Here is a 144,179-nt window from a genome sequence, read left to right as displayed (position 1 = left end):
CCGGAGGCTCCCGGGGAGAACCCGTCCTGGCCTCTTCCAGCTTCCAGTGGTTGCTGGCTTCCTTAGCTTGTGGCCGCATCACTCTGGTCTCTGTCTCCGCAGTCACGTCACCTTCTCCTCCGTGTGTCTATGGGATCTGCCTTTGCCTGTCTCTCATAAGGACACTCATGATGGCACTGAGGGCCCACTTGGATAATCCAGGGCCATCTCCCATCTCAGGATCCTTAACTTAAAATTACATCTGCAAAGACTCTTTTCCAAATAAGGAAACATTCACACTTCCGGGGATTAAGACATGGACATATCTTTTGGGGCCGCCATCCAGCCCACCACAGTCCCCTGGTGTCTGGGGGCCCTGGCTCACCAGCTGTCTCTGTCCCCGTCAGGAGGCGAACTGCAAAAACCACAGAGTGAACCGGGTGGTGTTCCTGGGAAACATGAAGCGGCTGCTCACCACCGGGGTCTCCAGGTGGAACACAAGACAGATCGCCCTCTGGGACCAGGTCAGCCGCAGGGAGGCTGAGTGGTAACAGAAAAGGATGTTTCATGTTAACTCTGGGGGCTCTGCTGGGGTTTGGGAAGGTGAGGAGCCGTCCTGCCTGGACATCGGCTGACGCTGGCCCCGCTCCGGTCCACAGGAGGACCTGTCCATGCCCCTGATAGAGGAGGAAATTGATGGGCTCTCCGGCCTCCTGTTCCCCTTCTATGACGCTGACACCCACATGCTCTACCTGGCTGGAAAGGTACTAGAAGGTTGGGGGGGGGTACTGGGGCAGCCTGTGAGAGACCCTGCCCTGCCCCTGTTCCCGCCCTGCTCCCCTAAGAAGAGCCAGCCTGACCTCTCTGGCCTTCCCCTGACCCAGCCTGGGTCTCACTCTCTTCCATCGAAACCTACCCTCAAGTTGGACACTCATTCTCACTGAAATTCAATCACAAAGAATTCCTTCAGAGGTGGGCTGGAGAGGGTTTTATGTTGGAATAAGATCAGAGCCTGAAGTGCAGAGGACAATGACTAGTGATGGAATGTGAGGAACCTGCCAGGAGATCTTTGACAAATATGGCCTTGTTTGTTAGAAAGGCTGTCCATAGTCACATGCGCGTGCGCATACACACTCACACACACCACACACACACACCCAGCAAGTCCCCTGTGGCAGACCCACCGGGGGTCTAGAGGCCAGGTCTCCCTGGTCTTTTGACCACCTCTGGGGCACAGCAGAGGCTCTCTTCAGCAGACCTCAGGGACCAGAGCCTGCTCAGCCCTCGCCTCCCCCTGCCTTCCTCACCTCCCTCTCCTTGCCCCCAGGGAGATGGAAACATCCGGTACTACGAGATCAGCACTGAGAAGCCCTACCTGAGTTACCTCATGGAGTTCCGCTCCCCAGCCCCGCAGAAAGGCCTCGGTAAGGGGGTCCAGAGGCTGCCGTGGCTGTTAGGCTATGGAAGAAGAGCCTGGACATTTGGCTCATGGGATACCTCTTCCCCGCCAAATGAAAACTCAGACGCAGAAGGCCACAGCTCATGGGCAAGTCAGAGTTGAACCTACAGGTGTTGCCCCTATGAAGGCCAGCCTGCCCTCCTCCAGCCAGCCTGTCACCACCCACTTGACCGGCTCCATCATTCCGTGACGCTGGCATCCTCCGCCACCTCTGGTTATCAGCAGCCCACACCGTATCTTCATCCCCATTGCAGAGGGGGAGGCTGAAGCCCAGCCTGGTTCTGACACTGGGGGGAGGTGGTTCAGCAGCCAAAGGTCAGAGCAGGGGCTAGACGCAGGCCCCTTCTGGAAGCCTCTGAGAAGCCAGGATTCCTGGTCCCCAGGAACAGCTCTATCCTTGCCTGAGAGGAAGGAGGAAGTTCCAGGTTGTCCCCATCACTGCATCCCCAGGACCCCCAGGTTCTCAGGCAAATCCTAGAGAGGACCCAGGATTGACGGAGTGTAGTGAGTCAGGGTGAGGGGCGAGACATTCTGGACACCCCACACTCTCCCGCCACGAAAATCTTACAGTGAAATTGTCATTCTTATTAACTAACCCTGGCAGTGCACACTATTCAGCTGTTCCCCATTTGGGGTCCAAATCACCCAATAGAAGAAATCTCTTCAGAGGCTCTGTTCCCACCCTCCTTAGGACTTGAGTCTGGCTTGTTCCCTCAGAGGATCTGGTATTATGGACAGGGCCTGAGGGCCAGCTTCAAAGACATCAGGGCTAGAAGCCCGGCCCAGTGACCAACAGGAAAATGGAGGCCCAGACGTATGCCCAAGGTCCTAACAACCCCTGCGGTCCTAATGGCCGTTCCATTGACTTCACCCTTCCCCAGCTCTCTGTCATCCTCAGCTTCCTCACTGTCATCTCTTTATCAGATAGTATAAAAAGCAGCCTGGACTTTGGAGCCCGAACTAGGTTTATTTTCGGATTCAACTGCATACTTACCCCTCTGAGTCTCGGTTTTCCTCATCTGTAAAATAGGGATAATCAAACCTACCTTGAGGGGCTCTTGTGAAGCTTAGAAGCCGTGTGTACAATGCACCTGGCAGAGCACCTGCTCCTTCATGTAGTTGTTCAACAAACATTTAATGCGTGCCAGCCAGGTGCCAGACGCTGCACTAGGTCCAAGGATGCAGTGATAAATAAAACAGAACACGGCCTTACTCACTTTCCACTGAGGGGCAGACAGACCATAAACAAAGAAGGAAGGAAAATATTGATGGTAGTAAGTTCTAAGCAGAGAATCAAATGGGGTGATAGGACACAGAGTGACTGGCGGTGATTTTAGACCAGGTGGTCAGAGAAGGCCTCACTGTGGAGGTGGCATTTTAAGATAAGCTCTGAAAGGCAGGAAGGGGCAAAAGGGAAGACAGCAGGAAGACCAGTTAGTTCAAAGAATGAGCCTGGCATGTTCTAGGAATGGAAGGGCGGTCAACATGGCTAAGCACAGAGTAGACTCTGACATAGCGCAAGATGGAGAGAGCGTCAAGAGACTGAGCTGGAGAGGTGGGCAGGGGCCAGATCCGGGGGGGTGCATTAGACAGGGTGTATTAGGGTTCTCCAGAGAAACAACCAAATGTATGTAGAAGGGGATTTATGAGGAATTGGCTCCCATGATTATGGCGGCTGAGAAGTCCCACAGTCTGCCATCTGCAAGCTGGAGAATGACGCCAGGAAAGCCAGTGGTGTAATTCAGTCTGAGTCTGAAGGCCTGAGAACCAGGGGAGACGATGGCGTAAATCCCAGTCTGAGGGCAGGAGAAGATGAGAGGAGACGTCCCAGCTCAAGCAGGGAGGCAGAATAAAAGAGGCCCCTCCCCCCTCCTCCGCCTTTTGTTCCACTCAGGCCCTCAACTGATTGGGTGATGCCCACCCCCCTCGAGGAGGGCAGTCTGCTTTACCGAGTCCACCAGCATGTGAAATTAACCATCACACGGGGGAAGGGTTTGGATTTTTGGGGAACTCACTGGAAGGTCTTCTTTTTCTTGGGGGTGACGGGCGTTGGAGATGGGGCAATGCTATGTGACCTAAAAGGTTAATTTAAGATTGCTCTTGCTTCTGTAGGGAGATTGGATTGGGAGAATGGATTTTGAAAGGGCAGGAGGGAGGCAGAGAGGCCAGTTAGAGGCTTTTGTGAACTTCTAGGCAAGAGAGGATGGTAGCTTGGGGGATGGCCTGAAGACAGGGAGGAGAAGATAAGCCCAGAAGATGTGTGGACAGTAGTGTCAGCAGGACTTAGGGAGGAGAGGGAGGAGCCGAGGATAACAATTTCTACTCATCCTCCTCACCTGTGGCGACTACTGAGCATTTACCATGAGCCAGGCACTTCCTGTAGATTCAAAGTGCCTAAGGAGCTCACCACAGGCAGGTCACGTAAGTGGCAGAGCCAGAACTCAAACCCAAGTCCAGTGGCTTCAAATTCCACTTGGGTACCATTAGGCCACTTCTCTCCAGTGCCTGGAATTCCCTTATCTGGAAGAACAGCCCTCCATTCCAGTCGAGAAGAGGTAGAACCTTAACTCATACTCACATCGTGAGGAAAGAACTAGTGTTACCTGTGCTCATCACAGTGCCGGGTAGTTACTGAGCATCTTTGTGCTCAGTCCCCTGACCCCCTCACGAGGGCACCACGGCCCTCCACTAAGCAGCCAAGGGACCCGAAGCTCCGAGGAGTAGTGATTTGCCCAAGGGCTCCCAGCCAGGAAGAGGGGCAGAGTCAGGATTCAGACCCAGGTCTGTACGACCCCAAAGCTTGTGCTCTCAACACCACACTGCACAACTCCCCCAGTGAGTGTCCAGTCCGTGCAGCTCCTAGGCACACCGTGGCTAGTGCACACACGCGGACAATATACACACACGCTGTTGGTCCTGGAAGACGTATGAGAGAACAGCTGTCTTTGGCTGCGTTTAAATTCCTGGGGTGCGCGGGGGAAGGTTTCTCCCTCCTTCTTTCTCTCTGAGGACCAGTGACACAGAGGCTTAGGGAAGCCAGTTCATTTCAGAAGGCTCTGTGGCTTATGCTGTGACAACACTCTGTGACCCTGGGCAAGCCTCTTCCCTTCTGACCCTCATGAGTCTCATCTGTAGACAGAATGGACTAGATTCAAATATTTCTGCAGCACCGTCCAGTTCTGAAAGGCCCCGATCCTAAAGTGTGCACCTTCCTGAGGCAGGTCTAGCCCACGGGGCTTATTTGAGAAGCTACCACCCAGAGACAGGCCCGATTCAAGAAGCCCCCAGCCCACCTGCTCCCCTCTCCCTGGATCGTTGCCTACACACCTAGTGCCCACACCCTGGGCCTTTCCCCTGGCCAAGGACCTCAGGGAGGAGGGGCATGGAGGGGGAATCCCAGGCCCCCCTGGAGCCGTGTGTGCCTGTCCACAGGGGTCATGCCCAAGCACGGGCTGGATGTGTCGGCCTGCGAGGTGTTCCGCTTCTACAAGCTGGTGACTCTCAAGGGCCTGATCGAGCCCATCTCCATGATCGTGCCCCGGAGGGTGAGTGAGGCTGGGCCCGCCTCCAAGGGCCCCCTGCATTGAATCCTAGCTCACTCGCCACTGACTGTAAGCCTGGGGAAGCCCAGAAGAAGACATAAGTTATGGGTCCTGTGGACTAGGGTCTTCAGGCCCAATTTGGGGTGGGGGTGGGGGTGATTCTGAGGTGGGGACAGTTTGGCTTGCTCACGTATGCAGGGTGGGAATTCCAGGGGGGAGACACTGAGTGCAAAGCCTTGGAGGCAGCAAAGCAGGTAGCACGGTTGGAGGTCGGCAAGGAGAAGCGTCTGGCTGGAGAACAGGGCTTCTCTCAGCAGCCCCCCATCTGTCCACTCTTCTGTTCCCCTCATTGCAGTCGGATTCCTACCAGGAAGACATTTACCCCATGACGCCAGGCACGGAGCCAGCTCTGACCCCTGATGAATGGCTGGGAGGCATTGACCGAGGTACTGCAAGGGGTGGGCTTCACGGAAGAGGCGCAGGGACTGCAGCCTTCGCCTGCGGTCTAGCTTGCCCCATTTTCCTTGCACATCCTCCTGTTTGAACTTCCCCTCACAATGGCCAACTGTCAAGCATGGTGTCAGTGAGAGACACCGTCACCTGACAGTCCATCGAATGATCAGTGAGAATATGTTCCTTGCCTTTCCTAGATCCTGTGTTGATGTCACTGAAAGAAGGCTATAAGAAGTCCTCAAAAATGGTATTTAAGGCTCCCATCAAAGAAAAGAAGAGTGTTGTGGTCAATGGAATAGATTTATTAGAAAATGTCCCACCTCGGACAGAGAACGAGGTAAGGAAATAAGTTATTACCTCCACAGGCCCTGGAGGAGTGAGACCTTACATTTCAATTATGGGCTTCAGGCCTTTAAGCCAGCTCCATTCTGAGGCATTTTTCTTTTGGTGACAAATACCATAAGTAACCTGCTATTGGCTTCCATTGCCTCTGACCCCAATAAATAGAGGCTGGCATATGGAACGGATATTGATGCCCCTCCCCCTACCTCAAATTCACTAAACCACAGAGTTATGTGTCTCCTCGTGAATCCATTTCAGAATGTCACTGTCTTTGGTGTTACGGGCGTTATAAAGTCCTGACTCACAGGGAACAGCCGGCCTCGTGCATTACAGCACTGCCTTCCCCCTGGTGTTGCATGGCCATGGGGTCTGACAATTTCCTGTTTTTGTGGAAGAGGCTGAGTGTTTATGAAAGTATTCTTTGTGCCGTTAGAATGGGAGCAGCTCAGTCAGGGGCAACCATAGCTAGGCCTTGTCCGTGTCCCCCAAAGGCTTCTCCTTCCAACCACACCCTCACTCCCTGGTGCCAATACAGTTCAGCTCAGCCGTGATCTGCAGAATGCCTTCCCTGTGCCAGGCACTTGGCTTGATGCAGCTGAAGTAGAGATGGCTGCATGGACCCACCTGCATTTGAATCCCGGCTCTGCCATTTCCTGGCTGTGCCTGAGCAAGTTTTCTGACTTTTCTAAGTCCATTTCCTCATGGTAAAATGGAGATATGAAATGCTGTGAGCATTAAAAAGATAATCCCTAAGTGTCTACCAGTCTTCCTGGCTCATATCAAGTGCTTAAAGTGGCTAACCATATTAGCTAACTATTGCCATGTAACAAATTAGCCCCAAAACTGAGTGACTTAAACCCACAAACATTTATCTCATCGTTTCTTTGGGTGCCTGTGGCTCAAAGTCTTCATGAGGGTGTAGTTAAACTGTCAACTGAGGCCGCAGCCACATCTGAAGGCTCAGCCGTGGAAGGATCTCCTTCCAAGTTCACTCACATGGTTGTTGGCAGGACTCGTTTCCTCACAGGCTGTTGGGCTGAGGGTCTCAGTTCCTCATGGGTTGTTGGCAAGAAACCTCCCTCAGGTCCTTGCCAAATGGACCTCTCCAGAGGGCAGCTCAAAACATGGCAGCTGGCATCCCTCAGGGTGAGTGAGCAAGAGAGGGTGTCCACGATGGAAGCCACAGTCTTTTTGTGACCTAACCTTGGAAATGATATCCCATCACTTCTGCCATATTCTATTCATTGAAATAAGTGACTAGGTCCAGTCCACCATTGAGGGGAGGGGAGAACGTGGTGGGGGGGAATCTTAGAGGCTTCTTGTCACACCAACTTACAATTACCATTATGATTCATAAAAATAAAATGATTCCTGACCTCTGGGACTTCACAGTTCTGAGTCATATAGACAAGTCTATAAGAGGGATGTTCAGATTTCTAGGGCTGGATGAAATTATGTGATAAATAGGATTTGTTTCAAAATAATCCCCCAGGGGGGTGTGCAGGAGAAGTGGGTAGGAGTAGATACAAAGCAAAAATGGTCACATGTTATCTGTTGAAGCTAGCTGATGAGTACCTGAAGGTTCATGAGGCTATTCTTTATACTTTTGCATATATTTGGCATTTTCCATTTAAAAAAAATATATTTTTAAGTATCCTGAGAAGATAGAGATACCTGAGTTGCCACAGTAGCCCAGGTGGGCGTGAGTCAGAACAAGAGCCTGAATCCAGTTCTAGTATCGAGTGTGGAGAAGGCAGAGTGGAAGAGTAGTCACACTGAGTAACATCTAGCTATAGGCTTGTCTATATGAATCAGAACTGAGGACGTGGAGGACAATTTTAAAGGGTCTCTGAGCCAACAACACAGATGCCACAGTCTCTCTACATTAAAGCTTGTGCACCTCTTCGTTAGGAAGAAATTCGCTTAGAGCCTGCTAACTCTGGTTTACCCGCAATTTTAATCATCAGAGCAGATCAGAAGCAACTAATTAGAAAATGGGGCTGTAGGTGCTGGACACATTGGTCTGTGTGAAGAGACAATTGGTAGCTTGACCCAGGGGAGGAGTTTAATGGTTGCATAACTGTAACTTTACTAAATATCACTGAATTGTACACTTAAAACGAGTGAACTTTATTGTATGTGAATTATGCCTCAATAAAGCTGTTTTTGTGGAAAAAGCTAACCAATAAATTATGCAAAGAAATTTCAAGAACTTGGAAGGCACAAGACTGCATGGAATCATTTGGTGTGGGCAAAAAGCTTATCAGCCCCCTGAAGACACGTAACCAGGGCTGGTTTGTTGGTTAATTTTTTTTAAAGTCAATTAAAGGAAAGAATCACAAAAATGATATATACACTCTTTAAACCATTTATTTTCATTAAAACAAAAACATAGATTCCTCCAACATATTTTGATGCAGCATCAAGGTCTTTTCTTTGAGGCCTCCCCCGGCTGGGGTCAGCTATGTCCCTCTCACATATATCGCACTTTAACTCCAATTTCCAGTTTCAGTTTCTTTTAGGTGGAACAGGAACTTAATGTCAATCTGAAAACAAAGCCCTAGTTTTCTCGGAGTTTTCCGCATTTTTTTTTAAGACTGGTTATTGAGGTCTAATTTACCTATGGTAAAATTCACTCTTCATAATGCATAGTTCCACGAGTTTTAACAAATGCATACAGCTGTGTAACCACTACCCCACAGTCGAGATGTAGAATATTCCCCAATCTTCTATGGTGACGTCATCCACACCTAGCTCAGCAGCAAGGTTTTTAGCATCACCTCTATCAAGACTTTCTAATGCATTCAACTTAGTTTTTATAGAAACAGCAACTTCTCTTTCTTGTGTTTATATCAGATTTAATTAAATTATGCAATTATAAGAACAAATTCGACTCACACCAGGAAATTTGAGGACAAACACAACTGCTTGTTGGTAATGTTCAACTTAAACATGTTGGAGTCCTCAAGTAGCCGCCTGCCTTCCAGGGCTCAGTGTTTTGTGAGCATCTGTCGATCTGTTTTAAGCAAGAAATGGAGAGACTGGTTGATCCAGGGACTCATCTCCAGGAAGGGCTGTCAGGATACCTGTGCTTTGCCTGCACCCATGGCCACAAATGCATCACTGCCCAGTGCAAACCGTGGTATCCCCTTGGTAGTCCCATGTCAGCAGGAAAAAAGCTAGATTCCATTTCTGTACCCTAAGCTTTCTTAAGAAGAGAAGGATGTAAAACATTTTAGAAAGGTTTCCATCCAGAATGGTAAATAAATTTGTTAGATTTGGACCCCTAAAAAGGTACGCTTAGGATGTTTGGAAAACTGGCCCGTGTGGACTCCCCCTTCCTCGGTGACCCTGAGCCGCTGCCTGAGGCAGCTCTGCACAGGCCACAGCTTTCTTTTTTTCCCACCTCACAGGGGAAAGTAGGGGCTATGAGCTGAGCCCGGAGAAAGGAGAGCTGCAGTGACATGAGTCACCTGGGACGCTAAAGTGGGGGGGCACTGGAAGGCCTAGGGGGAGAAGGGCAGAGGCTGCCGTGCGGAGGGCGGGGCGGGGATCTGGACTCAGGAAGTCACTTCTCACCTGCTCTCTCCCTGGCCCTCCACGGCCCCCTCTCTTCGTCCACCCCAGCTTCTCCGAATGTTCTTCCGGCAGCAGGATGAGATTCGGCGGTTGAAAGAGGAGCTGGCGCAGAAGGACATCCGCATTCGGCAGCTACAGCTGGAACTGAAAAACTTGCGCAACAGCCCCAAGAACTGTTAGCTCCCCGGCTGGGCTGCTTTCTAAGCCGATCTCTCCGTTGTTTCTACTCATCCCTTAACTTTCCCTTATCTGGTGATCCCAGAGACAGAGCCAGGACTGGAGCTGGGGGAGAGCCTGAGGACCTCACCTGCCACCTCAAGAACTGGAAGCTGACCTTTGACCTCTTGAACTCATGCTAATACAAGTCCCCAGCCTCCCCTGGAGACCCACCGCTGCCAGCCCCTTTACCTGCCACCCCAGGAGTCTCGGCTTCTCCTTGGCCAGGCAAAGACCACGGACTCCCTGAGGGGTGCTGTCAATGGACCAGGGAGCAGAGGGGGAAGCCAGGATCCCAGTAGACTTAGAACTTGACCTTTTCCCCTGCAAAGGGGGCTGGCAGGACATCTCAGCATTCCCTGCTGCAGCTCGCAACGTCCCTGATGGACCACACCGTAAGGGCCGGATTGCAGGTGTCAGCCATTCCCCCTTGCCTCCTCCCACCTCCCTCTATTCCCCTGAAGCCCTGCAAGCCTGATTCTCCTGACAAGGGTTGCAAGCAACCCAGCTCCTTTCTGTCTCTTGCCCTCTCTTTCTTGTCTTCAGGGAATTAAGAGGATTGCTCGCCAAGGCCATAATGACCCCTTGCCTTCCCATGATTCTCTTCGAAGCTCTTGCAACACCCTTTTCCCATTTAATTCGTGAGGCAGGGAGGGTAGGGAAAAGTGTCCCCATTTTACAAATGACAGAACCGAGGGTTGCAATGGGGAAGTGACTTACAAAGTCACCCAGCGGGTCAACAGTGGACACAGGACCAGGACCTACGGTATCCAGACCCCGAGGCCAGGGCCCTTCCCACTGCATCAAGATGCCAATTCCATGGGGGCTTCGCCAGTGCCCGAGTCTCTGTGGAGATTGAGAACTGGAAGCTACTTCTACCGTCTGCCCCACACCAGTAGTGCCAATGTGTCACACTGCCCAGTTGAGGCCCCTCACACTCAGTGCCCCTACATTCCCCTGGCCCCCGCCCTTGGCTCTCACCCCTCCGGGGACTCCCTCTGAGATGAGGCCTCTTCCTCCTGGAAGATGAGGCTGAGGAGGGTAGAGCTCGGCCCTGGGGAAGGCAGAGCAGGGTCTGATTGCTTCAAGAGAGGCTCTGCATGTCTCTCGCCACTGCGATCTCAGCCACTCTCAGCCTTACACTAGCAGGATGACCACAGCCCCTCACGTCAGTATGCACTTTAAAGTTTACGCAGTTCTTTGACACGTAAGATATCACGGAGCCTCACATCCACTCCGGGAGGTAGGGCTCATTCTCTCCGTTTTACAGATGAAGAAACCAAGAAGTGGCCCGAGGTCACGGGACTCTCAACCGCCACATTTCATTCGGTCTTCTACACATTTTCTTTTTCTCCTCCTTTTCTCCCTTCATTTCCCACCACCCATAGAGTCCATAAACACTGTTCTTCTCAGAAAAGTCACGGTTTGGAGGTGAGAGCTGGCCTGGGGATCAAGAAATGGGTGTCCACTCTTCTCTCTCATTAGCTAGGATCAACTGATGCATTATACTCCTCACCTGCTCGTCCCATGGCCACCCTGCAGGACATCCATCGAGAGGCCAGAGCTCCCTCGGCCCCTCCAGGTGACCTGGGCAGGGAAAGCCCCCCATTCCTTGGGCTTTCCCTCCAATAACCTTCCCCCCCGCCCCCGGCCTGCTAAAGCAGGGTCTCCTCACCGCCCACTCCCTGCAGCTAGACAGTGTCCGCTCTCATCTGTTCTTCCGCACACTTCTCAAGCTTTTCTTTCTTCCCCATTGACCTTTGCGGTCTTCTGTGATTATTTATGCTGCCTCCCAAGGATAGAACTGAAATAAAATGTTTTCAACTTATCAAAGCTGGGCACGGCCATCTCATTTAACCCCACTGGGTTCCTGCTCTTGGCCACCACGGTATCTTGATGGTCAACTCCCCAGTCATGGTTCCTTCTGGAACAACAAGCCACGTCTGTATCTACAGATATAATCTCACGCTTTCGTTCATCTACAGCAAGGCTTCTGAACCTCAGCACGATTGACATTTGGGGCCAGATAATTTTTTGCTGTGAGGGCTGTCCCGTGCACTGTAAGATGTTTAGCAGCATCCCTGGCCTCTGCAATAAGATGCCATAGCAACCCTACCCAGTTGTGTCAAATAAACGTGTCTCTAGATATCATCCAATGTCCCCTAGGGTGTCAAAATCGCCCCCAGTTGAGAACCTGTGTCCTACAGTGATTCAGCAGGCATCTGCTCTATACCCAGCCCTGTGTCGGGACCTGGGGGACACCAGCATTTCACAGTGGAATTATGCTTTGCAGTTTACAAAGCACTATTCCGCGTCCTTGACTCTTTTGATCTTCACAGCAGCTCTGGGTGGTGTGTTCTAACGTTATCCCTATTTTTAAGAAGAGCAGTCAGGTCTAGAGTGGTGACATGCTGTAGGTCACTCTGCTGATGTAGTGAGGGAGACACACGGGGACATGGATCTTCTGAGCCCAGAGCCAGAGAATGTACATGCTCACAGCCCCCAGCCAGGCTCAGAGCTGGGCGCAGTCTGTTCTGGGGGGGGGGTGGCCATCATGAGACAAGGGATGTTGGGCAGGGACGGCCAGGCCACCAGGACACCCTCACTCTCTCACCAAGCCAGGACAGTCATGGAGCAGAGTTGTCAGGCTGCAAAGTAGACAGGCAAGTAGCAGTGTGGACACCTCAGGAGACTTGGAAGGGCCAGAGGAAAGCAATGAAAGTCCTGGAAAAGATGGCTGGAGAGGAAAAGATAAAGAGCAGCAGAGGAGCAGTGGGCAGGACACCGGAGACTGGGCCTCCGACTGGTTATGCAACATTGAGTAATTCACGTCTCCTCTCTGGACCTTACTTTCTCTATCTATCACATGAGGGTACAGAACAATTTCTAGGGTCCCTTCCTGGTCTAATATCTTAAGTTTCCATTATCCCAGCAGTTGGGAGAAAGGGACAAATCCCCAAGACCATCCATTGTCTAGCATGAGTGGTGCCAACAGGAAATATGTCAGGAGAAGGGAAGCAGTAGGATGGCTTCCTGCAAGGGCTTGGGTGCAGAAAAGTACTTTTGATGAAGGTGAATTTGAACAAAGACACCCCTGGAGTTTTTGCCCTAGGTCAGTTCACAAAGTCCCGTGCTTGAAAGAAATGCTCAAGTCATTGAGAATCTTGTTTTCATAAGCTCCTTCTCCAGGGATGCTGAGGAAGATGGTGCTGGTTGCCTGGCCGAGGCCTCCCCTGCCTGGGCCCAGAGCAGGTGAACAGATAAGGTGATGTCTCCTGTGTGCCTCTCTCCCACCAAATCCCTAATTCTGAGCCCAAGTGGACAGCTCTTTAATCATTTCTTATTGTGGCCAATTGTCCAAGGTCAAGGTTGAACTGGACTTCCCCCCACAAGTAGCCCATTTTTCCAGCTGCATTTGTTGAAAGGCCATGAATTCCTCATCCTGCCTGGTTGTCCTCGTGTCCTCTATTAGGATGTACTCTCCTGCCGGTTGCGGCCTATCCCACCACACTGCTTTGATCATTGTCAGGATGTAGGAGAGCAAGCCTCTCCTGGCACTTTGAACCCATTCCCACTGCCATGCCCCCACCAGGTGCTTGCTCCCCTCTTTTCTCCAGGTAAGGGCACCTTAAGCTAAACTCCAGACCCTTCTCTGCTGTGGAGAGGTCCCTCCTGGGCATGCCTAGAACTCCTTATCCCACCCCCAACACCTACTTGGATTTTCAACTCAGTCTAAAACACTGAGTAGCTGGATCTACTCAGTACTGGGCACTGAAAACCCAGAGATGGGGGGAAAAAACAGGCCTGTCCTTGAGGGGCTCCGGCCAGTGGCCACTCTATGGGCATAATGTCACCCAGCGGGACGCAGAGCCCCTGGAGACTGGAATGAGCTCCACTCCCTGCTGGGTGCGGTGGTTTTGGGGTTTGCTGACTCCTGGCTTCTCTTCCAGACAGCCTCCTGAGATCCCAAGATGGGCTTGGGCATTTTTAGACTCTCTCCTGGTGCTGGGCAAACATCCCAGACTACCAGTGGACCGTGCAGAACGTGGCTGCTTCTTTACTGTGGGAAATGACTTCATATTGAAAACACCCCCACCCTAGGGCCCCCGCCCCTCAGCCTCCCTGCTTGGAAGGGCTGCCTGGAGCAGGAGCAGACACTTACTTCGACCACAGGAAGCAATACCAGACCCTCTCCTCCCCCGAGTCGGCCAGCCGGGACTGCCAGCCTGTGGAGCAGGGAGGGGAAGAGGGCCCTGTCTGGGATGTTGGCAGGAGCTCCTTGTTCTCTGTGCATGTGTGTTTCTATTTGGGAACAACCTGCAGCCTGTCTTCCCTTGGAATTTTAATTCGGTAACAAACACAAATGGGTCAGCCTTACTTAGAGAAGGTAAGTGTCTACAGGGTAGGGTCTTAGGAGTTCCAGGAAGCTCCTGTCCCAGAGCCCCTCCCTTATACCTGGACTGTCACACTGCCTGGAATCCCCCCATTAGCACACAGTCCCTTTGGGTTAAGCATTGGCCTTGTCAGAGCCCTCTTCATGTACAAATCCCCTGGCACTGGGATGCTAATGTGAACGGGGTTAACAGACTGAGGGAAGGAACCTGGAGACAATGAAAAAGGACGGGTCTCCAGTGGGAGGAGGGAGGTGGGGACACTGAGGACAGAGATCTTGGCTTTCAAGGTCACAGTGATCAAGGCAAGATTCAAAGACCAGGAAGAGTTTGGTAGGAGCTTAAATCCAGCCAGCAGATGGCAGATTACCGTCTTCCTATCAAGCCCATTTTTCCTGAGCTGGATCCCTTCTGCCACTTCCCACTCCACCCCAGAATTAACGACCCAACCAGAGGCACCAGGGCGTTGTGGCAAGGCAGGCACACAGAACAGCCAGGATCTGAAACAGCCCAAGTATCGGAGAGAAGGGATGCTCAAAAGGAGGCAGCCAGACCCTCCCACTGCCCCAGGTCAGCTGTCTCCAAGGACCGGCCAGAGGAGGGCGCTCCCCTCACCTTCTTCCTGTGAGGCTGCCTGCCCTGAAGAGCTGGAAAGAGACTGGGATCTGGATTCCTGTCCCAGCCCAGCCCCTGTCCTGCTCTTTGACCTTGAGCAGATTCCCGGCAGGGACAATGACAGGGAGGGGCCCTTTCTGCCTGGAGAGTCTACAATCGATGAAGCTTGGGACTGAGGAGGTAGCAGAAAGTAGAGCCGTGAATATGAAGGGGAGGGAAGAAAACAAGGGGAGGCACGGGAGGGGTCCTGGCTAGACCTCTGCAGCCCGGTGGTCACAGCCCATCCGGGCCCCGGGGCCCCCCAGCTCCAGCCACTCCGTCTCCAGGAAGTTACTGATGAGAGAAACAGGAGCGGCGTCCCAGGCACGGATACAGCCCGGGGGCAGAGGAAGAGGGGTCGCGGCCAGACCGTGGAAGCCTGGAATCCTTGCCCCAGGGGGCTGGACTCCACAACGAGGAGCCATGGAAGGGCTCGAAGCAGGAATGGACACCTCCCTCTGGCTGCTGCGAGGGGAAAGGATGCGAGGGCAGCACTGAAGCAGGGAGCCAGGCTGGGGCTGGCGAGCTAGTGATCCCGGGGGAAGCTGGGGGTGGGGCGTGGGGTGGCTGGCTCAGTGGTCAAGGCAGACTTGAGAATGGATATCTTTGGTCAGGAGGGGAGACTGGGTTGGGGGTGGGAGGAGGTGGGGAAGAGGCAAAGGGAGGGGACGCGTTAGGACACCTCCCAGGAAGGGAGCCAGAGCTGGGATGGGAGACGAGCCAACTCCTGCCATCAGATAGGACACTGCGCAGAGGTAGGCACGGCATTTTATACCTCTCATAACCCAGCACCACCCCAAAAGGAACCTAGGACAGTGCTGGCTGCACCCTGCTTCGCAGGTGTCCTTTCCACCAGCTGACAGAGGCAGGGCTTTTCTTAGAAACCTGTCGGGTTCTTTCATGACTAAAAGACCTGGCTGTCTCTGGGGCTGCCTGGCACTGTCATGTGAAAGCCCCCATGCGCCCTAGGGTCTCTCACCCTAACTTGTCCCCCACCAACCTCTCAGGATGCCCGAAATTCACACATATGTCCATCCTTCGGCTAAGGCATTTGTAACGATAATGAAAATAGGTTATTTTTCTCTCTTTCTTTGCCTACTGGGAGATTAGAAACAGTTTTCATTCAAAAACTATGTTATCAAATATCTATCAAGCACCTTGTCTGCATCGAGTGATATCCTAGGTGCTGGGACTAAAGAAATGAACAAGACATGGTTCTTGCTCTCAAAGAGGTTCCAGTCTAATTTATAACTGAAATTCATATGCAGTGCAGAGAAAATGACTGGAGGAACTGAGGTGGTTAACAGTGATTGTCTCACGGCCATGGGATAAAGGATTAATTCTATTCGTTTTGAATATCTGCATTTTTCTACAAGAATCATTTTTTTCCAATAAGAGAGGGAGGTATTTTTTAGCTTTAAAGATATTTTAAATGCAAGTAACACCTTAGGATTTGCCACCAACTGTGTCCCTGGGGATGAAACTTCAGGCTTGTTCCATTCAGTTCGCCAGGTATGGGTTGTGGGGCTTTTGCTCCCACATTAGCACTGCCCCCCTGGACCAGAAGAGATTGCCCACATGAGTAGTCGGATGGTGGGAACAGACTCAGGTCTGGCCAGGTGTTACTTCTGCTGGACACTTGACAGGCAGGGTCCTGACAGGAAGCCCCCAGCAACCTGCCACTGAGATGCACAGCTCACATCCCTGCACAGGCAAAGATGCCCACCGGGCCTTGGCTCAGCCTTGCCTGCATCCTCTTGTTGCTGACTTGGCCTTCCCGGATCCCTCTGGTTCTGGTCCACCCACTGACCTCATCCCCTTCCACCCCAGGTGGCCGTACCCCTAATCTTCCTGGTACACTGGCTCTTCACCCAGCCCCTTCACAATCTATCGTTTGAGGCATGAACCCTATAACCCACTTCCTTTGGCGTGGAGCCCTTTCTTCTCTTCAAATCAAAACTCTTGGCCTTCAAGACTATTTTATTGTCTCAACCACGAAATTTTGAAAATCTGTTTGGAAACTCAAAGTCTGAGTATTGAGTATTTATTTGTTGGCTTGTTTATGCGTTCCCACTATCAGAATCCTGATCCTCCCTGGAGCAAAGAATACCTCTGTCCAGGGTGGGGAGAAGGCACATCAGGGACTACAGGATCTACAACTGCTATCTTTCCAAAATCCACCCTCTCCACTGACCCGCCTACCACATGCATGTGCACACACACAGACACACACACACATATATAAGTGGATCATTAAAATGGCCAGAGAGAGTAATACTACATAGAATAGTAGACATTGAGTTAATGATATGGAACTGGAGAATAGTGTTCTTTTACTAATTTTCAATTAACATCTAGACAATGACATTACATTAAGTGCCAGGGACATAAAATCAATTCAGATACACAAGTCGCTGGCCTTGGGGTTATTGAGGGATGCAGACATTGAATCAGTAACTACAATTCATTGTAATAAGTCCTATATCAGAACCATGTATAGGAGCAATCAAAACATGGAAGACAGAAGAAGACCTCATTGTGATAGATAATCTGAGTTCTATTTGTTATTTATTGAAATATGATTGACATATAACATTGTGTAAGTTTAAGGTGTACAATATTGTTGATTTGATACATTTATACATTGCAACGTGATTACCGCTGTAGCGTTAGCTAACATCTCTATCATGGCACATAATTACCATTTCTTTTTTGTGGTGAGAACTTTTAAGATCTAGTCTCTTAGCAACTTTCAAGTATATAATACAGTATTGTTAACTATAGTCAACATGCTGTACATTAGATCCCCAGAACTTATTCATCTTCTGACTGCAAGTTTTACCCTTTGATCAACTTCTCTCTATTCCACTCCCCCTCCCCCCCGCCCCCAGCCCAGCCCTGGAACCACCATTCTTCTCTTGGCTTTTTTAGATTCCCCATAGAAGTGATATCGTACAGTATTTGTCTTTCTCTCTCTGGCTTATCTCACTAAGCATAATGCCCTCAAGGTCCACCCTTGTTGTCACAAATGGCAGGATTTCCTTCTTTCTAATAATCTGAGTTCTTGAAGTGAAAGCAGTTTTCCACCAGAGAAGAGAGAGAGGCATTCCAGTCAGGGAACAGCATGTGCAAAGTCAAGGAGAAAGGAAACAGCTGGCATTTGGGGTGGTCAGAAAGGGCCTTGAGTTGCTGAAGCCAAAGAGAAGGCTGGCAAGTGGACAGTCTGCAAAGGACCTTATACTCAGGCTATTTATTTGGAATGCACTTTTATGCAATGGAAAGCCTCAGAAGGTTTTTAAGCATGGGAATGATCAGATGAAATTTGCATTTAAGAAAAATCAATAGGAAGGATGGAAAAGAGAGAGACCAATGGCTGGAGGCTAGTGAGGAGCTTCTGGGAGTACCCAGGTGAAATGTGAAGGGAACCCCCCCCCCCCACCAACTTGAGAATCAGGAGCAGTAGGGAGGGGTGGGAGGTGGGCTGCAATATATAATAAAATATCACACTCTACACTGCAGAGAGATTAATGGAATAACGATTCTTAGTAGGTCATGAAGTCAATTTAGTGGGTCTCAACCAGCATTTTTTAGTAGAATAGAATAGAATTAAGTAGAACAGAAAAGAAATATTAGTGTGCATCTCACAAAATAAGGGTAAATATCTGTGCATGAAACTTTGTTCAGTAGTATGCATGTTTGTATTGCTCTGTGTGTGTGAGAGAGAAAGAGAGAAGGCAAGAGAAAGAGGGAGAGGGTGGTGTGGTGTGTGTACTGAGATGCAAGGTAAAATATGTGTTATTCACTGTGGGTCAAAATCTAGTTTGAAAGCCACTGGTCTAGAATACACTAATGGTGCAAAGCAGAGAGTAACTGCCAATGGGATTCCCAGGAGAGAGAGATTCAGTCCACGTGTAGCTGTCCGGGATGGCTTCCCAGAGGATGTTCAGAAGTGGGAAGTGGGGAGCTGGCCGGGTGGCGCAGCGGTTAAGTGCGCATAGTCCATTTTGGTGGCCCGGAGTTTTCCAGTTCAGATCCCGGGTGCGGGCATGGCACCGCTTGGCAAGCCATGCTGTGGTTGGCGTCCCACGTAGAAAGTAGAGGAAGATGAGCACAGATGTTAGCTCAGGGCTAATCTTCCTCAAAAAAAAGAAGTGGGAAGTGGGCCTTGAAGAGTTGGGTAAGGATTAGGAGAGAGGAGAGGGAAATGCGTCCACGGAGAGAGAAGGCCTTGAGAGATGAGTCCCAAGCAACCCTGCCAGATTCCGCCCTAGCCTGACCTGTTCCTAAAAGCCTCAAGATGGTTATCTTGGGGGGATAATATTTCAGTCTCAACACAGAAATGCATCTGCTGACAGCTTATCTTTTCTTCTAGCACTTATGTAAAACCTGTCTGCCAAATAACTCATATCTCTTTTGACCTTCTAAACAGGGGCATCAAGCTCATTCTTGAAACAGCTCACCGGATGAACAAACAAGGGACATTTTCTATTTTCATGAAAACTCTCAAGGGAAAGAAAATTGAATGAGCTGAGATCCGGGTTCAAGTCCTAGCTCAGAAGCTCACTCATCCAGTCACCGGCCATTTCCAAACCCCATTTTTGCCCATCACAAAATGGGCTAAACAGAACTACCCAGGCTTTATCCCAAACTGGTGAACATCAGATCAAATGACACCATGAGTGCAAACCTAAATTACTGGGACTGCAGACCAGTTACTCTTCCCATTGGCCAGAAGGCCCAACTAATATCAGATCTCCCCAAGAAGAAACATGATTTGGCAACCTTGTCATTGTAGCAGATGAGACAAGTTATTATTTTATCAGCTGGCACCAGAGTTCCTTTTAGGAAAGGAAGTGTGTTTGTTTAGGAAAATACTTTGATAGACCCCTTGGGGGTAGAAGGTGAGGCCCTGAGGACGTGGGTGGGGAGGAAAAAACAAAGATAGCTAAATAGATCTGCCCAAAAAGTGAACAAGAATTTGGGTACTAGGAAGAACAGAGGAAAAAGGAAAACTAAGCAATATGATCATGAAGCCGGTACCTGAAGGTTACTGTAAATATTCAACAAGAACATGATTACCCTTCCACCTTGTTCCCAGCACAGACACACGTGAAAAGGAGTTACCTTGTTAATTAGCTGTTTTCTTGTTTAACCTGAGGGGTGACTTAAGGGTCACAAGGATTTATGAGCTTGTTTTGCAGAAGAGAAAGAATGCCTTTAAGGAAGTTGTGATCACCAGATACCCAGCCCCCAGCTGGCACTGATGCCTAGAAGTTTGATTGCCCAAGGGCTTATCTGGAGTAAAAGAAACACAGATTTCCCCCTTTGTTTCTCCAAAACTCCTCCTCCCAAGCCTCTTAGCTCTATAAAGACCCCCTGCTTTCTTCTTTTGCTAAGGTGGATTTGAGAGAACCTATCCTCCCACCTTCTTGTTCTGGCCAATTAGAATAAATCTTTCTCCATCTCCAAGCACAGGTGTCTCAGTGATTGGGTTATTGCACGTCAGGCATATGAACTTGAAATTTAGAGGTTCAGTATCAGTCAGAGACTAAAGCCATGGCTGGTGGGAAATTGGGGAAGCTTTTTAAGAACAGAGAGAACTCTTGACTGAAATTCTGCAATCCAACCCTCCCTGCAATGTAATCCATTCCCCAAAACTCCAGTACATGTCTAGTACACAAGCTACCTCATGGGAGCAGGGTTAGTGGGCATCAAAGAGAAGAGGCTGTATTCAACTTTGGGGGAAATTCTGAGATAGAGATAAAGGTGTGGCCACAAAACAGCAAAGAGGGAAATTTAGAGCCAGAGATGACACTGAGAAACAAATCCAGGGGATTTGCTGACATCTTGGACAAAGCTTGGATTTACTCTAGCTTGTGAGATGAAATTTAAACCAGCCACTTGTACAGTTGAAGTGTTAGGATTACCCCAGTAGATATCTGAAACCATCGGCCATCCAATTCTTGTCTATTATCACAATAAACATTTTTCCAGGCTTCTTTAGCTGAAGTCAATATTATTTGGCTATTATTGGTTAAACTTCAGTCATAATTTAAGAATCAACCAGACAAGATAGAGTACATCAGCTTTTTTCTTCTCTTTTCTGACTGCATCCTGACCAATATATGCTGGGGGCAGTGCTAATCTAATGCAGACAGGTAATTCCTTTATGATAATCATCTGTTGCATCTGCATGCTATTTAAATTTTCTTCACCATTTTGTCTCATTGAATACGGGGTGTTCAAAACAACCCTGTGAAGCAGGAAAGGCATAGATTATCAACTCCACGTTAACAAGGAGGAGACCAAGGCCCAAAGAATCAAAATATTAAATTTGGATTTGGTACGAGAGAGAATCTCAGATCTTAAGGAATGTTGGAGAGACAAGATAGAAATGCATGAAATGTCAAATAACACCGTTAAAGAAATAGGAATAAAAATAAGTGTCTTAAGGAGGAGCATGATTAATTGTTCAAGAGTAATAGAGATCACAATGTGTCCAAAATCAAAGTCGGGCCAGCTCAGCCTTCTCATGATACCACCCACTTCTTTCCACCTTCATGACCACTCAAGGCATCATTATCTACACCGGGATTATCATAATAACTTCCTTGCTAGTCTCTCTGACTCCAGGCTTGGGCCTCTAATCAGTTCTCAAACAGAGTGATCTTTATAACATGCAAATCTCATCCCTGTCACTCCCTTACTTCAACCCTTAGTGGCTTCCCACTGCCCTAATCTAAAGTTGAAATTCTTTAACTTCATCAACAAGTCTTTCTTGATCTGGTCCTCTTGTCTCTCAGGCCTCATCTCTTGCCATTTCCTGCCTGAAACTCTCTGCTCCCTACAGACTGCTGTATAATAAAATAAACATTTGGTCTCTGTCCCTTTTCCTGGCACAGAGTTCCTAAAACCCTTGGGATTTGCTGAGTGATGAGTGTCTTTTGTTGTTCCTAGGAATTCCCTTTCCATCACATCTGAATTTATACTAACGAGATGACTTAGGATGGGGTCCCTGGATAGCTTCAGGATGAGACTGGCCACCAGAATGACCAAATGATTAGAGCGTAGGAACTTCCAGCCCCACCCACTGACCTTCTGGGAGTTGAGAAGAGGAGGCTGGAGGTTGAGGTCTATAAAAACTCTTGAACAACAAGATTCCAAGATTTTCAGAGTTGGTGAACACATCTGCATGCTGGGAAGGTGGTGCACCCCAACTTCATGGAGACAGAAGTTCCTCTGCTGGGACCCTTCCCAACCTCTCCCTATGTACCTCTTCACCCGGCTGTTCATTTGTATCCTTTATAATAAACAGGCAAATGTAAGTAAAGTGTCTGCCTGAGTTCTGTGAGCTGTTCTAGCAAATCATCAAATCCAAGGAGTGGGTTATGGGAGCCCCCAATTTATAGTTGGTCAGTCAGAAGTACAGGAGGCCTGAGACTTGCAATTGGCATCTGAAGTGGGGGTACTCCTGTGGGACTGAGCCCGTATGCAGTCGGGTCTGTGTTAACTCTGGGTAGTTAGTTTCCGAGTTGAATTGTTGAACACTCCACTGGTGTTGGAGAATTGGCTGGTGTCAGAAAACATCTCAGATGGATACTTTTTGTTTTCCTGATTTCCTGAGCTGTTTTTGGAGGCACTCTCTTGCCTCCTGACTTTTGTATACCATATCCCTTCTGCTTGCATCACTCCCGCCCACTCTCCTGGTCTAGCTAATTTCCTCTTATCCTTCCGGTCTCAACTTCACTGCCACCTCCCAAGGGAGGTCCTTACTATCACTGGAAGGAGTTAGAATCTACACCCTGCTGCTCCCATAGCATCCTTGACTTCCTCATCTCAACACTCATCACACTTCACACTTGTTAGTTATAGAATTGTCTTCTCCAAGAGTGAAGATAGCTCTGCAAGCTCATTGACAGATGAACCACGTCTGTCTTTCTCCCCATCATATCCAGCATCTGGCATAGTGCTGACTGTGTCATAGATACTCAATAAGTGTATTAGGTTCAGAATGAATGAATGCTGTTCCTTTTTTTTTTCTTTCAGCAGGAAAAAAAGATCAGTTTAGACTGAGGTGATCAGGAAAGAGGTAGGCTAGGACTTGAATGACAAGTGGAGAAGCTTCCACAGTCACCCAGTATATCAGTGACAAACCATGGCTCTGTACCTCCAACCCAGGAAGCAGCTACAGTACAGAGGAAAGAGCACTGAACTATGAGACAAGAGCAGGCTCTAGTCCTGCTTCTGTGCCTCACTGCGTGACTCTGAGCGTGCCATTTAACTTCTCTGAGCCTGAGTTTCCTCACCTATATAAAATGGGGCTTCTACAACCTACCTAGAGGGCTTTCTGTGAGGTCTGGTGAGGTCCTGAATGTGGAAGTTCCAGCACAAAGGGGACCTGACCAAATGCCTGTGGCACTGTTTTCAGCCACACAGGCTCCCCTTCCAAGGTTTCCCAAAGCTCTGGCTGAAAGCTAGCATAGAGGAGACTGCACCTCTCTACACCCAGCTCCCGGGCCCCAAGCAAACCCACTCTGCCCAGTCTGATCACCAACAGGAGCTGGGCCATCCGGTCCATCCACCCAGATAACAGCAGACGGTACCCAGAGCCTTCCTCACACCAAGTTCTGATGAGTACCACCAGCCAGAGCCACTGACTCAAAGGCATTTACCTCCCACAAGAAGGCAATGTCTCTTCCCCCATCAATTTTTGAGTAAAGAATATTTTAACTCTTCTCTTTAATCCTCTGTGTTAGACAGTGGGACTCCCAAGTTCCCCCTGTAACAGAATTTATTAGATGCCCACAGTGTCAGGACTGAGCAGTAGCCCCACTCCTCAAGGACATTCCAAACTAGTTGGGGGCAGAGTGGTAGGTCAAATCATGGGCCCCCAAAGACGTCCATGCACTTAGCCCTGAAACCTGTCAATGTGTTCTATTACGTGACTAAAGGGACTTTGCAGATATAATTAAGGTTTGGGGTTTTGGGAGGTTTTTTTGGTGAGGAAGATTGTCCCTGAGCTAACATCTGTGCAAATATTCCTCTATTTTGTATGTGGGTCGCCACCACAGCATGGCCATTGATGAGTGGTGTAGGTCCACGCCTGGGAACTGAACCCGGGCTGCCAAAGCAGAGCACAAGAAACTTAAGGGTTTTGGATCTTAAGATGATAGGGAGATATCCTGTGTTACCTGGGTGGGGCCAATCTAATCACATGAGCCCTTAAAAGTAGAGCACTTTCCCTAGCCAGAATCAGAGAGAGGAGGCAGAAGAGAAAGTCAGAGCATGAGGGCAACTGACTATTTCTTGAGGAGTGGAGGGGGGTGCACATGGAAAGCAGCGGAAGGAATGAGGGCAGCGACTAGGAGCAAAGACCAGCCCCTGACTGACAGTCAGGGAACAGGGACTTCAGTCCTACAACCACAAGCAACTGAATTCAACCAGCAACCTGAAGGAGCCTGGAAGCAGATTCGCCCCCAGAGCCTCAAGACCAGAGCTCGGTCCTGCTGACACCTTGATTTCAGCCGTATAGAAACCACAAAGCAGAGCAGTCAGCCAAGCTTGCCTGGACTTCCAACCCACAGAACAATAAATGCGTGTTGTTTTAAGCCACTACATTTGTGGTGATTTGTTACTACAGCAACAGAAAACTAATACAGGGAGATGGGGCTGATGTCTTGGAGTTCCTTGACTAAGAGCTTAGCCTTAAGCTGCCGCAGCTATAAATTCCCATGTATCCGAGCGTGTCTGGAAGGTTGAGGGGGGCGGGGTGCAGGCCACAGACAAGAAGGCTGGAAAAGGAGAATCATTTTCCATGAAGGTCAGAGAGCCTCTCTCAGAAGAAAGACCCAGCCCTGGAGCAGGGAACAGGAGGAGAGCCCCACCACACATGGAGGGTATTTAGAGCAGATGGAGCACAGGATGGGGGGGTCTTCCCTGTGGAACATCCGGCCAGTGACCTTTGACCCACAGAAGGACAAATGGGAGAAGGGACACCTACTGAGTAAGGGCCAGGAGGATTCATTGGGAAGGACATGTGAGGCCCCCCCCCCCCCCCGGGTATTCCCTAAACTGGTTGGGAGGGATTGGAGAAGCTCTGGGACTCTGCAATCCCTTGGGTAGAGGCTGAGTCAGAAAATGTTGTTTTATTCATGTTATTTATGAAACAGTTATACTCTGTCCCCCAAGCTGGTGTGGCCTAGAGAAACTGTGCCCAAAGGTCTATCAACCTCCAAGGGCAAAATAAGAGGCTTTAAAGGGTCAGACAGATGGAGCATGCGGAATGGGAAGGGACATGGAAAGAGGATGGAGAGTCGGACACAAGTGGGTGCAAGCCCTTCCTCCAACTGCTTGCACGAGTTACTGTACCTTTCTCAGCTTTAGTTTCCAAACATAAAAAATAGAGACGATAATATGACCTACATCACAAAAGGTTATGAAGAAACAATAGGCAGGTTATTGATCATCACACCACGTGAGGAAAAACATATTCCATGCTATACTTCTCCAATTCAAAGACCTCCATTTCCCCCCTTTTAACATCTCTGGTATTGGGACGTGTCTCATAACCATATTAGCCACACAGCATCTTTAGGTAGTTTTATTGCCTATGCTTCCAAAATCAGTGTCAGGGGTTAGGAAGAAAATTCCAAAGATTAGAGTGAAGGTCCATTTAAGAAACACTGCCTCCTCAGCCTCCTCGTGGCGCGGAGGACGACCTTGTGTAGAAAAACACAGACGTTGCTGGTGCCGAGCCCTGGTGCTTCACGAGAGCCAGACTCTAAATGTGGACAAGTTTAGGAATGCCCAAACCAATTTATTTTGCTTATATTTTCTTTTTTATGTGTGTATTAGAGAGATGTATGATAAAGGAAAATCTATGTCTAAATAAGTCTAAAACAGCACTTTGAATAAATACAACATAAAAAAATTCTAAGTGATAAAAAAGTACTGCTGAAATATGGGGATTATTTGTGATGCCCCACTGACTTCTAGGGAAATGAGGGCCTAGAGAACATTTACAGCAAATAGCAACACTGAGAAATGAGGGAAACAGTCTCAGGCCTACCACACACGCCTGTTTGGTGTGGCTGGCATCTACCAGCTAAACCCCAAATCCTTCACAGGGAGTCTGAGAAGCACACCTTCGGCCCATCAGAGATATGACACTTCAATTTCACCACTGAGTGTGTGCACACACACGAGATTCAGAAGAGAAGAGTTGGTTGAGAAATGCAAAAAAAAAAAAAAAAAAAAAAAAAACTAGAAAGAATAATATCCTGAAAAAAGATAGTCACTTGCATTTGTCCCTCCAGAGCAAAACATTATAAAAGACTTGGGCAGGTTGGACTGCAGAACGTTCTAAGACTGGGGTTATTTATTTTAAACCAGCTCTATTGAGGCACAACTGACATACAAAGAATTACACATATTTAATGTGTACGATTTTATGAGTTTGGACATATGCACACACTTCTGATACCTTCACCATAAACAAGGTAACAGACGCATCCACCACCTCCTAAAATTTCCTCCTGTTCTTTTTTGTTTGTTTGTTTGTGAAAAGAACGCTTAACACCCTCTTAACAAATTTTGAGGTGCACGGTTAGTCCCTGATTACGGAATCAGGGACTAAAGTCAGGGGCTGATTTCCAAGTAACCTGTAGATGACAAGGACAAGATTGAATGGGGAAGTTGGTTCCCTGGGCCCAGTGAGATGCTCAACTCCAGGAAGTGCTGTAATCCGGGAAGTTACCTACTTCACCTAGGGACTCGCTCCAGGAAGCGGCGCGTTCATTCCAGTTGAAGGCACGGGAGGCTGACTTTCTTGCTGAGACTCTGCACAGGGAGCTTCCTGAGCAAAGAGCTCAGGGTAAGATGCAGAGCTCTGCAGGAGAAGTGAGAGCTGAGGAGAAAGGAGGAGGAAGACAGAACTGGACGCGTCACCCCTGGGGAGGCGGCGAGCCCTGAGGAAGGCTCTATCAACAAGTCTGTTCTTGAGATGACACACGACCAGGAAGCAGGTTTCGTCCAGGCTCCACATTTACCCTCATTCATCATGAGGGAAGAACAGTTGACAAGAATAGACATTTGAATACTTCTGTGAAGCAGAAGGCAATCCAGACAACATTTTAGTTAAATAAGGAAAATAAAGAACAGGAGAGGGAAAGGAAAAGCAGCACAAACACCAAAGTGCCAGTAGCAAAAGTCCACCAGTGAGGATGAGCACCGACGGGAAAGATCTCAAGGAAGATGGCAAAGTCCGTCCCTTTCTGCTGTAAAGCCCTGCCTACGCCTTCCCCACCAGGGCCAGAGACTGCAGATTCCTCTGGCTTCTGGACACAAAGGGAATTTACAAGTTCAGGAACCCTCTCAGTTCAAGAAACCCCTTCCAGTCACCTCCAACACACCAGGGCAGGATAATAAATGGGAAAGTGAGTCACAGGACAGTAGAACAGGGTCCCCAAGATACAGCAAACATCGTATTTTAAGATGCACAAGAAAGGAGGCAGAACCAAGAATCTTTCTCCTAAAAAAGATTCCAAATGCCCTATACTCCAGAAAACTCTCAGTAGAATAGTGCAAAAACAAAACAAAACAAAACAAAAAACTGCTAAGGGGAAGGAGGAAGGCAGGCTGACGACCTCATGAAGTCTGAGAAGGGTGATACAAAGGGGAATAGGCTTGGGAAATTAGGATGCTCTGTCGGGGACTTTATCCAGAGCCTGAAGCTAGAGGGCAACAACTTTGTCCTCAGAGGGCCGGGTGTTCTAAAGTAGATGCTTCCTGCACTCGAGTTCAGTAGAGGACGAAACTGCAGAGCCTCTCTTCTCGGCTTTCCTGGGAGAGAACCAATTCCTGAAAAATTCCCGTTAAATGATTTCAAATGACTTTCTCCAAACATCAAGCCATCACTCGTCATTGATGCTCCTCCTTCCTTGAGAGCAAGTCTCTTCCCAAGAAGCCGTGAGCTGGTCATGCATCCCACTCCGTGAGTGGGCGGGGCAGGGTTCCTTCATAGGCTGGGCTGTCGGGGCGAGACTGCCTCCCTCTCCGGGCAGCTGCGCCTTGCTCACCTGAATCATCAATGACTTTCCCCTCGCCGCTGTGCCCAGGCCTCCTCCACCACCTCAGCCGAGATGGGACCTTCAAAAAAGAGATTCCCTTCAGGATCGCTCACAGACGCCTTGCACGTCCTGGTGTAAAATATCTTACATTTTACTTTAAGGGGTAGGTGTTTAGAGAGAGATTACAGCAGCTTGGGAAGATTCTAGGGAATAAAAAGAACTTAGAAATGGAGGAAACAGTACTAAAAATACTAAAGAAAACTGGACCATCTTTTAAAGACTTAAAGAATATCGGTATTTGATAAGCGACTTTGGTAGATGAGCACGCTGCATCGTTTCCAGGGAGCGCGGCGCAGCTCAGTGCTGTTTCTCTCGGAGTCTAAGTTGGTTCTCTTTCGTTAACTCACAGGGTCCATAGTGCTATTTTACATCCTATCACTTTTGCTGTTTCTGATGACATTGGTGCAGGGATGAAGTAAAATTTTAGGAGTCTGGAATTAAATGCCCTCTTAATAACAACAAAAACCTCAGGACAAGAACACGCTCGTCATTAAAGAGAATCAAACCTTCCCTACCACTCTCTCACATCCAGGGGGATGTGGAGTGAATCTCCTTAATTGTTTAATTATTCTTCCAGAACTTTTAATATGTGTCTATCTATCTATCTGATTGATACATCACATACTCACATGTATCGAGATGTACTCATGCTGTGCAGACCGCCCTGCAGCCTCCTTTTTTATTTTTTATTTTACTTATTTTTATTATTTATTTTTAATCTATTTTACTGAGGTCATATTGGCTTTTAACATTGTATAAATGTCAGGTGTACATTATTATATTTCAGTTTCTGTATAGACTGCATTGTGTTCACCACCAATAGTCTAGTTTTAATCTGTCACCACACGCATGGGTCCCTTTACCCTTTTTGCCCCACCCCCGACTCTCTTCCCCTCTGGTAACCACTAATCTGTTCTCCTTATCTATGTGTTTGTTTATCTTCCACATGTGAATGAAATCATGTGGTAGTTGTCTTTCTCTGTCTGGTTTATCTCGCTTAGCATAATACCCTCAAGGTCCATTCATGTTGTCGCAAATGGCACGATTTTGTCTGTTTTTATGGCTGAATAGTATTCCATTGTATAAATATACCACATCTTCCTTATCCATTCATCCATTGATGGGCACTTGGGTTGCTTCCATGTCTTGGCTATTGTGAATAATGCTGCAATGAACACAGGGGTGCATAAATTTTTTTGAATTGTTGATTTCAAGTTCTTGGGATAAATATCCAGTAGTGGAATAGCTGGATCATATGGTATTTCTATTTTTAGTTTTATGAGAAGTCTCCATACTGTTTTCCATAGTGGCTGCACCAGTTTGCATCCACACCAGCAGTATATGAGGGTTCCCTTTTCTCCACAACCTCTCCAACACTTGTTATTTCTTGTCTTATTAATTAGAGCCATTCTGACAGGTGTGAGGTGATATCTCATTGCAGCTTTGATTTGCATTTCCCTAATAATTAGTGACATTGAACATCTTTTCATGTACCTGTTGGCCATCTGTATATCTTTGGGAAAATGTCTGTTCAGATCCTCTGCCCATTTTTTGATTGGGCTCTTCATTTTTTTTTTTTTTCTGCTTTATCTCCCCAAACCCCTCCTGTACACAGTTGTATATCTTAGTTGCACGTCCTTCTAGTTGTGGGATGTGGGACGCCGCCTCAACGTGGCCTGACGAGCGGTGCCATGTCCGTGCCCAGGATCCGAACCCTGGGCCGCCGCAGCAGAGCGTGCGAACTTAACCACTCGGCCACGGAGCCGGCCCCTTCATTTTTTTCTTGAGTTGTATGAGTTCTTTATATATTTCGGAAATTAACCCCTTGTCAGATATATGATTTGCAAATATTTTCTCCCAGTTGGTGGGTTGTCTTTTCATTTTGTTCATGGTTTCCTTTGCCTTGCAGAAACTTTTTGGTCTGATGTAGTCCCATTTGTTTATTTTTTCTTTTGTTTCCCTTGCCTGGGTAGACATGGTATTCAAAAAGATATTGCTAAGACTGATGTCAAAGAGTCTACTGCCTATATTTTCTTCAAGGAATTTTATGGTTTCATGTCCTACTTATTACGTTCAAGTCTTTAATCCAATTTGAGTTAATTTTTGTATGGTGTAGGACAATGGTCTACTTTCATTCTTTTGCACGTGGCTGTCCAGTTTTCCCAGCACTGTTTATTGAAGAGATTTTCCTTTCTCTATTGTATGTTCTTGGCTCCTTTGCCAAAGATTAGCTGTCCGTAGATGTGTGGTTTTATTTTAGGGCTCTCAATTCTGTTCCATTGATCCGTGTGTCTGTTATTCTGCCAGTACCATACTGTTTTGATTGCTGTAGCTTTGTAGTATAATTTGAATTCAGGGAGTGTGATTCCTCCAATTTTGTTCTTTTTTCTTAGGATTCCTTTGGCTAGTCAGGGTCTTTTTTTTGTTGTTGTTCTATGTAAATTTTAGGATCCTTTGTTCTATTTCCATGAAGAATGTCATTGGGATTCTGATTGGGATTGCATGGAATCTGTAGATTGCTTTAGGTAGTATGGAGATTTTAACTATGTTTATTCTTCCAATCCATGAGCATGGAGTATCTTTCCATTTCTTTATGTGTTCTTTGATTTCTTTCAATAATGTATTACGTTTTTCAGTGTATAGGTCTTTCACCTCCTTGGTTAAATTTATTCCTAGGTATTTTATTTATTTATTTTTTTAGGAAGCTGTGAGCTAACATCCACTGCCAATCCTCCTCTTTTTGCTGAGGAAGATTGGCCCTGAGCTAACATCCATGCCCATCTTCCTTTACTTTATATGTGGGACACCTATCACAGCATGGCTTGATAAGCGATGCATAGGTCCATGCCTGGGATCTGAACCAGTGAACCCCAGGCCACCAAAGCAGATCATGCGAACTTAACCACTATGCCACCAGGCTGGCCCTGGTATTTTATTCTTTTTGTTGTGATTGTAAATGGGATTGTATTCTTGACTTCTCTTTGCTAGTTTGCAATTAGTGTATAGAAATGCAACTGATTTCTGTATGCTCATTCTGTATCTTGCAACTTTGTTTGTTGATTACTTCTAATAGTTTTTTGGTGAGTTCTTTAGGGTTTTCTACGTATAGAATCATATCATCTGCAAATAGTGAGAGTTTCACTGCTTCTTTTCCAATTTAGATCTCTTTGATTTCTTTTTCTCGCCTAATTGCTCTGCCTAAAACTTCCAGTACCATGTTGAATAAGAGTGGTGAGAGTGGGCACCCTTGTCTCGTTTCTGTTCTCAGAGGAATGGCTTTCAGTTTTTCCTCATTGAGTATGATGTTGGCTGTGGGTTTGTCATATATGGCCTTTATTATGTTGAGGTACTTTCCTTCTATACCCATTTTGTTTACAGTTTTTATCATAAATGGTTGTTGGATCTTGTCAAATGCTTTCTCTGCATCTATTGAGATGATCATGTGATTTTTATTCTTCATTTTGTTAATGTGGTGTATCACACTGATTGATTTGCGGATGTTGAACCATCCCTACATCCTTGGAATAAATCCCACTTGAGTATGGTGTATGATCCATTAAATGTATTGTTGTATTGGATTTGCTAATGTTTTGTTGAGGATTTTTGCATCTATATTCATTAGAGATAGCGGCCTATAATTTTTCTTCTTTGTGTTGTCCTTGTCTGGTTTTGGTATCAGGGTAATGTTGGCCTTGTAGAATGAGTTAGGAAGTGTCCTGTCCTCTTCAATTTTTCAGAATAGTTTGAGAAGGGTAGGAATTAAACTTTCTTTGAATGTTGAGTAGAAGTCACCAGAGAAGCTGTCTGGTCCTGCACTTTTGTTTTTTTGGGAGGTTTTTGATTGCTGTTTCAGTCTCTTTGCTTGTGATTGGTCTATTTAGATTCTCTATTTCTTCTTCATTCAGTTTTGGGAGGTTGTATAATTCTGAGAATGTATCCATTTCTTCTAAGTTATCCAGTTTGTTAGCATATAGCTTTTCACAGTATTCTCTTATAATCCTTTGTATTTCTGTGGTGTCCATTGTAATTTCTCCTCTTTCATTTCTCATTTTATTTATTCGAGTCTTCTCTCTTTTTTTCTTAGTGAGTTTGGCAAAGGGTTAGTTAATTTTGTTTATCTTCTCAAAGATCCAGCTCTTAGTTTCATTGATCCTTTCTATTGTTTTTTTCAGTCTCTATTTTGTTTATTTCTGCTCTGGTTTTTATTATTTTCTTCCTTTTACTGACTTTGAGCTTTGTGTGTTATTCTTTTTCTAGTTCTTTTAGGTAAGGAGTAAGCTTTTTTATTGGAGATTTTTCTTGTTTCTTGAGGTAGGCCTGTATGACTATAAATTTCCTTCTTAGTACTGCTTTTGCTATACCCCATAAGTTTTGTTATGTTGTGTTTTCATTTTCATTTGTCTCCAGGTATTTTTTTATTTCTCCTTTGATTTCTTCATTGATCCAATAGTTGTTCAGTAGCATGTTGCTTAATCTCCACGTATTTGTGAGTTTCCCAGGGTTTTTTTTTTTGTATTTGATTTCTAGTTTCATAGCATTGTGGTTGGAAAAGATGCTTGATATGATTTCAATCTTCTTAAATTTATTGAGGCCTGCTTTGTTTCCCAACATATGGTCTATCTTTGGGAATGTTCTCTGTGCACTGGAGAAGAATGTGTATTCTGCTGTTGTTGGATGGAATGTTCTCCCTATGTATCTATTAAGTCCATCGGGTCTAGTGTTTCATATAAGGCTACTGTTTCCTTGTTGACTTTCTGTCTGGATGATCTATCCATTGACACAAGTAGGGTGTTAAGGCCCCCTACTATTATTGCTGCTGTCAATTTCTCCCTTTAGGTCTGTTAATAGTTGCTTTATATACTTTGGTGCTTCTGTATTAGTTGCATTTATATTAATAAGTGTTATGTCTTCTTGGTGGAATGTCCTTTTTGTCATTGTATAATGGCCATTTTTGTCTCTCATTGTCTTTTTTATCTTGAAGTCTGCTTTGTCTGATATAAGTATGGTTATACTCGCTTTCTTCTTCTTACCATCTTCCATCCCTTCACTCTGAGCCTATGCTTGTCTTTAGAGCTGAGATCCATTTCCTAGAGGCAGCATATTGTTGGTTCTTGTTTTTTAATCCATCCAGCCACTCTGTGTCTTTTGATTGGTGAATTCAATCCATTTACATTTAGAGTGATTATTGATATATGAGGGCTTAATATTGCCATTTTATCTTTTGTTTTCCAGTTGTTCTATATTTCCATTGTTTCTTTTCCCTTGTATTTCTGTCTGCCATTTCAGTTTCTTGGTTTGCCATGATGATTTTCTCTTTATATATTTGTGACTCTGCTCTGATTTTTTTGTGTTTGGTTACCGTGAGGTTTGTATAAAAGATCTCAAAGATGAGATAGTCCATTTTTCTGAAAGCCTCTTATCTCCATTAGCCTATGCAGGTTCTATCCCTTCCCTCTTCCCTTTCTATGTTTTTGTTGTCACAAATTCTTTTTTTTTGTGCTGTGAGTTTGTGGCCAAATTGAAGTGGTTATAGTTATTTTTAATGCTTTCTTTCCCTTTATCTTTCATTTTATAATTAAATGTTTATTAACCTATTCTGATATGGAGCTGCAACTTTCTGATTTTGTCTATTTATCTCCTTGCTCAAAGCTTTGTAAATCTTTGCCTTTTTATTTCAGGTAAGAGGGCTCCCTTCATCATTTCTTGTAAGGCAAGTCTAGTGGTGATGAACTCCCTCAGCTTTTGTTTGTCTGGGAAAGCTTTTATTTCTCCATCATATCTTTTTTTTAAATTCTATTTATTTATTTATTTATTTAGTATTTTTGAGAAAGATCAGCCCTGAGCTAACATCTGCTGCCAATCCTCCTCTTTTTGCTGAGGAAGACTGGTGCTGAGCTAACATCTGTGCCCATCTCCCTCTAGTTTATATGTGGGATGCCTGCCACAGCATGGCTTGCCAAGCAGTGCCATGTCCATACCTGGGATCTGAAGCGGTGAACCTCGGGCTGCCAAAGCAGAACATGTGCACTTAACTGCTGCGCCACTGGGCTGGGCCTATCATATCTTTTTTTGATGAGGAAGATTGGTCTTGAGCTAACATCTGTTGCCAATCTTCCTCTCTTTTTTTTTTTTGACTTTTGACACTTTTAAGATTACATGCCTTAGAGAAGGTCTTTGTGCATTGACGTAATTGCGAGTTCTGTTAGCTTCATGTCCTTGCATGTCCAGTTTGTTCCTCAGGTTTGAGAATTTCTCAGCTATTATTTCTTTGAATAAGCTCTCCACTTCTTTCTCCCTCTCTCTCCCTCTGGGATACCTATAATCCTTATATTATTTTTCCCAACTGAGTTGGGTATTTCTCGAAGAATTTCTTCATTTTTAAAAAATCTTACTTCTCTCTCCTCCTCCACCTGCATCATTTCTAGGTTTCTATCTTTGAGCTCACTGATCCTCTCCTCTATAAGATCTGCTCTATTTTTTATGCTTTCTACATTATTTTTTATCCATTAATTGTGCTCTTTATATCCAGAATTTCTGCTTGGTTTTTTTTAGAGCTTCAATCTCTTTGGTGAAGTATTCCTTTTGTTCATTAATTTTATTCCTGAGCTCATTGAACTGTCTGAGTTTTCTTGTAACTCATTGTTTCTTTATGACAACCATTTTGAATTCTCTGTCAGTCAAATTGTAATCTTCTGTGACTTCAAGTTTGGCTTCTGGAGTGCTGTCATTATCCTTCTGTTCTGCTGGGTTACTGTAGCTCGTTATGACGTTTGATGAGTTGATCCTCTGCTGGCACATTTGTGGTAGTAACCAGCTTTCTTATTTGGGTACAGCTTTGGTTATTTTGGTCCTGAGCTGCTTCTGGTTGTATTTGAGAGCCTGCACTTCCTACCATCCATTGCCTCTGTTAGAGGTATTTCAGTGCCCTCTTTGTGCCACTTGTGCCTCTGAGGTTGCTGGTGCCTTGCTGCTTTTGATGTCACTGCAGACACAGGTGATGCCACTGGGCTCACCAAGTTATGAGCACTTCCACTACTTCTGGGGCCACCTGGGTCTCATGTTCCTCCACTTGCTCTCCATGGGCTCTCTATGGGCTTGGTTACTGCTTCCCCATGCACCACCTATGCTGCTGCTTCTGGGTTATCTGGAGGTGCTGGCAGCACCATTGGCAGGGGTGCTGGGTACACAGGTGTCACTGTGGTGTCAGGGGTCCAGGTTCTTATATGTAGCCCCCCTTGCTAGTAGAGCCGATGTTGGGGGTGCCTCCACTGGGGCAGGATCTCAGGTTCTGCTGTGGTTACTGAAGTCTCAGGTCACAGATGCTACCTGTCACTGCTAGGGGAGGAGTGGGGGCTAAGTGGCAAGTGTTGTTGCTGGCCCTGAAGTCTCTGGTCACTAACACCTGCCAATGTGCTTTTTGAGATCTCAAGTCAGGGCACCCTACTCCTGCCAGTGAAACCTCAACTTTAGTTGCTGTCCTCACTTCTGGAGAGACCAGTGCCACTGTCAGGGGAGGCAGAGGCCACATCGCTAGCTTCACTGTGTCCTAGAGCCTCAAGACTTGTGTGCCACTTGCCACCACTGGGGAGGGCAGGGGCCAAATCATGAGTGCGGTGTTTGCCCTTGTAGCCTGTGGTCACTGGTGTGCACACCAGTGTGAAGATCCACATTTTGGATCGCCACCACGGGAGGAGAGGCAGGGGGATGCTCCCTACCTCACTGCCTCCCGGAGGTCCAGTCCACCCACCTTCAGCTGTACAGATGCATGGATCACTCAGGCGTTCTGCTGTGCTGTGTAGGGAGTCCTTTGATGGTAGCTGGATGTCTGACTGGTTGCAACTTAGAGGGGAGAGACAAAGGGAAAGACTCACTCTGCCATGATGCTGACGTCACTCTCCTTTTTATTTTTTTAATGACAATACATTATGTTCATATGTTGCAGTTGCTGTATAAAGATTTACTTCATTCTTTATCATCATTGCATTGTTTCCCACAGTGTGTGTTTTTAATAATATTAACTAACTCATTTTGGGACATTTAGGCTTCTCAAATATTTTTTTACTTTTTCGAAATAGTTATTTGTATAATGCTTAAGAGCACAGACTTGTGTCAGGCTTCTTGAGCCCAGTCTTCCCTCTGTAGCCTATGAGCTTTATCCTCTCTGTGCCCCAAGTCTCCATTCTGTAAAGCTGGGATGGTAGCCCCTCCAGTAATGCTGAGAGGATTAGTGAGTTCATATCTGTACAGCCCTTTGCACTGTGTCTGCCACATTTTAAGTGCTTGCTATTATTATTACATATGTCTTTGCAACTTGTACTAATATTTCTGTAAAATTGTTTTCTAGAAGTAGAATTTAACAGATATGCCAAAATGCCTTTCAAAAAGTCTAACCGATTTATGTGGCCAGAGTAACGTATGAGAATGTACTTTCTCCGGTGCCTGTGGGGTGGGACTCTGCTATTCAGCTCTCCTCTTAGATTAGGTGGGTCCTTTTCAAACATTCTTGATCCATGATTTTCTCCCTTTCAAGTAGCCTGGCAATTTAAACTTGAGCTTGGAATACCTGCCAAAATTTCAAATACGTATGCTCTTCGACCCAGCATTGCCAATTCTGGGAATTTATCCTACAGATATACTGGCAGACTTGCAAAATGACATGTCTACAAGGTTATTCATTGCGGTATTGTTTGTAACAGCAATAGACTGGAAACTAATAGAGGACTAGTTAAATAATTTATGGCTCATCCACACAATGGATTACTACATAGTCATTTAAAAAAAAAAAAGAAGAAGAAGCTCCCATTGTACCAATACAGAGCAATATCCGAGAGGTATTTTTAAGTGAAAATAGGAGTGTAATAGCTAACAGTTGTATCCCATATTTCATCAATTCTAAGATGTGCCTTTTTTCACTTTGTAACATTTTTGAAATGAGGATGTGTTGTAGTCAAAGACATGCCATAATTTAATTGGAATGGTTTTTCTTTCCTAGTCCATAAAATAATGATGTGTCTTACAATCCATGGCACCTTGGATTTGATGAAATACAGTAGTGCTTACCAAGTGCAAGGCACCATCCGTTTCAATCTCACAACAACTCTGGGAGGGTAAGTACTATTATTTTGTACATTTTACAGGTAAGGACATGTGATTTGACCTTGGGCAGTCTCGCTCCAGAGCCCGTGCTCTTAGACTCCTGACACCACCTCTCCCTGTGATGACAGCACCACAGACCACATAGACAGGGCTCCCTGGGGGCCAGTCCCTGTCCTCAGTGCTTCATACATATATTAGCTCATCTAATCCTCAAATAACCATGTGAGAGGGATGCTGTTATTACCTCATTATGCAGATGAGGAAATCGAAGTGCTACGAGGTTATGAAAATTGCTTGAAGTCCCACAGCCAATCAGTGGGAGAACTGAGGTTAAAACATTGGCAATCTTGCTTCAGAGATCACACCTTTAATGCTCCTTATGCAAATCTTTTGTATAAAGAAAGGAGGGAATTATAATGATGTATGCCTATTTGCAAAATGGAATCGTAGAAGGAATAAAAAAAATTAATGCAAAAAAATGGATAAAAAATACAATGTAAGAGTATCAGTAGGGTCGTGGGTAGGAACTGAGTAACTGGAGGGAGGTGGGAATGAAAGTTTTTATTGGACACCTTTTTGTTATTTGAGTTTTGATCTGTGTGAATGTATTACGTATTTAAACTAAAACAAAACAACAATTTTAACTTTGCCTCGAATTCATATACCGGTGGTGTGAGAGAAGTGGTCCTAAGTATTCAGTTAACGAGATTTCTGTACCCACTTGCTGTTTTAATATTTATCTTTTAAGCCTCAGAAGGATTTTGTTTTATCATTTTTAAAGTAGCAACAGATAACAGATGCAAACCTCCATTAATCCTGATAAACAAATACCATGATTTCAAGGCTTGAATCCTGCCGTAACCCCGTATATGTGGCTCTGCTAGATCATGCCGACACAAGAAGGGTGACGTATAACCCACGCATAATCCACCATTCTCTTTGACCACTGTGCTGTCTCGGGCCGTTGGCTCCGGGGAGTGAACAGGGAAGCAGCATGACCATCAGTTGTGTTATGTATTGATTTTTTGTCTTTTAACTCACTATCATGTTCAATTTAGCAATGCCGTTGACTCTCTCGGCATTTTCCTCCATCATAATTTGGAGGAGCTGAATCTCTTGAATATCTAGATTCCCCCCAAAATCCTATCTTTCCTGAAGGCTTGGATTGCCGGTATTTATATTATACAGTTGTGACGTCAGCTTTCAAGTAAATTTAGAGAAAGTTTTGGCTTCCCTGAACAGATGGTAAAATGTCTACTTTTAGTTTGTATTTAGTTTGCGAAGCTCCCCTGCTATTACTTACAGGAAGGACATGATGTGGTACCTTTTGGTTTTGTTAAACGGTTTATTCGAGTTTGCAGGTCAGCATCCCAGCCTGACGCTTCATGGGGATGAGGAGAAAGCAGCCATCTAAGTGCTGATTCTTCCAGGGTGCTCTTCCAGCGCAAGGGGAAAATACCCGGATTCTGTTTCTTTCTAGATAAAGGCCTAAATAGTCAGCTAATATGAATCCAGTCATCCTAAATCAGGGCATACTGTATTCAAAGGACTCAGGGCCCACTGTAGACCCCCTGAACCATCAACAGCGACCTCGGCTAAGGCCAGTTTTTAAGATTCCTGATAAGTTATAAAATGATGAGATGCCCAAATGGGGCCACCAAAATTTTAAGTATTTTCAATATCTACATTTTTAAAATTGGCCTTTTTGAGACAAAACCCAGAGATAACAAAATTCACTATATTTGTGCTTATCAGAAGATAATTACAGAATTGGCAAAAATATTAATTCACAGGGGCTGGCCCCGTGGCCGAGTGGTTAAGTTCCCGCGCTCCGCTGCAGGCGGCCCAGTGTTTTGTTGGTTTGAATCCTGGGCGCGGACATGGCACTGCTCATCAGACCACGCTGAGGCAGCGTCCCACATGCCACAACTGGAAGAACCCACAACGAAGAATATACAACTATGTACTGGGGGGCTTTGGGGAGAAAAAGGAAAAAATAAAATCTTAAAAAAAAAATATTAATTCACAGCACATGAGCAGCAGCATGGTCCAGTAATGGGCCAAAAGTTTAAAGTTGTAGGGTAAACATCTTCTTTCAGCTTTGTTATAGTGTCTCTCTGGTTATATGTATAATTTCATTTGGAAATAAGATTAAACTTCTATATTTAAGATGTTCTGGGGCCGGCCCCGTGGCCGAGTGGTTAAGTTTGCGCACTCCACTGCAGCAGCCCAGGGTTTCGCTGGTTTGGATCCTGGGCATGGACATGGCACCGCTCGTCAGGCCACACTGAGGTGATGTCCCACATACCACAACCAGAAGGACCTGCAACTAAGATATACAACTATGTACCAGGGGGGATTTGGGGAGATAAAGCATGAAAAAAAAAAAAGATGTTCTGTGAACATGAGGCCTGGGGGAATCCAGCAAAATTCTAGAGGCTGGAGAGAATTCGTCACACAAAATAGAAGTTTGGAGAAGACCTCCGACTGTAGTTCTGCTCTTTGGCATAAGTTCTCTAAGGATTGGTAGTAGCCAGCTTTGAGTCAGGCATCTCAAATTTCCTGTGATCATTTCTATTTTTTATGAGTTTGCTCACCCATGAGAAGGCACATTGGGAGCAAAGAAGTAAATTCAGCCATGCTGCTTAGCCCTTGCACTGTTAGGTTCTTTCCACTGTGGATACCTAAGAGTTCTCTCCATTTAAAAAAAGAGAATTAACTAGAATTCTCATCATCCATTTTCCACATTAAAGAAGCCCTTTAGAAAATATAGCTGTCAGGCAAGTATCAATCAAGATAAAGCAGTAGTGGCTGTATTAATATCAGATAAATTAGACTTCAGAGCACAGAATTTTATCAGGGACGTTACACAGTGATAATGGGGCCTGTCTACCAAGAAAGCATAGCAACCCTAAATGTGTGTGTACAACCAACAAAGCTGAAAAATATATGAAGCAAAACCTGATAGAACTGAAAGGAGAAATAGACAAACCCACACTTACAGTTGAAGACTTCAATACCACTTTCTCAACAATGGGTACAGCTAGACAGAAAATCAGCAAGGATGGAGAAGAACACAACAACCAATGAGACCTCATTGACATTTTTAGAACATTCCACCCAACAACAGCAGAATCCTCACTCCTTTCTAGCACTCATAGAACATATGCCAAGATAGACCATGTCCTGGACCATAGAACAAGCCTCAGTGAATTTAAGAATCAAAATCATACAGAGTTTGTTCTTAGAACATAATGGAATCAAACTAGATATCAATAACAAAAAGATAACAGTGAAATTTTCGAACAATTGGGAACTAAACAAAACACTGCTTAAAAAATCCATAGGTCAAAAAAGATGTCGCAAGAGAAATAAAAAAATATATTGAACTGAAGTCAAATGAAAATAAAACGTCGAAATTTGTGGATGCAGTTAAAGCAGTGCTGAGAGGGAATTTTTAGCACAAAATGCATGCACTTGAAAAGAAGGAAACTTCCAAATCAACAATCTAAACTCTCACCTCAAGAACTAGAAAAAGAGTGGGGCCAGCCCAGTGGTGCAGCCGTTAATTGTGCACATTCCACTTCTCAGCAGCCCGAGGTTCGCCAGTTCGGATCCCAGGTGCGGACATGGCACCACTTGGCAAAAGCGATGGTGTGGTAGGCATCCCACGTATAAGGTAGAGGAAGATGGGCATGGATGTTAGCTCAGGGCCAGTCTACCTCAGCAAAAAGAGGAGGATTAGCAGTAGTTAGCTCAGGGCTAATCTTCCTCAAAAAAAAAAAAGAACTAGAAAAAGAGCAAAATAAACTCAAAGCAAGAAGAAGGAAGGAAATAAAGACAAGAAGAAAAATTAATGAAACTGAAAATAGAAAAACAATAGAGAAAAATCAGTGAAAAGAAGAGCTGGTTCTTTGGAAAGATTGATGAAATTGAAGAAACTGGGAAGACAAAGAAAAAAAATGAGAGAAGGCATGACTTACCAATATCGGGAATGAAATTGAGGCACTCACTACAAACCCTGAAGAGAGAAAAAAAAAAACCCATAAGGTAATGATGGTATGAACAACTCTAACATACAAATTTGGCAACTTAGATTAAAAAAAGACCAATTCCTCAAAAAACACAAACTGCCACAACTCACTTAATGTGAAATAGATAACTTGAGTAGCCCTGTAACCATTAAGGAAGTTGAATTCACAACTTAAAAGCCTCTAAAAAAGTAATCTTCAGGCCCAGGTGGTTTCACTGGAAAATTCTACCAAATAGTTAAAGAATTGACACCAACTCTATACAATCTCTTCCAGAAAATAGAAAAGAATACTTACCAACTCATTTTATGGAGCTAGTATCACCCTGATACCAAAACTGAATAAAAGTATTACAAAAAAGAAAACCACAAACCAATATCCATCATAAACATAGATGCAAAAATCCTTAACAAAATATTAGCAGTGAGAATTCAGCACTGTATAAAAATAATTTTACAATATGACAGAGAGAGGTTTATTGCTAGAATGCAAGGCTGGTTCAACGTTTGAAACTCTATTAATGTAATCCACATTAATAAAGTAATGTAATCCACATTTCTAAAGAAGAAAAATTCTGTGAGGATATCAATCACTGCAGGAAAAGCATGTGATATAATTCAAGATCCATTCCTAATAAAGACTCAGAAAAAAAGGAACAGAGGGGAACTTCCTCAATTTGATACAAAAATATCTATAGCTAACATTATACTTACTGGAGAAAGACTGAATGCTTTCTTCCAAATTTCAGGAACAAGGAAAGAATGTTCACTTTCATCACTCAACATAATGCAGGAAGTTCTAGTGAGAGCATTCAGGCAGGAGAAGGAAATTAAAGGCGTAAACATTGGAAGGAAGAAATAAAACTGGCCTATTCGTGTAATGAACACGTGGACCCTGAAATTAATAATAAAATACCGTTTAAAATTGCTAAAAAAATGACATAAGTATAAATTTAACAAAAAATACACAGGACTTGTGTGCTGAAAACCACAAAACACTAATGAAAGAAATAAAAAACGACCTAACTAGATGGAGAGACAGATTGCATTAATGGATTGAGAGACTCAATTTAGTAAGGATGTCACTTATCTGTAAATTGATATATAAGTTTAACGCAATTTCTATTAAAATCCCACAAAGTATTTTTTTGTAGAAATAGACAAGGTTTTTCTAAAATTTTCATGAAAAGGCAAAGAGACTTGAATAGCAAAAACAATTTTGAATAATAAGAATAAAGTGGGAGGAATTTGCCTACCTAATTTCAAGATTTATTAAATAGCCATGGTAATCAAGACTGCATGCTATGGGTGGAGGGATTAACAGATAGATCAACAGACTAGAGCACCCAGAAATAGACATACATATATGCCCACATATACACCCAACTGATATTTGACAAAAGTGCAAAAGCAATTCAACGGAGGAAAGAAAGCCTATTCAGAATACGGTGCTGGAGCAACTGGACATCCACAGGTAAAAACAAAACAAAACAAAACACCTCAGCCTAAGCCTCACACTTTATGCAAAAATTAACTCAAAATGGATCATGGATTTAAACGTAAAATGGATAACTATGAAACTTTTAGAAAAAAACGTAAGAGAAATTCTCCCAGATATAGGGCTAAACAAAGCGTTCTTAGTCTTGACACCAGAAGTGTCATCCATAAAGGGATTAATTGAACTTCATCAAAATTAAAAAATTTGATCCGCAAAAGACCATGTTAAGAGTATGAAAAGGTAAGCTACAAACTAGGAGAAAATATTTGCAAACCATATACTTGACAGAAGACTAGAAACTAGTATACATAAAGGACTCTCAAAATTCAACAGTAAAAAAAAAGTAGAAGAAAGAAAGAAGCAATCCAATCAGAAAATAGACAAAATATGTGAAGAGACCTTTCACCAAAGAAGGATGTAGCGATGGCAAATAAGCACACGAAAAGATGTTTAACATGATTCCTCATTAGGGAAAGGCAAATTAAATCCACCATAAGATATCACTACACACCTATCAGAATTTCTAAAGTAAAAAATAGTGATAAGGCCAAATGCTGGCAAGGATGAGAAACCGCACCATTTATTTCTTCCTGGTGAGAATGTAAGATGGCATGGCTTCTCTGGAAAAGTTGGCCAGTTTCTTTGAGAACTAAACATAAAACTACCCTCCGATCCAGTTATTGCACTCCTGGGCACGTATCTCAGAGAAAGTAAGATGTGTTCACATAGAAACCTATACATGATGCTTACAACAGCTTTAGTTATAACAGACAAAAACTAGAAACAACCCAGTTGTCCCAGAATGGGTGGAACTGATAAACTACAGTACGCCTGTATCATGGAATACTGCTTAGCAATAAAAAGGAGCAAACTGTTGATACCTGCAACAAATGGGATGAATCTCCAGAGAATTACGCTGAGTCAAAACAGACAATCCCAAAAGGTTACATACTGTATGATTCCATTTATATAATATTTCTCAAATGACAATATTATAGAAATGGAGAACAGAATAATGGTCACCAGGGGTTAATGAGAGATTGGGGGCAGGAGGTGTGGCTATAAAAAAGGCAACACGAGGGATCTTTGTGTTAATGGAAATGTTCTGTATATTGACTGGATCAATGTTAATATCCTGGTCATGATATTGTACTATGATTTTGCAATATCTTACCATTGGGGGAAACTGGGTGAAGGGCGTACGTAATTTCTTTGCATTATTTCATATAACCACATGTGAATCTACAATTATCTCAAAATAAAAAGTTCAACAACAAAAAAAAAGAGAAGTGATCAACAGAGGAAAATATCTGTAGCAAACACATACAGCGTGGGAGTCATAAACTCATTTTACAAAAAGCTTTAATATCAATATTTTTTAAAAAGCTTTAATAAATCAATATAAAAATAGTAAAAATCCCCTCAGAATGGTAGGGAAAAGGATATGGACAGATAATTCAGAGAAGAAATACAAATTACTAATAAGAATTTGGAAAAAGAAATGTTTAACTTTAATAGTATTCAAAGGAATACAAATTAAAACCATAATAAAACACAATCTTCTTCCTATGAAATTGTCAAAAAAGTAAATTAATTAAAAAATATACAAAGGTGACTAAGTAACAGGGAAAAAAAGCACTCTTGTGCACTACTTGTGGGGTATGTAAATTGTAGAACCTTTCTGGAAAGCAGTTTGCGAGTGTTAAATGTACAAAATGCTTCTAACTTTGACCTAGTAACCCAACTTCAAGGAATCCATCCTCAGGAAAATAAAAATATTGTCAAAGATGCATGCAGAGTAACGCTCATCCCAGCTTTGTTCGCAATAGAAAAACTTGGAAACAAGCCACGATTTAACAATAGGGAGAGATGAACAATTTATATATAGTACATACGTGTGATGGAATGTACTACTAGCTAAAAGTCATGTTTTTAAGACTATTTAATGACAGGGGAGTGTTCAAGATATGTTAAGTAAAACAATATACTAATATGTCATTAAGCGATTTTCTGTGAGATTACAGATTAAAAATTTTTGTTTCTACTTCTCTGCATATTCCAAAATTTCTATAATAAGCTTTTTTTTTTCTTTGGGAATACAAGAAAGATGTTAAAGTATCTTAGTTGAATATAAAATATAAAGTTGTGGCCAGCCCTGTGGCCGAGTGGTTAAGTTCGCACACTCCGCTTTGGTGGCCCAGGGTTTCGCCAGTTAGGATCCTGGGCGTGACCTAGCCCTGCTCATCAGGCCATGCTGAGGCGGCGTCCCACACAGCACAAGCAGAGGCACTCACAACTAGAACATACAACTATGTACTGGGGGGCTTTGGGGAGAAGAAGAAAAAAATGAAGATTGGCAACAGATGGTAGCTCAGGGCCAATCTTTAAAAAAAAGAGAAAATATAAAGTTAATGTTTTAGGTGATTAAAAAAATCATTCATGGGGCCGCCTTGTGGCATAGTGGTTCAAGTTCTGCACACTCTGCTTTGGCAGCCTGGGTTTGTGGGTTTGGATCCCCTGTGCAGACCTATTCCAATCATCAGCCCTGCTGTGGCAGTGACCCACGTACAAAATAGAGGAAGACAGGCACAGATGTTAGCTCAGGGCTAATCTTTCTCAAACAAACAAACAAAAGAGGAGGATTGGCAACAGATGTTAGCTCAGGGCAAATCTTCCTCACACACACACACAAATTTCTTTTTAAATCATTCATAATCTTAATTCTATAATGTATCTTTGTTTTGCATGTTGTCTTCATATTATTTCATCCTGAAATTTTTCGTACATACAGAAAACCTGAAAAAATTGTATTAAACACTCATATTTACCACCCAGCTTCTGTAATTAACATTTTGCTATATTTTATCACATATCCATCAATCCATGTTATTTTTTTTTTATGCATTTAGAAATAAGTTCCAGAAATCAGTGCCCTTCACCTCTAAATACTTCAGCACGCATATGATTAGCTAAAGTTCAATATTTATTTATGGTTCTTAATTTTTCTAGTTAAAATTTGCACACAGTGAAATGCACCAATCTTGTGTTTGATGAATTTTGATGAATGTCTACCCATGTGTAACTCACACCTAATCAAGATGTAGAATAACCCCACCCCTGCAGAAGGTGCCTCATGCCTCTTTCCAGTCAATCCCCGGCCTCAGGCCCCCGAGGCGAACCAGTGTTTGGCTTCTGTCACCATAGAGTAGTTTTGCTTGCTATTAAACGTTAGGTAAGTAGGACCACACAGTATGTTGTGGTTGTGTCTGGCTTGGTTTTACTCAGCGTAATAGTTTTGATATTCTTCCAAGTCGTTGTGTTTATCAGTAAGTCATTTATTTTTCCTGGTGGGGAGTATTCCATTATACAGACGTATCACAACTTGTTTCTTTATTCGCCTGTTGTTGGACATTTGAGTTGTTTCCAGTTTGGGGCTATCACAAACAAAGATGCTGCAAACATTCTTGTACAAGTCTTTTTGTGAGTATGTTTCCTTTCTGTTGGATAAATACCCAGGCAAATATCCAGGCACGGAATTGCTGGGTCAGAGGGTAGGTATACAGTTATAAAATTAAAAGAAACTGCCAGAACCTTTCCTGAAGAGCTTGTACCATTTTATGCACCCATCAAATACACATGAGAGTCCTGGCTGCTCCACACCCTCACCAACTTTTGGTGCTGTCAGTCTCTTTAACTTTAGCCATCCTGGTGGGGATGAGTGATAACTCACTGTGGGTCTGATTCGCATTTCCCTGATGGCTAATGATGTTGGGCACTTTTTCACATGCTTATCGACCATTTGTGTCTCACTTTGTGGTCTGTTCAAATATTTTGTTCATTTTTTCATGGGGGGTTTTGTTCTTATTAAATTGTAGAGCATGTAATCTTTTCATATGACAATAAACTTTACACACTGTTCTTATTTGTATGCATATTAATTTGTTTTCTGTTCTTTTCAATAAATATTTCATCATAATATTTCTGCTGTTTTTCTTCCTAGATAGCTGGAAACTTGGTGCATTTTAAAGCATCATAAGCCTTTTTCCATTCTGATACAGTTTTAAAATTTTTCAGTTCTGATGGCTACTGATCAAATTTGGCAAAATTTAATTTGTTATTTTAAAATTTCAAGGGACACCTCGAGTCCAAATTGTGCTTTAGTCTGCCATCTTGAAATAAGGTAGAAGATCAGCATCCCTGAACTCTGTGGTCCCACCCAACACCTCCTTCTGTGACTGGAATGGTGGCCAACGACTGCGTCTTTAATATTTTCTGTAGTGTGGTCCACTTCACTAAACACTGATCTGTTGGGGAGAAGTGGACTCCACAGTGTCAACAGAACCATCGATCTCTCCTCCTATTCAAGACTCCTCGTGGCGTATTTCTGTTCCCCTTTGCCTTCTAAGGAATTAAACGGCAACAGCTTGGAGCTGGTCAGGAGCAGGACTGTGTCAGGAACCTAAATTATGGAGGTCAAAGAGACTTCCAGAGGCCAATCAAGGCAGGCAAGAACATGCAGAATCTTGATAGGGTTCGAGGAAGTGGGCGTATTGTTCTTGTTCCCCATCACTACTTCCATTTCTCCTTCCTCCTCCTTTAAAGAGTCTTTGTTGCTGTTATCTGTCTCCTCATTAGTGAGGACTCTAGTAGCTGGATCATTATCTTTTTTCCTATTATTATTCCTGTCATCATTCTTAGTAACTTCAACGACCTCAAGGATAAACCATTCAATACATTGACCTCCCAGTTCTGCAAACTCCTCACCTCCAGTGAAGACCTGCTCCTCCACCCCATCTCAGACACCCACCTCCACGGCCAGATCCTTGACCTTCTCACCCATAACTGCACCACCTTGAACATCGCCACCTCCCACTGCTGCCTCCTCTCCTTGCAGCTCACCTACCTTGGTGTTCCCGTCCCAACAATCCTTCAACTCGAGCAGTTCTGCAATCTACTGGCCTCCCCCTACTTCCTTATCATCAATCATGGCTCACTTTCCTCCTTAGCTGACTTAGAATTCACCATCCAGCTTTACAATCATCTAAACACGCTATATTCCTTGCCCCACATTTTACGCACTATGATCATCTGACTGGTTAAACTCAATTACCTGCCTTCTAGATGCCTGTGCTCAAGCAGCTGAGCCATGATGACTGCTCCCCCTTTAAAGTTGTGGTCACCAGTCACGGGTAAATGGGGATTCACACCTCCCAGTCTTTCTGAGGGTGGTTGTTTTCCCACCCTCCAGAATAACTGTCTCACACCTTCTTGTCTCTGCTCAAATCCCTACTCCCTTTCTGCCCCTCTATGCTCCCATACACTGATGACCTTGCCTCATATTTCCTTCAAAAGCAGACAAGGGCCCGGCCCAGTGGCGCTGCAGTTAAGTTCGCATGTTCCGATTTGGCAGCCTAGGGTTCGCCGGTTCAGATCCCGGGTGCGGACATGGCACCACTTTGTCAAGCCATGCTGTGGCAGGCATCCCACATATAAAGTAGAGGAAGATGGGCATGGATGTTAGCTCAGGGCCAGTCTTCCTCAGCAAAAAGAGGAGGATTGGCGGGAGATGTTAGCTCCGGGCTAATCTTTCTCACAAGAAGAAAAAAAAAAAAAAAAAAAAAAAATATATATATATATATAACAACAAAAAAAAAAGCAGATAGGCACTCTGCCATCTTCCCTCCACCAAGTCTACCCACCTACCTGGATCTATATAGCCTTTCTCTCCCTTCTTTCCTGCTACAAAGCATTAAGTGTCCTTTCCTCTAGCAAAGGGTAAACTTCTACTTAGTTGTAGGATCCCGTGCCCCTGATTTTCTCCAAGATCCTCTGTCTCTTCTGCAGCATCGATGCCTCCCTCTCTGCTGATCGTTCCTATCAACATGCACACAAGTCCTACATCTCCTGACACTTCTGGGAGCAGATACTACAGGGCCTGGCCTGTCCTAGGTCACACAGGCTCCTGGCTCTGGCCCAGGACAGTGCCACCCGCTCTGCCGCCTCTTCCTATCTTTTGAGCATTGGAAGAAGTTGCTGTTGACCCTTCAAAACATCTCGTGTCCCTCTCTCCATAGGGAGAGATCAATGCTCCTTTTCCTGAGGTTCAAATCCTTTTTGTTTCAAGACATCTGCTCCCAGGGACTACAGAAAGACTGGTTTTGTCACAGACTTAGAAGTCTGGAGAACTACAGAGATGAGTGGGAGGACCGTGCTGGGCCTGAGAGCTAGATTCTTGAGAAAAGGTGTGAAATTAGTCAAACCAAGATTCGGAGGAGAGGAATCTTGCTGCAGTTGGTTGAAGGCTGCACAGGACCTGAGAACTGAGGAAACACCTCGGTACTTCAGGCCAGGAAGCTACGGGTTCTAATAGCAGCTCGTGCCTTCCCGGCTGTGCGATCTGGAGAAAATGACATGTTTCTGAACCTCAGTTTCTTCATCTGGAAAGCGGAGAGAATGATAACTACCTCAAAGAGAATTCTGCTGTGAAATGAAATGAGATCTCACGTGTCAAACTCTGGGCACACAGTGAGCAATGAATACAGATCACAGTCCCACTCGCTTAACAATGGGATACGTTCTGAGAAATGCGTCCTTAGATGACTTTGTTGTGGCGTGAACATCATGGAGTGCACTTACATGAACCCAGATGGTATACCCTGCTACACACCTAGTCTATATGGCACTAATCTTATAGGACCACTGTCGTGTATGCGGTCTGTCCTTGACCAAGACGTCTTTATGCGGCGCATAACTGTAGTTTTATCTCTGTTTTCTTACTGGCCCAGCTGGATCACCCAGGCAATTGTGGGTGTGTATAGACCGGGCTATCTGTCTACACGCTGACACTTCAGAAAGTCATTTTGCTCCATCCTTATCAGAGTGCTCCTGCCTCAGCAGAAAGGCTGTTTCTCCCACCTTGACCCTTCCTACTGCCACCACCGGGTTTTGGCAGGGAACGCCTTTAATAACCTTCATGTTCAACAGAGACCTAGCTAGAGGCCTCAGGCAACGCGGTAAAGAACACAACCACAAACTACGGACTGAGGCCTTCAGAGTCACTGAGTCTGCATCACTCTTCCCACAGGACATGACAGTGACTTGCCTGCTATCACCCAGCTAGTTAGTCTCAGAGCTAGGATGAGAATCCATGTCCCTTGACTCCCTGGCCAAGACTTGTAACACCTTCAGAAGGCCATCAGCAAGATTCAGGGTATGCCCAGAGCACAAATCGATTACTCGTTACAGCTAAGACCTCCCAGGACCTGTGTCATGACTGTGGGGTTGACACAAAGAGTGAATTTTATTGTATGTAAGTTTCAAAAGGGAGGAAAAAAAAAACCCTTCCATGTAGATTATCTTAATTACCAAGTGGCTTTTAGGACTTTTCCCTTGTTACAGAAAATATTTGGGTTGCTTGGGCTTCTTTTTCATAAAACCAGCATCTCTCTCCTTTAATAGCAGTTTTTGCTTTCTACTTTGCAGTGTTCTTTCTCATGTTTTTTTTAAATGACTTTAATTTTTCAATTCAGATATAGTTGATATACAATAGACTGCACATGTTTCAAGTGCACAATTTGACACATGTGCACGCCAGTGAAACCATTACCACAATCGAGTGGAGCTGCCCATCCCCCCCAGAAGTTTCACCACGCCCTGTCTAATCTCTCCTCCTTCGTGTCCCACCCCAGGCACCATCTGATCTTCTTTCTGTTGCTATATTAGTTTGAATTTTATAGTTTTATATAATTGGAATTTTACAGTATCTTTTTGGTCCAGCTTCTCTCACTCAGCATCATTATTTTGAGATTCACCCATGCCATCATGCATCCCCACAGTTCGTTCCTCTTCACTGCTGAGTAGTATTTTATGGTATGGTAGCCACTCCAGCTTTCTTTGATTAGTGTTAGCATGGTATACATGTTTCTGTCCTTTAACTTTTCACCCCTCTACATCTTTGTATTTAAAGTGGGTCTCTTGTGGGCAGCGTATTATTGAGTCTTGCTTTTGTATCCAATCTGACAACCTCTGCCTTTTAATTTAGGTGTTTAGGCTGTTTGTTCTTTCCTATCTTTTGCATTGTCTCACCACCTGGGAGATACACAGGTCGTTACCATCACCCGCCTTCTACAAGAAGTGTGAAAGTCATGCAGACCCGGGTTCAGGTCCCAGCTCTGTTGTTCAGCCCCGTGTTAGCTCGGGCAGGTTACCTGCGCTCTCTTGAGCCTCGCTTTCCCCAGTTTGAACGAGCATGCCCACAATACCTCCCGCACAGGACGTGCTGGAGATTGAGTCTACTACAGCGTTTCCCAAAGGTCCCCAGTGATGAGAATCCTCTGGGTACTTGTTAAAACACAGATTCCCGGGCTCCGATCCAAAGCTACTGACTCGGGACTCGCAGCGGGGAAGCCAGGCAATCTGACAAGCCCCAGCGATTATTATCAGCGAAATTTGGGAAACACGAGGTTGATTTTTATAAAGCATTTATTGCTATGTCTGGCACTAAGCAGCTAATATCTATCAAGTGCTTACATATATTCAATCTTTGAGATGGGGATAATAATGACTACCAGATAGGGTTATTACAAGAAGCAAACAAAATAATGTATGATGCCCAGCAAACAGTAAGTTCTAAATATACGTACTGTCCTCACTTCATTGATTAGTTAGGACTCCATCAGGCTGAAATGGAATAATCCAGAGGCTTTCTCCAAGGGATGTGCCTCCATAACTCTAGGTGTCCATGCCCAGTACCCACAGCAGGAAGTTTCTCCTTTTCCAAATTCTAGAGACCAAGCCTCATCTAACCGATTTGGGTTCCAGGCCCTTCCTTGTCCCAGTCACTATGGTCAAAGTTTGGAATACGCTGATCGGCCAGTCCTGGGTCACTTGCTCACCCCAGGAACTGGAGAGGTGGGGTTTAGCTCCATCTGAACTTCAGGAACAGGCATGGTTCATAGCCATGTGATCCTTCCAGTGGTTCCCTCTAGTGTTGTTGCCAGACCAAGAGGAACTGATGCTTGGCAGGCAGCTCCACAGACGTCCCCTGCATCGGCTCCCTAAGTCACACAGCCAGCAGTCTACTGATGCCCCATCGGGTTTGAATCTTCCTCCTCTCTCCCTGCTGGCATATCCGTGGCCTGCCTTGAGGGCCTCAGTCAGGCTGATTCAGCCTCAGACCTGCCCTCATCTGTCCAACCGTCTCCAGCCCTCTCCTTGGCCCCACTCACCCCTGGGCCCAGCCTGCCACAGGGGCCTGTCCAAGGGCTGGTCCGGGGACTCAGGGCCACCATTGTCCAAAGCTGCTTATTAGGGACCCACTGTGGGAATCCTTCCAACTATGAGCAATGAGTTTCTGAACCGGGATAAAAACAGCCTTTGCAAGTCAGCAAATGAGACAAACCAAATTGCTCATCCCCCCTTCCCTCATCTGCCTGGCTCTTCAACACAGTGGGTAAGAACGAGGTCTTTAGCGCCAGAATCATAGGTCAGAGGCTTAACTGCCACTTACTATCTGGGCTGGTTGTTTCACCTCTCTGAGCCTCGGCTTCGTTATGAAATCTGCGCGAGGATTAAGGGAGGCAATGGATATAAAGCACATGACACAGTAGGAGCTCATAGTCTGGAATCATCCTTATTACTCTCTCCAGGCACTGGTCTGCTTCAAGAAACACACACTCTTTCCGGGGGGAATCACCCTCAGACACCATCGGGAAGCCAAATCCACTGTGATATTTAAAGACGTAGGACGCACTCAAAGCACATGAAACACAGATGCGTCACAGTGCTCGTACATCCTACCTTCTCGAGGCCTGGCTGCGTTCTTCCCGGAAGACTGCACTGTGCGTCTTCTGCTTCTCACAACAGTTGGCCTCCTTGCAACCACACGGTGCAGCAGCCTAAGACAGGCTGCAGAAGCCCAGGAAGGGAGTCCTGGGTTCCAGGCTTGGCTCTGCCACTGCCTTGCAGTGTGACCTTGGGCCTATCACCTGGCCCCCCTGGGTCTTGGTTTCCTCTGTTGTCAAATGAGAGGGTTGGCCTGGGTGATTTCTAAGAGCCCTTCCTCTCAAGGGTCTGTCCTGAGGCATTTGCTAGCACTCAGTGGGGAGACCTCACTCACCAGAGCTGTGGGCAAGGGCGAGGACTTGCTTCAACACAGGGGCTGGAAGCACTCTAGAGTAGCTAAGAGGGCTGGCTCCGGGACCACAACCCCTGGCATATTCCTGATGCTGTTCTTTTGTGGCTGCGTGACCTTGGGCAAATTACTCTCTAGGCCACCAGTAATGGCACCTACCTAAGGTGACTGTGAGGATTCAAGACAAATGAGACGCTGCATATCAAGCCTGGTACCTGGCACACACAAAGAGCTCACTAAACGTCAGCTCGCACTGCTTCTCCTCTGGTTGAGCTTTCTCTCCCTCTGCTTCATGACGAAGTTCGGTGAGACGGAAATAGCTCCAATAGATCTGGGTCTCCCCGGCTCCACTTCTCACCCACAAGTCACTCAACCCGTTTTCCTCATCCTGTAAAATGGGCACATGTCCCTTCCTCGAGGGTTGACGTGAATGCTTGGTATGATTGACTCAGATCGGGTTTTCTTCCCTTAGGCCCATCAACATTAACCCATTCATCATCGTCCATTTTACCTTACATTTTATAGGATTTATTTCCCTATCTATGTGAGTCAACTGATCTTAAAGCCTCCTGGAACACCCCACAACTAGAAGGACATGCAACTAAGATATACAACTGTGTACGGGGGGTTGGGGGAGATAAAAGCAGAAAAAAAAAAAAAGATTGGCAACAGTTGTTAGCCCAGGTGCTAATCCTTAACAAAAACAAAAACAAAAAAAACCTCCTGGAGTCAGGGCCAGGAACCCTGAGGTTAGGCCGGTGCATCTTTCATGTTTTCACCAGCTCGGGGAAGCACAGAGCACGCCTGCCTAGCTCATCCTTATAGCCCTGGCGTTTAGCACAGCACCTGGCCTCTGGGAGGCCACCTCCCCATCCTACAACTGGAGCCAGAGGATGTCTGCCTGTTGTGAAGAAAACGGCGGCAGGGCCAGGGCACTGCCCAAAGGGCAGGGTGGGTCAGCCTCTCCCGGGAAGACTTCACTCTGCTGGAATCACACAACGATCCCAAGACAGACACTAGGGCTCCCCGTGTGCTTCAGGGCCGGCAGGCTGAGCATGCACATATGCGTGTAGACATAACTACCCCAGCACATTGGTATAACCCTTCTGGAAAACCTAATAGGACCTTGCATATTAGCCTTATGAATGTTAACTTTTGGTCCAATGACTACTTCTAAGAATTTATACCAAGAAATTCCCAAAATGTATACCAGAATGTCCACTACAATTGGTAAGTTGGAAATAACTCAAACATCTAACCATTTGGTTAAAATTAAGCAAATCAGAAGTTAATCAACTACTACATAGCCATTTAAGAAGCTTTTGAAGACTCTTTAGAGGTAGAAACTATCATAACATTAAATAAAGGAACAAAAAAGCCACCATGTAAACCTCTGGGTTTGTGAAATAATTTGCTTTATACATTGCTGAGGTTTTCAAGCGTATATTCTTTCTACAGTCTGAACAACGAAACGACGAAAGATATTCCAAATAAGGTTCCAAAGCTGGCCCAACTTTTTGGTGATTGCTTTGGTGCTTGGTTTTTTAACAACTCTTTTTATATCTTTTTCTCAAAATGAAGATTTTAAAGAAGATAATACACCAACTACTAAGTCTTGCCGTGAGACCCAAAGTATGCAAATTTACTATCGAGTTGCGTATCCTCTCAGCAAAGCTATTTTATCAGGTGACCAAAGAGAAGCTCCCCCGATGAGCGCGTAGGTTATCCGGCGTGCATCGGAGGAGCAGCAACGGCCTGCTGGACTCAAAGAAGCCATCCCCAAAAAACTGTATAAAAAGATTTATTGAAATTTATCAATGACAAACAGACATAAAACTCAAAGTTTGGCTCTTCTGAGGGGGAGGAGAAAATCCGGGCAGATGCTCTTCTGTACAGATGGAACACGGGCTAGGGAGACACACGCTACTTGTAAAGCAATCCAGAAGAGGGACATGAAAGCACACCTGTGCATTCACTAGGAATTTGCGGTCACTTCAGATTTCCACTAGGTAAGAAAATACAATTTTGCGTTAGTTTTTCCGTGCTCCGCTGTATGAAAAAAAACCCAGCAGACATGCAGCAATGTCTCCCGCGCTCAGCCTTGTAAAAATGGTCTAAGCACAGAAGCACACGTGGAAGATTTCTCTCGTCATTTTGTAAAACAAAGCGTTCTAATAGTTTACAGAACAAGACAGGACAGTTTTTTTTTTTTGAATCTTTTAAAGAGGTTGAAGTTTGAGGGTTTACTTCTTTTGTTTTAATTATTATTACCAAATCTACTTTACTCCTAACTCATAAGCCTGCTGTTCTCGGCTCTCTGGCTCACAGCTCTTAAGAGTGACATCAGAGTCCTCTTTGTAGAGTGAAGCCCACCACCAGCTGTGAAGAGGGAAAGGGAAGGGAGACCGGGACTGTGCCCATCCAGTGCCAAAACACGCCTTTAGGTTGCTATTTACAAACCAGGGCATCAGGTGCCTCGAACAGGCCCAAGAAATGCAGAAACCACGGCAAGCAGAACAAGAGGTAAGATGTGGCTGGTGCTCAGCCCCTCCTGGGCTCTGAGAAACCAAACTGTGGCCAGCCATGGCCTTGCAACCAACTAAGAGACTCAGGAAACACCAGGAAACGTAAGAGGCCTCCAAACCGTCCTCTCTGAGAGTAAGGAGCAAATGCTCACTTGGTGTGTACTCAGCTATCGCATTTACAGGGGCAGAACCAGACACAAAGAAAAAGTAGGGGAAAAAAAAATAAAGAGTGGCAGTAAAAATAGTATTTTATTCCACCCCCTCCCGCCCTCCCTCCCCCCACAACCCCCAGTACACTTTTCCCCTCTCGTTCCCACAGCAACGTTACAATCAGAAAAAAATAAGTTTCGGGGGGCGGGATGGGGAGGGGGGTATGGGTAAAAACAGTCAAATCACAACAGGAATTTTTCAAAATAGGTTATTCCACTTAGTCATCATCTTCTCCCTCATCTTCAGGTTCTCGTTTTCGCTTCTGACCCCTTTCTTCTTCTGGAAGAGTAAGAAAAAGGCATTTAGATTAATCACTGATCCTGCCTCTAACCCAGCCCACCCGCTGGGAAACCAAGGGACCACACAGCTAGGAAGCTTTGCCAACCCTGGCAAACTGAGGCAGGGCTTCTTCCTGCAAGCCAGGGAGGCCCCTGTGGTCTCAGATGGGCTCGCTGTGCCCACTTCCAGGTCCTCAGGGCCTCATCAATCTACTGCCAAATGAAGGGGCCAGGCTGCAACCCGCTGAGAGTAAAAAGGCTGCCATACCACCAAGATCTTCTTCATCTTCCTCATCATCTACTTCCCCGTCATTATAACCTTCTTCATCCTCCTAGGAGAGAAGATGGACACCAGACATTAGGAATGCCCCTGGCCTAGGGACGTGCTGAGGAAGCCACTTTCCCTGACACTGAACTCCAACACTTGCCAACAATGTGTGTGGTTTAGACTTCCTGACCTGAAGTCCCTGTAACTCAGGCAGCTTTCCAGTCTGCACGCTCTAGGAGAACAAGGTCCCCTAGCCGGCTCTCTGTCATCTAAAGCAGGCTGTCCTTGCATCTGTCCTCACTCTAGCTTTGGCTTCAAGGGAAGATCCTACTTTCAGCAAATCCAGATTCTGTGGGCGAGTCCAACCTCCCCCCACCCAGCCCCTTCACCATCTCGCCAACTTGGATCGCTTGGCGGGTAAGGAAGGGGAGGATAAATTCAAGGCCCCCTGAGGAGATCATTCCCAGCTCCTTGAGATTCAGCAAGCATGTATTCACTCTCAACCCACGACCCTTCTTTATGCTGCTCCTGCAAGCGCCGGGCTGGCAGGATGCTGAGTGTGTCTCCTAAAGCACCAGGCGGCCCATTGTTTAAAAAGAACTTGGTGATAGACTTCTTTTTGTCAAGGGAAACATCCTTTTATAATGTCACCAAATAGCTCCTTAATCAGTCTGTTCGCTAGGACTGTTTTTTGTGTGTGTGTATAAGCTCTCCTTTACTGGAAGCTGGAAATCTGCAGATGGTCAATGAGATTACGAAAAAAAAACAAGAAACAAAACCTGCACGCTGCGCTCCAGTGACAGGAAGAGCAAAATGAAAAATCCATTAGCCAACATGACTTACCGCCCTGTCCTAGGGGGACCTGTTTTCCTAAGTCTTTCTTTCAAAACACTCACAATATTCTTCAGAGGTAAGCCTAGCAACCTACATGTAGGGAGAAGAGAAACCCAGCAGCTCAACGAGGCAGGAACCCCCTATCTCACCAGCTTCTCCATCCGCCCAGACCTGCCATCCCATGCCTGGTGTGGGCAGGCTGGGAGCTCCTGCTTGAGCCCGCTGTGTGCAGGCAGGTGTCTGGGCCCTGATCAAAGGAGACAGGAAACTGGGGCAGAAGGCAAGTACCTTGTCCATGCTGTTGTCATTTTAATCCTCTCTGGGTCTAACTTTTGTAATTAACAAGAGTTGACTTAAGACTTCTGAACAAGTCCCGGAAAATGACTCTGCCATACAGACTCAGAACCGAGAAACATAAAGCCCAGCACCCAGAGCCAGGACTGAGGAGGTGTGAAAGCCTAAAATACTAAGTGGTCAAACGTCCCCTGTCGGTCACTGTCCTTAAGCATTCTGCTTACAAATTATTTTACCCTCTTAACAACCCAGTGAGCTGATCCCTATTTACAACCCAGTTGTAAATTGATGCCTATTTTACAGATGAAGAAATGGGCTCAGAAAGGTCAAGGAACTTGTCCAGGGACACACAGCCAGCAAGTGGTAGAGCTGAGATCCACTCCCTCACAGACTGTACCCTGAATCTCTGTAATACATTACCCCCTACAGACATGTCACAGACTTTGTTAAAAAACTGGGAGCCAGCCATTGTGTCAGGACAATGGCACTATTTCCACTGTGTACAGGGGGCCCTCGTCACTTTCTGATTCGGGATCCAGCAGTGGCTTATCCTACTTCCCAAAAGTTCAAGGCAGTCTCTGATTTTCCTGAGCACACTGTAAGCGCTCAGTGAATATCTGAACTAACATACGAATGCGAAAAGGCAGAAAGTGGGGCTGTGGATTCTCAGAGAACCAATTTTCATGTAGAAATAAGGCGTAGGCATTACCCCAGCAGGTGAGTCCCCTCTTTACCTGCCTCCAGAATCACCTCTCTACCCCTCCCAGGGCAGCTTCAAGTCTTGCCTCCCCCAAACCAGGCCAGTAAAAGGCCCTAAAATGGACTCATTTCCACAAGCAGGGTTTGGGGGCTGCCAAAGGCTGGGCGCTGGGGCAGTCAGTGACACTGACTCAGAGGCAGCAAGCAAGGGGGACTTGGGGAGACGGCACCCGCACCCAGCCCAGCCTCTTACCTCCTCCTCTCCACTCACATCCTCCTCTTCACCTTCCTCCTCCTCCTCCTCGTCCTCCTCGTCCTCCACTACCTGAGCATCTTCATCATACTCTTCCTCTGTGCAGTGGAAATGGGGACAAGAATGGAGGTGGTGGTGAGCTGGCTCCTCCCTCACAGCACAGGACCCAGGCTGACGGGCCTGGCACAGGGGGTCTGGTCTTCAGCGTGGGCCCACGACCCTCTCACACCCGCACAGGCCCAAAGCCTGGATGCTCTAACGTGACTGAACACAACCTAAAGCAATCCCAAAGATAAGCATCCTACAGCGACTGGAAAGGTAAGCCCTCCTCCCAAGTTTTACAAAAACAAAGATCCCTTGTGGAGGCTGAGACCACAGGGAAACTGCCGGATCAGAGGAACAAATTACAGGGCCTGGGAAAACGGAGAAATCAATTCATTTAGAAGAACATCTGACGAAACTCCTCGCTTTAAAGCTGAGAAATTGGAATCCCAGAGGCGAGAAGTGACTTGCTCAAGGTCACACATGGAGTTCGTTGCAGAGCTGGGCCTAGAAACCTGATCTTAGGACTCCAGCCCTCGGCCTTTTCTGTCACACCACAAGATGGAACACACTAAGGTAAACACGGTCTGAATATCTTGCTCATACTTCCACCCAACATGGAGAAACAAACTCTCATGTCTGAATTAACCAGGCAAGTGTCTCCAGTCTCAACCTTACTCTGGCCCTGAAGACCTGCAGGGAGGTCACACTGTGCTGGCGTGTGGGATGGGGACAGGAGGAGGTGCTCCTTTCTTCCCCTTCTCTCCTGCCTGCAGGCCCTGACTGTCATGTGCTGCCAACATGCTGCCTGCTGCCTCCTCCATTTCCCGGACCCCTGGGGCTCTTGAGTCCACACCCCCAAGTCCTGTGGTCCTGTGGGCTACAGCCACCAGGGGGCCCCACAACCCCTTCAGCTCATGACCTTACGTCTACTACTGGACACCCAGTTGGGGAAAGGGAACCCTCAGGCCACACCCTACCTTCATCTATCCACTGACCCCTTCCCTGTGAGAGTGTCTGAGTCCAGGGTCACACCATAGAGAGACACTGTTGAATCTCATTCCCCAGGGGACTTTAGAAAAGAAAACAATTGAAGGGAAGATTCAACTAGATGGTTTTTAAGGAGTTACAATGCAGTTGGAGAATCTCAAGATGTTTTTCTCTGGGGCTCACATCCTATTCTTTTAGGGGTGACAATGAGACAGATTAGGGACAATGGTAAGCAAAGCAGACAGCCCCAACGCCCCTCCTTACTTCTGGAAAGAGGTCGACAGCCAGCTAGCCCTCAGCGGCTGGTGGGGGCCTCCGTCAGCCAGCCCCCCCTCTGTAAAGCAGGGGGGAACCCGGCCTGCCCTGGACCTTCCCCTCCACCACCCACCATCTTCATCCTCCTCGTCGTCGTCCAGGCCCTCCACGTAGCCCTCGGCGTCCGAGTCGGGGGCCTCCTTGTCGTCCCGGTCGTAGCCGTCGAGGTACGTGAGCTGCGGGAGGAGCTTGAACACGTTTTCTCGGTAGTCATTCAGGTTGGTTACCTCACAATTGAAAAGGTCTAAGCTCTTGAGGTTTTCTAACTTTTTCTGCAAGCAGAAAAATGAAGTCAACAGTGAGCAACAAGTGGGAGGTGGGGGGGGCGCGGTGAGCAAACACCCCAGGGAAAGAGGTGGGGTGCTGTGCGACAGCGGGAGACCTCCAGGCTCACAGGCCATAAGGGCAGTCTGCTCTGGCTCTGCTGGGCCATGAGGTACGTCCAGACTTATCACCTCTGTTGGGGGCCTCAGCTTCTTCCCCTGGGAAATGGGGGGCTGGACTTGAGGGTCTCAAAGCCTCGTCCAGCGCTAACTCCTCTGTTCTCCAGTCCCAGCTCTCGCCTCAACATGACCGGCTTGGGACTCACCGGGCCTCCTGGGGCAGGAGCCAGGAGCTCTGCTGCTTCCCCGGACTGAGGAGCCAGAGGGGAACTCAAATGGAGACGTGAGCTCACAACCAACTCCTGCGTCTACTAACAACGACAATGATGCCAGCAGTTAACATGGCACTTCGCGTACTGATTTGGTTTATCCTCACAACCCCGAGAAGGCAGAAACAACCACTAGTCGGTTTTATAGATGAGGAAATGAGGGCAGAGAATTGGGATTTGATCAGGCAGCCCAACTCCAGACCCGCGCCCTTACTCACTGCAACACCGCCTGTCAAAAGGGACAAGAGGGAAAACGATGGAGGACCCGGATTCTGTCGCTGGAACCTAACACGACCAGCTTTGTCAAAGCTTTCTCCCAGATGGGTTCTAACCCATAGTACACCTGTTTGGTGGCCGAGGAAACCAAAGCCCACGGAGTGCGAGGGTCAGCCGGCTAGCAAGAAACAGAAACCTCTCGACTTCCCACCCCACGTCTTCAAGGCACAGGTCTGAGAGCACCCATCCTCAGCCAAGTCCCAATTCCAACGGGACCAGGCCTGACGGGGGAGTGAAGTCCCTCAGGGTCAATGTCGGGAACTAGGCTGCTCTTTCAAGATCTCACGATTGAGACCCAGGCATTCTCAGCAGAGGGTCAAGGAAGTCTGTGCTGTGTTCTGGGTGGGCAAGCCGAGGACCCCCCAACCAAAGACAGCTTCGCCCCCTCAGGAGGCGAATGTAATGCATCACACTGATAACCAGGGAAGGGGAGCTACAAAAGCATGTGTGGTATGGGTGGGGGAGCAGGGGGTGTGCGTGTGTGTGCATGTCGGATCTCTAACGGTGACTGATCACAATGTTTTGTATACTCGATCCTCATACCCTGCGCCTCCCCAAACACATATACAGAACTTCAAAGGTTCTTTTTATAATGAAATTATGAAATCAAGACTTCCAGGTAGATCAGAATAGCTTTGCTTTCCCCTAGGAGATGCGTGGGAGAGAAGTCCTACGGGAAGCTTATTCTAGCAGTCGACCCCATGCCACAGATGGGCAGGCAAAGTTTGAGCTTGGAAAAGTAGTGCCAGCTTCCTGTTCTGTCACCCTAGCCCGTCCACCAGCCCTCCTCAAGCATCCACAGAGCGCAAGGAGTGCTTTTTGGATAAGAACCCTACAAACTAAAACTGAGGGATGTCCCAACCACCACCTTTCATACTCAGAAAAGGGAAATGCGGCAACTTGGCAAAAATATCCACATGGCCTTTTCCTGATCTGAGACGCATGGTCCATGAAGTGATTCTTATGTGTACATTTACAATAAGTGTGTTTATTTAACATGATAGTATTTCTGTATTTCAAAAAAGCTATTATTTACTCAGTGACACATCTTGTTGACAAAGTTGATTTTCTTGAAATCAAGGAAAAACAGCCATTCAGATCTGGATAACGTAGAAGTTGTTATTCTCACCATGACTTGTCCCTTTCTGGCTAGTACATCAGTGAAGTTTGGGGGATGTTCAGCTCTGTGAGGATGAGCAGAGGAGCCAGAAACACTGTCCAGGCCTCTGAGGCCCTGGTCACTACCACGCCAAGGACTGGAGACCAGGGCATTCTTCCCGATGCCACGTGGACCAAGTTCTGTGTGAGGCTCCCAAACCACACACTCTCTGCCATCCCAGGGGGCCTGTTTCAGGACCCACTCATCTCCCACCGTCCAGAGGCACTAGCCTCAGGCCAGTGACCTAAGGAAAAAAGAAGTGCCCACCTCCAGGGTCAGCTTAATTCTTGGATGGCTCCTCCTTCCCTAAAGAGGGAGACTGAGCCATGCTGTACGCCAGAAGAAATGACAGCTCAGGATTCCAAAGCTGAGCAGAAACTGTATGAGGAAAAGCACTAGACGAGAAATTGAGGCCAAGGTCTGCCCTCACCCCAGCCCAAAGGCCCAGGCTGGCTCAGTGACTTCTGTCAAGCTATTTAACTTCCCTATGTCTCAGTTTCTCTTGGATGAAGTAGAAATTACCACTCCAAGTCTATCTCATAGCACATAACAACAGTCAAATACAGTAAGCTAAGTGAGAAAAAGGACATTATACAAACGCAAAGGTACTATTCCGTGATCTCAATCCTGCCCACCCCCGCCACGGAGAGGGGACCCACATGACTCACCAGTGGCTCTATTGTGCTGAGGTCTTTAATTTTGTTGCCACTTAAATTTAGATGCGTGAGGTTCGGACACTTTTCTGCCAATACTTCCAGGCCCCCTGAGATTCTGTTATCGCTTAGTTCAAGCTAAACAAGGCAGGAGAGAAAAAGCAGAAATAGCTCTTAAGATGAAGGCTCCGGGCAGACAGGCAAGGAGGGGAAAGTTGCCTCAAGAATCGTCAGGCGTGTTGGCGCATGCACCTGGCTTCACCTTCAATTATGCTCCCTAAACACGAAGTAATGACCCCTTGCTCCCCCCGGCCCGCCTCCCGTGCACACGCTCCTACACTCTGTTTACCTTCTTAAGTTTGTTTAACTTTGGTAAGTTTGCGACTGAGGTGAGGCCTACGTTGATTGTACTTAAGAACTCCAGTTCTTCAAATTCATCTGTGAGGCCTTCGATTTTGCCTTCATTCGACCGACAGTTGTCCAGGACGAGCTCTTTCACCTGAAAAGGGAAGGGGGCGTGAATGGAGGCGAGGAGCGGAGCCTGGGGCAGGGGAAGGGTGTCAGGCCTCCTTGGAGGACAATGAGACAGCCAAGAAGCAGTCTATCATACACGACAAACAGCACTTCTTCCAGCTCCTCTGGAGCATCGCAGTGACAATGCCCACCCTGGTCCTTTTGCATTCAGCAATACTGAGGGGAGGGGCGGTGGTCGCATGAGCAGAGCTGCAGAACCAGAGGGCCACTCGAGACAGGGGCCTTGGCCGGACTGGAGAAGACAAACTCAATAAGCCCTGCTGCCACTGGCAAGGTTGGTGTTCTCCTTCCAACCCACTGCCATATTCTTCCAAAACTCCATTAAAAAATAAAGCACCACAGTCCCGCGGCACCAGCCTGACCACATTCCCGAGGCCAGCTACTTATGCCTCCCATCCTCAGCCCCGCCTCCCTCTGTGTGCTGATGGGTCCCAAGGCGGCGGTAGGCTTGCTCTCACCTGCTGCTGCCACCACAGCCAGAGCCTGCCCCACAGCAGGGGCAGCAGACCAGGGATTCCTCCAACTCTCCCTTCTCTAGACCAGTGCTGTCCAATAGGACTTGCTGCAACAATGGGAACCTTCTGGGCTGTCCAAGAGGAGCCACTAGCCCACGTGTGGCCACTGAGCACTTGCAGTGTGACTGGTGAGAATGAGGAACTGAGTTCTAAATTTTATTTTTAATTACTATAAGTGTAAAGAGACACATGAAAGTTACCATATCAGATATCAAGGCTCTAGACTTTGCTCTTCAGGGTCCTGAGAGCAGATGTGGAAAGAGAGAAGGGAAATCTGCAAACCCAGGATGGACCTGCAATGAAATGCTGAGGTTGGCAAAGTCCAAAAGCTGGTCTTCAAAGGCACCTCGGCGGCGCTGTCTGTCCCCTGCCCAAGTCCCCGAAGCAGCTTTGCCCTGTTAAGAGTTCTGAGATTCTCCTCTCGTCTCTTCCTACCCAAAAAGTGGGCCCTCAACCCCTTATTTCTAATGAGGGTAAAAAGCTACCCTCTCTTTCCTTCGTTAAAAGGCAGACTTGGGGGTCCGGCCCCGTGGCCGAGTGGTTAAGTTTATGCACTCTGCTTTGGCAGCCCAGGGTTTCGCAGGTTCGGATCCTGGGCGCGGACATGGTACCACTCATCAGGCCACGCTGAGGCGGTGTCCCACATGCCACAACTAGAAGGACCCACAACTAAAAATATACAACTATGTACCGGGGGGCTTTGGGAAGAAAAAGGAAAAATAAAATCTTAAAAAAAAAACAAAAAAAAGGTAGACTTAGCTGAAGGGGAGATTTCAGGCTCCAGTACTGATGGTAGGGAGACAGACTGAGGAGGAATAATCAAGTCTCTGGCCTGAAATGACCCAGGGGAGTCAGCATGCGAGGCCAGGGTGCTTGGCCATCCAGCCTGATGCCCAGAGTTAAACCATTCCTGTCCCTGAGCAGTCTGGCTGCTCCCTGGCCTTTCAGGTCTGACAGGCACCTTAAAGGTGATTGCTTCTGGCTGCCCTTGGTGCTCGACACAGCATCCCCACCTGCCTGCTCCCTGCAGCCTCCAGGAAACACACACTGATGTCACCTGGACAGGATGCCTCCCTGGATTCCACCCATGGGTTCTGATTTCTCACCCATGGGTCACACGGTACAGGCCTGTCCTTCTCAGTAGCAGCCCCACATTGTCTGAAGGATCATTCCTGCCCCTCAGAGCCTTTTCTTCTCCTAGATAAGCAGATGGGCCTTCTAACCAGTCCCTCTAGGGCGTCTCCCACCTCAGCAGGGCAATTTGCTGAGCTTCTTCCTGCAGGGCCCAGCATGGCCAGCATGCAAGAGTCCTCCAAATGCTCCTCCCTCTTGGGCATCTCTAGGCCAAGTGCCAACTAGGGGGACGAGAAGCCACAGCAGGCCAACCGTGTCCATCCTCAGTCCACCCTTACCAGTGGGCAGACTAGGGGAGCTCGGAGCACATGTGGGTTGCAGAGGCCTGCAGCTGCCCTGCTTTCTGCTTCTCTGGTGGAGAGAGGCACACCACGCAGGCCAGGACAGCAGGAATTTATCAAGAGGGGCAAAGCCAGGTGCACAGCTCTCTCCCAGAGCTAGCAAGCTCTTGGCCGAGGCACTGGTGCCAAGGCCCACCTTTCCCTTGGATCTGGGATGAGAGAAGTTAAGCCCTTTCCCACTCTCCCAGGAAAGGCCAGATGTCTAGGTCAAGCCACCTTCTCAAGGTCACTGACAACAGTGCCTGGGAATAAATCCTGTGAGGCCTTCTGCCCTAGGGCAGGAAGTCAGTGTAGAGTCAGGAAGCCAAGCCTTAGGGGAGAACTCCTCCCCCAGCTGCAGTGAACACTGGTCACAAGGCCCACAGTCCTCTTTAGTTACTCGGTTCCTTGGAAGGCCCTGGGAATTCTTTAAGCTCCACCAAGGAAAGACAAATATGAGAAGGGATTCCAGTTCACCCTCAAAGATTTCAGACATGCAGTTTTTCTAGACGGGTCAAGGGCTTCTCCTCTTACAGTCAGTAGCCAAGGAGAAGTACTCAGTATTGGGGGGGGGGGGGGCGGGGGGCGGTGCGCAGTGCTGGAGAGTCAAGGGAATTCCTCCCAGAAGTCAGCCTCTTTCCCAGAGAGGCACAATGCCGCCTGGGAATTCGACAGACTGATAAGAGGTTTCAGGCCTGGCTCCCAGCACCACACCCAAACTGGGGCCATTCCTCTTGGGACCATGTGCAAGCCACTACTATCATGTTTTTATTAGTAATAACCAGGTGCACTCTAAGTGCTTCACCCGCACTGGCTCATTGAATCCTCACAATCGCCCAAGGGGGTATTCCCCTGTCTTACTGCCACATCAGAACCACCTATCCTAAAGGCCCAGGAATGGTCACAGGAGGGTGTCCACTGGACCGAGGTGGTCAGTGTTGCCGCAAGATGAGAAAGGGCTCCTCATGGCTTCTCTGATGTCCCCAGATGTGGGGCAGAGGCTCTCCTAGACTCCCCAAGTCAATCCTACGAGCTCCCCTGACTGCACCTGCCCCCCCTGGCCTGTCTTCTCACTGTTCCACCAGCCGTGCGGGGGCCACTCCCAGCAGTCCCCACCCTGGTTACACTTCCTCAGTAACCAAAGCACAAAACCCAACCCAGACCTCACTTAGATGACACTGTAGTCAGGGAGTGAGGATCTGAGAAGGGCTGGGGGCTGGGACCCCGCTCTCCCCAAGGAGCAGGCGGCTGCTTCCACTCACTTGGGAAGGAAAGCCTGTGGGTCTGGAGGGCCAGGTGGCTGTTACAGGTCGGGGTGTGGGCCTCTGGGATCCCCCTGGTTTCTGCATTTCCTTCCTGGAGGGGGTTTCAGCCCTGCTTGGGGTAAGATCAAAGAGGAGAGGGAGAGGCCTAGGCTCAGATCCTGAGTTTGCTGACATCACCAAAAAGCCCAAATGAGTTGGGGAAACCCATTGCTTCTTTGTGGGGTGATGTGTCACATTGGGGATGGCAGGTAAGCTGCCTGTGAAGTGTCTGAATCGGATCAAACAGGAAAAAACAAAAGTGCCAGCCCAGCAGCCGATGTGTGGAAGTCACTCCGGCCTCCACTGTCTTCGGGCTCCAGGGCGGGCTAACGTGTTTCAAAACCTCCGACCCACCCCAGCATCCCTTAAAGGGACTCTGAGCCCCTGGCGGCAATCCCCCAACTTCCTCCCCTCTCTCCTCTCCACTCAGTGGCCACCGCTGTAAACCCTTTCACGGGAAGAGAACGGGCCTTTTACATCCAGGGTGTGTTCTGCTTAAAAAAGAAAAAAAAATTAAGGCCCATTTCCCCCGCCAAATCCTGGGTGTGAGCTAAGTGGAAAGTTAAAATTAAACTGAAAATTTGTACTTTGGGTTTAGACTCTCTCCCAGCTCCACTGGCCGTTTAAAAATAATCCAACTGTGGTTACTCTCTCTCCCGTCCAATGACTAGAATGACTGCTTCTATCAGGAGCTTTTCAAACACCCTAATGACAAACCTACACAGGATCCTCTGCTTCATTCCCCACGTGTTAACGCCCAAGAGGAGCCTGCAGATTCACACTCAGCCCCCAAGAGATATCACTGGGGAGGCACTGAAGATTCCCAAGAAATCAGACTACCTGGCTCTGGCATTTCCTGAAAAACTTGTCCCCAAAGCAAGGACGCAGCAGTCATTTCTCACCAGTGGGAGCTGAAACGTCTGTGATAAACATGAACACATTATTACTCTAAGGAACAACCCGTTGCTTGTTTCAAAACTGTGAAATCTTGTCTTTATGGAGCTCTCAAATTTGACCATTCCTCTCTATTCCCAACACTGCAGTCCTGGTAATGGTCATCTAAGTCACCCTAAGCCATCTTCTGCCTCCAAATAGGGTCTCTGTGACAGTGGGGACACTGGACTCCTGGGAATAGGCCTCGACTTAGAGGCCAAGGACTCGGTTAGCTGGATGACTGTGCCTCTGTTTCCAAGGTTTCATGCTCTGCCTGTGCACAAAGGGGATGACGATGTCTGTTTAACCTATAAATTGCAAGTTCCAGCCTGGAAAAGCCAGCCCCGGTGGTCTACTGGTTAAGATTCGGCAATCTCACCGCTACAGCCCTGGTTCAATTCCCAGTCAGGGACCCACACCACCCGCCTGTTGGTTGTCACACTGTGGCAGGTGCGTGTTGCTGTGATGCTGAGAGCTATGCCACTGATATTTCAAACACCAGCAGGGTCACCCATGGTAGGCAGGTTTCAGCAGAGCTTCCAGACTAAGACAGACTAGGAAGAAGGACCTGGCCACCTGCTTCTGAAAAAATTGGAAAAGAAAACTCTGAGAATAGTAGCTGAGCATCACCTGATTTAGTACGAGAAGGTGAAAGGATGGCACAAAAAGACTGGGCAGGGTTCCACTCTACCATACACAAGGGTCGCCAGGAGTCAGAATCGACTCAATGGCACTAACAAGAACTAGAGTCAGACTCAATGGCACTAACAAGAACTAGCCTAGAAAACTTTCCTGGCTTTTTGCTGCCTGGCGAAAAAATTCAAGCTCCTAAACTGACCTAAGGAGACCCTCTATTCTCCATCTCCCCCAACTTCCTCCAACTGCATCGCTCCCACCTCTTACCTTTGCATTACAATTCTAGTTCAAGCCCCCTCCCCAGAAAACCTTCCTGGCATCTAGGCATCTAGTGCTGAGCATCCCGGGGCACCGCGGCAGCTGCCACATGAATCATTTAATCGTGTATTAAGCATCCGATCCTCCTAGAGGTCAGGGACTGTCCTTCCCCGTAATCAGCCTAGCAGGGAGCGGACACCAGAGAAAATGCTTAACAAATGTCCTGTTTATTGCGCCAGGCGCAACACGAGGTGCTGGGCATACAGAGTGCATCGAATCATCGTGAAAAACTTACAGTGCCACTGGTCCCACAAAGGCTGAACGAACACTATCCTTTTATGAACAACAACTTTTTGTGTGTGTGTGTCTTGGGTCCCCAAGACAAGTATAAGCCCCTGGGAGGCAGATGGACTGTGAACACTCCTCCTGACCTGACCCAGTGCGCAGCCCACAGGTCTCTCCCCTGCAAGAAACCTCTCTCTCCGACAGGGCACTCTTGTGACACTGTTCACATGGACAAATGCTGAGAAGACACGGAGGTGACAGTGAGCCATAGTTGGGGTCCTTGCCAGCAAGAGGTGCAGTGACAGGCTAGGAGCAGACAGGTGGCTGGTAAACAACTCCGCCCCGTGTGCCAGGTAGTGGGCCTGAGGCAGGGACAGTGCATTCTTCAAATGCCTCTACCCCAGAGAGGATGGACACACTAACGGCAGAGAAGAGGGACCCAGAAAGACTAAGAAAGAGGACGCACTATATCAAAGTCAGCACTAGTCATATAATTTGCAGGTCCCAGTGTGAAAATGAAAATATGAGACTCCTTGCTCAAAAATTATTAAGAATTCCAAGACAGTGACAGCAGCATGTTAAACTGAAGAGTAAGGCCCTTTTAAGCGCAGGGCCCTGGGTGACTACAGAGGTCACACACCTGTGAAGCTGGCCCTGATTTAAAAGGACAGCTTGGGCCTAAAACAGAGCCTTCTGAAGGCCAGAACCAGAGAGAAGGAAGCTCAAGCGAGAACCACTCTTTATTTTTCTAGCACTTCCTGAGGCGACGTGGAGAGGCGGACAGAAGGCAGGCTCCCGAGTCACACAGACCGGGCTCAAGTCCAGATTCTCCACTGACGAGCTCATCTCACCCCTCTGGAGCTTCCGTTTCCAAAGACAATACCTAGGGTTGGATTAAATGAAACAATGGACTTAGAGCATCCCCAGCTTGGAAAAAGCCACTTGCCTTCCTTCTCCTTGATCCACAGCCACCTTTATCACTGTGTTCACAGTGATGGCACAAGAGTGCGAGCAAAGCAGGCCAGAGACTGAGTGACCCAAGCCGTCTGCAGGGCTTCCTCATGGAACACACCAGGCCTCTTAACAGTCTGCAGAACTAAGATGGCGTGCCCTCTTGATTCTGCATCTACACCTTGTTTCTTTTTTCCCCCCACTAAACTTGAGTCCTGATTTTCTTTTCTTTCGCTGAGCAAGAGTTCAATAAATATTTGTATCTTTGGTTTCAATCTTGTCAGTCCCTGACCAGTTTAGTTTTCAGGTTCCAGCCTTGCACAGAAGAGAAGAGACAAATCAGACTGACCCCGTGTTTTTGGTGCGCATGGGTTTTAAATAGGTCAGCTTTTAAATGGGCCATCCCCTGGTGCAGAGCCCATTACTAGCTAGAAGGCCAAAACCAAGGCAGAGGGAAGGGGCGTCTTCCCAAAAGTGTTCCAAAAGCACGAGAGTGTTTCAGGTTTTGTCGTTTTAACCATAAGTTTTGCTTAACAGTCAGTGCAGAAAACCTGCAAAAATCAGTCAGGTTCTGTGGGGGGAACAGCAAGGCTCTGGGAGAGAAGTCGGACATTTTGAAAGCTAGAAGGGCCCTCGGGTTCATCTAGGTCAGTGGCTTTCTGACCACAACCCACAGTAAAAAATACGTTTTACACCTTGGGTCAGTGCACACATGTTTTTGTCTGTGTACAGGCACACACACTGAAACAAAACTCACCCTTACAATTACGCCTTCCGATTACACTAAAAAATAAATATTTTTTAACACGACCCACAGTTTGTAAAAATGCTGTTCTAGTTATCCCTCTTTTTCTAGAAGAAGCAAGGTCCAGAGTTGGCCTGGAGCCCAGAGCTGGGTAATTCTCCCGCCACACCACACCACACCACACCACACCGCTGCTCTGGAGCAGGATTCACAGGCCCTGGTGGAAGGGCATGGAGTGAACAGAAGATCCACGTAGCTTCGGTTTCTGCTCGCAGGAGGCTGGCTGCAGCCCCAGTGGCAGCTAAGACTCAGGTCTCCTCCGCTCTCAAAGATCTTTTAAAAGCTTCACCAAGTGGCAGGGGCCCACATTACTTTAAAAACAAAACAAAACCAAATCTCTCCAAGAAAAAGGCATCTGAACCTCTGGATTTGTCTGTCGCCTACAACAGAGCTCTGGAGGCTCCGGGTGGGAGCACATGGCCATGGGAAGCGGTGACGCCATGCCCATTATTTTAGGCAAGCAGGTCCGGGGCGCGGCAGCGGAGATGAAGCTGTGGGGCGGGTCACAGGCTAAGCACGGCTCGGGGAGGGCCCGTATTAACATAAGTCCCGTGACTGGCTCCGCGCTGCCCCGGAACCGGCCTCCGAGCCCCCTCCGGCCCCAGGTGTGGGGAGGACTTGGTTTCTGCCTCACCAAGACAAGAGGAGCTGGTTCCACTGCAGACGCTTCTTCCAGCCAGGACAGACTCTGGGCAGCAACCCCAAGACCAGTGGGGTTGAGTGTAGGACCTGGGCCTTGCGCTTGTCGAATGTCACCAGCCTGTTTACCTGGGGAAACCCTAGCAGAGCTGGGGCTGATGTTACGCCTCTGCTCTTCTCCCCATAAACCTCATTCCTCCCTTCCAGCCACTCTAGATGCCAGTCCCCTTTAAGGACTTGCCAGTTCCACTTCCTGCAGGAAGACTTCCCTGATTGCCCAGCCCTGCCCTAGCCATGCCTGACTGAAGAGTACGTGCAGGACTGTTCCCAGAACAGCAGGGACTAGGTCCAGAGGGCTGTGTGGGGGCAGGAAGTGGGGAGTCGTAGTCTTGGGTCTGACTTTGCTGGGGGGCGGGGTGCAGTGGAGAGGGAGAGATGAGCGTTTTGGAACTGGTGGATGACATAACCAAGTGAACATCTAGCAGACTACAGCTTCTAAACGGCTGTCCCTTCTTACCTTCCGTGGGTGCAGAAGGCCTAAAGAAGCAGAAGCTGGAAGCAGAGTCCAGGGAAGACACTGGTCCCAAAAGGTGGTGTCTGAATGGTGACCAGAGGAAAAGGAAAGGAGGACAAGAAACACTGAGGTGCAGCGCAAAGGACGCTCGTCAGGCAGTCTGACGGCCCGGACTCTGGTGCCCACCTTGCCACTAACTTGCTGTGTGCCCTGGGGGAAGTCATGTCTAGTCTCCGGGCTTCTGCCAGTCCCTAATCCATACGCTGGACAAGGGAGCCTGAGCACAAAGACGAGATCCCTTCTAGTTCCACATTCCTGTGGGTCCATACACTTTTCGTACCACCCCACATCCAAACTCTGTTACTGTTCCCCAAAAGGAGGTGGGAGATTGTCATGGGCCAAAGGAGTACAGGATTCGTCATTGAGGGATGCCAGAAAGGAAATCTGGGGCACTGGGCAATTATCCCGGATAATTACTGAAATGCGAAAATCAATCATCTAGTCTCTTAAAAACACACCAGGATCACAAAAACAGCCCCCAGAGGCCCAGGGTATTGGGTTCCAAATGTGGGAGTCTGGCACCGTCCCATCTGATGTCTGCCATCTCACAGAGCGGCAGGGAGCACGCACCTCAACTCATGGAGTCCTATTTCCTGCTCAACAATCCCGTGGTTCATAAAAAACCCACACTGTCCACGACGATCTCATTAAAGAGCCACAGCACTGGCCCCATGCAACAGAAAAGCCATGAGGAGACTGAAGCCCTAGAGAGCAGAAGGGGCAAATCCTGGCCAATCCCCAGTGCCTCCTAGCAAGGTAGTTCATCTCCGCCACACCCCTCTGCCAGCCTCCCTGACCTGCAGCAGACATGGGGGGACCACCTGGCACTTTCCCACATGTTACAGTTAACCAAGCACTCCCTCAGGCTCGTCTCACTGAATCTGCAGACAGCTGGGAGTCTCCCCATCCCACCCCTCCCAGGGAAACTGTCCTGTCCACCCGGCCCTCTGAGAGCCGCTGCTCGGCCACAGGACATCTGGCAATCGTTTTTCCTGCTGTCTGTCCTCCAAACACAGCCTTGCTAAGGTCTGAGGTCTCAGGGTCTCCCTGGTGCCCTGCCCAGAGGCGTTGGCTTTCAGTAAATTCTTGCTAAGTGGGTAAACTGGACCCGGTCAATCAAGCTAGAGGAAAGGTGGCCAAGGGCTCTGGAGAATCATCTAGATTCTAAAAGGCTCACCCCTTATTCACTTTCTGAAGCAAAGCACCCGCTAACTCCTTTCTTGGGCAAATCAACAAAAATGGCTTCCTGAGACTGGCACAGATGTTAGCTGGGGCCAATCTTACACAAAAAAAGGCTTCCTGGGCCTCTGAAATCAGATTCGGGGATTTAAGCTGGGCTGGCTGGGACCACTTGTGGACATCCTACGGGAGTCCTCGGGGCCAAGAGAAACTGAAGAGAGAGCACAGCCCAGGGTCTCTGCCATGCGTCCTGTGTTGACCTTGACGGTTGCCACTGCCCGTGGACCCCCGAGTGGAAGAGTGATCTGCACAACAAAAGTTAATTCATGTCCTCAGTTTCTCTCCTCAGAGATCCATGAGCTGGCAGTTCCAAACCTCTGCCCAGCCCAGCCACATAACCCATCTAAGACACCACACCATTCAGACTCAGGTCTGGGACACTCCCACAGCCCTCGGACGGGCCTCTGCTGAATTTCCAGTGGACTTGTAAAAAGTGCTTCAGAGAACTAAAGGACTCCATCATTGCCACCTCTGGGGAACCAGCGGATCCAATCCAGCAACTTGGGCAAGTGACAAAGCTAGGTGGAAACCCAACCCAGTGATTCACCCAAGGTCACGGCCCACTGTGGAATCAAACCTTGGGCCCTTCTCAATTCTCCTAACTTAGGGCCCACACCCCAAAGGCTCACAGGCCTCTCCTTGAAGCAAGAGGAGGAAAAAGAAAAGAACTGTTAGGAAAAGAGCCCCAGAGCTGAGCCCAGCCCCTCCTCCCTCCCAGCCTCCTGGCGTAGAGCTGGAAGTGCCGAAGAGGCAGGGAAAGGCTAAGCGGCCTCTGAGACAAAACCTTCGACCTTGGCCTCCTTCCCTGCCACCTCTACCCCAAATGAAAGCAGCACTGGCAATGACAGAAGCAGAGCAAACACCGCGGCACTGAAGCCCTGGTGTCCAGCCACCAATTGGAAACCACTGATTTGGGAAGAAATGGGAACCAATCATGCGGAAGAATCTAAAGCTGGGGAAAAGTTGTTTCTATCCAAGGCCACAAAACAAACCAGCCATGGGTCACATGTAAGAAGCAATTTAATCTCAGTTCTTTGTCCTTTAAAGAAACGTGACACGTGCAACTTGCTTTAGTCTGTAAATTAAATGCTTAATGCAAAAGTACTGGTGATGGAAGTGCAAGGAATGCTGAGAAGTAAATGTTAGTTCCAGATGTCTCCTAACAGGAAGGGGGAAAACGGGAAGCACGGAATGGGAGAGAGCAAGGAAGGAATAGGGAAGCGAGGGGCTGGTGGAAGGAAGGGGCGGAGACGGATGGGACACAAAAAGAGAAGAGAGGGAGAGACAGGCACTGAGAGAAAGATACAGGCAGCGAAAAAGGGAGAAGAAAGGAGGAAGTTACAGGCTGTGTAGGTTTTCCTTTACCTGCAGAGTTCTGCCATCTTCACTTGAATTTTGGTGATAGAACTTTACCCATATTTACTGTTTTTAATAATAGAGTACAAGGTGAGTTCATTGTTGTTCACAGGTCTACAGCTGCTTTAATTTCAAAGCGCTAAAAACCAAAACCAAAAGCCTTACAACCTTTATGATTCTGGAAGTCAGGGAGGGGTTAGACAGCTAAAGACAATGTAAAGAACATAATGAGTTTAGTCTTCATCAGAAGCTCATGAAGGAGGCCCCTGCCAAGGTAGTCAACACAGACAAGGCCATCCCAGGCAGCGTGGACACAAACAAGTGGGGATGGACCAAGGTTCCTCCGTCAAGGTCGCAAAACACCCTGCTCCAACAGGACCAAACCTCAAATTCCAAACCCTGAAGCAGAGCAAATTTAAGAAGGCAACCTGGGTGGGAAGGCATCCGAAAACTGCGACACTGGACAAACAATTGAAGGAACTAGTGATGTTAGGCCCGAGGCGGGGGAGACTCGTGACAGCTCTCTTTCTCCAGCTATTTGAAGGAGAGTCACATGCCAATAGAAGTACATTTATTCTGTGTTCTTCACGGTTCCAGAACTAAAATCAGGGTGCAGGGTTTATAAAGAGGCAGTTTGCGGCCCGATGTAAAACGGAAGAGGGTAGCTGCATCCTTACAGCTGTCCCACAAAAGAAGGGGCTGCTCTGAAAAATCTGTGAGCGCACTGACCCTGTACAGATGCAAATCAGAGGCTACCGAGCGACCACCTGCAAAGAACTTTACACACAGGCGGTGCTGAATGACTATTAAATGAATTAGTAATATTGGATGATGAAGCCTGGCAAAGAAATGAGTCTTGGGTCTTTTCACCTCTTAGAATGCTATGATCTGATTCTTTCCTCTTTACAGAAGCATTACTTGTTTAGGCCACAGGTCCAATTTACTCATTCAATAAGAATTACAAAATATCTATAATATGCTGGGCCCCCCTGCTAGGCATTAAAGTTATAGCAATAAACAAAACTAGGGGTCTGGCCTCATAAGTTTACGTTCTGTAGGGGAGTGAGATAATAAACCAATAAATGTATATATCTGTATATAATATATATAAACGCTACAAAGAAACAAAAGGGAGAGAAAAGCAACAGTGACAAAGGACACCACTTTAGAAAGGGTGGCCGGGGAAGGCCTATTCAAGGTGAGTCAGTGGGGACTTGATTCCAAGTGAAGACGGGGGGAAGAGCTTTCCAGGCAGAGGGAACAGCCAGGGCAAAGACCTTGAGCAGGGGGTGTGCTTGGCCGTTCTGGGGAACAGCTAGGACTACAGGTGGCAGCAACAGAATTTTCGGAAGGAAGGAGAGGAAGTGGTGGCATGAGAATGGGATGGGGAGAAAGCTGCTGTCTGTCACATGCCCCCTTACACACATGGACATTCTACACATAACTGGTGGTGGGGTGGTGGGTTTCACGGGCAGCAGAAGCCAGAATTGTTAGACCACAGCAAAGGGGGTAAGACCCAAGACCCGAGCATAAGCCTGAGATTCCCCTTGCCTCTTCTTAAAGGAAAAAAACGAGTACAGGAAACAAGCGAAGGAGCTTTACTCTGGAGTGTGCTCACCCAATGTTTCCAGGTAGAAAGGGGTCTGAGCTTCACCGCTGGGAAACATCCAGGGGCAGAATGTTTGATTATGAGAAGCAGTCAGAAAATCTGGTCTGCTTCCAGGCTTTACCACTTAGAACTGCGTGCTTTTGCGCAAGCCTTCACCGAGACTCAATTTCCGCATCTGTAAAATGGGGAGAAGAACCCCTCCCAATCCCACCAGTCTCCATGGGACCAGATGAGGTAAAATACGCTCTCCTGGAGGGGACAGGGAGGAATTTTACAAGCAAGTTTCTTACCCAAGACTTTGTAACCCAGAGAGCAGAGCCAGGTGACATGCAGCTCTGATTCCTCACCCTTGCACTTAGCTCTCAATAAATGTTTGCTGAACTGAAAAGCATTAAAAATAACCTGGGAAAACATTCTGCCATTTTTTCTTCCTAAGAAACTGCAGCACTCTGCCAGAATGCTCCAGAATAGTCTCTCTTCACTGTAATCCCTCACTTTGGGGGAAGAACCAACAGTCACATCAGGGCAGGGTGTTCAGAGGACAGACTCTGGGGAACGAGGACAGGAACAAGGCCTGACACCTCTGCCGAAAGCTCTTTGCTCTGCGCCACGCCAGCCTTTCTCAATCAGCCTGAGCTGATCCAGGTCCAGCCCACCGCGGGGGTGAGAGATCTACTGACAAGATCCTGGCTGGCTCTAGGCCACAGGGTCAGGGTCTCCTGGAAAAGCCCACGAAAGCCAGAGATACACAATATATACAACATAGAAAGCATTTCCCTCCAGATGAAGAAGGCTTGATCTAATCTGACTGCCTCACTGTGCAGATGGGGAGACTGAAGCCCGGTAAGTACAATAGCCATTTCCGTTATTTTTAAAAAAAATTTAAAGAAAGTAACACATTTGTTCTCATGGTTTCAAAACCCAAAAGTGTAAGATATACAATTAATTCTCCCTCCTATCCTGTCCAGTTAACCATCTCACTCATTAACTATCCCTCCAGGGTGTGTTTACACATATAAAAGCAAATTCGAAATCTTACTTTTCTCTCTTTTACCCAAAACTAGCATATTACATACTAATCTTTGCTTTGCCTTTTTTCAGTTTGCGTAATAGAGTGCAGAAACACCATCCTTGTTTCTTATTTGCATTGTGTTCCATTTTGTGGAGGTGCCATCATTTTTCTTAACCAGTCCCTTATTGATGAGTAATTGGGTTGCTTCCAATCTTTTGCTATAATAATCTTACAACATAGACAAACTGGCACATAAGTCATTGTGCACTCACAGCCTATTAACCAAAGAGCTGGACTCAGACCTCACTTCTGACCTTGCAGTCCTACCTCTAGTGGGCTCACCACTATACCTGTGTGGGCAAGTTACTTCACCTCCATCCATCCAGTAAATGCTACTCAGAACTTACCAAATGCCAGGCACTGCACCAGGCACTGGGATCCAATGATAAAGTTGTTCTGGCCTTCCGCCCCCAGAGTGTCCAGTCTGGAAGGGACAAGAAGGAGGGACTGCTATAATATAAGGGGCGGTTCAGTGCGCCTTGAAGGCCATCTGACCTCTGTGGGCCAATCTCCCTGTCTGGAAATAGATGGCCACATCTAGACCTTACAGGTGTTCTAAAGGATCAAAAAAGTAATGCTTGGTCCAGCCCCGTGGCCTAGTGGTTAAAGTTCTGCAAGCTCTGCTTTCGCAGCCTGGGTTCAAAGGTTAGGATCCCAGGCGCAGACCTACACCACTTGTCAGCCATGCTGTGTTGGAGACCCACGTACAAAATAGAGGAAGACTGGCACAGATATTAGCTGAGAGCGAATCTTCCTCAGCAAAAAGAAGAAAAGGAAAAAGACAGTAACGCTTGCCAAGTACCTAGTATGATGCAAGGCTCACAGCAGGTCCTCAATAAGGGGTGAGCCAGAGGGGTCTTACTGATGGCCCAGGGAACCAGGAGTTCCAGGCAGGACCCACAGCACTGCCCTGCTCATTCCACAATAACCACCACTCTCTTCTTACAGAAGGCTGGAGCACACTGCGACTTAGTGTTTGAGGCAGCACGTACGTCCCAAATTATGTCTCAGTCTACTTTTATTGGAAAACAATTGGGTCTTCTCCCGCTTTCCAGACTCTCTTTAGTAACTACAAGGCACCCTGGGCATGTTTCTCATCTGTGTGCACAAGCCCTCGTGTCTGAAGTATGTCAGAGCCAAAAGGGGAAACCCAGACACATTCAAGCCCCTGGCAGAAAGGTAAGGGCAGGCATGCGGAGAGCTGATTTCACTGGGATTTCTCTGACAGCGTAAAATAATCATTTAAAGGAAAAAAAATCTAAAGGAGAAAAACCATTGAGCCTCACATTTATTTTGTTTACTTTTACAAGTGTTCTAGTCACAATAAAACATTTTTAAAAGTCAGAAAATTTGGCATAATCTGTTTCACTTTCCTCGGGAAACAACAGAGAAAAGAAAGAAATGGAAAGAGAAAGTCAGGAGTCTAGAGCATTTCCACATTACCAGCAGCCCCAGAGTGGCCAGGAGGCAGGAGGGCAAAGGTCACACTCCAGGCTATGTGCACAGCTCTGAAGTCAATAAGCTGGCTTTGCACCCAAGCACAGCTCCTGGTACTATCTGACCATGAGCTAGTTACTTAACTAGCTTTTTGAGCCTTGGTTCCCTTATCTGTTAAAGTGGGAATAGTCCACTCATCTTCTAGCATTTCTGTGTAGATTAAATAAGAACAAATATGCTATCTGGCACGTAGATACGCAACAGTTAAAAACAAACAAAACACATAGCAAAGATACTACTTTTTCTCCATATTTAGTGAAATGATGAAAATCTAGTGCCTTCCCTTTAGAAGCTCAAAGCAGAGCAGTAGGCATCAAATTATCCAGCCCCCCTAATACTGGGAGCCGGTTTCCTAACAGGCTAATTAATGAAGTCTTACTTCAACCAGAAGCTCCATTCAAATTCACGCAGGACACCTTCTTATAGATGAAAACTATCAGCCAGTTAGTTAAGGCTCACCTGGTCCTTGGAAAAGGTGGGTCAGGGCTAGATTTGTGACCTGACTTAACTGTGTGGTCCTAAAAAAAGCCCTGGGGGCCCTCTGAGTCCTGTCTCTCCATTTTGGTCAGAGCAACAGTAGGGTCTCCCTAGGTAGGGTCTCTCTAGCCCACCCAAAGGCACCTCGACCCCCGAACCAGGGCAGGAGCACCTGAAAGGTCCAGCTGGAATCCAAAAAGTAGCAGTGGGGGTCCTCCAAGAAACAGCTATTTCAGAAAGACCAATGTGATAGGCAAATCCCATTGTGATAGGCAGCGAGGGCCTGTGGTTACCAAAATTGGGCCACTGCTCTGCCTAGGCAGGAAAAGACCGACTCTAGGTGGTTAGTCCTTGCCTGGAGGGCTGACTGGTGGTTACTGATGCGTTTATAATTTCTGCCCCCCACAGCCCTCCATAAATGAGAAAATAAATCTACTATTGTTAATAAATGCAATTTGGAAGTACAAATCTTTCAAAGTGTGAGTCTCGAGAGGATAATAAAAGACATTCTGGGATGAAAAGGCAGAGGGTCAGCCGGCCAGGGGAAATGCCTAAGGCTGTGCAGAGAGTACTGGCCAGTTATATTTTGTCCCCTTTTTGTTATCATTTCATCTTTCCTATTAATCACCTCATGAATTCCCATTTAACCTCACTGGGCCTCAGCTTGCTCATTAGCAAGATAATTCGTAGGTCCTTCCAGATGACATATTCTAAGGTTCTGGCTCATGGGGGCTGGAAGTCCAGTGCAGGTTATGAGTCTCTGCTCAAATGCCACCTCCTCAGACAGGCCTTTCTGGATCACCCCTCCCCTTTAACACAGCTTTGTCTTCACGGGACCGACCACACCACAGTCATGCCTTTGCTTGGCTTGGTGACCATCTCCCTCAATGGAATGGAAGCCCCACGGGGGCAGTCCAGAGGATGGGCTTGGCTGGCTCACTGCTATATCCCAGAATGCCGAGAACAGAACTCGGCACACAGAGGGCATTCAATCAATACATGAAAATGAATGACCCCTCCAGAGTCTTTTCAATTTGCAGAAATCACCCTCATAACTCTGACATCAGACTCTAGCTGGCCAAGTGCTGCTCAGCATCAGGGACACCTGTGGCCATAACAAGCCTCCTGAGGCTGGCAAGGCACACGCTCGATACAAGGCTGGTTTCCGGCAATGAGCACCTTTCAGACCAGGATCCAGTCTGTGGCCACTGGTCAAACTGGAAGGTGCATTTTAGCTGCCACATCTGACCATCCCCTGCGCCACTCCTGACAATGACCACGCTGGCCTCCGGAATGGAGGGAGTGTCCTCAGTGCCCACAGAGGCCCCTGCCTGCCCTGAAGCAAGGGCGCCTTTGCTGTAAAGAGGACCACAGGCCCTTCTGCTCCTAGGCCTGCTTCTCTACCTCCACCCTCAAACAGCAGCCCTGGAGGGCCCTACTCCAGGAGAAGCCTCTAGGACCACACCTAACACACAGACACACCAGCTCTCTTAACCAAGACACACAGAGGCGTGTCTGCAACAGAGCCGCAAACTAGACGGGGGCTCACAGGAGCAGAACCACTCAGGATGGCGGCAGGCCAGCCTCTGCGGATAGGCTTCTGCAGGCCTAACAGGGACAGCTGGGCGCTTTACTAAAGCACACGCCTGCCCACTCTTCCTAGGCCACACCCGGGTACACCCAAATCTCCATGGGGAAGGGGAGATGTGCAGAAGTGGAAGGAAGGCCCCGGGTGACTGGGATGGCCAGTTCCTGGCCCTCCATATGGAACAGGTCCCTGTGCCAGAACAGACAGATCCTTCCCACAGTCAGCCAGGCGGGAGGCTGGAGACCACATGACGTCATCACAAAGCCTTCCTGGTGCACCCAGCTGCAGGGGAGCTGTGCTGGGCTCTGCAAACCCTTCACGCTGCCCCCCAGGACGGGAAACAGACACTGACCAGACCCAACAGAGAGCAGAGCTCAATGCACACCCCACCGAGGTGCTACCAGAATCAGCTGAGAAGAAAGCCTGCTGCCTGAGCTGGGAAGGACACAATTTGCCCCCTTTCTTCCACTGAGTTGAGGAAGACTTCCTGGAGAAGGAGACCTCTTCGGGAGAGGTTTGAATGAAAGATAAAGGCCTAAGAGGGGCAGACCCAGAGTTCTGCATCAAGGAGGGGAGTTGAGAGGTAGGAGGGGCTACTGACACAGAGCAATTGCTACAGAAAAGGCAAGCCAGGCAGAGCCCTGCTGCTCCCCCACGAGGGGAAAGGGGGGCCCCCGGGGTAGGGCATGTCTGCAGCAGGCTGACGCAGCTCCAGCACCACCTCAACCGAAAACCAGGGTCTCTGTCTTTTGCCTGGGGCCCCTCCTCCCACCTGCTTCAGTGGCTCCAAGTGAGGCCTCCTTCTGGGACAGGCAAGGACAGCTCTCCCAAGAACGGCTCCCACCACACACAAGCTCAGACACCGGGCAAGAGCCTTCTTCAGACAGGCCGCCCCCTCCCCCTATTCAAACAGCTCCTTCAAGCCTGGGCTGGTGAGAATCTACTAACCTTCGGGGGCTGTCCACAACACACCTGGCACAAACTTCATTTCCTCAGTCGGACAACCGCGCCTGGGAAGCAGGTATTATTGCTAATCACCACTTTACAGATAAGGTACCTGAGGTTCAAAAGATGACCTGCCAGCAACGGAGCTCAGTGGGCATCGGCCACTACACCTGAGTGCTCAGCCCTGGGGTCCCCTCCTTCTTACAAAAGGCCCACTGGCCTCTCAGTCCCATGGAGGTCGAGGACAGGCCTAGCCTAGTCTTGCTCAGGACGTCCCTCTCCACACTCCGGCAGCAGCCTCATGATACAGGTAAGTGAAAAACGACAAGTGCAAGAGCAGGAATGTGGGCGTGTGTGACTTCCGTGTGGCCGTGGGGGGCGTGAGGCCTGCACCCTGCTTTCTACTCTCTTTTTACACCCACTTAGTTCACTTCTTCCTACCTGCGGTGAGGTTCTGCACCCTGCCTCAACGTGGCGGCTCCCCACTGTGCTTCAGAGCCCCCTTTAGGGCGTTCTAAAAATACACAGACTGGGCACCACCCTGAGACTGATCCCACAGTTGGGTAGAGCCTGGGAATTACTTAAAATGCTCCCCTGGTGGTTGTGATACCCAGCGGGGGCTGAAAGCTGCCTTACTAACTGAACACCTTCTTTCCTCCTGTCTGTGGGCTGTGTTCTACCTCCAGCTCTGCCACAGAAACCAGCAAGGCCATCACTCCGTAATCCCCCACCCCATCAGCCCAGGACACGAGAACCAGATTCAATACATTCAATCTGCTACACAGATACTTAAGTACCAGTGATATAACTCTCTGCAGCCTTCTGGATGCTGGCACACAGGGCATGTCAGTGAAAGTGGGCTCCCCCCGCACCCCATTCACAGCCACACCATTTGGGCCTGCCGGTGAGGCCAAGAGTTAAGGGGAAAGTTGGTTACATAATGCGGGATAAGTCCCTCCCCGGGAGGCATGCCCCTGAAAAATCTGAAAGTAATCCCTTTAAATTTACTATTGCAGCACCTTGCCTCAACCCTACCTGCCCCTACACACACATACACACACACGCACATGCACACACAGACTCTCATGACTTCTGTGGGAGGCAGCAGAATCCAGCAGTCCAGACCTTCTGGGCACTCCTGACTGCAGAGGCCCAGCACAACTTTGCTCAAGTGCCTCACATGGAAACACTGGCAGGCCTGTCCTCCAGGCTTCACCAGTCCCTCCATTCCTGCTCCTCCAGCCTGCAGCAGATCCTGCCTTGGATTACTTATTCCCAGCCTGAGGATAAGCAGGAGAAAGCGGGCCCCACCCCGCCCCACCCTGACTAGCCTGTCTAGGGCTGATGGAACCCTTGCACCTCAGACACCACTGGGCCTCTCAGGACGTGTGCAGGAACCGCCCAGGGGTTTGCCTTGGTTGGACCCTAAGGGATGAGGTGACAGGACTGTGGTGGGTCTGTGCACACAGCCTAACCAGGCAGCACTGAGCTGACGCACAGCAACGGACATCTGATTTGCTGGGGATCTCAGGGAGACAAGTGGATTTTCCCTTTATCAAAGAGGGGTTACGAATGCTCTCCACCATGACCCATCACATAGGAGAGCTGGGAAGATCTCAGGAAGCAACTGACCAGAACAGTGGTCTCCTAAGTGGACAGCCCAAGACAACCTTCCGGGGAGCAGGAAGAAATGAAAACTTTTATGTCTTAATATTTAACTTACACTTTTAATTTTTTTGGTGCTCTTTTTTATAATGTACATGTTGACATGTAGTGTAAGTGAATAAACCATAAGTAAGGGTAGACATACTGAGGCTCAGGTTCAAATTTTTTACTGATATGGGATGTAAAAACCAGAAAAATCTGAAGACCACTGGGCTGAGAAAGTGTGACTCAGCCGCCAGAGGCAGGGGCTCACCCCAAGCCAGGGGAAACCGCGGTGTCGCTTCCGATGCTTTGTTTTGGTGGCTTTGTGCTTGGCTCACCAGATAGTGGGTAATAACATGTAAGACAAGAACACGTAAGTACCATGATTCCTTCACTCACCAGTACTTCTAGAATGCACACCACGTGCCAAGTATAGCGCTGAGCTCTGAGGACACAGTGATGAGTAAAGTCCCTTAAATCACATAGTCTACTGGCTACACAGGGGGACAGAGATGCTAATTACAACACTCACATTCAGGAATGTAAAACTACAAACCGAAGCACTTTGAAGGAAATTTCTGACAGTTTCATAACAAAAGAACCAGACCAAGCTGAGGAGTGGAGGGTAAAGGAGCCGGTAAAGATGATTAGATGCTAAGCAGGTGATGGTGGCAGTCAGTGTGGAACAGATTTGAGGGAATAAAAGGCGGTGAGCGAGGCCAGCAAAGTGGGAAGGGGGCGCAGGGAGAAGATGAGAGGAAGAGGCCAACAGTGGCCAGTTCATGGGGGACCTTCTTGGTCTCATTAAGGGTGCTGGACTTTATCCTGACAACCGTGTATTTTAAGTACGGGGTGACAAGATTGCCCCTGTGTTTTGGTAAGATCATGCTGGCTGAAGTGTGCAGCATGGCCTCAAGGGGGCTGTGATGCAGGGAGATCAGCTGGCAAGGAGCACAGGATAACATTCTGAACTGTCTGACTCGCGATGGATAGAAGGCCACGCCTATGGGGGGGGTGGAGGAGGTTACAGAGGTCATGAGTTCCCTTTGGACATTTTGAGTGTGGGGCACTTTGGGGACACACAGGCGGAGACACTGGGTGGGTCCTGAGCTTAGCCAAGAGGTCGGGGTAACATCAGACCCCGGGGCAGCACACAGTACGTGCAGCTGTCCGTGAGAAGGACGAGATTTCATGGGGAAGGAATATAGACTAAGAGGGCCCAGAGGCCAGGCGTGCCTGCATCCCATGGCTACAAAGCAGAGGGGCCAGGCCTGCAGGAGAAATACTGGAGAAAGGGAGAGGCGGGGGAACACATCTGATGCAGGTCAAGGGTGTGAATACTGCTGCTGAGGAATCAGGGAAGAGAAGGTGAAAGCTGCTGGGATTCCTGGAGCTGTTTAGGAAGCACGCCAGAGTGAAGAGGGCTGAGGTGGGAGAGAAGTGAGGGAATGGAGAAGGTGGCGACAGACAATTCGGGAAGCTGAATGTAAAAGGGAAGAGAGAGACGGACAGGAGCTATAGTGAGATGTAAGAACCAAGGGAGGTTTTCTATCTGCTTTAAGATGGGAGAAACATCCCAAGCTTGAAAAGGATCCAAACGAGAGGAGTGGCTAGGTGCCCAGGAGGAAGAAGGGAACTGGAGGGCAGGAGCGGATGAGACCCAAAGGATGGCTGAGCTGGGCATGGATTTAGTCTAGGAATTTCTCAGGGACCCAGGAGGTTTCAAGTTTCTCTGTGAGGGGGGAGGTCACCGGCTGGGAGGGAAAGAGTGGAGGGTCGGTGAGCAGTTGGAGGAGTAGAGTCTGAAACAGCTGCTGAGGGCAGGGACAAAAGGAGTTGCCCAGGAGGAGGGCGAGTGGTGACATTACCCTCAGCAGAAACTACTTGGAATTCCATGCTGGGGCTGCTCCACAATGTTTAGATGCTATAGCTATACTCACATCTAGAAACGACACATTTACTGTTGAATTGCTTATGGGGAAAAATAACTTCTGGCGAGTTTAAATCTCTAGCTTCGAACCTCTTTTCCCACTGAAACGAATATAACTTTTTATACAATTATGTCTGTTGATAATGGAAGCTTTCTTTTTTTTAAACGAATGCCAACTAAGGTGTTCTAGAGGAATAGACCATACTAACAATAACATCTAACATTTATTGAGTGCTTACTGTGTGGCAGGTACTATTACATTGTCATTTTCCAGAGACAAAAAGGGAATGCACTGTGAGAAGAAGGGGCTTGCCCCAGTGCCAGGGCTGGAAATCGAGAAGACAGGGTGCACACCCAGGCGGTGTGGGTGGGAGCAGAAGCCAAGTGCACTCTCCTCTCTCTCTGTCCTTCTCTCCTCCACACTGGAAAATGTGGGAGCCCCAGGCAACCTGCATCGTGTGTGGCACAGTGAAGGATGGAGGGCAGTGGGTGATGAGGGTAGAGACAAGGGAGTGGAGGAACATGCTTGGCTGAGGGCCACTGGCACAACCAGGAGCCTTGGAAGGCATCCATCCGGGGTAGGAATTTAGGATAATGATTCCTTAATGCCATGAGAAGGTCTGCACTGGGAAACAGCTAGATGGAGAGCAGCTGGGGAACACGACACCCCGGGATGAGCTGCCTTAAAAGCAGGACGGCTCACTGTTGACCCTCGCTGGAGAGACTTCTCAAAGCTACAAACGGCATTCCCCATCCTCCCAAATAAAACCACAAAATATTTGAGTGTGAAGGAAACTTAAAAGTCATCCTTTAACGTCTTCAAACATTAACAAGTAATGAAATCAATTTACGAGTCAAAAGCAGCATACTTCTTTTTTAATAAATAGAAGTTTTACACAAAGTAAGGGAGCGTGTTGTCAGCTTTTTGTAGAACATACATATGTATATACACACTGAGTAGTGGTGTTAGGATCTTAGCGTCAGGATCAAAAAGTTTGAAAGCCACTGGTTTAATTCAACACTCTGATTTTAGACTGGAGAATACAGAGGCCCCAAGAAGCCAAACAACGTGTCCAAGTTAGTTAATAGCAAAGCTGAGAACAGCACCCAGCTCTCTAATAGTCCTCTGGTGATGTCCTCACCAAACCGGAATCTCCAAATGCAAACACGGCTGGGAAAGACAGCCCTCACTTTAATCCACATTAGAGTAAGTGGTAGGGAGTAAGTAAGCTGATCTCTTAGATGTGCTGCCTGGAGCAAGTTCTAGTAAAGGAGATGAGAGCACTGCGGCAGCTGTGGAGCCAAAACAAAATAAATTTGAGTGAAAACATGGGGGTTGTGGGGTGTAGCCCAGCAGGCACAGGACAGGGCCTGGTGTGGCAGAACAAGGACATTTTATCTTGTGTACTGACTTTGCATTAACAAATATCATCAGGACAACTGGTTCTATAGAGAAGCTGTTTCCACGTCTGGGCAGGTGGCCCAGGGCCATGGGGGCTTTGCTCATCTAGTTTCAACAAATTTTATTAAATGAGAAGTTCTGAATAACAGATGCCTTCACAATTCTCCATCCCTGCCAGACTCCATCTCTTTAATGAAAACATCATTGTTGGGTATTTATCATTTGTCGTATAATTATATTTCAATGTAATGTAATAGTCAGAATCAGGCCTATGTTTCTCTACCTGTTTGTGGGAGGAGGACAGTGGTGATGGGCAACTGGTGGAAGGTACTTCCTAGGAGACTGGGGAACTAGCTAGAGCAAGGGATGGACGGGACAAAATGGGGGGAGGGGCACAGGCAGCAATCATCTGTAAGGGAGTGCCCCCTCTGGATACCAGACTAATGAGCCTACTCTTCACCAAATCAGAATGCAGGCCAAAGAACTGGGCCAAGGTCATGCAACCAGGGCGCACCACCATCAGCAACAAGCTCTCTGCTCAGTAACTGCAGCAAGGTAGGAAGGGCAGGCACAGTGGTAATGAGCCATCTGATGAGTATCCTAGAATCTCCATAAAGGATCACCAAGATGTTTATTTCAACGTGGTATAATTAATTTGGACTGAAGGTCTGGGATGACCAGCCCCCAAAGCTCAATCAGGTGCTTGTATTACAGATCAGAAGGGTTGTGTAAGTCTAAAGCGAGTCACCTTGAGAGGGTGGTGCAGCAGTAGCTAAGAGAGGGAACTGGGCCTGTGGTTTGCTATCCTTGAAGTACAGGCTGCAATTATGGGGACCAGGATTCGTCCCCTTGGATTTATTTCCTCCTCCTCTCAGCCTGGCCAACCTTATATCCATTCCTTCTGCTCATTTGCTCAGGCACAAGAGGATGAGGAGGTAGAAAGAAGGGCACTGAAACTCAAAGCCACTTTGCTGCTGTTCCTTCCTCAGGAAACACGCGTCGGGGAAGAAGAGCAGGCCAAGACTCAAGATCCCGGGATTATCTGTGGTTTTCAATGATCTGTGCTCTGAGGGTCTGGTGTCAGCCGCCTGGTACACAGCTGCTGCACCTTCCACGAGCCTCAAAGCTCCGACCGTTGCAGTTCAAAGCTCCTTCCCTCTGGCTCAGAGAAAACATCTCAACTTTGAGAGTAACCATTTAACTACAAAATATGCAAACACCTTTTGAAATATTCTGAGTATGCAAGATAAAGAATTTCAGTTGGTCATAGAGAGGAACTTCTGGATAGAAGGGGTGCTCAATTCTAAAGCAGCAACAAGGGCGATTTCTCTTCTGACTGAGGTGCTTGGATGCCGGCTGACTTCCACTAGGCAACAACTAGTTCAAAAGCACAGAGAGGCATGCGGAAAGACCCTCAAGTGAATGGCTTGCCACATGCTTAATAAGAAATTTAAGAATCTTTTAAAATTTAAAAACCCAGATCCCAGCATCCCTCCCCCCAATCTAGGAAACCAGGGATTATGAAACTTTTTTCTGTGAAAGGCTAGGTAGCCAACTTTCCCCAGAAGCAAAACTGACAATGCCACACAGGCACTTCTATAATGAGAGAAAACAAACTCCCACCATTTTCTCATCAATAAATGCAAAATATACAATGAGTACGACTCTCTTTGCACCAAGGGTCTAACAAAACAAGTGGAATTCTTTGGGGGAGGGGGATACGTTTCACTTAATTGGGATTCAGAGTTAAGTGTTTCACATCATCAAGTTGATTGCAATGTTTATATGTACAAATTATTCTCAGCTCATGATACAAAAACAGGCAGCTCACCTGTAATTTGGTGATGCCTGTGCTAAACCAATGTCCAGGGCGGGAGCCAGGAATCTGTGTTTTACATGCTCCCCAGGTGACCCTGGTGACCCAATGGACTATAGAATTCTCAAAGTCCTTACTGTCCAACCAACAGGCTTCTGGTTTCACGGGGGGAGAACTCAACTCTGCTGAGTACTGGTTGTTCTCTCCTAACCTGGATGATTCACCCTCGCAACAGGAGGGATGTCATGCTCTTTGGCCTATCCTTCAAGAGTTGCTGGGAAGATTAAGTGAGATGATCCATAAGGTGGTACTAGTATAGTACATCCTACATACCAAGGATTTGCCAATTCCATTCAGTTTTTTGGCTATCAGACGGAGACTAATAAAAATGGAAAATGCATTACACGCAGGATCCCACAGAAAACACTGCTGAAGAGAGGCTCCTGCTTGTTTTCTCATCACCCAAAATGTGTCCCCCCAACACCTAAAAGGCCAGGTTCATCAGAAAGTGTATGGCTTCCCCCTTAAAATGACAGACAGGACCTGTGGTCCTGACCACCCACCTCAATTATGTTCAACCAGGAGGCTATCCAGGCTTCATTTCAATACCTCCAATGCCAGGAAACTCACTCTCATAAGGTGGCACCATTTCAAAGCCAGAGAAGAAAAAGCTCTTCCCCAGGTCTTACAAAAAACGGTGCTTCAGGGGAGAGGCAGTAGAGAACACAGACTGAGCACGCAGACTGGCTGTGATAACCTCTCTACGCCTCAATTTCCTTGTATTTAACACAAGGATAATGATAGTACAGACCTCATAGTGCTGTTGCGGAGACTAAATTAATTGATATGTGTAAAATCCACTCAGAACTTTGCCAGGCACAGCACAGGTGCTCAATAAGCATGAGCTATTATTATTATTGCTGTTATTCTAAAGCGTAGAGAAGCTCAAAGTTGGGCCTCATCGCACGGCAGTACCTCTCTGAGAATAACACCACCCATGCACTGAGCACCTGGAGGTCAGATCAAGCCAGTTCACCACTTATTTGTTAAATAGGATTACTGTTCCCATTTTACAGGTGAGGAAACCAAGGTTCAAAGAGGTAAGTTAAGTTAACCTGCCTGAGATCAAAGGGGCAGGTTGACTTATCTTACCTCTTTGTGTCGGGGGAATTAAAGCTCAGGTCTGTGGGTTCCAGAACCCAGCTTCACTGTGGAGCCCCCAGACTCAAAACCACCATCAGCACCAGCAATCCAGTAACAAAACCTAACTGGCCGTGACTAGAAGGAGCTCACGCTCAGTTGTCCGCCTAGGGATCCCTGGACGGCTTGTATAAACTGGAGTTAATATCAGGCTACTTGAACCCAATTAGGCACTAAGTCAGCCTGGAAAACATCATGCGATGTATTCCAAAGGTCAAAGTTAAACCTGACTTCCTGGGCAGCCTTGGCCAGGCACTGCCATGATCGCTAGTCTGCAGTCACCAGAGTTTAACCAGTGAGGTGCTTAACCAGCATCGATATTGGCTTTCTAAAAAGTCCCAGAAAGATGCCAGCGACGCGACGCCGTGCCTGGCTCTGCAGTCAACAGAGAAAGACAGTCGGCAGAAAGACATAATTTACTTTTTACAAAAGCAAACCTTATGCCCTTCTCTTTTCGACTTAGGGTTACCATTACTACTGCCGCCTTCCCCCAGGCAAAAATAAAAGGGGGAGGGGCAGAGGAAGAGCGAGGGGGGTCCCAAGCGGCCTGCAGGGCGCTGCAATCCCCACCTGAAACCCCGCGCGCGACCTACCTTCCCGGAGAGCCCAGCCCCCGAGGGCGTTTCCCCGGCGCACCGACAGCTCGTCCCTCCGGGGGAAGCGGCAGCCGTCCTCGGCTTCACTCAGGGCCGCTAGAGTCGCGTGCGCCTCCCCCCGAAAAGAAACCTCTGGCTTAATCTCTCCCCCCACCCTCCCATCATTCCGCCGAAACAGCAAAACCGGGGCGATCGGTTCGTCTTTAGGGCCACATTTAACTCTGTCTGGAGCGCCCGCAGGAGGACGAAATAAGGGAGAGGAGGAGCGGGGAGAGAGGGAGCGCGGCGGGCGGGGGGGCGCGCGGAGGATCGTCGCCCTCCCAGAGCAGCAGCGCCGCGACGCTCCAGCAAAACCTCAGGCCGTTGGCGCGGGAAGCGAACCCCCATCGGGGCCCAGAACGCCACTGCGAGTCCCCAGGGCCGGCCACCCCTGCCGCCTCTACGTCCGGGGCCGTCGGGGCGATGGCGCAAGACTCTGCCCCCCCCCCAACAGCGACAACAGCCACGGTGACAAAATGGCAGCCCGGCGCCCGGTAGTCGTGCCACAGGCGAGCAGGGCCCTGGCGGCCGCCGCCGCCCCCCATTAACGTCTCGGCGCCCTTCGCGCTCGGCCTCGGGCGGGCCCGGCCGTTAGGAAATTAATAATAACAAATAAAACACGTCGAGCTCCAAGCCAGCTCGGGAGGCCCAAAGGCCGGCCCCGGGGCCAGCCCGGCGCGCCCGCACCCCGGCCCGCGCGCACGCGGCCCTGCCACCCCGGCGCCCGCCCGCGCCCCGGGCCCCGCGCCCCGCGCCGCAGGGAGCCCGGCGGCCGCTTTCGGAGCCCCGCGCTCGGCACCGGCAGCGCCATGGGGGAGGGGCAGGGCGGGCCGCGAGAGACCCGGGAAACATGGCTGCTCGTCCTATTTCGGCGTCGCGGCGTGGCCACCAGCCCCCGGATCAGAGTTGGGAGAGGCTCCGAAGGTGGGTGTGTGGGGGCCCCGGGCTGGAGCGCGGCGGGGAGGGGCGCAGGGGCGCTCTCCGGGAGCTATTTGTCTTCAGAACGTTTTAAAAAAAACAGTTCCTCCTCCCCCACCCCTTTTGTCCCTCCTCAGCCAGCTTTCTCCCCCCCCGCCCCAAAGACGCAGAAAGTGCCCCCTCTGCCCCCACCCGCGCCCCACCCCGCCTCGAGGCCGGGGGCAGGCGTGTGGGCAGGGACGCTCGGGAGGCGAGGGGGCGAAGCGTGAGAAATCGCTCCCAGTTCGGCGCGGCGCGCTCCCCTCCCCCAGCACACACTCGGGGAAGTTTAAAGAGCCGGTTCGACCCGCTTTCCATCTCGCTCCCAGTTGGCCAGCAGTGTGGATGGGGTTGGCCGGGAGAACCGCGCCTCCACACCCACCCGCCGCGACCCTGGCCCCCAACTTGGCGCCCTGCCCCCTCCGCGCAGGGGGCTTCCGGAAAGTACGCGGGAAGACCACGGCTCGGGCCCCCTCCCCCAACACCACACCCAGCCCCCAAATGCTTCGGCTCCGGGTCCGAGCGGGGATGAAACCGGCCAGAGAAAGGCAAACCGCCGGGAAATTGTTCGCGGAAACTCCTGCCTTCCGCGGCGGGCACCCCCTCCCCTCCCTCCGCCACCCCCTCCCCGCCCTGCGCGCCATAAGGCACTGCACGTCTACAGTCCACAGCTGCGTTATGATGGGGGGGGGGCACAAAAACGATCTTGTTTTCAAAAGTCTCACTCAGGTTTGGGGGAGGAACTAAGAAAAGAGGAAGCAAGGCCTGCCTTCGCCAGGGATTAGGGTTTTAACGGGCTGGAGGGGCGACAGGTCAGCGCACAGTGCTACCCAAACTCCCAACTCAGTGGAACCCTGGCCACCGAGGCCGGAGGGCGGGGGGGTCCTCCCGCCTGGTCCCCGGAGGGGCCACGAGGGGAGTCGGCCAGTGTCTCCGCCCCAGATCCGGGGTCTCCTCCGCTGAGCCGCCAACTCACATAAAACACTGTTTGAAAGCGAGAGGGAGACAGAAAAAAGGAGCGTTCGCGTAACCCACCCTCACCTTCCCCCTCCTGGGGGGTGGGCTTTCGCCGAGCCTCCCAGTTCCCATCCGTGCAAGTTTCCTCCGGCCGCACTCCCGCCGCTGCCCAATCAATAACGGCGACGAGAAGGCAAACTCCCATCCCGGAGCTGCGTGTTCGCTATGCCCGCAGAAATCCGGACCCAGCCGATACCCACCACGGGCACCAGCTCTGGGCAGCTCGCGTCCTGACAAAGTTTCTCGTGCCCATTTATTAACCAGGCGCCGAATGGCTGCCGAGGAGCCCACCCTAGAGAAAGACGGGACGGGAGTCGTGCCGGGGGGCGCCAGGGCTCAAAGGCTGGCATCTTAGGGAGGCCGGAAGGAGCGGGGGCGAGGGGGGACCGGGACGTAGCCTTTGGGCAACTTGCAGTAGCGATCGCTCGAGGTGAGGAGGCGCGGGGATTATCTGTGCCTTTGCACGTTCGAAAATCCCTCCCCCCTTTCTTCCAATTTATCCTCCCTTCGGAAGGAAAGGAAGAAACATCAGCATCTGGCCCGAAGGTGGGGTGGAAAGAGTGAGGGAGAAAGAGGAGGAGAGGAAGGGAGGCAGAGAAAGGGAGGGAGGGAGAGAAAGGGCGCGTTCACGAACACTACAAAGTTACAAATATGGCTCCCCCGTCTCTCGCCTCATCACTGCAAAGAAATGAAGACGCACTTTAAACTCGAGCCATTCCCAACTCCACTGCAGCCCCCTCCCCACGCGCTCTCCCCGGGGGCCTCGGCCCACATTTATCAGAAACTAAACCGGACTCGCGAAGCCCAAAACTTATTGTGTGTGCGCGAGCGGAGAGAGAGAGAGAAAGGGAGGGGGAAGGCGCGGGAGGGGGGCGGAAGGGGGGATTCATTTATAAAATATAAAACCCCTTTTTTTTGTTGTTAAATCCAGCAGGCAGCCCCTCTCCTCCTCCTCCCTCGTTAATCTTTCCCCCAGACGGAGTCACGGGAGCAGCGAGCTCAGAGGGTTATTTTGCCTCATTCTCTCCGACCCAAACGCGTGCGCCCGCTGGCCCCCGGTGGGTGCACACTCGCACGCACACTCTCGCACCCACACTCGCACACGCGGGAGCACACGCACAGGTAGTCACACACCAAGGGCAGCGGCGGCGGCAGCCGGAACATGCTCGGATGGCATTGCAACCCCCCAACCCTGCAATTCATTTGCAGTCCGACCCCCAAACCCACACCTCCCGGGCGCCCCCCCTCAAAAAAAAAGTGCCTCCCCCCAACGCACACACACACACAAAGTAGGAGAATGGACCGACAGAGATATTTTTGGCAAATGCTCACATCAGAGGGCGTCCTGTTCCGCAGCTCTAAATGAATCCGTTTGTCCATGTCCATCTCTCGCGCTCTCTCTCTGCAGAGGCTCCCGCGCCGGCGGAATTCAATCAATAAACCCCGAACCCACGGCCGCGCGTTTTAGGACTTTGAAGGCTCAACCAGATCCGCTCGGTTCTCGAGCCCCCAGCACCCGCGGCGCACACTAACCTGATCACCGTGGAGGCGGGATCTGCGGCCCGAGGATGAACGGCAGCAGCTTGAGCCAATCGCCGCCGAGGGTCTCCGGGCAACAGCCAATGGTGGCGGCGGCGGGGGGGGAAGGGACCAATGGGCGGACTGCGCAGCCGGCCAGGGAGGCTCAGCCATTTGGTTGTGGTGCCGGAGACGGACCCCTTTAGATTTCGGGGCGGCTGAGGAGCGCGGCGGCTGCTCGCTGGCTGAGCGAGGGGGGTGGGCGGAATGGCGGGGGAAGGGAAGGTGACTGTGCCTCGAGGGCCGAGCCGCCTGGCCTCACCAGCCCGCCGCCGCCTCAGCGTTTGGCCGGGGGCGGGGCCGCAGGTGCGTTCTACGAGGGGGAGGGGCGCGGCCGGAGGGGTCGGGTCGGGGTCCTCGCGGTGCCCCGGCCATCGCGGGCCGCCCCGGGCCTGCGGAAAGAGGCGGGCGGCGTGAGGTCTAGGGGTCGCGGGCTGCTAGGCGGGCGGGCGGATGAAAGGCCTGGAAAGCGGGGGAGGGGTCAAGGGTACCGTAGGGGAGGGGCTGGTCGTTCGTGGGTCCGGCGGACCGAGCCGGGGGAGCGCGGCTGCTGCCCCCCCTCTCCGCGGGCTCCCACCCCCGGGCTGCGGCCCCCTGCCCGCGGGCCCCTTCGCCGGCCCTCGTCTTAGGCCAGCCGCAGCCGTCCCCGCCCCTCGAATAAATGAGTAAATAAAAGCAAGATGCGTCCACCTTTGGATGACTTACCTCGCGCGGTGGACCCTCTCCACGGAGGGGCATTTCAGTTTGCTGTCATATAAGGTCAGCTTGGAAGGAGTGATCACCAAGAGGCACCCAGGGTCTCGTTTAGTCAACAAATGAATGAAGACCGTGGGTTAAGAATTGTTGCCGAAGATATTGAATATTAAATAGCGGAAGAGGAAGGTGCTAATAACTCCTGGTTTTCTCGTCCAAACATAATTTATGGGCTTTATAGACCTAGTGAAAGAAAACGGCGCACAGTTTACTCTCATCGTGCACCTGAGTCATTTGGTTCAGTCTGGGTTGCCAAAGAGGCTCTATTTGGAGCACTTTCTCCAGGTTTTACGGTTTGCTTGCTTTGGGTTTTTTTGCATCACGTTAGTTGTAAGAGACCTTAAAGCCTTAATTCCCACTGGTTACCAACTTCTTATGGCCAGGCCTAGGACTTTGTGTACTAAGTTGGCTGCCCGTGGCTGTTTATAAGTCATGGGGATTGTTGGCGACAAGGACAAATACATCTTTACCCTTCGCACACAACTGTCTTCAGTGCCTTTAGGTCTACCTGTCTACAGGCTTCCCCATACACTCTACGGTAGTTTTTTCTTTTTTGGATACATTGTGGTTTTTTTTTTCAGGGACGTGGGTTCAAGGGAGAGATAAAACAAATGTATGTTGCAAATGTGAAATATTGTTACATGACACCAATACAATTTCATTCTTGAGACAAAGTTTAGGAGGAAATAAAAAGTGGCAATGTAAATAAAGCGCACATACAGAATGCTTACACTGGAGGAGAAACTAGTACTGAACTTTGATATTGTAACCTGACGGATTGCAAACAAAATCCTGCAGCTAAACATTTTACTAAGCAAATTCTTCTTTCAGATAAAATAATAAGTGGAATTTGAAAGTGATAATGTTTACTCTGAGTAGCTGGAAAATGCAAAATAAAAATGGGAAGTCATTGTTTTATTTCATCTGGGTATAAATAGTATGGAGTAGTAGTTTATTTGACTTGTTGACTTAGCTGACGTATTTGTCTTTCTCAGTTTTGTTAATCTTATTGAAGTCAACTTGTGTAGTTGGGATTTATTCTTTTTAAAATTGTATTGGCTTTGTTCTAAAATATAGAGGGACCCCAAATTACCTCTCTTTGCCAGAGTCAGTTATTTCTGGATATGGTATTTAAGGTTGTTACAAACCAGAACTCTGCCTCACAAACACATCAAGTCAATATGATGTATAGAAACTATGTAACATAGGTGTCCTGAGATTTATGTTCTCTTTGATGGTAAATGCTCATCTTCCACTAAAATTTTTAACCACAATTAAGTCCACAGCACTAGCAATGTGATATGGAACAGTCCCTTTGCTGAGGTGTAAGCCCTTAAAGCCAACAGGTCAAATGCAGAGATGTTCCCATCCAGCTCTGCTAAACAGAAGCAAATAGCTCACTTTAATATACAAAGATGGAAAAGGATGACTTGAAAGCCCAAACTCTGGTTAAAGAGAGTATACAGGAAGAAATTTAAATTAGAATTGAAAAAATCATGGCTTGATCACTAAGTCAAAATATTAAATTTAGTAGTTGTTTTTAGAAGCATCTTACTTTATACCTTTTGATAACAGCTTTTGTATTGGTGTTAGAAAAAATCTACCTAAGCAAAAAAAAAAAAAAAAAAAAAGGAAAGAAAACTTCACTGAATGTCAATCATCACATAAGTTGAAATAGCCAAACACTATATAACCAATTGAATACACTTCCCATATTTCCAACATACTTTGAATTTAGAGATTTCCTGTCACTTTTACAAATAGATTTGTTTGTAGTTTATTTCTAAGAAAATTTCGGTGATTTTGATTTTTTTTATCAAAAAGAAATAATAATATAGCTCAGCTAAAGCTGAGCCATTTGCTTCACGCTACTTGACTAAACTAAAAAACAAAAAACCCTGCTCTTGTGGTCCTTATTTTATAAGATTTGTTTCTTAAATTACATTTTATTGCATATTATAGTAGTAAATAAATGCTCTGAATAGCTCTAAATATCAGAAGATAGACTAATAAAAGAAGCCCCATATCAAGGAATCTTGGCTGGATTTTGCGACGCAGTGGGAACAGGATGAGTTCCCAACTGCTGAGTGATTCTACAATGGGAGTGAGGTTGTGAAAGATGCAAAGTATGTAACCTCCAGAACTGGATTTGATTCGCACTGAGAAGAATAAAGGAGATGCAATTCAAAGGCTTGAGCCCCTAGGGAGACAAATGGCCTTCAAGTGAGGAAAGATACCTTCCTGTCTTCCAACGTATTTTCCTTCAAGAACCATTCCAAACAAATGAGCAGCCTATCTTGCTCTCTTAAGAGGTTTGAGCAATGGCTGTCCTAGCCTCTTGATATGTGTTGGAAAGTACTGTTTTATAAATAACCCACATTGATGATGATGCCATTTTAGCTCATTTGCCCTTGTTTGGTCTCTAAAGATGGGGACCCTTTGGTTAACTTCCTTTTGAGTTGAGCTAATGTATTCACAGTCCAACTTTTTGTTCTTCAGCTTGAATCACATCCACTGGAACCTGGCCATAGGACTTTTTCACCTACATCATGGCTCTGCTGCCTGGACCCCAAAAAACAATGATATGGAAAAACTCCAGCTTCATTATGTTCTTTGTCTTTCTATATAAATAGCTTTTAGAAATGTAGATTATTCTTTTGAAATCCATGGTAACAAATGTGAAGACTACAGCATTTTGATTTGAATAGCAAAGCAATGTTGAGGCCCAGGATCTAAAAAGTTAGCTAGTCTTAATTCTTTTGCTTAATAAAGAATTGGATGGTTTTATTTTTTAAATTATTGAATACTTTATCAATGGGTTGGTTATGGAAAAAAGCACTGTTAGATGAAAATAGTCGTATGTGATTTTAGAAATTAATAGCAAGAAATCTTAAAACAGCTTAAAGATGGTTTATTTTGAAAAGGAAAGAGAAATAAAAACTATTACCTGAACACTTGTTTGGAAATCACTAGAACTTTTGTGACTCAGTTTCTTAAATATATTTATTAAAGATAATTTGGGGGTAGCAATAAGAGGAAAATTGGTTTACCATTCACCAGGAAGAAAACCAGAGCTATGAGCTCTTATTTTTAGTGTTAAAATAGGGCTATAAAGGAAAAAAAAATAGATGCCTTGAAGACAAATAATGGAATGAGGAGTTATAGAACAAGACTCTGGGGCCAGCTCGCTGGCACAGCAGTTAAGTTCACATGTTCCAATTCGGCAGCCCCAGGGTTCACCGGTTCAGATCCCAAGTGTGGACCTACACACCGCTTGGCAAGCCATGCTGTGGTAGGCGTCCCACATATAAAGTAGAGGAAGATGGGCACAGGCATTAGCTCAGGGCCAGTCTTCCTCAAAGAGGAGGATTGTCGGCAGATGTTAGCTCAGGGCTAATCTTCCTCAAAAAAAAAAAAAAAAAAGAAGGTGACTAAAGACAATCTAGGTTGAAAAAATAGAAATTAATTTAGAATCTACTAATTTGTTTTAACCCATCTGGGGTTGAAGTTTACTTCTATGAAGAGAAGGGTACTAAAGTCTATTAAGATATAAGAGGTAGAGAACAGACTTTCTAAGAACTTTTAATACGTTTACTCTTTGCAAATAGTATTTATAATTGTAAGCATATATAGTAAAATTGCCCTCTCAGATTAGCTACTTTGTAAGGGTAGTTATTTGTACCTATGCATAATTATTTTAAAATGTATATTCTACGGGGCTGGCCCCGTGGCCAAGTGGTTAAGTTCGCGCGCTCTGCTGCAGGCAGCCCAGTGTTTCGTTGGTTCGAATCCTGGGCGCAGACATGACACTACTCATCAAACCACGCTGAGGCGGCGTCCCACATACCACAACTAGAAGGACCCACAATGAAGAATATACAACTATGTACCGGGGGGGGCTTTGGGGAGAAAAAGGAAAAAATAAAAAAATCTTTAAAAAAATATATATATTCTACAACTCTTCTTGAATTAGAGATCAATTTGATGCATTCTGAGAAAATAGCCATTTTCCAATGCATTTCTAGTTGAAATAATAGGTCCTCAGGAGAGTATACCTGTACCCTAAACTTTCTCTGGAAAGTCTGAATGCTGACAACTTGAATGTAAAGTTTATAAGGCTATCACAGAACCAAAGAACAAGGTCCAGGAAAAGAGCAGGAAATGGGAAGCTGGGCAGCCTGGAGTAGCCAAGATGTTTAGGTATAGTCTGCAAAGGACCCCCATACCTCGGAAGTCATCTCTAAGCTGTGGACTCTGCACCCCGCCATTGCTGCAGATGATCTCTCGGGAGCCTCCATTTTTGTGTCCCTCCCTCACAGTTCAAAGCCTTGAGTGGAACATTTGCAGATGCCCCAGCGAGTGGGAGCGAGGAGCAGACGATCTGCCTCCTTTAGCTGCTGCAGTGGGATATGCGACCTTGCTGCTCATCAATTTCAGGATCCTGCCCGAAGAGTATTCTCATGCTAGGTGACCAGAAGCAAAATCCACTAACGTGTTCTGATTAAACAACACTGTGAAGGTTTCCTAATGATCCAAATTACCCTGTCTCAGCTCTTCTCCAGCTGCCTACCACTTACCAAGAAGGGACTAGCTAGGGTCTGAATTTCCGTGTCTCCCCTCCCCACCAAATTCATATGTTGAAACCCTTATCCCCAGGGTGATCATATTAGGAGGTAGAGCCTCCTCCTAGTAGGAGGTGACTAGGTCATGAGGGTGGAGCCCTCATGGTTGAGATTAGTGCCATTATTAAAGAGGCCCCACAGAGCTCCCTAGGCCTTCTGCAATGTGAGGACGCAGTGAGAAGTCTGCAACCCAGAGGATGGCCTCCTGCTGGCACCTGATCTCAGACTTCCAGCCTCCAGAGTTGTGAGAAATAAATGTTTTTTTATTTATAAACCACCCAATTTGTATTTTGTTATAGCACCCCAAATGGACTGAGACAAGACTGTATCAGCTATTTACCATCAACCCAAAACAGAGCTAATATCTGAAATACTTAATTACCTTTCAAATACTTCCCTTTCCAAATCCTAGGCCAGAAGTAACAATATGTTGTTGATGTCAATGAAATACTTAGCAAAGCAGAGCTGATAAGTAGAAGCTTCCAGAAGAAGGATCCCCAGTAGAGATATTTGATTTTAACTTATAAGTCTTAAAGGATACATGAAAGTAGGGATAATCTACATGTTATATTTCATGAATAAATGCAGAGATCTCTAGATACCAAGTGATATAAGATCTTGAGAAATGATATATTGCTGCTGATGGGTTTCAGTCTGCTACTCTGAGCACGTGTTTGGGCTCAAGTGCAGAACTAAGCTGAAGGGTATGAGATTTGTTGTAAAAATTTATTGGAAGTAGGCAAGTGGTTACAGGCTAAGTGAGGGTTCATAAAAGGATGTAGTCACTTTAAGGACAATTTTGAAGAAAAAATGCTGATGGTGAAAGAAATGCAAAAACCACAAACACATCAAAGAGGCCCATATTCCTGGGAATAAAGAGGAAGGTCATAAAGGATCTGCTTACAGAAAATATATTAATCCTGGTATATTGTCCTCTTTCCTCTTGCCCCCCATCATTTCAGGTCGCTTAGCTTAGATTGCTTTTCAGCAAAAAAAAGCAAATGATACCCTTGCAAGGACTCTGAACAATGTTATAGGAATTAAACTCTTTTCTAGTTTTATTTTTACCATTATTAAGCATGGTTTAACTGTTACATGAGTAGAACATCCTAAAAAATGGCAATAACTTCTCACCAGAGATGCAGTGCTAAAGATTCTGTTCATTGATATACAAAATGCTCTTTATAACCAACTGTCTTATTTATTAGAGTTTAACTTTTCCCGAGATGATTTAATGCAAATTATGGCAGACTGCTAATTATTCAACAAAATTTATTTCCTCTTCTTCCTGCACACAAAGCTTGACTGTGCTTCCCAGCTGCCCTTGTGGTTAGATTGGGCCATGTGACTGAGTTTTAGCCAGTGGAGTGTGAGTAGAAGTGATGTTTGCCACTCTGAGGCCTGAACTCTCCAATGCATGCTGACTGAGACGGAGGTGACAGAGTGAGCTTAGAAGCCATGTGTTGTTCATGAGGTGGAATCTCCTTCAGCCTGGGTCTCTAAGGAGAGCCATTCTACCCACCTATTCACCGTGACCAAGATAGAAACTTTCATGGCGCTGTGCCATTACATGTTTGAGATTTTTGTTACTGCAGCCTCTGCTAACTAATACATTAAAAGTTTTTTCTCAGTCTTAGTTTTCTATTCATTTATGATTTTGTAGATCAGTTGCAAATTTCAAATATTTATTATTGTATTTGCAATGTATCTTTGAATTAAAGGTTCTCAGAAGCACCATAAAACAAAGATAAAAGGATTATATTAAGTAACAAGTACTTAATGAGGAGAAGATAATTTTAAGGAAGTCTATATAAATGACATGCAAATATATCTCTTTCCCCTAAATTTAGTGCTTGGCTGATAGTAGGTGTAAAATAAATGTCTGTTGTCTCATCAATAAATGAGCCTCCTTCCCGAGCTTGAGACTGACATTTCAATTGGCCATGGGACATTTCCAAACAGCTGTCCTACAGGAACATCCACAGAACATTCCCAAAACTAAAATAGTCCTCCCTGTCAGCCTCTACCTACTTTGCCACTACCAAAAAGCCAGCGTGCTTCTTACTCTCCTGTTTTTCTCAATGGCACCCTTGGAATTGTCCTCTGTTGACTCACATAGCCAAACGGATGCCTCATTTTCTAAGTTTCATTTCCCAAATATCTTTCCTCCTTTCAGCCCACTTTCTCCACTCTATCCAAGAGTACTTGAACCAACTCCAATCTCCCTTTTGTCTAAATTGACTGCATGTGCCAGTTGTTCCCAGGCTTCTAGTTTTCTCACCAATAATGTTTCAAAAACAATGTTTTAAGGACCAACGTAGGATTGCCAACTTTTAGTTTTGCCAGATAAAAACATTCTTTTAAAAACTTTTTATGGCTGAGTAATATTCCATTATATATAATATATATTATATATATTAATTTTCTTTATCCATCCCTCTGTCAGTGGACACTATGATGTTTCCATGTCTTCGCTTTTGCAAATAATGCTGTAGTGAACATGAGCATTTATCATTTATTTTTCTATAGACTAATTTAAAAATAATAATGTAGGGAGGACTCAACTTTGGAATATAGGAGAGTGTTTTACATTATATCATTTTAATTTTATGCAAACTCACAACACTGTCAAAGATTTTGTACTCAGGTCGCGCTCCTCCAATCAGTCAATTCTCCGGTTCCCCGTAGGCTACATCCCCCAACCTGGTATCGAAACTCCCATCAAGGAGACCCACATCCCTTTCCCACTGTTATTTCTGGTTTCCAGACAAAGTAGACCTTCTGCTATTCCCTTCTTTTCTGTCTTTGACTGCGGTTCTCCCAGCTTATACACCCTTTCCTTTTTTCACCACCAGTCAAAATCCTACCCAAAATTTTAAGACTAAATTTTTTTCCTGCCTTTTCTCCCCAAATCCTCCCAGTACATAGTTGTATATTTTAGTTGTGGGTCCTTCTAGTTGTGGCATGTGGGACACTGCCTCAATGTGGCCTGACAAGCAATGCCATGTCCGCGCCCAGGACTGGAAGCAGCAAAACCCTGGGCCGCCAAAGCAGAGCGTGCAGACTTAACCACTCGGCCACGGGGCTGGCCCCAAGACTAAATTTGATGATACTGCGTTCATGAAACCTTTTTTGATCACCCAAACAAATAAGATCTTTCCTCTCCTGGAACTTTCATAACACTACAAACAGTTGCAAGGGCCACTTACTTCCATATACTATGTTTATCTATCCCTCCCACAATAAATGCTTGAAGATAAGAATATTTGACACATTTTTGTTACCCCTGCATTATTTAAACATTAAATATTCATTATATTTTTAATGACTGAATAAATTCTTTGAACATAGTGGGCCCCCTATTTTAAAAAGTCCCTTTGAAACATTTAAATAACATTAATCTGCAATGTCAAGTAAATAGCAATAGGGTTTTGGAGAAACAGGGATTGCTAAATAACTTCTTTATTCTTTCCAACATGAGGGAAACAAAAATAAATTCTTGTTTCTATGACCATAACACAGAAGCTTTTCTACTATAAAATTGTGTTTTAGGCTCCTACCCAGGGATTGAATTGTCCTAAAATGCAATTTGTGGAAGAGATGAGAATTACAGAGCTCCCTAACTTTAATGTAATTTTGTGTCTACGCCAGTTTTAGTGAAGGTACACAATATTTATTCCTTTGGGTTTTGCATTAATCAAAAAGCAAGAAGGAATGAGATGACAAAGCTCAAACACCTGGAATCATAAAACTCCTAGAAGAAAACATAGGAGGTAAACTCCTCGACATCAGGCTTGGCGATGATCTTTTGGATTTGACACCAAAAGCAAAGGCAACAAAAGCAAAAATAAACAAGAAGGACTACATCAGACAAAAAAGCTTCTGCAAAGCAAAGGAAATGAAAAGGCATCCTACAGAATGGGAGAAAATATTTGCAAATCGTATATCTGATAAGGGGTTAATATCCAAAATATATAAAGAACTCTTACAACTCTAGCAAAAAACCAAACAATCCAATTACCAAATGGGCAGAGGAATTCAATAGACATTTTTCCGAAGAAGATATACAAATGGCCAACGGATATGTGAAAAAGTGCTCAACGTCACTAGTCATCAGGGAAATGCAAATCAAAACCATAATGAGATATCACCTTCCACCTATTAGAATGGCTATTATCAAAAAGACAACAAGTGCTGGTAAGGATGTGGAGAAAAGGGAACACTTGTGCACTGTCGGTAGGAAAGTAAATTGGTGCAGCCACTATGGAAAACACGACGGAGGTTCCTCAAAAAATTAAAACCAGAACTACCATATGATCCGGCAATTCACTTCTGAGTATTTACCCAAAGAAAATTAAAACATTATCTTGAAGTGATATCTGTACCCCCATGTTCAGTGCAGCCGCCAAGAGATGGAAATAACCTAAGTGTCCATTGATGGATTAATAAAGAAAATGTGATTCCATATATATACATATATGAACTCAGCCTTAAAAAAGAAGGGAATCCTGCCATTTCTGACACACACATGGATGGACCGTGGGGGCATTATGCTAAATGCAGTAAATCAGACAGAGAAGGACAAATGCTGTATGATCTCAATTACACGTGGAATGTAGAAAAAATGAACTCATTGATGCAGAGAACAGACTGGTGGTGGCCAAAGGCAGGGGGAGGGCAAAATGGGTGAAGGTGGTCAAAAGGTACAGATTCCAGTTATGAGATTAATAAGTTCTGGGGATTTAATGTCCAGCATGGTGACTAAAGTTTAAAATACTGTATTGTGTATTTGAAAGTTGCTAAGATTTTTTTTTTTAGATTGGCACCTGAGCTAACAACTCTTGCCAATCTTCTTTTTTTTCTTTCTGCTTTTTCTCCCCAAATCCCTCCAGTATGTAGTTGCATATTATAGTTGTGGGTCCTTCTAGTTGTGTTATGTGGGATGCCACCTCACCGAGGCCTGACCAGCGGTGCCATGTCCATGGCACCCAGGATCCGAACCAGCAAAAGCCTGGGCTGCGGAAGCAGAGTGTATGAACTTAACCACTTGGCCACTGGCCGGCCCCAGAAAGTAGATGTTAAAAGTTCTTATCATAAGGAAAAAAACTTGTAACTATGTGAGGTGATGGATATTAATAAAGTCATTGTGTGGCAATCATTTCACAATATATATATATATATCTCAAATGATCATGACGTACACCTAAAACTAATAGAATGTTATATGTCAATTACATCTCAAAACTGGAAAAAATTTTTAAAAATTAAAAAAAGAAGGAACAAGATGCCAAAGCTCATCTCTTTCACTCTTAACAATTGAAGAAATCTGAGCACTTGTACTTGCGTATTCTATCTTTGACCTAAGAAATCTAACTTTTTTCTGTAATGATCAATAAATATGAAAATCAATATGTAAAGGTTTTAATTTTACTCCAATTATATGAATAGAAAATTTAGCAAAGATTAGGATGAGTATATTTTATTAAGCTATTAACTGTTTCATGGAAAGCCTGAAAATAAAGACAGAACGCTATAAAGATATAGGACTTTCAATGTGGAATTTGAATTTGAGCAGGAGCATTTGGTAAGAGACTCTTTATGTTGAGCCTTGCACTACAACTAGAGATGAGAAAAACAGAATGGTTCCTTAAATTCATCCCTTTTAAAATATGAATCTCTTGACTTCCAGCTCTAGCTATGATTGAGTACCTGACACTGGACTCACCTTCCTGCTGTAAACAACAATAAAAGCTAGACAAATTGTGTAAAATAACAGTTGCAGGCACTGGACAAAACCAAGGCAGGATTATTACCCTTCAGAAAAGGGAAGCACATGAGGTCAGCCTCATATCCATCCCAGCACAAGGATATAGAGCCCCAGCAGAGGGCAGCAAGGTCTCTGGGCAGAGGAAACAGAACTCAGAGTTCAGGCCTACTAACACAGCTGGGTTTGAAGGGCAAGGTCCCTTAGAAGAGGGAATGCAAAGAAGGAGCCCTCCAAAATTGCGTAAAAATTTCTCCCAGGTACTTGATCCACTGTTAAGATGTGTATGAGCAGGGCAAGGCTCCAGGAGACCTTGCAGAGAATAATGTTTGGGAGGTTGAGAGCTGAACAGAGATTTCAGAGGTTGCACAATAAGGCAGAGACATGAGAGGTTAGGCCCAGCCTAATGTAGAATGTATAAACCTTCATAAATACTTAGCCATTAATGGACGTCTCAGAAAGTCCACATCCTTGGATTGAGGATCATGAACTAGCAGTGTTACACAATAGGAGTAAGGACTAAACTTAAATAGACACTTGCTGCCAGAACAAGATTCAACACCCAGAGGAAGTCAATATAATCTAGAGTCTCTTTACTATGTTAACCACTATATTAACCAGCAGACAAAACAAAACAAAAAAACCACTAGACATGCAAAGAAAAGAACAACCAAATCACCTTGAGACAAAAGAGTAAAAGAAGTAGACCGAGAGATGATTCAGATATTAGAGTTAGCCAATAAAAACTTCAAAATAACTGTAATTTGTATGTTAAAGAAATTGGAGGGGCCAACCCTGTGGCTGAGTGGTTAAGTTTGCATGCTCCACTTTGGCAGCCCAGGGTTTTGCCGGTTTGGATCCTGGGCGCTGCTCATCAAACATGCTGAGGCAGCATGCCACATAGCAGAACCAGAAGGACCTACAACTAGAATATACAACCATGTACTGGGGGGCTTTGGGGAGGGGGAAAAAAAAGAAAGAAATTGGAGGAAAAGGACAAAATCGATGAAAAGATAGAATACTTTGATAGAGAATTTGAATCTATGAATAGGAATCAAATGGTTATTCTAGAAATATAAGTTGAAATATCTGAAATTAAGAACTATTTGAATGGTTACAGCACTAGACTAGACTCAAAGATAGTCACAGAAAGCATTTAAACTGAACACAGAAGGAAAAATAACGAAAAAGAACAAGGTATGAGAGAGATGTGAGGCACAGACAAAAGGTCTAACATACGTATAATTAGAGTCCCAGAAAGAGAGGAGGGAGAAAGGACACAAGCAATATTTGAGAAGTGTCCTAATTTAATGAATGATAAAGCTCACAGATTCAAAAAGCTTCCAAACACCAAGCAGGATAATTAAAAACAAAAAACAAAAACACATAAGCACACCATAGTCAAAATTCTAAAAACTTAAGATAAAAAGAAAATCTTAAAAGTAGCCAGAAAAAAGATACAGTATCTCCTAGGGAAACAATATAGCTGATAGTCGATATCTTAACATAAATCTATGGAAGCTGGAAGACAATGGAATAATATCTTTAAACTGCTGAAAGGAAAAAAAACCCTGCCACTTAGGATTGTGTTCAAAACAAAAAAAAGCTTCAAATATGAAAGTAAAAAAAAGTTCTAAGACATCCCTAGTAGTCTAACATGATAATAAATCCTAAAGGAATGTATTCAAGTTGAAGGGAGATGATCCCGCATCATCACACTGAGAAATATAAAACCTATTGACTATTAAAACAACAATTGTAACAAATATTTGTGGGATTTATAACATTGGTAGGGAATAAAATATATAAAAGCACTAAAAATGTGTATGTGTGGGTAATGGAGATAAATTGTTTTAAGATCTTGCATTATTTGTGACAATGATAGGTACACTGTAATAAGTTGAGAATGCATTTTGTAAATTCTAGGATTAACTGGTAAAAGACCGATAGTAAAAGAAAACAAAACAAGATAAAATGGAATATTAAAATACTTGATTAATTAAAAGAAGGCATGGGGGCTGGCCCTGTGGCTGAGTGGTTAAGTTTGCGCACTCCACTTTGGCGGCCCAGGGTTTTGCCAGTTCGGATCCTGGGCGCAGACACGGCACCGCTCATCAAGCCATGCTGAGGCAGCATCCCACACAGCACAACTAGAGGCAGTCGCAACTAGAATATACAGCTATGTAGTGGTGGGGGGGGGGGGGGGCTTTGGGGAGAAGAAGAGGAAGAAAAAAGAATATTGGCAACAGATGTTAGCTCAGGTGCCAATCTTTAAAAGCAAAAAAAGGCATGAAGGGAGAAAGAAAAGAACAGATGGGAAAAATAGAAAACAAATAGCAAGTGAGTAGAATTAACCCCAACCTAATTATTCCATAATTAGAGTAAGTGGAAAGGAACAAAATACCTGACTAAAAAACATAGATTGATAAAAGATTTTTAAAAAGACCCCATTACATGCTGCTTACGTAAGACACACCAAAATATGAACACACAAATTAGTGTGAAAGGATGATTCAAATATGTCAGTTAAACTTACCAAAGAAAGCAAATATGATTATATTAATATCAGAGAAAGTAAACTTTAAGGCAAGAAGCTATTATTTGAAATAAAGAGGGAGATTCATACTGATAAAAGAGATAATTCAACAGAAAGCATTAACAATGCTAAATTTATATGCACCTGAGAACATAGCTCTAAAATGCATAAAGCAGCAGTGAACTGAATAAAAGGATAGACAAATCTACAATCATATTTAGAGAATTCAACACAATTTTCCTAGTAACTTATAGAACAATCAGAGAATTAAAATATAGAATATCTAAACAACACTGTCAGCCAATTTTACCTAATTAGTATTTATAGACCACTACACCCCAAAAAAGTACAGAATACACATTCTTTTCAAGTGTACACGTAACACTTATCAAATAAAAGATACTTCAGTCCATAAAGCAAGTTTCAACAAATTTCAAAGGTTTAAAAACATACAGTGTATTATTTCTGACCACTACAGAATTAAATTAGTGTTCACTAACAGAAATATAACTTGAAAATCTAAAAGTATTTAGAAATTAAGGAAAAAAAGTTCAAAAATAATCCATGGGTCAAAGCAGCAATTACAATGGAAATTATAAAATATTCTGAGCTGATTATAATGAAAATGCAACCTATCAAAACTTGTAAGATGCAGCTAAAGCAATATGTAGAAATAAATTTATAGATCTAAATCTATGTATTAGTAAAGAAGATAGTTGTAAATCAATGATCTAAGCTGCCAATGCAAGAAGTTAGAACAAGAACTTCAAAGAAAAGCCAAAGCAAGTAGAAGGAAGGGAATAATAAAAATAAGAGCAAAAAATCAATAAAAGAGGATACACACCTATAACAGAGTATATCCACATAGCCCAAAATTGTTTTTTGAAAGTAATAAAATTGAAAAAACCCTAGCAAGACTAAAAGAGAAAACACGAGATACCAATGTCGAGAATGACATGTTATTATGAATAAATTTATGCCAACAAATGTGAATATTTAGACGAATGGACAAATTCCTTGAAAAACACAATTTACTAAAATATAGCCAAGAAGAAATAGAAAATCTGAAGAGTCCTATATCTATTAAACACACCAAAGCTGTAATAACAAACCTTTCAACAAAGTAAACTCCAAGCACAGACGGCTTCAGTGGTGAATTCTGTCACGTATTTAATGAAGAAAAGATACTAATTGTATACAAATTCTTTCAGTAATTACAGGATAAGAGACTATTTCCTCATGCATTTATAAGGTCAGCATAACCTGGGTATAAAACTTGACAAAGGATATTACAAAAAAGGAAAATTACAGACCAATATCTTTCATGAACATAGGTACGATAATCCTAAACAGAATTTAGCAAATGAGATCTATTCTGGGGTAGCAAGGGCAGTTTAACCTTAGAAAATCAATCAATGAAATTTGTCACAATGATGAAGTAAAGGTGAAAACCTATATCATCCTCTCAGTCGATTCAGAAAAAGCATTTGATAAAAGAGAGCATCAGTTCATAATTAAAACATGTCAAACTGGGATGGCAAGGAACTTCCTCAAACTGCTAAAGGGCATCTAAGAAAATCCTACAGCTAATATTGTATGATTATGGTGAAATATTGAAAAATGTTGCCTTAAAATCAAGAAAATGCAAGGATCTTCTCTATCACGACTTCCATTTGACTTTGTATTGGAAGTCCTAGCCAATGTGATAGGACTAGAGAAAGAAATAGGTATACGGGGCTGGCCCCGTGGGTCTGGTGGTTAAGTTGGACTCACTCCACCTTGGTGGCCCTGGTTTGGTTCCCAGGCACATTGGTGTAGATCTGTATCTACACCACTTGGTGTTGGCCATGCTGTGGCAGTGACCCACAGACAAAACAGAGGAAGATAGGCACAGATGTAAGCTCAGGGCAAACCTTCCTCAGGAAAAAAAAAAAAAAGGAGGTATACAGATTGAAAAAGGTTGAAGCAAAAGTGCCTTTACTACAGATAACAAGATTGTTTAAAATCTATGAAAAAAATACTAAAACTGAAAAGAGAATTTAAGAACATGGCATGATACAAGGCAAATACACAAAAATCAACTATATTTGTATATGCTACCAACAAGCAATTGAAAAAATAAACTTTAAAAAGTACCACTTTATGAACTTTAAATGAACTTTAAAAAGTACCATTCAGCATTTAAAAGCAAAATATTTGGGAGCCAGCTTTGATGGCCTAGTGGTTAAAGTTCCATGCGTTCTGCTTTGGCAACTCGGGTTCAGTTCCTGAGTGTGTAACCACACCGTTTGTCTGTCAGTAGCCATGCTATGGTGGCGGCTCGTGTAGAAGAACTAGAAGGACTTACATCTAGAATGTACAAGTATGTACTGGGGCTTTGGGGAGGGAAAATAAAAGAGAGGAAGATTGGCAATAGATGTTAGCTCAGGGCGAATCTTTCCCAGCAAAAAAAAAAAAAAAGGAAAACAAAATATTTGGGATCAAATTGACAAAAGATCTGCAAGACATTTATGCTGCAAACTATAAATCATTGCGAGAAAACTTAGCAAAGACCTAAATGAATGAAGATATATAATGTTCATGGAATAGAAAACTTGATATCATTAATGTGGCAGTTTTCCCCAATTTGACCTATAGATTTGGCATAATCCTGATCAAAATCCCAAGGGTCATTTTTTTGTGGCTAATCAATAAGCTAGTTCTAAAATTTATATGGAAACCCAAACGACTCAGCAAAAACAATCTTGAAAAAGAAGGACAAAAGTGGAGGACTAACAGCGCCTGAATCTAATGCTGCAGTAATCAATGCAAGGGGTGTGAGTGTATTGCTAGACTACAAATCAATGGAACAGAACAGAGAGTACAGAAATAAATCTGCACATATATGATGATTGTTTTCTGACAAAGGATCCCAGGTCATTCATCAGGAAATGAAGATCTTTTTCAACAAAAAGTGTTGGCATAACTAAATATCTGTATGGAAAAAATAACCTTGGTCTTTGCCTCACAGCATACACAAAAATTAATTTGGGATGGATCAAAGACCTAAACATAAAATCTAAACATTTAAAGCTTTTAAAAGAAAACACAGGAGAAAATCTTCATGAATTTGGGATAGGCAAATATTTCAGATGCAACACAAGAAAGACTAGCCTCAAAATTAAAAACTCATAAATAAACTTCATAAAATGTAAAAATTTCTGATCATTAACATCATTAAGAAAATAAAAAAGCAAACCACGGAGTGCTTGAATACATTCTCAATACATACATTTAAAAAGGGCTTGGATCCAGAATACATGAAGAACCCCTTCAAATCAGTAAGTCAAAGAGAAACAACTTTATTAATGGGCAAAAACCTCAATAGACACTTGACAAAAGAAGATGTAGGAATGGCCAGTAGACACATAAAAGAAGCCATCCACCATTAGTCATCAGAGATACACAAATTAAAAACATAATGAGACACTAGGTCACACCCTTTGGAATAACTAAAATTTAAAGGAATGACAATAGTTCCACACCCTTCCTCTTTCTCTACCCTCTTCCCTTCCATTCCCTTCCCAAATGATTCAGTCCTCAAGCCATTATGTGGAGCAGAGCAAGGAAGGTGCCCATGAGGGAGACTTGGGAAGAGAGCAGCCACTATGGGTTAGAACAGTGTATCAGAGCTCTGGCTGTGCAGACAAGTTCAGGGACAGTCCAACGTGGCAAATTTGAGCATAAGCACGGTGAGACAGGTGCTCACACAGAGGGAAGCCCAGTGTGACGTCTGAGCTTGAAGAGGAAGAGCAGAGTCCATATAGGAGATAGCCCAGCGTGGAGATACAGAGCCTGATGGACTAAGGAGGACATCCACATGGATGGGAGGCCCAAAGCAGGATTTCAGAACCTGAGCAAGGAGAGTAGCGTCTTCTGGTAGGGACTGATCTGGAATGGAGTGTCAGAGGGTAAGCATAGCAAGGAGGGTGACCACATGGGAGAGGGGTTGGCAGTGTACATGGGAGATTGGAAATATTCAGCGTATTGATCAGATAAGTCAATATAATAAGGATAACACATGTCAGAGAAAGGGGCTACAAATATGGAGAGGGGGAAAACTAAAGTGAACCTTAGTTGGATTGGAATTGGAAGTATTGCTGTAGATTCATGGTTTTCAGTACATGTAGACAGGTATGAAAATGAGCATAGATGTAAAATGTGTGTGTGTGTGTGTGTGTGTGTGTGTGTGTATCCATCCATAAATTCCCTAGTTCTCTCCTGAGAGAGGCACTGGGAGCAGTGATATGCTAATAATGTTGAGCAACACCAAGTGCCTAAATCTTGGTTTCTAAATACCATTCTCCATTAAAAGAAACTAAGGCTTCTTGGAGAAATGGCTGATTTCAAGACTGGGCAGGAAAAGTTCAAGATTATCCTGGAAGTTCTTGTGCCAGAAAACAAAGAATTGTCCAAGAATGATAGGGACATGTCAAAAGGACACAGAAGTCAGCTTGGAGTGCCAAATCTGGGACAATTTAAGTATCAAAATAAATAATGATAGTAATAGATTATTACTCACTGAAGAACATAGGAAACCATGGGTTCATACAGATATAAATTGATAAATGAACAAACTGAAAGTTTGGGAAGCAATGGAATAGTTACCTAATGTCAGAGTACCTCCTCACAGAAGTATTTATTACAAAAGGAAAAGTGGAGAAGCCTTGCAGATACCACCTTATTCAAATGATCAAAGTGAATATCATCAGTAAGGGGACAAATTAAAGTCATGTGTCTTCTATGATAATCTTGCCCAAGATGCATAACCTGAATGTAATTATGAAGGAACATCAGATAACCCCAAATTTGGGGCCATTCTACAAAATAATTGGCTTGGAAACTTCAAAACTTTAAAAAAGGAAACCTGAGAACAATTCCAGTTTGATGGAGACTAAAGAAATTTGACAACTAAATGCAACAAATACTTTTTGAACTAGATCATTTTACTAGAAAGAACATTATTGGGAAAATTGTTAAAGACTGAACAGTGTCTGAGGATTAGATGGTTGTAATGCACCAATATTAACTTTGTAATTTTGATGCTTATGTAGGAGAATGTCCTTGTTTGTATGAAATACACACTAAAGAATTAGGGGGGAGATGGGGCATCAAGTTGGCCACTTACTCTGAAATGGTGGAGGAAAAAATGTTCTTTGTACCGTACTTGCAACTTTTGTGATTGTGCCAAATTTTTTTTAACTATTAAAATTATAATAACACACACACACACACACAAAAGGTAATACCAAGTGTTGGTGAGGCTGTGGAGCAGCTATCCCACACTGTTGGTGGGTATTTAAGTGGTACCAGCACTTCGGAAAATTGTGTGTCCGTTTCTTATAAAATGAAAGTTACCCCTTACCCTATGACCCAGTCATTCCACTCCTAGCAATGTCCACAAAAGAGCTTGTGGCAGAATGTTCTTAGAAGATTTATTTGACATAGCCCCAAGCTGGAAAGAAGCCAAGTGTCCATCAATAAGTGAAGGGATAAATTGTGGTTTATCCACACGATGGAATACTGTTCAGCAGTAAACAGGAATAAACTGCTAATACACGGAACAACATGGATGAATCTCAGAAGAATTATGTTGAGTTAAAGAAGCCAGACACAGATGAGTTTATACTTATGATTCCATTTATATGAAGTTCAAGATCAGTTAAAACTAAACTCTAGAGACTGAAATTAGAAGAGCTGTTGCCTTGGGGGGATGGGGTTGACTGGAAAAGGGCCAGAGGGAACTTTCTGGGTGTAGAAATATTTTACATCTTGATTGGATGGTGGTTATAAGACTGTATTTGTCAAAACTCTTCAAACTGTACACTTTATGCATAATATTTGTGTAAACTATACCTCAATTTAAAAAGCTAATTTTTTTTTTAATTCACTAGATCATTAGCTATGGTTCTCTCTGGGGTGTGGATTCTTTCACTTTCCACACTACGTATTTCTAAGGTGATGGAACTTTTTTCAACAAGCATGTCTTAATTATTAAAAAGAGCCACAATTAGGATCTAAAATATAATTACATAAAGATAGGATTTGCCCAAAGGGTGCTCAAGCAACTAGTTATTTTGGGGGAAAATTAAGTTAGATCTCCTTTTAATATGTATCAAAAGAAAAAAGTTCAGGTAGTTAAAAGAGTAAATGTATAAAATCAAGCCATAATTTTAAATCAAGCCATAAATAATAGAAAATAGAAGTTAATATTTATCTGCTTTCTTAATGGCAAATAAACTTTTTAATATTAAAAAAATGTTAGGAATCTAAAGGAATGGATTTTTGCTGGATAAAGGTATAAAGACATAAAACATAAACAAAATTAAATGCAACAGGAAGTTGGGGGTAATTTATAAAAACATAATATTTGACTGACATAGGCAAAGTATGTGAATTCTAGAAAGGAAGGAAGAATGGAGGGAAGGTAGGAGGGAGGGAGACAGAGAAACAAAGAAGGTAGGAAAGAAAGAGAGAAAGGAGAGTGGAAAAGGGAGGGAGAAGGAAGGAGAAGAAAGGAGAGGAGGAGAGGGGCGTGAAGTTTGGAACAAAGGACGGGAAGAGAGGGAGAGAACACGAGTGGCTAATCAACAAATGAATCAAAAGCAGACGTGAAATTCTCACTATCAAATTAGCAAACATGATGGTTACATTATAGTATTTGATGGCAGTCATGGAGTGGCAAGATGAATTCTCGGTCACTACGTGTACAAGTGTAAATTGCTACATTTCTGGAAAGCAATCTAGCAATGTATATCAATAATCTTTAATATGTTTATATTTGAACCAGAAGCATTACTTTTTGGAGACTGTCTAAAGGAAGTAATCAAAAAAGTCGCTCTTTTCAGGATTATTCATAATAGTCAAAATAATAAAAATAACCTAAATGCCAACATTATGAGACTAATTCGTTAAATTGTGGGAGATCTGTTTGATGGATTATTATTCTACCATTAAACGTTGTTTACAATGAGTATTTAACATCACGTTTTTCTTTTTCTATACTTTTTTTTAATACTCATCATAAATTAAGGATAGCAAGGTTGGACTCCGCTTTGGCTCAGAAACCGAAATTCCTCGTTGATGAAAAAACACTGTCTCTAGACACACATTTTCCCCTTTCATTGTATTTTAAAAGTATTAAACGTTAAATGGTACCTCTGCCCCCAGATACATGTGTAGTGTTCAGAGTTTGTTCAGGAAAACACAAGCCACTCTATATCCTCTGGCTATAAGGGATTTATTTAATAAAGCTTTAGGGGCTTACACGATTGTTGGGAGAGCGGAGCCAACCGAGCTCAGGGCGGCTGCTGCGAAGGTAGAAGCGGGCGCCGAAGGTCTCAGCCTGAGGGGAGCGGCTCCTGAGAGCTTGCCGGGAAGCCTCGGTTACTTTCACATCTGTGCAGCATCTGGCTGTCACCACCTCTGGAGAATAACAGATTCCTTTTCCCGTCTGCCTTCCAAATTTCCCCCAAATTCCTTTCATGCAAACTCCAACCTGCGGTGGGGGTGGGGCATTCTGGGAAATGTAGTTCCCTGCTGCGCTGCATTGCGCAGGAGGGGTAGGAGTGATGCTGAGAGCTGAAAAAGTGTCCCCAGCGCCACGTGCCAGGTCTATCTGAGAATCATCCCCATACTTACCTGCCAGAGTCGGACAAGTAATCAAGAGCCACAGGTTAGGGTTGAATAGAAATATAATCTGGATTATAGGCAACAGAGGTTATATTATACATTTTATTATTAAAATAGTTCATTTTTCACGTGTGGCATCCTCAGCTTATTTTATTAAAAATTTGCAAAAGAAAACAAAACACAAAGCCAAATGATTTAAACCAAGTTATACAATCTTTTTAAAAAGTTTAGAAAATGACAACATTCCAAAACTGTTTACCTGAAACCCTCATACACTGATAGGAATGTAAAACGGTACAGCCGCAGTGGGAAAGAGTCTGGCAGTGCCTCAAAAAGTTAAACAGAGTTAGCGTATAGCCCAGCAATTCCACTCCTAGGGACATACTCAAGAAAAATGTAAATATTTGTTCACACAAAAACTTGGACACTATTATTCAGGGCAGCATTACTCTTAATAGCCGAAACATGGGAACAATCCAAATATCAACCTACTAATGAGAGAATAAGCAAATATGGTATATGCATACAATGGAATATTATTTGGCCATGCAAAGAAATTAAGTACTGCTACATATTACAATATGGATGAACCTTGAAAATATTATGCTAAATGAAACTCACAAAGGCCACATACTTTATGATTTTATGTATATGAAATGTCCAGAATAGGCAAATATATAGAGATAGAAAGTAGATTAGGGAGTGGAGGGAAAAGGAGACTGGAGAGTAATTGCTAATACCAAGTTTCTTTTCGGGGTGATAAAAATGTTCTAAAATTAGATAGTGGTGATGGTTGTTCAACTCTGGGAATACAGTAAAAATCATTGAATTGTACACTTTTTAAAAATTGTGGTAAACATACATAAAATTTGTCATTTCAACAATTTTTAAGTGTATGGTTCAGTGGCATTAAGCACATTTACATTGTTGAGCAATCATTACCACCATCCATTTCCAGAACTCTTTCCATCTTGCAAAACTGAAACTCCATACCCCATTAAACAGCAATACCGCATTACCTCCTCTCCCCAGCCCTTGGCAACCACCACTCTACTTTGTGTCTCTATGAATTTGACTTCTCTAGGTACCTCATGTAAGTGGACTCATACTCTCTCTTTGTGACTGGCTTATTTCACTGAGCATAATGTCAAGGTTCTTCCATGCGGGAGCATGTGTCAGAATTTCCCTCCTTTTTAAGGGAAAATAATATTCCACTGTATGTATATACCACATTTTGTTTATCCATTCATCTGTTCATAGACACTTAGGTAGCTTCCACCTTTTGGTATTGTGAATGATGCTGCTATAAACATAGGTGTTCAAATATCTTTACAAGGCCCTGTTTTCAACATTTTTCGGTATGTACTTAGGAATGGAATTGCTGTGTCATATGGAAATTCTATTTTTAAGTTTTCGAGGAACTGCTGTACTGTTTTTCATAGTGGCTGCGCCATTTTACATTCCCACCAGCAACACACAAGAGTTCCAGTTACTCCACATCCTCATCAACACTTAGTTATTTTCTGTTTAAAAAAAAATTTTTTATGATAGCCATCTTAAGAGGTGTGAAATGGTATCTCATTATGGATTTTTTTTTACACTCCACAAATTTATGTGCCATCCTTGCACAGGAGCCATTCTAATCTCCTTGTGTATCATTCTGGTTTTAGCATATGTGCTGCCAAAGTGAGCACTCATTGTGGTTTTGATTTGCATTTTGAATTGTTGGCTTTTAAAGGGTGAATTTTATAGTATATGAATTATATCTCAATTAAAGATAACTGTTCATTGAGAGACCCTAGTAGCACTGAGCACATCTAAATGTCCAGATCTTGGCTTCTAAATATCTTTCTTCACTAAAGGAGACCCAATCTAGGGTAGAGAAAGTACAAGGTGAGTTTGGAACATTTCATTGTGCCGGAGAGCAAGGAAGTGCTCGAAAAATGATGGAGTTTTTCTAAAGGACACTGGCCAAATTTGGGACAATTTGGGCATCAAAATGAGTAATGACTGTACTTGATTATAATATATTGCATAAATAACAATCTATGAATTCATGGTAATAAAAAGGAGAGAAAGAGAAAAGAGTGATTCTTTATAGAAGAGTGCTAGCTAATAGATATAAAAGGAATTATTGAATTTAGAAATCACCATCTGGCAACTCCTAATGAAATAATTGGTCCAAGCAAGGACTCGTAATGGATGCTGCAGCCATTAAGTGAACAATTATTAGGAATCCAAATATTCACATGGTATCATGCCCTAGATTACTTATTAATTGCAAATGGAAACGTACCTTTGCAATGGAAAAATCTGGCAATCACTACTTTAAACAAGTGATCAAATTCAACATCACAAATCATAGAAAAACTTGATGCATGTGCTTCCTAATTTGATGCATTGTTAAGTACACAACATCAACTATTAAGTATTCTTACTAAAATGTGTGCCCTGAACATGATTAAACTCTCTAGACCTGATCCCATTTTCCAGGAATTCAGGGGATAGTGGGACAAGTGAAAGCACACCATGTAGGATATTCTACAAAGCAATTCACCTGAAATCTTCAAATAGTTATTGCCATGAAACAAATGAAAAGAAGCCCCAGCAGCAAGGAGACTGCTATAGATTAAAAGACACTTGAGAGACCTAATTAAACAACAAAATACCACACCTGTTCAGTAAGGGCCTACTGCTGGCTGCATATAGATTTTGTAACTTGATGCTAAAATGATGCAGGCACATTATTTATCATGCTTTAGTGATCGTCTGAAATATTTATTGTTAAAATTTTTTAATGAATGGAAAACTTTATCACAAACCTTTTTCATATTCCCTCTCCTATGGGAAAAGAAATCATAATCACATAAATGGCTGTCCTTGAAAGCATGGAATATAGCATGTGCTTCAAGATAATTGTATGATTTATCGCTAAATCACAGATTCAGCCTGGAAGAAAACGGAAATGTGTGGAACAGTTTTTCATTTCATTGGGTATGCAAAACCCTTCCACCTGTTAGTGTCATTAACTGCAGAATGGGCTGCTCCATAACATAATATTTCTAGATGAAATGGGCTTTTAAAATAGCACTGTCCAATAGAAATATAATGCAAGCCACAGATGTGAGCCTATATATAATTTTACATTTTCTAATAGTCATGTTAAAAAATTAAATAGGTAAAACTAATTTTAATAAACTATTTGATTTAACCCAAGATATCCAAAACATTATCATTTCAATAAGGAATCAATATAAAAATATTAAAGAGATATTTTAAATTCTTTTCTTGCACTGTCTTTAAAATCCAGGATCTAATTTACACATTCAGCGCATTTCAATTTGGACTGGCCACATTCCATACACTCAGGAGTGCCTCATATGTTGGACAGTGCAAGTCTAGAATAGAAATACTGAAATACTGAGTCTAAATAGAATTGGTTTTAAGTACTACAGATGAGCAGTATCAAACATAAAATTTTCAAAAGTGAACTTTCCTTATACACACTTTTGGTTTGCTTTTGCACCAGAATTTTTTTCAGGGATGAGAAAATAAGCTGAAAAATTCTGTTTACATACCAGATGACTAACATTTTTCATTTAGCATAGAAGAGTGGAGATAACAGTGGGGGAAAAAAAGAACCTCCAGTTTTACGCATATGCGTTCAAAATCATTAAACATTGAATTAGCCTGTAACACAGTTTGCCGTGAGTCTGAAGGCAAGGGACACAAACGTTCCCAATCCTGCCGATTCTCCCTTCAAACCAGCCTTAGCATTTTTCCTTTTAGGTTCCCACTGCCCAGACCTCACCCCAAGTTCTTTTCCCCGAGTACCTGGGTTGGCAGAGAAGGCTTCTCTCTGTTTTCTCTGCTGTGGAAGTTGTCTCAGCCCCGCCTCACAGACACAACTGGATCTGTCCTCCTTTTCCATGTCCCTGCATCCCTTCCACACAGACCCTTCTGTAGGGGCAGCTCTGCCACCTCGTTGTGTCCCAGCCACTTTGATGGAAGGTTTCTATTATCTGGCCTAATCCTGTCTTTCCACCTTGAAAGCCGTCCACCTCCCCTCAGGAACCCAGCTCACCCCGATGTTGCGCTTTCTATCACGTCATTTCCCTCAGCTAAGACATTCTCTCCCTCCGTCTGGCTAGTTAAGTCCTGTCTGCCATTCCCTATCTGGTGTAAATTTCGTTTCTTTGAAGGAAGCTTTGCTGTCCCGACTGTCGGCAAGCTGCTCTCACCTCCTTCTGCCCACGTTGAGTCCCTGGTCGTCCACCAGCGTTCACGGTCTCATGATTGTCCCCATGTGTCTCTTACCTTGCTTGCGAGCCTGCAGGGCCAGGTCACTGAGTCCTGCAGGCTGCTGCCTCTCTGTACTTGTCTCAGCACCCCACATGGGGCTGAGCCCGCAGCAGGCCCTCATAGACACTCACAGAACTGCTTTCCCATGGCTTCTCCACAGTTAGAGACGTCTAGAAAGTCTAAAGACATGCATAACGCTTGTTCTTAGAAAAAGTGTGTGACAGCCTTGGCTGCTTTTCTCCAGAGCAAAGATCAGAGCCATGGAAGGCATTTGCATTTTGTGGTAGATTATTGCAAAATTATCCTTAGTTCTTCCCTCTGTCCTGTATCCATGCCTGTTGCAACGTGACTTTGCAGCTCCTTCTACCAGGAGGTGGACCCTATTTCCCCAGCCTTGAATCTGGGCTGGCTGTGTGACTTGCTGTGGTCATTAGAATGAGGCAGAAGAGACCAAGTGCCAGTGATGATCCTGGGCCTCCAGGTAGACATGAGCAGTGTGGACACAGTGGGAGGAGAGAGGTCAGGAGTCTGGTTCCCCACATGCCAGTCTGGCTCTGCCAGTAACCAAAGATACCTAGGGCAAGGCCCTTCACCTCCTGGGTCTCAGCTTCCTCATCTATGAAATGAGGAGATCCAACCAGGATCATCCTAAAGAGGCTTCTAGTGCTTTATCATTTCATGCTCATGAAAACTATTAATATACGTAAGTTATATACAACTATTCTCACCCAACTAGATTACTGAATTAAATTTTTGCCAGCCATTGTGGAAAAGGAGAGTGTTCTATACATGGAACGGATAATACAAACATAGTGTTCACACAGTTTTAGCCATCATTAACAAAATCTTAAGCCATCTTTGAAAATAGTCGCTAAAAAGGCAACTACTATTTGCCAGGCGCTTTCATGTCCCATTGTCTCATTTGATTCTCACAACTCTGGATGATGGACATCAATCTCTCTTTATTTGGGGGGAAACAGCACCACGTAGGTTAAACGACTGCCCAAGGCCACACGGTTAGTGGACAGTGGGTGGGGCTGGGGTTTAGATCCTGGTCCTACCTGGAGTCCATGCCCTCCATCCCAGGCCACACTGTCCTGCAGTAATTGGGATGGCTTGTAATGAGACACAGAAACTAATTTAATTACCTTCATGAGTTCCAGTGTGAAGACAACCTAGTGAAACACTTTTGAAGCTGGTAATTTTTTGTACCTTAATCTTCTTCCTTCTGAGTTTATGCCTAGGGGCAAGTCCACCATCAAGGCTTCTATTTAACCTATGTTCCTTTGGGATAGTTTTCCCAGTTGGAACCTGTCATGGCCAGGGACTCACATTTCACAGAATAACATTCACATGTAGAATGTGGATGTTATATCACAATGAGGTTATATCTCTATTTATAAGGTACACTGAAAGAACGGAGGAAAAAGTTTTTCTTACAACTTCAAACTTATGGCCTGTACGGGACACCAGTGCTGATAGTGCACTGTTAATTAATATTCTTATAATTCTTTTTCTTTTTTTTTTTTTGCTGGGAAAGATTTGCTCTGAGCTAACATCTGTTGCCAATCTTCCTCTTATTTTTTCCTCCCCAAAGCCCCAGTACATAGTTGAAGGTCCTTCTACTTCTTCTATGTGAGCCGCTGCTACAGCATGGCTACTGACAGATGAGCGGTATGGTTCCACACCCAGGAACTGAACCCAGGCCGCCGGAGTGGAGCATGCCAAACTTTAACGACTAGGCCATCAGGGCTGGCTCTCTTAAAATTCGTATATGTATCTGGTAAATAACAAAATGTAAAGAATTGTATGTTTTTTATTTTTAGAAAGACCACATTTGTTACATATAAGCATTTAAAATACGCTCTAATTTTTGTAACACTGGTTTGAAATTTCTATATTTTATTCTATAGAGTTGATGAAAGGAATAAATGGGCTATCTACTAAACAAAACAGTTTCCACTCACATCTGAGTCCTTCAGGGCACAGGGAACCCTCATCTGATAGGAGGGCTGGTTTCATATTACCTTTTTCTAGAGAGGAACAGAATGTGCCTAATTTCTTCTAGCACCTAAATAGACAATTACTCTAGAAGGATGGTTGTCTACACACACTCCAATCCTACCCACTCCCCCTAAATTACACAGAGAACCTATTGACTTACCAACTCAACGGAACATTTAATGAGAAACAAAAACAAAAAATCAAATGTAGACATCTGCTTCTTGCTATGGCCAAGTAGTTGGTTTCAGATTTATTCTCCTCCTGAGAACCAGTATGAAAACTAGATTTTAAAAAGCTGCATTGGAGAGTGAGTAGACAGCAAGGACTTGAAGGATCAGTATCTTCAAGCAAAGAGAAGTGCACTGATTATGATGTACATTTTCAGTAACTTTTCCCCCTCTGGTGGTTGCCAATTCATGGTCTTGGCCATGGAGACTGGCGAGAAAGCAGCAGCGTGGAACCTGCAGCAAGTTTACTGAACTAGGGAGACAAAATCAGAGTTCAGGGCTGCCTAGGTAGCCAGGATGTGAGAGGTCAAGTTCCTCGAAAAAAGGGAAATACAAAGAAGTGCGCCTGAAATTCTATTTATAATCCCCTCTCGACATTTGTTGACCCCTAAGTTGAGCACATGAGATTCCAAGAGAATGAACAGAAAGTTGCTAAGGATCTAAAACGCTAAGCAGAGATTTTGGTGGTCTCACATCTATGAGGAGATAGATGTAGGAGTTTAAAATTCACCAAAGTAAAACCTAGGTCCTTCCATTGAGACCCATGAACAGGCTCTGCTCTAGGGGTATACGCAAACTGGACATAGACCAGCTCCAACTCGACCAAGGTGATCTGCTTTTATCACCATGTCTGCCAGGATGAGGAGGGCATCCATGCAGAGCGTGGCCCAGGGCACAGGGTAGGAGCCAGAACAACATGAGGAGGGCATTGCATAGGAGAGCTGCCCAGCACAGGGTGCGAAGGCAGGGGAGGGACAGGTTGGCATAAGAAATGCATTCACAAGTGAGGGTGGCACATCCTGGAGACTCAGAGCCCAAGCAAGTGGAGGAGGATGTCCCTGTAGAGAGGGGAAGTGCTGTCATGGGGTGTCAGAGCCTGAGCAGGATGGAGAAGGCATTCACTTGGGGGCTTTGGGGAGGCCCAGAGTCGGGTTTCAGGGCTTGAGAGGGGAAAAGAGGGCATCCATGTAGATGGCCAGCCAGGCATCAGGTGTGAGAGCCCCAGCAGGTGAGAAGGGTGTCCATGAAATGGGCTGGTCCAATGTGAGAAATCAAGACCTGAACGGGAATTTTACATGAGGGAGGGGTTGGTGGCAGCTATGCAAACATGTTTACATACCAGATAACTAAACATATTAAGGATGATTGGAGTCAGGTTTCTCCCTGTCAGAGGAAGGAGTTAGAAACATGGAAAAGGATAAAACTGGAATGAATCCTGCCTCTGATTTTGGGTTGGAATTCAAGGTATTGGTGTGAGCTTATAGTTTTCAATGTATATAGAGAAATAAATATAGGTGGAAATGTGTTTGTGTTCACCATACACATATATGGGTACATATACACATACATGTTCCCTTTGCTCTGTCTACTGAAAGGGCTTGGGTGAGGGAACATCCCAATAGCAATGAGCACAGGTAAGCCTGGGGTATCTTATTGTGCTGGAAAGCCAGGAAGTACTAAAACATGATGGGGATATGTCAAAAGGAAGCAGATGCCAACTTGAAGGGACTTCCATTAGTCAAATCAGGGACAATTGGAGCATCAAAATACGTAGTGATAGTAATGGATTATGACCATTTAATTAATCAGGAAACCATGAATCCATACTGATATAAATAGCAAAATAAATGAAAGTTTGCTGAGAAGCAGATATTACATAGTTTAAATTTTCTTTTCCAGAAATATTCATTAACTGCAAAGGACAAAAGAGTAAATTTAGCTACATACTGTATGATTCCATTTATATGAAAAAGGCAAAACTTATGGAAAAGGCAAAACCACAGGAATGGAGAAGAGATCAGTGGTTTCCAGGTGTTAGGGGTGGAGGGAGGGCTTGACTAAAAAGGAGCAGCATAAAGTAGTATTTTCTGGAGGGATGGAACTGTTCTGTATCTTGTCTACGGTGGTGGTTACATGATTCTATGTATTTTTCAAAACTCATAGAACCATACACCAAAAAGAGTGAATTTTACTGTGTGTAATTTTAAAAAGTTTTTTAAAGGAGTAACTTTACAGTGGAAAAGGCTGAGAGACAACACCTTAGTCAAACAATCAAAGTGAATGTCATCAGTAATGGGACAAATGGAAACCCCGTGATACCTGAGAGGATGCAATGAGAAGAAGGCAGCATCACTTTTATGTTATTTCTGCCAAATATGCATAACCTGAATCTAACCATGAGGAGTCATCAGACAAACCCAGATGAACCGACATTCTACAAAATACCTGCCTTGTAATCTTTAAAAGCGTCAAACCATGGAAGTCAAGGAAACATGAGAAACTTACAGTTTTCAGCATACAGATCTTGTACATCTTTTGTGAGATTCATATCTAGGTATCTCATTTGTTTTTGAGTGATTATAAATGCTATTCTGTTTTTAATTTTGTTTTGCACATGTTTGTTGCTGATATACTGAAATATAATCGGTTTTTGTGTGTTGATTTTGTATCCTGAAACATTGCTGAGGTGTTGTCTCTCAGGCTTTTCTTTGAACATACTTTAGAATTCCTTCTGACTTATCTATAGTGGGTTCCTTTTTAGAGTACTAGATTTATTCATTTTTGATAGTCTCTGCTTCTCAGTACAACCTTCTTACCTTAGCTTTGTTGTTGTTGATGGTAATGATCTTTTGTTTTGTTTGTTGTTTTTATTGTCAGAACATTTATCATGAGATCTATCCTCTTAACAAGTTTTTAAGTGTATAATACATTAACTATAGGCATGATATTGTACATCAGATCTCTAGAATTTACTCATCTCGCATAACTGAAACTTTATATCTGTGGAATAACAACCCCCCCTTCTCCCCGTCTTCCCAGTTCCTGGCAGCCACCATTTGGCTTTCTGCTTCTATGAGTTTGACTACTTTAGATACCTCATATAAGTGGAATCATGCAGTATTCGTTCTTCTGTGACTGACATTTCACTTAGCATAGTGCTGTCAAGGTTCATCCAAGTTGTCACATAGGGCAGGAATTCCTTCGTTTTTAAAGCTGAATAATATTCCGTTGTATGTATATACATTTTCTTTATCCATTTGTCCACTGATGGACATTTAGGCTGTTTCCTCATCCTGACTATTGTGAATTATGCTGCAATGAGCATTATCTCTTTGAGATCATATCTCTGCAAAAATCTCTTCAAGATCCTGATTTCAATTCTTTTGGCTAAATACCCAGAAGAGGATAGCTGGATCATATGGTAGTTCTATTTTTAACTTTTTGAGGAACTTCCATATTGTTTTCCTTAGTTGCTGCATCATTGTACATTCCCACCAACAATATACAAAGGCTCCAATTTCTCCATATCCTCAGCAATTCTTCATATCTTTTGTTTTGGAGGGGTGTGTGTGCGTGTGTGTGTGAGAGAGAGAGAGATAGAGAGACAGAGAGACAGAGAGAGACAGAGAGACAGAGAGAGACAGAGAGAGGGGCCGGCTCCGGGGCCGAGTGGTTAAGTTTGCGCGCTCCGCTGCGGTGGCCCAAGGTTCGGATCCTGGGCGCGGACATGGCACCGCACATCAGGCCACTTTGAGGCGGCGTCCCACATCCCACAACTAGAAGGACCAGCAACTAAGATATACTACTCTGTACAGGGTGGGGGTTGGGGAGATAAAGCAGAAAAAAAAAAAAGATTGGCAACAGTTGTTAGCCCAGGTCCCAATCCTTAAAAAAAAAAAAAAAGAGGAGGATTGGCAACAGTTGTTAGCCCAGGTGCCAATCTTTAAAAAAAAAAAAGAAAGAAAGAAAGAGAGCTTACTTTAAAAAAAAAAAAGAGACAGAGTTGATTATAGTCATTCTAACAGGTGTGAGGTGATATCTCATTGTGGTTTTGATTTTCATTTCTCTGATGATTAGTGACGTTGGGCATCTTGTCATGTACCTTTGGACATTCGTATGTCCTCTTTGTATCTATAGTGTTTTTGAAGGTATCCCTTTCATAGGTTTTTCAGTGGTTGCCCTAGGTATTATATTACACATGCATAACTTCTCACAGTTCACTGTGCTATGGACTGACTTGTGTCCCCCCAAACTCATATGGTGAAGCCCTAATGCCCAATGTTACCACATGTGGAGGTGGGGTTTTTAGGAGGTAATTAAGGTTAAAGGAGGTCATAGAGGTGGGGCCCTAATCCAATAGGACTGGTGGCCCTATAAGAAGAAGAAGAGAGAAAGATCTCTCTATCTTTCCACGTGTGCACAAGAAGAGGTCACGTAGGCACAGCAAGATGATGCCCATCAGCAAACCAGGAAGAGACCTTTCACTGGAACTGAATCAGCAGGACCCTTATTTTGGTCTCTCAGCCTCCAGAACTGTGAGAAAAGAAATTTCTGTTGTTTAAGCCACATAGTCTAGGGTATTTCGGCATATGGCAGCCCAACAGACTAAGATAACTGGTATCAATATTTTACCATTTTGAGTGAAGTGTAGAAACATTTAAGTCCCTTTACCCTCCTCCATATAATTGTCTTAAATATTTACTCACGTGGGTTGAGAACCACACCACACAGCATTATAATTTTTGCTTCAACCATCAACCATCATTTTAAAAACTCAAGAGAAGAAGGATAGTCTATTACACTTACCCACATTTTTGTCATTCTTTCTTCATTCCTCATGTTGCAAGTTTGCTTCTTTTATCATTTCCTTTCTGTTGAAGAACTTTTGTTAGCCATTATCTTAGGGTAGATCTTCTGGAAAGAAATTCTGTTAGTCTTCTTTCATTTGAGAATGTCTTGATTTCTCCTTCACTACTGAAGGATATTTTTGCTGGATATAGAATTCTAGGCTGGCACTTCTTATCTTTCAGCACTTGAAAAATGTTGTGCCACTTCCCCCTGGCCTGTGTGGTTTCTGATGAAAAATACCCTGTCATTCAAATTGTTGTTGCTTTATAATAAATGCATCCTTTCTCTCTAGTTGCTTTTGAGTTTTTTTCTTTGTCTTTAGTTTTTATTTAGTTTCTGACATGTCTTGGTGTGGATTTCTTTGGGTTTATCCTGTTTGGAATTTTACTCTGCTTCTTGAATCTGTAGGTTTATATCTTTTGCAAAATTTGGAAATTTTTCAGTCATCTAAAAAAAATTTTTTTTCAGCTCCACCTTCTTCCTGCTCTCTTTTTGGGTTTTCAATGACATAACATTAAATATTTTGTTTTTATCCTACAAATTTCTGAATTTCTGTTCAGTTTTTTCCCAATCTATTTCCTCTCTGTTGCTCAGGTTGGATCGTTTCTACCCTTCTAGCTTTAGATTCATCGATTCTTCCCTCTGTCATCTCTGTTCTTCTACTGAGCTCATCCTGGGAATTTTTAAAAATCTCAGTTGTTGCTTTTTTAATCCTAAAATTTCCATTTGGTTCTTTTTGTATTTCATATTTCTTTGAATTTTTGCTAACCAATTTTAAATATTTCATCCCTTAATACTCTAATATCCCTCTGTATCATGGTGGAAGCTCAGCTTCCACTAAGTAATCCGGCTATAAAAGGCAGCCCCTAAACCCCGGCAGCTTACAACAACAATGGTTTATTCTCCTTCACATTACATGTGGGCTGCTAATCAGCATTGGCCATCTCCAACCTATGGATAGGCTGTGAGTCTGTTTCACTTCTCTCTTCATCCTGGGACCCAGACTGAAGAAGCAGCCCCTATTTGGGTCACACCATTCTCATGGAAGAAGGAAAAGAATAAGAGAGCAGACAAAAATTTGTAGTGCCACTTCAAGCTTCTGCCAGACTGGCAAAGTGTCACTTCTGCTTGTATTTCACTGATCACAAACCAGCATGATGTCAGTACAGTGGAAAAATATACTCTTTGTAGAGGAAGGCCTGCAAATCATAGGGCAAGAGATGAGGGGAGATGCAGATATATAATTCTTATCCAAGAAAGAGGGATCAAACAATTGAGAACAATAATACATTACTAGAGCATTTCCAAACAGTAAGGACATTTTCCTACTTAATCACAACCCATTGTCACCTCTAATAAAATTAACAATAATTCCTTAATATCATCTAATACCCAGTCTTTATTTAAAATTTTCCAATTATCCCAAAGCTATATTTAAAATTTAATTTAGTCAAACCTGAATCCAATCAAGGACCAATGTAACGAGGTTACATTTCTTAAAGTGTTCTAAGCTCTAGGACAGTCAGGAGCATCCGTCTTTTCATCATGACATGTTTTTTCAAGAGACAAAGGCAGTTGTCCTCCAGTATATTCTACCTGCTGAATTCGTTTGGTTGATTCCTCATGGTATCAATTTAACTTGTTCCTCCCTTCCACAGATTTCTCATAAAATGAAAATTAGATCTAAATAATCAGTTAAACTCAGGTTAAACATTTTTGGCAAGAATATTCATAGGTAATAGCGTTGTTCATATTACATCACACCAGGAAGCATATGATGTCTTCTTGTCTTACAGTGAAGGATGATAAGATTGATCATTGGGTTAAGGTGCTGACAAACTGATTCCTCCAATGTAAATATTTTCCTCTTGTATTATTACACCTGTGGTGTGAGACTCATGAACTATGTGAACAGCCAGTTCCCTACCAACCTTTCATTCCAAGGCTTTGGCATCCATTGGATGAGCCTGCCTGAATTAATTATTTTTTCAGTTGTAGTAAAATAACTTTTATCATTATTTTTACATTTGTTAGCTGGCATTCTCATGTAAAGAAGGGCTTTCTTCATCATCATATCTAGTATATTTATGAGCTAGCTAGCTATTAGATTAAGAAATAAAACCCTTAGGAGCCTATACACTGAGGTTTTTTTCAAGTAAATATTTATTGAATGGCCTTGTAAGAGCAGGTATTGTTCTTATAGTATAATGATATGATGACGGACAAGATAAACACAGTTCCTCAATTAATGGAGTTGGTAAAGAAGCATTTGTATGTTAAAAAAAAAAAGGAAAGAAAGAAAGAGTACACAAAAGTGTGAGATAAAACTGTTTCCCACCCATGCCATCACTCTCACCATAACTACTATTCATAGTTGTATATACTTTTAAAAAATGTATGTGTGTGTATATATACACACTTTTTTAATGGTAGTATATAGTATACATAACAGGTCTCACTTTGTTTATTAAATTTATTTTTGAAATACTTTCATATAAGCATAGATAGATCTACCTATTTTTTTAATGACCACATAGAATTTCATGGTATATGTGGACCATAATTTATTTAATCAATCCCTTTTTAATGAATTTTCTTATATATATTTTTTCTTATATTTTTTTCTTATATATATTTTCTTATATTTTTCTTATATATATTTTTCTATATATATTTTTATATTCTTCTTTTAATTGAGTTCATAATAGTTTACATCATTGTGAAATTTCACTTATACATTATTTCTTGTCTGTCACCACATAAGTGCTCCCCTTCACCCCCTGTGGCCACCCCCCTTCACCCTCCTTCCCCTGGTAACCGCTGAACTGTTTTCTTTGTCCACGTGATTGTTTATATTCCACATATGAGTGAAATCATATGGTGTTTTTCTTTCTCAGTCTGGCTTATTTCGCTTAGCATAATATCCCCCAAGTCCATCCATGTTGTTGCAAATGGGATGAATTTGTCTTTTTTTCTGCTGAGCAGTATTCCATTGTATATATATACCACATCTTCTTTATCCAATCATTGGTTGATAGGCACTTGGATAGTTTCCATGTCTTGGCTATTGTGAATAATGCTGCAATGAACATAGGGGCACATATGTTACTTTGGATTGTTGAGTTCAAGTTGTTTGGGTAGATACCTAGTAGTGGGATAGCTGGGTCATATGGTAGTTCTAATTTTAGTTTTTTGAGGAATCTCCATACTGTTTTCCATAGTGGCTGCACCAGTTTGCATTCCCACCAGCAGTGTATGAGGGTTCCTTTTTCTCCGCAACCTCTCCAACATTTGTTGCTATTAGTTTTAGATATTTTTGTCATTCTAACGGGTGTAAGGTGATATCTTAGTGTAGTTTTGATTTGCCTTTCCCTGATGATCAGCGATGATGAGCATCTTTTCATGTGCCTATTGGCCATCAGTATATCTTCTTTGGAGAAATGTCTGTTCATGTCTCCAGCCCATTTTTTGATTGGGTTGTTTGATGTTTTGTGGTTGAGTTGCGAGTGTTCTTTATATATTAAGGATATTAAGCCTTTGTCAGATATATGACTTGCAAATATTTTTTCCCAGTTAGTGGGTTGTTTTTTTGTTTCAATCCTGTTTTCATTTGCCTTGAAGAAGCTCTTTAATCTGATGAAGTCCCATTTGTTTATTCTTTCTATTGTTTCCCTTCTCTGAGAAGGCATGGTGTCCGAAAAGATCCTTTTAATACTGATGTCAAAGAGTGTACTGCCTACGTTTTCTTCCAGAAGCCTTATGGTTTCAGGTCTCACCTTTAGGTCTTTGATCCATTTTGAGTTTATTTTGGTGAATGGTGAAAAAGAATGGTCAATTTTCATTCTTTTACATGTGGCTTTCCAGTTTTCCCAGCACCATTTGTTGAAAAGACTTTCTTTTCTCCATTGTATGCTCTCAGCTCCTTTGTCAAAGATAAGCTGTCCACAGATGTGTGGTTTTATTTCTGGGCTTTCAATTTTGTTCCATTGATCTGTGCACCTGTTTTTGTACCAGTACCATGCTGTTTTGATTACTGTAGCTTTGTAGTATGTTTTGAAGTCAGGGATTGTGATGCCTCCTCTCCTCTTTAATTTTTAATTTTAGTTATCTGAGCTTTCTCTCTGTTTTTCTTTGTAGGTCTGGCTAGGGGTTTGTCCATTTTGTTTATCTTCTCAAAGAACCAGCTTTTTGTTTCATTGATCCTTTCTACTGCCTTTTTTGTTTCAATTGCATTTATTTCTGTTCTGATTTTTATTATTTCTCTCCTTCTGCTGACTTTTGGCTTTGTTTGTTCTTCTTTTTCTAATTCAGTTAGGTGTAGTATGAGATTGCTTATTTGGGATTTTTCTTGTTTGTTAAGATGAGTCTGTATTGTGATGAATTTCCCTCTTAATACAGCTTTTGCTGCATCTCATATGAGTTGGTATGGTATGTTTTCATTTTCACTTGTCTCCAGATATTTTTTGATTTCTCCTTTAATTTCTTCAATGATCCATTGGTTATTCAATAGCGTGTTGTTTAGTCTCCACATCTTTGTCCCTTTCTCAGTTTTTATCTTGTAATTAATTTCTAGCTTCATAGCATTGTGATCAGAAAAGATGCCTGTTACTATTTCAACCTTAAATTTATTGAGGCTTGCTTTGTTTCCCAACATATGGTCTATCCTTGAGAATGTTCCATGCACACTTGAGAAGAACGTGTATTCTGCTGTTTTTGGATGGAGTGTTCTATATATGTCTATTAAGTCCAATGGGTCTAGCTTTTCATTTAATTCCACTGTTTCTTTGTTTTCTGTCTGGATGATCTATCCATTGATGTGAGTGGAGTATTGAGGTCCACTACTATTATTGTGTTGTTATTAATATCTCCTTTTAGATTTGTTCATAGTTACTTTATGTACTTTGTTGCTCCTGTGTTGGGTGCATAGCTATTTATAAGTGTTATGTCTTCTTGGTGGAGTGTCCCTTTAATCATTATATACTGCCCCTCTTTGTCTCTCTTTACCTGTCTTATCTTGAAGTCTACTTTGTCTGATATAAGTATGACAACACCTGCTTTCTTTTGTTTACCATTAGCTTGGAGTATCGTCTTCCATCCCTTCACTCTGAGCCTACGTTTGTTGTTGGAGCTGAGATGTGTTTCCTGGAGGCAGTATATTCTTGGGTCTTCTTCTTGAATCCATCTGGCCACTCTGTGTCTTTCTATTGGATAATTCAAGCCAGAATTCAATTCAACTTGAATTGAATCTGAATTCAATTTACATTTAAGGTGATTATCAATATATGAGGGCTTAACACTGCAATTTTATCACTCGTTTTCTGGTTCTCCTGCATTTCCTTTGTTTCTCGTCCCATGTGTTTCAGTCTACCAATTGAGTTATGTAGTTTTTTATGTTATGTTTCTTTCTTTTCTCCTTATTTATTGTTTGTGTCTCTGTTCTGCTTTTTATGTTTAGTGGTTACCATGAGGTTTGTATTCAAAATCTCATGGGTAAGATAGTCTCTTTTCTGATGACCTCTTACTTCCTTAGACTAAACTGATTCAGTCCCTTTCCTGTCCCCCTCCTAAGTTGTTCTTCTCACATCTTATTCCATCTTGTGTTGTGAGTTTGTGGCTAAAATGACAAGATTATCTGACAAGGGGTTAATCTCCATAATATGTAAGGAACTCACACAAATGAACAATAAAAAAGCAAACGACCTGATCAAAAAGTGGGCAGAGGAGATCAACCGACATTTTTCCAAAAAAGATATGCAGATGACCAATAAACACATGAAAAGATGTTCAACATCACTAATCATCAGGGAAATGCAAATCAAAACTACACTAAGATACCACCTTACACCTGTTAGAATAGCTATAATCACTAAGACTAAAAATAACAAATGTTGGAGAGGGTGTGGAGAGAAGGGAACCCTCATACACTGCTGGTGGGAATGCAAACTGGTGCAACCACTATGGAAAATAGTGTGGCGCTTCCTCAAAAAACTAAAAATAGAACTATACCATATGACCCAGCTATCCCACTATGGGGTATCTATCCAAACAATTTGAAATCAACAATCCAAAGTAACATATGTGCCCCTATGTTCATTGCAGCACTATTCACAATAGCCAAGACGTGGAAGCAACCCAAGTGCCCATAAACCGATGATTGGATAAAGAAGATGTGATATATATATATATATATACACAGTGGAATACTACTCAGCCAGAAAAAAAGACAAATTCATCCCATTTGCAACAACATGGATGGACTTGGGGGATATTATGCTAAGTGAAATAAGCCAGACTGAGAAAGACAAACATCATATGATTTCACTCATATGTGGAATATAAACAATCACATGGACAAAGAAAAAAGTTCATTGGTTACCAGGGGAAGGAGGGGGTCACGGGGGGTGAAGGGGAGCACTTATGTGGTGATGGTTAAGAAATAATGTACAACTGAAATCTCACATTGATGTAAACTATTATGAACTCAATAAAAAAAATGACAGGATTATCTTTCTTTTTGTTATTTTCCTTTCCTTTATCTTTAAAGTTATACTTGAGTATTTGCTAACCTGTTCTGATATATAGCTACAATTTTCTGATTTTGTCTACATATTTATCTCCTTACTCACTCCATGCTTTCTAACCTGTTTACCCCCTTTTTTCCCCCAGTATGAGAGCTTTCTTGAGGATTTCTTTTGGGAGCAGTGTCTGTGGCTATGAACTCCCTTGGCTTTTGTTTATCTGGGAAAGTTTTTATTTCTCCATCATATCTGAAGGATATTTTTGCTGGATAGAGCATTCTTGGCTGAAAGGTTTTGTCCTTCAAAGATTTGAATATGTCATTCCAGTCCCTCTTAGCCTGTAGGGTCTCTGCAGAGAAATCCACTGAAAGTTTTATAGGAGTTCCTTTGTAGTTTATTTTCTTCTGCCTTGCTGCCCATAGTATTTTTTCTTTATCATTCACTTTTGCCAGTTTAACTACTATATGCCTTGCAGTAGGTCTTTTTACATTGACATATTTAGGAGATATAGTAGCTTCTTCCACATGGATTTCCATCTCCTTTCCTAGGTTTGGGAAGTTCTCTGCTATTAATTCTTTGCAAAAGCTTTCTGCTCCATTCTCCTTCTCTTCTCCCTCTTGAATACCTATAATTCTTATGTTGCATTTCCTAATTGAGTCAGATATTTCTCAGAGACTTTCTTCATTTCTTTTTAGTCTTAGTTCTCTGTCCTCCTCTATCTGGAGCATTTCAATATGTCTATCCTCGATTATGCTGATTCTCTCCTTTATGGTGTCCACTTGAGTGTTCAGAGAATCCATATTTTGTTTTGTCTCATCAATTGTGTCTTTCACCTCCAATATTTCTGATTGATTCTTCTTTATAGTTTCAATCTCTTTTGTGAAGTAGCTCCTGAACTCGTTGAATTGTTTCTCTACATTCTCTTTTAACTCATTGAATTTTTTGATGATAGGTATTTTGAATTCCCTGTCATTTAGATTACATATTTCTGTGCCTTCAGGACTGATTTCTGGGTACTTGTCATTCTCTGTCTGGTCTAGAGATTTAATATAATTTTTTCTGGTTTTTTTTTTGTTGTTGTTTTGGGGTTTTTTTTTTTTTGAGGAAGATTAGCCCTGTGCTAACTACTGCCAATCCTCCTTTGTTGAGGAAGACTGACCCTGAGCTAACATCCATGCCCATCTTCCTCTAATTTTTACGTGGGATGCCTACCACAGCGTGGCTTTTGCCAGGCGGTGCCATGTCTGTGCCAGGGATCTGAACTGGTGAACCCCGGGCCACTGAGAAGTGGAACGTGCAACTTAACCACTGTGCCACCCGGCTGGCCCCTATTTATTATAATTTTTTATACTGCTAGAGGGCACGGCTTTGTCCTTTTGCATCCTAGTATTTTTTGGTCACAGTTACCACCTCTGGCCACTGAGTGAGCATAAAGAGCCGTGTATTCTGAGCCCTATGCAATCTGCCGCGATCCCAGGCACTGGAGCTGGTGCTGGGTGGGTCAGGGGGAGGAGCACTTTCTTCTGCGTGCTCTCTGGGTTTTCTCACTCTGCCCTCACTATCTGTTTTCCTGGGGTGTTGGCTTGATGAGGTCAACCCCCTCGTTAGCTTTCACTTCAGTAGGGGCTTTCCCCAAGGCTTCAGGGACCTCAGGGATCTTTGATGTTCCTGTAAATGAGTGTCCCCTCCCCACTTCCTTCCCTCTTGGAGGCACTACACAGTCCCAGATCGCAGTTTTTTGGGGAGGGAGCTAAGTTTTCTCTTACCCTGTTCTACCTCCTCCAAGTGGGGCTCCAGCCTCTCCACTCTCTGACGTGTGGCTGCATGGGTCTCTCAGACATCTTTTATGTTGTGTGGATATCCTCTGTTGGAGTGTGAATGTCTTTTTCAGTGTATGGTAGAGGCGAGAGACAGCCGGAGAACTCACTCCACCATGATGGTCGAGTTTTATATCTTACTTTAAAAAAATTAATATATCATGAACACTTTTCTATATATTTATATTTTGAAAATAGTTTTTATGGCCGTATAATATACATTTTGATGATGAATAACTACGATGAGTATTAATCTAACAAAAATATACAGGATCTGTATGCTGAGTGTTATAAAACAGTTTTTCATGTTTCCTTGACCTTCATGGCTTTGACATTTTTAAAGATTACAGGGCAAGTATTTTGTAGAATGTCAATCAAGTTGAGTTTGTATGATAATTTCTCATGATGAGAACTAGGTTATACATCTAGAATTCTTAGAATTCTGGAAGTTCTATGTAGTTCTTTAAGAAATTTTCCCATTTCTCCATTGAGATTCCCTGTTTGTTCACCGATTTTGTCCATATTTTCCTATTGATTCTCTATCATATTTATTATACCTGTTTTAAAGTCCTTTTTAGCTATTTCCAACATAGGAGTCACTTTTGGATCTGGTTCTACTGATCTCTTAATTACAGGTGACATTTTTTGTTTCTTTGCATGTCTAATAATTTTTAAATTGTACATTGGTCATTGTGAATAATATGTTGTGGAAACTCCATAGGTTATTGTCCTCTAAAGAGTATTGCATTTGTTATGGCACCAGTTAAATTACTGGCAGATCACCTTGACCCTTGGGGGCTTAGTTTTAGCCTTTGTTAGGGTAGGTTTATTCAGTTTTGCCCTTGGTCCTCAAATGTGGTCTTTACCCCTGAGGTGTGGCCCTTCTGGAATATCAGTAGAAAGCCCAAGCTGTTTACAAAAGTCTGTTTTGGTTGAATTTAAAGTAAAAACTCTTGAGTAGTACTAGGCAGCTGCTAAACTTTCATCTCAGTTTCTTTGCTTCCTTCTTTTTGCTGGGTTTCTTGGAGTCCTGTCCCATGCATACACAATTTAGAAATCAGTCAAGGATTTAAGGGAAACTTATATGAAAACTTTGGAACTCCTTCTTTCATGGCCTTTTCCTTTTTGAGATTCCCTCCCTTGATTTCCAGTGCCTTTCATTCATTTCCAAAACTCTGAATTCTGTCTCACCAGCCTAGTAAAACTGCTACTCTCTGCTTGAGCTCTATTCCCCCAGGCACTGCAGTGAACTATGAAGCGCCCTCAGGGAAAAGCTGGTTAAATGTGGACCTCACCCAGTGAGCTTCCCTTCTTCAAGGGTAATATCTTTCCCATTTCCCCCTACTTTGGGTTGCTCTCTAGTGTCTTTACAGTTTTTTAATATTTTATAATTGTTGTTTGATTGATTGAATGAAAAATTGATTTATAATTGTTATTGGCAAGAGAGTTAATCTAATACAGGTGTCCATGCAAAATAATTACCATTCTATAGATAAGAGAGATAAGGTGAGTTTTACTTGAGCCCAATTGAAGATTATAACCCAGGAAGGCAGTCTCCACAAAGGAAGAAAGCATTCTGGAGAAGCATGGTTTTCAGTACAGTCTTACACATTTTTAGAAAAAAGAACATACATTAAACATGCCCATGATATGTATTCATCAAATCTTCAGAGAGGTATTCAGTTGCAAATTAGCAGGTCAACATGGACACTGATGTCCAGGAAAGAGAACTTAGCTTTAGGAGTACAAATACAGGCATTGCCAACAGGGCATTACCCATGCTTGCTACTTGCGTTGTAGGAAGGGAAAGCATGCATTCTTATCTTAAGAGTGCATTCTTTTACTTTGAGATAATATTTAATGCATTCTTTTTTTTTTCTGCTTTTCTTCCCAAATTCCCCCAGTACATACTTGTTTATTTTACTTGTGGGTGCTTCTAGTTGTGGCATGTGGGACGCTGCCTCAGCTTGGCCTGATGAGCAGTGCTGTGTCTGCGCCCAGGATCCGTACTGGCAGAACCTTGGGCTGAGGAAGTGGAACGTGCGAACTTAACCACTCGGCCACGGGGCCAGCCCCTCTTTATTTTAATGGTTAAAACAGATGTAAAATGCATGTTTGATAGGCCATAAGTCAGGCTTCTTTAGTTCAAGCCAAAGCAGTTTTGAACCAGAATAGCAACCCCATATACCTCAATGTGAAAAACTCTTGTCAAAGGTTACCCCTCCATTACCTGAACTGGAATTGGATAAGTATGTTTTGATTCAAGGAGACTTAGAATTAACTATAAAGATGAAGAAGTAAATCAAACAAGCAGTATTAATAATTAAGTCCTACTGAATTTGTTTCTGTTTGGTACTCTGGGTGTTTGTAATGTTTAATAGAACTCAGCTAGGTTTGCAATTCTAACTTATAATGTGTAACTGAATAATTGGTTTAAACTTGTGACTTAATGTTTAAATCTTACTTATTTTATAAACAGTACGAGAACAATTAAAGGCATTTGAGACTCATCACATTTATATTTAACTTACTGAATTTACAATTATTACTTAAATGCTTTGGAAAGATCTCTCTGTAAATCAGGTATTGAAATACTTAAAAAGGAAATTGACTATATTAAATTTCAAAATTCAATTTGAAATAACTAAAGCATTTAATTAAATTTGTAAATAGGATCAAAATTAACACAAGTTTCTTATTAACCATTATTAAAACTTTCTACATTTATAAGGAAAATACAGAATAATTACTATTGTAAATCGAACCAGGATTTTGTATTTGTAATTTTAATAATTGTAACAATTAATTTTAAACCAATATTCTAAGTGAGCATTTATTGATACACATTAAGTGCATGGGTTTGGATTATTTAAGACTTGGTTAAAATTGCTCTAGGTCACAACTTACTTAACATCTGTTATCCCTGATTTCTTTATCTGTAAAATAGGGATAATGATACCTCCTTAAAAGTAAATGTTCTCATAAATAATAATGCTTATGATGGTAATAATGATGATTAATGATAACATTTTTAAAGGAGAGTTCTAGAACAATGTACACAGCATGATTCTATTTTTGGTTAAAAAAATAAGATATGCAAATGTAGGTATTAAAAAAATCTCCCCGAGGCTATAGAGGTGACTTTAATTTTTTGATACAGTTATTTATCATTTCTAATTTTTCCACAGTGTAAATATATTATATTATGATATCTGCTTGTGTGTGCATATATATGTGTGTGTGTATTCATATATAAAACTTTTAGTTGTAGTTAATTATTTTATGGAATGGGATTGATATCGACCCTGATATCAGTTTCCCCATATTAAACCCAGCATATATGGGGTTAAAACCAAAACACTCATTCCCTGCTTACTCTCTGGCTTCCTGGCTCCAGAATCCATTATCCTCCATGGAGACAAACACCGTCAAGGACAACCACCTGGACTATCTCCTCCCCACAAAGAGATACAGACTGGTAGGAAAGCTGCTGACCAGCAAGGTCATGAGCTCCCTCCTGTCTGCAAGTAGTCTCAAGGCCAAAGACAGGCTGGTGGGAAAGCTCCGACCAGCAAGGCCATATGCTCCCCCTTCCCGACCTAAAGCCCCAAATAAAAACCCTTCCTTTTAGCTTTTCAAGGAGTTTGGGATTTCAGCGTTAGCTGCCCTCTCTCCTTGCTCAGCACTGTGCAAAAATAAAATTCCTACTTTCTTCCACCACACCCGGTGTCAGAAATTGGCTTGCTGTGCAACGGGTGAGTGAACTCACTTCAGGTTCGGTAGCAGGATTATGAGTAATGTTTACTACTTGTTTCTTAATATTATTTGTTTTCTATGTTGAACAGATATAACATATACCTGAGCATTTTAAAGTCAAGAAAAAGACATCTTTCCTTGCTTTTAATCTTGCGTATCTTACCACAAGGGTTCAGGGAGATAGAAAAAAGTCATGCTCAGTATCATCCATCAACACAGCTATTAGTTATTCAAAAAATCCTTCTTCAGCATATTTGCTTTGAGATTGGGTGCAGACGGATTTCCATCCATATATACTTCATTTCTGGCAGTAAATGTGGTCTTGCTTCACACTGTAACAGTGGTGTGTACATTTGCCTGCCCCAGGTCTCCTGGTGGAGCGTGTGTCTGGGGAGACATTATAAGTAGGAGGGCCCCTTGTATCCTTTCCTTTCCTCCTTTCACCACCCCTTTTCCAGACCCTTTAGGGTGGCACTTCAACCTTGCTGGTGTTGTTTCCTAGTAGACACCATGAAAAGTCTTTAGCAGGTCATTCTCTGTTCTATCAGGGCATCTGCTTCTGGGTGATGGGTTTTGTAATTAAGACTAGTGAATCTCATAGTCAGGAGCCCACTGATGCATTTTTAGTGCTATGAAGTGAGTGCTTTGGCAAAAAATAAATGTATGGGATTTAATGATGATATATAAAATTTTCTCTAATGCCATAGACGGCATGCTGGCAAAAGCATGGCGGTCAGGGAAGACAAACCAATACACCAAAACAGGTGTTTATCCCATTTAGGACGAATTGGTGAGCCCAATGTAACAAAGTTGCTAATTGGTAGTTGACTGGTCCTCCTAGGAAATGGTGCTCAGCCTTGCTTTCTGCTGTTAGCTGATCCAATGTAGATTCATAATTGCACTTGGTTGATGTGGCCACCTTAATTTTAAGAGCTTCTTCTGCAATGGATGCCTTCTAGTGAGCGTTCACAAGGGACACAAACATCCCCACATTCCATTCCTTTCCCAGACTTTCTTGTCACCAATCTGACAATCATTTTCTTTCCATGTCCCGAACAAAGCGGCTAAACTGTTAGCCACTGCCAAAAACTCAGCGTAGATCCATTTCTCAGGTCATTCTCCTTCCATGTATAGCGGACAACCAGACAAATTGCTCCAAGTTCTGTCTACTGGTTGGAATTCCCTTCACCACAGTCCTTCAAGGCCATGCCTAACTAGGACTGTAATATGGCAGCATGCCCTTCTGGGTAGAGCATCTATAAACCAGGCCCAAGTTATTTCTTTCTCTATAAACTGGGCAACAGGAAGTCCTCAGAAGGGCACAGGTGTGAACTGAGGAAGGACCAGCACTGCTGCAGAAGGTGGTAGATGTAACTTGCTTGTGCCTTCCAGATCTGCTTAAACCTGATCTCACACATACCACTTCCATTTCATCAGAGATTGTTTCTGCATACACCAACCCTTATGGCTTAGTGGATCAGAGAGCACTCAACTCACGATGAGAAGCTCAAGCCACACAGTCACTCAGAGTCTGTGATATAGTGGATACTGTGGCACCCTACCCATATCCCCCGATCCAAGTCTGAGCCACTCATTACCCTAGCAGCCAGGAACACAATCACAATTGAGCCCTCTCTGGAAATTTCCCAAAGCCCATAGGAGCAGCTTTGCTCAAGGCCCTCTCTCTGGGGGAAGCCCACATCCAATACCCGGCTGATGTGGCAAGACCTGGCAGCCTTTCCTCTTCAACAGGACAACTCTATAGGGACAGCCCAACTCCAGAGCTCCCTGTGTGATCAGCTGAGGCGTCTGTTGCAACAGCATCACAGTTCAGCTTCTCCCTCTGCCCAGTCCTGTCTCTCTCTCTCTTTTACAGTTGTTGCTCCCACGTGCAGTCCCCAACATGCCTCCTGTGCACCAATCTCCACCTCAGAGTTGGCTTCCTGGGAGACCAAACACACAGTCAAGTGGTCAGAAGCTATGAAGTCCTTGAGGCATGCCAGGTCTTCTTCTCAAAGGAATAGTTATCAGCTTAGGAAGGCACAAGTTTGCTTCAGAACCCTATCAACCCTGTGGCACTATGCTCTGATTCTCTTACTGGGATTTTCCTGTTCCATACACCCTTCTTATTTACCACAAAACTTCGAGAACCATTGGAGCTGTTGGGTCACAGGCCTGGACCCGCTATAGAACCTGCTGTTGCTCTGGGCCCCACTTAAAACTCAGTCTTACAGGTTACTGTGTAGACGGGTTGGAGCATCTCACTCAAATATGGAATATGTAGCATCCAAAATCCAAAGAAGTTCAGAAACAGTACAGATATTTCAGTAAAATACAGTAATTTTATAGATACTTACTGATGTCTACCGTATGTCAGTCACTCTGGGAGATGCAGGACAAAAATGAAAAGTGGTTTCAGCTTTTGAAGAATTCCATCTAGTCAGTTGCATAGTAATAGGAGTGTGACTATGGCTCTTTGTGGACAGTGCCATGCTACATTTATGTACGAAGTGCTGTGAGCACGCAAGGAGAGAGCAATCGTTCCTGCCCTGGCAGGCTGAAAAGAAGGAGTGGGCAATAGTTATTAAACTGTGAGCTGATCAACTCAATGAACAACAAAGTATTTTATTCAGGCCAAATACAAAAGGTATTTTTTGACTCTGAGGTTTAAGCTGTTCCTAAGTATGTCATTTACCTATCAGATAAGTTTGTTTCCTGGATTTGGATCCTAAAAAATGTGACAGAATGAATTTCTGTTTCTCCTTTGTAAAAGGAGCATTTAAAATAATTCTGATAATTTCTGATCGCTCTTTGAAACAATGAGAATATAATCCTCACCATTGTCACATTCTCCTAATGATCTGTCGTTGAACTATACACTTAATTATAAATTATGTGCTAAAAGGGTGCACTAAGTATATTATTGGATATATAATATTGGCACCAAATTTTGAGAGTTGAGTACAGCCTTTCTTTTGTATGTTATTGATGAATCAGATGCAAGATACTCAGAACATCTCAGCATTAATCCTCCCTCACTATTTATAATGCGTTTTTTAACTAGGAAGTCTTCTTGGGAATAAAGTAGGAGCTACTTAGATGTCTTGCCTTTTACTGTCATAGCTAATATCTTAAGGCTTAGGATATACTTGAGGTGACATTGATAGTTAACAATAGTGTGTGTAAATAATATTTCTTTAATAGTTTTCTTGATAAATTCAAGCCTTTTTGCCTGACTCCTTGTCAGACCTGATTATTTGATGGTTGCTTTTTTTAGCCTTGTAAATTGACAGGAGATACTTCAGGTTTGCCCCTTTTTTTGTAGTTCAATTGTGCTTGCTTTATTAGTGTTATTTTTTATGCAAGGTCCCTTTGAAGGCCTAATTTTACAACATTTTGGGGGGAGGTTGATTAAGTTAAAAGGAGACAATGTAGTCTCTAAATCCGTGTAACTTAGTGCCCGTCAACTCCAGTGCATTGCCGGGAGCTGGAAGAGAGGAAACTCTCAAGGGCACCGTTGTCAGCTGCTCTGGGTTGTGGAGCCACCTCTCGTCCCTCAGCTTCCTGGGCTTCTCCTAGATAACATGTGGCTGTCGTATGTTGAGGTGAGGGTACTAGTGTCATATGTCACTTAATGACAGGGATACATTCTGATAAATGCGTTGTTAGACAATTTCATCGTTGTGCAAAGATCAGAGTGTACTTACACAGACTTAGATGTATAGTCTGCTATACACCCTAGGCTGTATGGTACTAATCTTATGGGATCACCATCATATATGTGGTCCGTCACTGACCAACAGGTCATTATGCAGCACATGACTATGTTACAAAATCAGGCATGGGTAAAAATCCATTCACACTGCAAGACAGACCAATGGATTTTAATGTGACAGCATACTAAAAGTTTATTGATATGATTTCAGATTCTACATTGCAACTGACGTAAAAAACCAACCACAATGATCTGAAAAGGCCATTGAAATATTTTTCCCTTTTCCAATTACAAATCTGTATGAAATCAGATTATCTTCATATACTTCTACCATATCACAACAAATTAAATGCAGAAGCTGGCTGTCTTTATTAGGCCAGACCTTAAGAAGATTTGTAAAAATTAAAAATTAATCATTTAGTTTTCTCACTAAAATTTTTTTGGGTTTTTGAAAATATGGTAATTTTTCACAAAATATGTTGTTTATGTTAATATGCAAAAGTTATGTTATTTTAAAGTGAATTAATAAATATTTTTAAATTCTCAGATTTAACTTCTAATATGGTAAGTATCAATAGTATAACTTTCATAAACAAAAGCTCTTAGAATCCTCAATAATTTTAAAAACACCAAAAAGTGGAGAAAATGAAATGTACCACAGTAACATCAACAACATGGATACATTTTATTAACATAATAAGGAGTGAAAATAAGTTTTGCAACACTAGTATGATGTCTGTTTAAAAGATTCAAGGAGTGACATCAGCATCATGGCTGAATAAGATGTCCCTTGTTTGTGTCCCCTCCCCCAGCAACAACAATTTGGCAACCATCCACAGACAAAAGTGCCTTTGTGGGAGCTGTGGGACCCAGCAGTATACACCAAGGGAACTGAGAGGAGTCTCGCCCACCCTCACATCAGGTAGTGGGCATTCAGACCTCAGTCCCAGCTGTGGGCCCTGTAGTGGTCATAAACTGGCTTCAGCCCCACTCAGCCATGGCTTAGGAGCCTTCGGAAAACAGTCTTAGATACTCACGCATCGATGAGAAAGCGTTTGTAGAAGTACAGATTTCTAGTGGAGAAGTTCCAGCACACTGTTGGAGCAAAAAAATATGAGTGTGGATGCACTGAAGAGGACAAGAGGAACAGTTTGACTTTAGCTGCATCACCCTTGCCCCAAGGTGGCACAGCTTAGGGCCAAGAGAGATCTTCTTGGCCCCTAATTTCTCTCATGAGGGAAAGTGAGAGTATGTGAGTGAGCACCTGGCTTCCCCAACTGTGTGAGATACCCCCAAAGAAGCTCATTGCTCTCTCACTGCATTCAGAGTACTGAATCTTGCGTTACATGACTTGGGGCCAAGAAGAGGCTGAGAGAATGGCAGATAAGACTCTTGGAGGCATTAAAGGGACATGGATCCTACTAACTGCATTGTGGACTCCATCGAGAAGCCTTCACATGAGCCACTGGGGACACCTTGCCCACAGATCTCTCAACTGGCCCATGGGCACCCACAGAGCTCTGGCTGTCTCACCCACACACATATCCCCATGGCCAGCTCCCTGTGTGCTCTTGATGGTGGTGGTGACAGCAAGCTTTGGCAGACGGCTAGTGAGCACTCAGAAAGCCAGGCCCAATCTACAGGTCAGGAAGAGAGCATAAACTTGAGCTTTGGCACCACCTTTGGGAAAACAAAAGGGAGGCTGTCAACACACAGCCTGGTGCATTTCAGGATAGAGATATGGCATACAAGCTTAAGAATTCTGCCACTAGAGGGAGCAAGAAGCATGGGACAGGTGTATCCATAGAAGTTCTGAGAAAGCCTCAGAATCCCTAGCAGGGCTGATGGAAGGTATTTATCTCCCAAACACAGTAAAGACTGGAGGAGGTGACTGCAACTGGAAATGTGAAGACAGCAATTCAAAACCTCAAGGAATATGAAAAATCAGGAAGATATGACACCACCAAAGGATCACAATAATCTTCTAAACCAATCCCAAAGACATAGAGATCCATGATTTACCTGATAAAGAATTCAAAATAATTGTTTTTAAGGAAACAATGAGTTGCAAGAAAACAAAGAAAGACAAGTAAATGAAATCAGGAAAACAATATATGAGACAAATGAGAAATTTAACAAAAAGATAGAAATAATAAAAAGAGCCAAACAGAAATTATGTAGCTGAAGAATACAATGAGTGAAATTAAAATGCGATAGAGACTATAAACAGCAGGACGTATTATTTGGAAGAAAGAATCTGTGAGTTCGAAGATGGGAACTTGGAGATTACCCAGTCATAGAAGAAAAAAGGAAAAAGTGAAGAAAGCCTACGTGACCTATGGACCCCATCAAAAGAAATAATTTGCAATTATTGGAGTTCCAGAAGAGGGGCGGGAATAAAGCTTATTTAAAGAAATAATGGCTGAGAACTTCCCAAATCTTGGAATAGCTTTGAATATCCAAGTTCATGAGGCTCATGGGTCACCAAAAAACCTCAACTTAAAGAGATCCTCTCCATGACACATTATAATAAAACTGTTAAAAATCAAAGACAAAGAGAGAATCTTAAAAGAAGCAAGAGAGAAGAGTCTTGTAAACTACGAGGGAAACCCCATAAGGCTATGTGTGGATTTCTCAGCAGAAACCTTACCGCCCAGGAGAGAGTGAGATAAAATACTCAAAGTGCTGAAAGAAAAAAACTAACAACCAACAATACTCTATCCAGCAAAGTTCTCCTTCAGAAATGAAAGAAAGATGACGACTTTCCCAGAACAAACGAAAACTGAGGGAACTCATCACCATTAGACCTGCCTTACAAGAAAACACTGAAAGGAATTCTTCAAGCTGAAACAAAAGGATGCTAATTAGTAACATGAAAACATAGGGAAATATACAACACTGGAAAAGGGGAGTATATAGACAAATTCAGAATACTCTAACACTATAACATGGTGGTGTGTTGACCACTTAACTAACTCTAGTATAAAGGTTAATGGACAAGAGTATTTAAAATAATTATAGCCATAATAATTTGCTAATGAATACACAGTGCAAAAGAGGTAAATT

At 44.6% G+C, this 144,179-nt stretch overlaps 2 protein-coding genes, 1 long non-coding RNA gene and 1 other non-coding gene across 25 annotated transcripts in view; 2 read left to right on the top strand and 2 right to left on the bottom strand.

The window, feature by feature from the left end:
* CORO2B (coronin 2B) overlaps positions 1–11,403 on the top strand; it is a 137,973-nt gene extending 126,570 nt beyond the window's left edge. For all 10 annotated transcript variants that reach the window (XM_070622537.1, XM_070622567.1, XM_070622491.1 and 7 more), the window contains exons 6-12: positions 387–503; positions 639–743; positions 1,307–1,403; positions 4,871–4,983; positions 5,336–5,426; positions 5,631–5,770; positions 9,403–11,403. In XM_070622537.1, the coding sequence (XP_070478638.1) occupies positions 387–503; positions 639–743; positions 1,307–1,403; positions 4,871–4,983; positions 5,336–5,426; positions 5,631–5,770; positions 9,403–9,534 (795 nt within the window). In that variant the 3' untranslated portion in view covers positions 9,535–11,403. The remainder of the gene's footprint in view (positions 1–386; positions 504–638; positions 744–1,306; positions 1,404–4,870; positions 4,984–5,335; positions 5,427–5,630; positions 5,771–9,402) is intronic.
* Positions 11,404–55,253: 43,850 nt separating this feature from the next.
* On the bottom strand, positions 55,254–93,821 carry ANP32A (acidic nuclear phosphoprotein 32 family member A). 13 transcript variants are annotated; one of them, XM_008526079.2, is made up of 10 exons: positions 75,048–76,316; positions 70,778–70,857; positions 66,594–66,673; positions 65,712–65,823; positions 62,296–62,445; positions 61,962–62,084; positions 59,280–59,478; positions 57,860–57,957; positions 55,780–55,843; positions 55,254–55,512 (listed from the first exon to the last, which is right to left on the bottom strand). In XM_008526079.2, the coding sequence occupies exons 1-10, from the start codon at positions 75,094–75,096 to the stop codon at positions 55,451–55,453; spliced, it is 1,017 nt and encodes a 338-aa protein (XP_008524301.1). In that variant the 5' UTR covers positions 75,097–76,316; the 3' UTR covers positions 55,254–55,450. The 13 variants fall into 13 exon arrangements, 11 of the variants coding, with proteins under 11 accessions (XP_008524301.1, XP_070478556.1, XP_070478517.1 ...); XM_070622455.1 differs by lacking the exons at positions 65,712–65,823; positions 70,778–70,857 and adding an exon at positions 63,196–63,288 and having other exon boundaries at positions 75,048–77,112; XM_070622416.1 differs by lacking the exon at positions 70,778–70,857 and having other exon boundaries at positions 75,048–75,551.
* On the top strand, positions 90,033–96,978 carry LOC139083774 (uncharacterized). Its single transcript, XR_011540700.1, has 3 exons — positions 90,033–90,171; positions 92,630–93,105; positions 96,052–96,978. It is a non-coding gene; the product is annotated as an uncharacterized lncRNA (long non-coding RNA).
* An 18,753-nt stretch (positions 96,979–115,731) lies between these two features.
* Positions 115,732–115,839, bottom strand: LOC139078377 (U6 spliceosomal RNA). The gene has a single exon (XR_011531303.1). It is a non-coding gene; the product is annotated as a U6 spliceosomal RNA (small nuclear RNA).
* Positions 115,840–144,179: the final 28,340 nt, after the last annotated feature.

This window comes from Equus przewalskii, chromosome 1 (assembly GCF_037783145.1).
Source record: "Equus przewalskii isolate Varuska chromosome 1, EquPr2, whole genome shotgun sequence".
NCBI classification, from domain to species: domain Eukaryota; kingdom Metazoa; phylum Chordata; class Mammalia; order Perissodactyla; family Equidae; genus Equus; species Equus przewalskii.
The sequence above is the reverse complement of the archived record's forward strand: the minus strand, read 5'-3'. Positions and strand labels throughout refer to the sequence as shown.

What these genes read in the sequence shown, in the direction of transcription:
- ANP32A (XM_008526078.2), bottom strand. Translation starts at nt 71,101, where the DNA reads ATGGACCCACAGGAATGTGGAACTAGAAGGGATCTCGTCTTTGTGCTC. An exon ending in GCCTTCTGCACCCACGGAAG is followed by an intron (nt 62,446 to 70,777) that starts GTAAGAAGGGAC and finishes TTCCCTTTTCAG; the next exon opens with GTGAAAGAGCTCGTCCTGGA. An exon ending in AGATGAAGAAGATCTTGGTG is followed by an intron (nt 55,513 to 55,779) that starts GTATGGCAGCCT and finishes TTACTCTTCCAG; the next exon opens with AAGAAGAAAGGGGTCAGAAG.